Source organism: Erinaceus europaeus, chromosome 3, assembly GCF_950295315.1.
Source record: "Erinaceus europaeus chromosome 3, mEriEur2.1, whole genome shotgun sequence".
NCBI classification, from domain to species: domain Eukaryota; kingdom Metazoa; phylum Chordata; class Mammalia; order Eulipotyphla; family Erinaceidae; genus Erinaceus; species Erinaceus europaeus.
The window spans coordinates 16,759,205-16,886,926 of NC_080164.1; the positions used below are offsets into that span (position 1 = coordinate 16,759,205).

General features: G+C 49.8%; 3 protein-coding genes across 7 annotated transcripts in view; 1 reads left to right on the forward strand and 2 right to left on the reverse strand.

Annotated features, from left to right (window-relative positions):
• OTOF (otoferlin) overlaps positions 1 to 19,044 on the reverse strand; it is an 89,903-nt gene extending 70,859 nt beyond the window's left edge. For 3 of the 5 annotated variants that reach the window (XM_060186704.1, XM_060186702.1, XM_060186703.1), the window contains exon 1: positions 18,796 to 19,043. In XM_060186704.1, the coding sequence (XP_060042687.1) occupies positions 18,796 to 18,874 (79 nt within the window). In that variant the 5' untranslated portion in view covers positions 18,875 to 19,043. Of the gene's footprint in view, positions 1 to 18,795 lie in introns of all 5 variants that reach the window. The other 2 variants (XM_060186706.1, XM_060186705.1) reach the window with 1 other exon arrangement.
• Positions 19,045 to 22,669: 3,625 nt separating this feature from the next.
• Positions 22,670 to 32,018, forward strand: CIMIP2C (ciliary microtubule inner protein 2C). Its single transcript, XM_007532590.2, has 4 exons — positions 22,670 to 22,860; positions 29,110 to 29,383; positions 30,025 to 30,137; positions 31,810 to 32,018. Exons 1-4 carry the CDS (start codon positions 22,787 to 22,789, stop codon positions 31,952 to 31,954), a joined length of 606 nt encoding a protein of 201 aa, XP_007532652.1. The 5' UTR covers positions 22,670 to 22,786; the 3' UTR covers positions 31,955 to 32,018.
• A 787-nt stretch (positions 32,019 to 32,805) lies between these two features.
• CIB4 (calcium and integrin binding family member 4) lies at positions 32,806 to 80,503 on the reverse strand. Its single transcript, XM_060186707.1, has 7 exons — positions 80,441 to 80,503; positions 80,009 to 80,043; positions 74,073 to 74,169; positions 44,025 to 44,166; positions 35,820 to 35,929; positions 34,805 to 34,893; positions 32,806 to 33,336 (listed from the first exon to the last, which is right to left on the reverse strand). Exons 1-7 carry the CDS (start codon positions 80,492 to 80,494, stop codon positions 33,306 to 33,308), a joined length of 558 nt encoding a protein of 185 aa, XP_060042690.1. The 5' UTR covers positions 80,495 to 80,503; the 3' UTR covers positions 32,806 to 33,305.
• Between the last annotated feature and the right edge of the window lie 47,219 nt (positions 80,504 to 127,722).

The window sequence follows — 127,722 nt, forward strand, 5'->3', positions numbered from 1 at the left end:
GTCAGAAAAGTGGTTCACAGTAAAGTGCTTATGCAGAACCCTGGGTTTGACCCCAGACACTGAATAAAAAGAAATAACTAGGCCAGGGGGCTGGCGCAGTGTTGGAGCACAGTGCTGGCATGCCCAAGAGCCCAGGGCCCATTCCTGGCACTACATGTGCCAGCCTGAGCAGTGCTCTGCTCACACATCTTTAAAAAGAAATAAACTGGGGAGTCAGGCGGTAGCACAGCAGGGTTAAGCACAGGTGGTGCAAAGCGCAAGGAATGGCCACAGGATCCCGGTTCGAGCCCCTGTTTCCCCACCTGCAGGGAGTCGCTTCACAAATGGTGAAGCAGGTCTGCAGGTGTCTATCTTTCTCTCCCTCTCTCTGTATTCCCCTCCTCTCTCCATTTCTCTCTGTCCTATCCAACAACGACGATATCAATAACAACAATAAAACAACAAGGCAACAAAAGGGAATACATAAATATATATATAAAAAGAAAGAAACTGGGACCAGACAGTGGTGCACCCTATAAAGCACACATGTTACCATGTGCAGGGACCTGGGTTCAAGCTCCCAGTCCCCACCTGTGGGAAGAAAGCTTCACAAATGGTGAAGCAGCTCTGCAGGTGTCTCTTTTTCTCTGTCTCTGCCTCCCACTCCCCTCTCAACTTCTCTCTGTCTCTAGAAAAATAAGTAAAAATTGAAAGAGAGAAGGGTGAGGAGAAGGAGGATGAATCACTGGCCCTCCTGCTCAGGCAGGCAGGTCACAGGCCACAACTCCACTCCCTGGGAGGGGGAGGGGTCCTCTAAAGGCCCCGCAGAGGGATAGCGAGGTGGCCTCCTCCATGAATGCCTTTCTTGCCCCCTGTGTGTTTCCTCAGCTCCTCTGCTCTGCTCTGGCCTGAGGGGGACCCTGAGCAGAAACTGGAGGTGGCCATCCCCTTCTGTGGCCATGTCTGCAGCCAGACCCAGGGGCTCCTGCCCCAGCCAAGACCCCAGAACAGCCCGTCATGCCCAGGCCTTTCTCCTATATACAGCAGGCCCTTCCTTGCCTTCCATGTGTTGGTTTGTTTTCCATCAGCCTGGCTGGAGGGGAGGCCTGAGTGCCGTCTCTCCTTCTATGCTTGCCCACTCCTTCTCCACACTCAAGTGACAGAAATAATTACGCTCTCGAAGTCCCCCAGCCTCACACTCACACCACCCACAGCTGGCCTAGCTCAGCTGGTCAGAACTTGCTCAGGTTGTGGGCATGGGCGGGTATGGCTCAGGCTGCTCACTGCCTGAAGCCACTTCCTGAGAGACTTGAGGTGAAGGACTGGGTCAGGTGTGCTCCCATCCCACCAGTTCAACCCCTGACTCTGAGGCAGGATTCAGAAAACAGCTACAGAGAAGGAAGGAGAAAGACCAGTGTTTTTAGAGGGAGGAAGGTTGTAATTCTATGAGGAGAAATGCAGGGATAGGATGAGTTAAAGCTTCTTCTTATTTAGGATTAATTTATAAGCATTTGTCAATGTGACACCAAAAAAGAAAAGGAAAAAAAAAAGATATAAAGAGAAAGAAAAGCCATCATGTATAATAGGCTCTTTACAATAACTGCCTCCCCTGATTATCCTGTGAATAGACAAAGCTCTTCTAGCATTAAAGAAGGTTCTCTCTGGACGCAGGGGAATGAGCTTTCTAAAGCAACAGACTTCATCTTTTTTCTTTTTAATTTTTATTGAATATATTCAAGTTGAAAGTTTTTTTTCAGTGACCACACTTTTGTGATTGGAAGGAAAATGCTTTTAACCCCCCCACTAATCTAAACCAGCAGACTCTAACAGGCTTGTTCAGGACACAGCTTGGTGCTATTCTGAGGATTAGTTTGGCTTGTCACTGCTGAGCGGAACTGAGACCCAGGAGACAATTGGTGGGGACAGGGAGTGGACTATGCCATCCTATCCACCCCCCAAAAAATCCCAGGAGAACTGGTATGATTAGGGCATGCCTGGGGTTGATGTCAGGGGAAGGATGGTGTGAAGTGTGTGTGTGTGTGTGTGTGTGTGTGTGTGTGTGTGTGTAGGGATTTCCAAGATGATAAGAAAGAGGCAATAAAGCAGACTTGATACAGAGCTTAGACGCAAAGTAGACAGATGGGAAAGAAAGACATTTTAGCGCTAACGAGAGACAAAGCAAAGCAAAACCAAAACTCCTCAGCAATGAGCCCCAAGGCAGCCCAAGGAGAATGGTGAGGAGAATGAGGCGGGGCCTGGGCTTCTAGTAATTTTCCCCGCAGGTAACACAGTCAGCTGAGCAGCACACAGCAGGGCCTGCTGTGCTCAGTAATCAGAAGACTCTTCCCCCTGTGGCATCTGACTGCCCTCCCAGAGCCACCTGGCTGTGAGAAGGGGGTGGAGGCAGAGGTGGGCAGGCCTACTGAGAGGAAAAGGTAGAGATGCTGTCCACCATGGTGTCAGTCCGCCCTCCACAGGCACGAGGCCTCCATCTCAGGCAGCCATATCAGACAGGACACAAAATCAGCCACTGCAGAAGCATGTACATGGGGGCCCAGTTTGCAAAGGCAGTAAAACAGCATTGCTTTAGTCCCCAGGGGATTTAAATGTGCTGAATCTAGTCAAGCAGAGCAGGCTCAAATCTAACTCTGGATACTTTAAGAAAGGGCTTACAGAAACCAATCCAGTAAACTGCAGAGAAACAGTGGAGGGCAACTTACTAAGAAACCGGACCTGTGGAAAGCCGCCATATGGGAGGGTTTGGACAAACAGTGGCAGGGCTCATATGAGTGACCCTTCCTGGTCATCAGGACAGGGCCCGGGGGCTGTTGCTATCATTTCCCAGGGGCTGGTGGGGGCTCCCAACCCCAGTTCTCTCTCAACTTTACTGCCACTTCACACCTGTCTTTGCTGGCATTTCAGCTCTGTGGTAAGTGGCTCCCAGACAAAACCCTTTAGAATCTGAAGTAGCCAGTCTTCGTTCTTGTGACAGAGGAGACAGAGGAGAGAGAGAGGAGACAGGAGGAGGTTTGTGAGAAAGCAACAGCCTGTTCACTGTGGGGGCGGGGCGGGGGGGGAGGGGATTTGGAAGAGAAAGCAAGAAGGAGGGAGGGAGAGAGGTCAGGCAGGAAAGTGAACATTTTCCTGATGATGGAGGGAAAGATGGAAAGCTGCCCCTTCCGTGGATGGTGGAGCAGTGCTGTGGTGTCTCTGCTGTTCCTTCTCTCTTTCCTTACCCCTCTTTTACACAAAACATTTTTAAAAAGAATTAATTGGGTCTAGGAGATTGCTCAGGGTGTCCTGTATCCAAGAAGTGTGGGTTCACCCCCTGACACTATTTTCTTCCCTTCTTTTGCCCTTCCTTCCTTCCTTCCTTCCTTCCTTCCTTCCTTCCTTCCTTCCTTCCTCTTTTTCTTTCTCTTTCTTAACTCCCTTCCTCTCCTTCTCTTTCCTTCTTTCTTTCTTTCTTCCTTTCTTTCTTTCCTTCTTTCTTATTTCTTTTCTTCTTTTCACTGGAGGACTTGTCAGCTCTGACTTCTGGTGGTACCTGGGACTGAATATGAAACCCTGGAGCTTCAGGTGTGAGAATTTTTTGCATAAAGATGTTGCTACCTCCCACTCCAACTCTGCACTAAAAAAACAAAATATGAGAGAGGGGAAAGAGGTAAAGTTAAGAAGTGTTATCCTCCAGGTGTGTGTGTGTGTGTGTGTGTGTTTAAGATCTTTTATTGAGCTAGTTTGAAATCTGTTACCAAATGACCTGCATTTCTTTGAAGGATAGCTATGGGATGTTTTTGTTCATATGTGTAAACATGGTCCTGGAACATGATGGTGGAGGAAGATCTAGGTGGGGGGTTAGAGTGTTGCCAACTACTGCATTTTACTATTAATTGTAAGCCATTAATCCCTCCCCCATAAATAAATAAATAAATAACTGAGACACAGATTTGTGAAGAGAAAAAAGAGTAGTCAAACTGACTTTTTGAGAGCTATGATGGTTATCCTTGGTGGAGAGCAGAGGGTGGGACTGAGGTTGGGCACAGAACTGTGGTTGTGAGTGCAGTGTGGAATTATACCCATCTCATCTTATGATCCAGTTCACCATAATTAAATCACTAATAAAAAATAAATTTGAGGGACAGGATAACGGCATGCTCAGTTGAGTGCACATGGCACCATTCTCAAGGAGCAAGGGTTCAAGTCCCTAGCGCCCACTATCGGAGGTGGGCAGAAGGAACCTCACAAGTGCTGAAACAGTGCTGTGGGCATCTCTCTTCCCTGCTCCCTTTCTATTTCCACCTTCCATCTCAGTTTCTCTTGGTCTCTATCCAATAAGTGAATACATAAAATATTTTTTAAAATAAAAATAATTTTAGGGGTCTCCTCTTAGGAAGCATCTGCCCCCCCCCTTCCTGGAAGACCTAACAGGAAGGAAGAGGTGCTGGGACAACCCTCAGGGTGGCCGTGGCTTTGTCCAGGGCCCCAGCACACAGCCATCTGGCTCCTTTCTTCATAAGCAGAGAAGCAGAACACAGCTTCATGCGAGATTTTGTTCTGTCACTTGATTCCCAGAGTGCTTTCTAGAATCAGTGGGCCCTCCCCATCTGTGGGATGTGGGGTCCCTGGTTAGGGGGTGCCTTGGCAAGCAGCCTACCCCTCTGCAAAGCTGTGCTGCCCCCAGCCCACTCCCCTCTGCTCCCCACAGCCGCCCCACTGCTTAACTCTCCCCAGTTCAGATCAGCCTGTTCCTCTGGGGAGGCCAGCTCCTCCCACGGAGCAGGAAGGGGTCCAGCATCCCTGCCTGTGGGAAACAGGTCAAGCCCCAAGCAGGTTTGCTGCCTGCTGTTGCAGTTGGGGGTACTGGGAGTGACGGCAGGACTGGCTGCCCAACCCCTCAGGGAGGCAAGGTCTTCATCTGTAAACTGGGGATAGTCACCCTGGACCAGATATATTCCGGAGCCTCTGTGAGGACCAGCAAGAGGTATTCTGGGAAAGTCTTCATGAAGTCAGCTCCAAACACAAGGAGCCACGGGGTCCAGCACCCACTGACTGGATGGATGCCATTAAAGAAATGGACTTCCTCTCTCTTTCTCTCTCTCCCTCTCTCTGCCTTGTGCATGTGCTATACCAGTGAGTGGCCTTCCTTAGTCCAATTCAGAAAATTCTATGCAGAGAAAGAGGTTGTGGGAGAGGGAGAAAGAGACTGAGATCTTAGCACTGCTCCACCTTTCATGGAGCCCCCTTGGTGCTGTCCATGGTGCTCCCCTGTAGTGCTGGGGCTGGAACCCAGGACGTCACACATGTGCAGTGTGGCTCTATCCACTGGGCTACCTCATTGGGAGCTTCTCCTGGCCTCGGTTTCCTCACCCACACAATGGAGGAAGCGATAGTGCTTCTCTGCCTCCTGCTAAGGGGCCCGTCTTCCCGCTTGACATTTATGATTTTTGTGTGAAAGCCGTCTCCTCTGTCATGAATCAAACTGGGTAGCTTATTCTTAGTAGTTTATAATCAGGAGCAATTTTCCTCCTCCTCTTATATAATACCTGTCATGGTTAAGGTATTTTAGACACGATTAGCTCTTTTTTTAACCTGGCAAGATTACATTCATGGATCTGAAGTGAGCAGCAAACTCAATGAGTTTTGAGGAATGCATGGACTTGCGTACTCACCCCACAGTCTGGAACATTCTACATCCTTATGCTGGTCCCTCCACCCCACTTACCATAGGTAATTATAGGTAACCATAGGTAATTATAGGTAGCCACAGGTAAATCATAGGTAACATAGGTAGACACACAGCCACAGGTAACATAGATAGACACAGAGTTATAGGTAACATAGGTAGACACACAGCCACAGGTAACATAGGTAGACACATAGCTACAGGTAACATAGGTAGACACACAGCCATAGGTAACATAGGTAGACACACAGCCATAGGTAACATAGGTAGACACAGAGCCATAGGTAACATAGGTAGACACACAGCCACAGGTAACTTAGGTAGACACAGCCACAGGTAACATAGGTAGACACACAGCCATAGGTAACATAGGTAGACACACAGCCATCGGTAGCATAGGTAGACACAGAGCCATCGGTAACATAGGTAGACACACAGCCATAGGTAACATAGGTAGACACAGCCACAGGTAACATAGGTAGACACAGAGCCATAGGTAACATAGGTAGACACACAGCCATCGGTAACATAGGTAGACACACAGCCACAGGTAACATAGGTAGATACAGAGTCATAGGTAACATAGGTAGATACACAGCCATAGGTAGCATAGGTAGACACAGAGTCATAGGTAACATAGGTAGACACACAGCCACAGGTAACATAGGTAGACACACAGCCATAGGTAACATAGATAGACACAGAGTCATAGGTAACATAGGTAGACACACAGCCACAGGTAACATAGGTAGACACACAGCCACAGGTAACATAGGTAGATACAGAGTCATAGGTAACATAGGTAGATACACAGCCACAGGTAACATAGGTAGACACAGAGTCATAGGTAACATAGGTAGACACACAGCCACAGGTAACATAGGTAGACACACAGCCATAGGTAACATGGGTAGACACATAGCCACAGGTAACATAGGTAGACACAGAGCCATCGGTAACATAGGTAGATACACAGCCATAGGTAACATAGGTAGACACAGAGCCATCAGTAACATGGGTAGACACACAGCCACAGGTAACATAGGTAGACACACAGCCATAAGTAACATAGGTAGACACAGAGTCATAGGTAACATAGACACACAGCCATAGGTAACATAGGTAGACACACAGCCATAGGTAACATAGATAGACACACAGCCACAGGTAACATAGGTAGACACACAGCCATAGATAACATAGGTAGACACACAGCCATAGGTAACATAGGTAGCCCGAGCTTGCCCCTATAGTTAGTTACCACTCTGGTATCTATCCCCAAAGATTAGCTCTGCCTCTGTTAAACTCTGTATAAGTGACAGAACACAGGATACATTTGGTGTGTGTCTGGCTTCTGTCAGTCCATGTGATGCATCTGTGATTCTCCACCATGTTGTGGCATCTTTCTGTGACTGACTCATTTGAAATCTTGACTAATAATCTGTGTGATGAATGAATCTACTACGACCTCTTGATCCAGCCTCCTGTTGACATTTTGGGGGATGCTTTGAACATTTTACCACTGTGAGAAAAGTTGCTATAGGCATTCTTGAAAAGTAGTTTTGGCTGACAGACTTCATTTCTCTTGGGGGAATAGTCAAGCTTGTGATATCTGGGGCCAAATGGAGGAGTATGTGGAACTTTACAAGAGGCTGATAGACATTTTGGGGATGATCCTGGTTCACACTCCCTTCAGCAGTGTCAGGCAAAAGCGCCAGGTGTCCCACAGCCTCTCCGATACTTAGTTACTTATTGCCAAAATTCCACATTTGAGCTCATTTGGAACAGTATCTCATTCTTGGTTTGATTTCTCATTCTTTTTTTAAAAAAAATAATCATTTATTCCTTTCTGTTGCCCTTGTTGTTTTATTGTTGTAGTTATTATTGTTGTTATTGATGTCATCATTGTTGGATAGGACAGAGAGAAATGGAGAGAGGAGGGGAAGACAGAGAGGGGAAGAGAAAGATAGACACCTGCAGACCTGCTTCACCGCCTGTGAAGCGACTCCGCTGCAGAGCAGGGTCGCCAACTGGGATTCTTCCTCTGGTCCTTGTGCTTTGCGCCAACTATGCTTAACCCCACTGCGCTACCATCAGACTCCCTGATTTTTCATTCATATAAGAACCAGTGACTGAGAGGAAGATGTTTTACTGGTCATTGGCACACTTTTTTTTCTTTTCTTTTTTTTTTTTTTTAGCAATTGTTTGTCTCTTCCCTATTTTAAAGATTTGATTATTAATAGCTGTGATCTGTAAATGTCTTTCTTTTAACAACAATAAAAGATGTAAATTAAAAAAAAAGATATGAGGGATTGGGCGGTAGCGCAATGGGTTAAGTGCACATGTCGCGAAACGCAAAGACCTTTGTAGGCATCCTGGTTTGAGCCCCCCAGCTCCCCACCTGCAGGGGGGTTTCTTCACAAGTGGTGAGGCAAATCTGCGTATGTCTTTCTCTCCCCTCCTCTGTTTTCCCCTGCTTTCTCCATTTCTCTCCATCCTATCCAACAACAGTGACATCAATAACAACAATAATAATAACCACAACAACAATAAAACAACAAGGGCAACCAAAGGGAAAAAAGTAGCCTCCAGGAGCAGTGGATTCATGGTGCAGGCACCGAGCCTCAGCGATAACCCTGGAAGCAAAAAAAAAAAAAAAATTGTTTGAGATTTGTAGAGGTCTTTTATGTAGTCTGGCTACAAGTTCTTAAATGTATTGTGAATATTTTTTTTATCTGACACTTTCTCAGATCTTTCAAGATATTTTTTATGAATAGGAGTTTTTATTTTTATTTTTAATTTATTTTCCCTTTAGTTGCCATAAAAAGTTGGTTTTTTAATTGTTGTTGTAGTTATTATTGTTGTTATTGATGTTGTTGTTAGATAGGACAGAGAGAAATGGAGAGAGGAGGAGAAGACAGAGAGGGGGAGAGAAAGATAGACATCTGCAGACCTGCTTCACCCCCTGTGAAGCGACTCCCCTGCAGGTGGGAAGCCGGGGGCTTGAACTGGGATTCTTTCTCTGATCCTTGCGCTTCATACCACTTGCGCTTAACCTGCTGCACTACAGCCCGACTTCCAGGAGTTTTTATTTTTAAAGAAATTTGTTTCATCATTTTTATGAAACCCATTTAATTTTAAAAGTATGCCTAATCCAAGAATAAGACAAATATATTCTGTATTTTCCCTTATAAACATAGATTTTTTGGCTTTATTTATGATCTATCTTGAAATAAATTTTGAGGGTGGTATGAGGTAGAAATGTTAGATTTATTTTTTTTCATAGAGGTATCTAGTTCTAGATATCTAGCATCCTGCCTGAAAAATCAATCTTCTGTGTGTAAATTCTCTTTCTGGCACTTGGTTCTGTTCCACTGATCTAATGTGGCAACTTTTTGGCCAGTGACATGCTGTCTTGTTTCCTTATTAGTTAATAAGACTTGAATTCATGTCATGTGACTCTTCCTACTTTTCCTTCCATTTTATTTTTTAAAGTAATTTTTATTTTATTCCTCCCATTTAGACTAGCTTTGGCTAGTCTAAACCTTTGCATGCCCATATACATTTAAAAATAATTCTCAGTTTCTGCAAAACAACTGATTGTGACTTTATTGGGACTGTGTTGCCTTAAAGTCAATTTGTGGCAATTGACATTTTAATAATTTGAAACTCCCAATCTATGAACAATATTTTAAATTATAATACAGTTTATTTTATTTCTCCCAACATTTTTTTTCTTTAAGATAAAGACCTTTCATATCTTTGATAAAATGCTTTAAAATATTTTAGGATTTTACATTTTTGTAAGTTTAAAATTTTTTTAATTTAAACTTTAAACATTTAAAGTTTAATTACTTTAAATTTAATTTTCTGAGTATTTTTAGAGAATTATATATATTGTATCAGATGTGTACATTGAAGCTTGCTAAGTTTATTCATGAATTGTGGTGTCTTTTTTAATTTTCTTGTAGATCCTTTGGGACTTTCTTCAAAACCTCTCAGGGTTTTTGCAGAGAAAAGACAATTTTATTTAGTTCCTTTGATCTGTATAAGTAATTTTTCATGTCTTATTGCACTGGCTAGAACTCCAGTGCAAAGTTAAATAGAAGTGGTGAGAGTGTTTATCTTTGTCTTGCTCATAATTATTTACAAGTTATTGTGGAAAAAGATAGACATAAATTGAAAGGTAAAGGAGGGGTGTGGGAGAGAGAGAGAAAGAGAGAGAGAGAGGCGGAGAGAGAGAGAGAGGGAGAGAGAACTGCAGCACTACTTCACCTTTTAAAAAATATTTTTTAATTTATTTTCCCTTTTGTTGCTCTTGTTGTTTTTTATTGTTGTTGTAGTTACTATTGTTGTTGTTATTTATGTCGTCATTGTTGGATAGGACAGAGAGAAATGGAGAGAGGAGGGGAAGACAAGAGGGGGTGAGAAAGACAGACACCTGCAGACCTGCTTCACCACCTGTGAAGGGACTCCCCTGCAGGTGGGGAGCCAGGGGCTCGAACTGGGATCCTTACACAGGCCCTTGGGCTTCGCGCCACATGGGCACTACTTCACCTTTTATGAAGCTTCCCCCTGAAGGTGGGAACAGGGGCTTGAGTTTGTGAGATCCTCACACTCAGTCTATAAGATGCCACCACCCAGCCCCTTTGCTCGTCATCTTAATGTTCAATATTTCAGGGTTAAGCATGCTATTAGCTGGAAATTTTTCATACTTGTCTTTTTGTAGATTAAAAATGTTCTTCTCATTCCAAGTTTTCTGTGAACTCTTATCATCAGTGACTACTAGATCTGGCCAAATGCTTTTTCTGTACCTGTTAGATAGTCATCTTTTTTTTTTCCCTCCCTCCTTAATTTTGTTAACATGTTAACATGGGAACACTTTGATTTCCCAGTTTGAAACTAACTTTGCATTCCTCGCTTGCTATCATGTGTGATTCCTTTCACATATTGCTACTCGACTGACTAACATTTTGTTGAGAATCCTTACTTTTATTTTCATGGGGAAACATGGGCTCTAATTTTCCTTTTGAGTAAGGTGTTTATCAGGTTTTGGTAACACAATGAGCTACCAACTGTTCTCCTTTCTGCATTTTCTAAAAGCAAGTGCAAATTCAGTATTATTTCTTCCTTAAAGGTTTTCTAAAATTCACCAATGATATTATCTAGACCTGAAGCAATCTCTCTCTCTCTTTCCTTCCTCCCTCCCTCCATTCCTTCTTTCTTTCCTTCCCTCATTCCTTTCTTTCTCTTTCTTTCATTCTCTTTTTCTTCTTCTTTTTAAAAAATATGGTGCTGGAGATCAAACCCGGGGTCTCAGATATATTTGTACATGTGCATCGTCACTGAGATATCTCCCCAGCTCCTTTCCTTTTAATTTTATTTATTTATTTATTTTCAATTTGTTTATTATCTTCATTGGATAGAGACAGCCAGAAACTGAGAAGGTAGGGGGACATAGGAAGGGGAAGAAAGAGAGAGAAAGAGAAAGAGAGAGAGAAAGAGAGAGAGAGAGCTGAAGCCCTGCTTCACCATTTGCAAAGCTTTCCCCCTGTAGGTGGGGGGTTGGGGGCTTGAACCTGGGGCCTTGCACACTGTAACACATGCACTCACCAGATGTGCCACCACTGGGCCTCATTTTCTTCTACTTTTAGGAGGAAAAGTAGAGGTAAGTAGGTAGACACACAGAAACATACGTACATATATAGATGGAGCATAAAGTATTGCTCCACTCTCTGGAGCTCTCCTTTGCTGCTGCTCCCATGTGGTGCCAGGGCCAAACCTCACATACAAGAGGCAGGTTTTCTGCTGCTGAGCTACCTCCCCGACCCTAGAATTTTCTTTATGCCAGTTTATCATCATCATCAATGTCATGGTTACAAATTCGACTTCTTTTTTATTTTTTTATAATCTTTATTTATTTATTGGATAAAAACATCCTGAAATCAAGAGGGATGGAAGTGATAGAGAAGGAGAGACAGAGACACCTGCAGCCCTGCTTCACCACTTGCAAAGCTTTCCCCCTGCAGGTGGGGACTGGGGGCTTGAACCTGAGTCCTTGAGCACTGTAACATGTGTGCTCAACCAGGCGCACTATTACTTGGCCCCTAAATTTGACTTCTTCACTAGTTCCTGGACTCTTCGTATTTTCCATTTCCTTTTGGGTCAGTTTTGGTAAGTTGATTTTCAAGGGGTTTGACAGTCTCATCTGAGTTGGAGAACCTTGTTGAGGTAAACCTGTTCATAATATTCCCTATTTTCCTTTCAATGGGACATGTCCTCTTTCATTCCGAGTGTTGGTGATTTGTAGTACCTTACATTTTACCTTTATTATTATTATTTTTAGTGAAATTTTGGCTTTGCTGGTTTCCTCTTTTGCTTGTGTGGCTTCATTGTCTTTTATTTATTGTACTAGGAATTAACTTTTCCCAGGTTATATTTTTATTTATTGAAATATTATTCACAGATCGCAAAGATTCACCCATGTTAGTTCTGCACTTAATGCTATTTTTTAGTATATTCACAAGGTCATGGAATCATCATTGTTGGTTCCAAAACATTTTCCACCACCCAAAAAGAAATTCCACACTCATCAGTCCATTCTGATTCTCTCTTTCTAGCTCCTGGAAACCACCACTCTACTTCCTGTCACTGTGGATTTGTCTAATCTGAATACTTAGCCCAAATGGAATCACTAGATATGTGGTATTTTGTGTTTGACCAGTGACATCTAGCATTATGATTTCAAGATGAGTTTAATTTGTTCTGATTTCGTTAGATTCTTAAGGAATAAACTCTAGATGATTGATTTAAATGCTTTGATATTTATGTGTGTATGTACATTTTTGGTCATTACTGAGGTTTCACTGTTCCAGGTAGACATTTTCAGGTATAAAGACAGATACATAGGAAGAGAGAAGATACCACAGAACCAGAGTCCCCTCAGTGCTGTGGGGGCCAGGCTCAAACCTGGGTCATGCCCATGACAAAGCAGTCACACTATCTAAGTAAGCTATAAATGTTGGTATGTTACATTTTCACTATCCTTCAGTTGGAAAGACTTCATAAGTTCTCTTTTGTTTTCTTCATTGACCACGAGTTATTTGTAGTGATGCTGGTGAATTTTCAAAAGTTGTTTTTCTAAATATGTCTTATTCTGACTAGTTTCTAAATGAGTGTCACTGTAGTCAGAGAACATACTTCGCAAGATGATGCTGTTCTGAAATGTACTGAGACTTGCTGATTACCCAGTATGTCTCATGTGCATTTAAGAAGCATGTATATATTTTTCAGTTTTGAGGTACAATATTCTAGAAGAAACAGGTCAGGGTGGTTGATGGTGACCCAATCTCTGACCCCTCTCACTTTCTTGTTTAATTGTTTGTGATTCTTTTTTACAATAACACCCCCCAGAACACACAGACACACACACACACTGAGAGAGAGAGAGAAAGACATATTCACTATTACAATGACAAGTAGAGTGGAGAAATTCAGTTGAGAAAGAGTTATTCAAGAAAGCAGCAGTTTTGGAAGTCTCTTAACTAGTTTTGGAAGTCTCTTAACTCTCCAAAACCCACCAGCAGCTCCCCCACAGGAGACTGGTCCTTTCCTCTCTCTAGTTCTCAGACACACAAGGACCCAGTCACCGCTAGCCCTGTACTTTCCACACATTTTACTGAAACATCATTTCTACTCTATCCGTTTACTTCCTCTTCTCCTCTCTTATTAACAAGAGACATTCAGGTGTGGGTTAAGTGTTCACCTGGAGGCCAGTATGGGACAGGGATTATAAACCCCAACTCCCACCCATAATTGCTTCCAGATACTTACTTGAACCCGAAGTTTGCTGTGTAACTGACTCATAGCTATGGCTCCCCCTTTCAGACTGAGGCACTGTAGCACAGAAAACATGGGACTTTGTCTCGAACTTAGCACACAGTACCAACCTCACACTTAGTAATCGTGGACCCTAGGTTCCCCCATTTACGATGACAGATGGCAGAGTGTGTGGTCCCAGTGACCCACAGGTTATATGCACAGCCTCAACTCTGTGGAAGACACTGGGACCAGAAGAAGACATGATGGAAAGCGGACCCCTGACATTTCCAGAAGGGGATAAAATAGTATTCAAACTGTAGTCCTGAGCTGACTCTAGATTTTGGCATACAAAGAAAAAGCTACGGGGCTGGCTGGTGGTGCACCTGGTTGAGTGCACATATTGCAATGCACAAAGACCTGGGTTCAAGCCCCCAGTCCCCATCAGCAGGAGGAAAGCTTTGCAAGTGGTGAAGCAGGTCTGCAGGTGTCTCTCTGTCTCTCTCCCTCTCTCTGTCCCCCTTCTTCTCAATTTCTGCCTGTCTCTACCCAATAAATAAGGACAATAAAATATTTTTAAAAAGAAAAAACTGTCAAATGAAAACTGACCTCTAACTAGGACGATAAACACTTCTGCTTTGGAGGGCGATGGAGCCAGGGTCTAGGGTGAGCCATTCCAGACAGGAAGCAGACAGGGCTGCAGGTGCAAACGATCACAAGGGTCTTGGGAGGACTTTCTGCAACTTGGGCTGGAGCAGGGGCAACAGACTGGCTCCTGTGTCTAACTGAGCAGCCACTTGGGCAGTGTCCCTCTCTGTCACTTATGTTTCTGATCCTGAGATGGCCTGGAATGACCAGTCAGATGTCTGCACTGGAAGGACCCAGGAGAGACCACTCTGGTTTCTTCACCCATCTTCTCCAGGTCTAGCAGAATGTTAGGCCTCAGCAAGTGAAGAGTTCAGAGAACTGTCCCCTAAATCCTTGTGTCTACGTGGGGGTTTCCAGGGTACAGTCTACTTTATTCCTATCTATCTCTCTAGAAGGTTGCAGCTTACAGAGTCTTGGGCTAATGAGCAGAATTCCTACATCGGCACAGCACTTTACAATTTGTAAAAGCCGTAAAAACAGGCCCAGGAAGTAGAGCTGTGGAAGAATCTGAACTGCTGAGCATGAGACCTGATTCCATCCCCTGCACCACGAGTGGCGGAGGGATGCTCTGGCTCTCTCTTCCCCTGCCCTTTCACCAGTGAATAAATGGATCTTTAAGAACTGTTAAAGATGATACACTGAAAAATGTCTTTTGGCTTCATCACTTTCATCACTCATCTGGCCCCAAAGCAGCCTAGGAAGCATTCAGTCCTGATGGTAATGGACTCCCCAATATCTGGGCCCAACCACTCTGGGGGGGTGCACTTTCACTAGGGGACCCACAGCCCCATTCTCAGCTCAGCACGGTAATGTCTGGGCTCCAGCACCCCAACCTGGCCCAGCCCCAGCACAGCTCCCCCAAACCCAGCATATCCCCACTGCCAGACACATGGCCTTGCAGAGGTTGGGTTCCCTCAAGAGGGCCACCCTCAGTCCCTGCCATGCCCACCCTCCCAGCTGCTCCTGCACCTCACTTCCCACAAAGCCTGGCTCTTCCTGGAGGGGGTTTCTTGGCCTCTTGCTGCCTTTGGGGGGCATCCATTGAAAACAGAGAGACTTATGGTATGTCTGTCCTTCCCTCAGGGGTAGGGACTGTGTTAGGGTCACTTAATGCTGTCACCTCAGTGCCTAGAACAGCACCTGACACATGACTGACAAATGTCACCCCTGGGTGAATGACAGAGTCCAGTGGCTACACACTTGGTTTACAAAACACAGTGAAGCATCACTTTTAATGAAGTGGAAAAATAAAATCTATGATCTCAAGGGTACAATTAGACATTTGATCACTAACTCAATATTTAATGGCATTGATGCTGAGACCGGCAGATACCCTGTCAAGTAGAGCACACACCATGTGCCAGGCCCTTAGTCTTAGCCCCCTGGCGTGACCTGAGAGAACCACAGACAGCACTGGGCAGCTCCAGAGACAGGCATCCTAAGCTTCCCTCCCTCCTCTCTCTCAAAAACAAACAAAAAAAGAGTGTCCAGCCATGAAGCCTGGAAGACCGTTCTGTGGTATCCTGTGTACGAGAGCAGCTCTGGTCTCTCTTTAACAAGAAGCTGCATGGGAGGCGCTGAGGGCCCCTTAGCGAGTCTCCCTGCTGCTGATTGTGCTTGAGACTGTCCACTAGCAATAGGAGGGGTCTAGGCCGGCGTGGTGGTGCACCTCACAGAATGCACATGCTACATGCACAAGGGCCTGGGTTCAAGCCCCTGATCTCCACTTGTAGGGGGGAAGCTTCTAGAGTGGTGGAGCAGTGCTGCAGATGTCTCTCTTTCTCTCACACTCTCTATCTCCCCCTTCTCTATTGATTTCTGTCTATATCCAATACTTAATTTTAAAAAGGAGGAGGAGGAATGTCCCCCCCCAGCGACCAGATGAGGTGCTGCAGCTGTCAGTGCATGGGTAAGGTCATCTCAATCCCATGGTCCTGGGGGCCACACCCACAGTTCCTCCGGGCACTCCACAGAGTTTTCTCATCAGACAAGGGGAGCCTGGGCTTTCTGGTGGGAGGAGGAATGCTCTCCACTGAGACTTCAGGCAGAGAAGGCCCCCCCCTGGGCTGAGGGTACTGTGCGTGCTGTAAAGAGGGGGTGGGTGCAACCTAGGGGGGTAACAGCAGCAGAGGCACAGAGCTGTCTGTTAAGGGGACCCCTCTATCTGCCCACTTCCCAGAGGATGATGCACACATGCTCAGCAGGGGTCACCCCATTCCTATCCCCATGAACCTTTGCTGAGTGGGAGTCTGATGTGGTCTCTGCAAACCAAGAGTGGGGGACCTAGGACAGCCCCTTCCCTTCCCTTCCAGGTGCACACCCCCAGCTGGCCCAGCTCTGTCCTAGTCTCTTTGCCCACGGCTTCCTGGGCCCCACTCACCACTGCCCTGTGCAGACAGGCCCTCCTCATGTGATGCTTCCCAGTCCTCCTGGGACGCCCCCACCTCCTCCCAAGTTTTTTCACACCCCTCCTTCATCTCCATGTGGGCAGAGGGACAGCCAGGCAGCTTATTCAAGGGCCACTTCAAATCTCTCTCCTCCCTGTTTCTTCTCTTCCTTTCCTTCTTTTCTTCCTCTATTTTCTCCTCTCCTTCCTCCGTTTCTTCCACTTTATCTTCTTCTCCCTTCTGCTCTTCTTCCTTCCCTTTTCCTCTTCTTCATCCTCTCCTACTCTTCATCCTCCACCTCATTCTCTTCTTTCTCTTCCTCCTCCCCTTCTTCTCCTCTTCCTCACCCCGGGCCCCTAGCCTCTCTGTCAAAGCAGCAAATTGAGTGAATACGGACTGAGACCAGGGCCAGCTTCAGAGTGGCCTAGTCAAGGGCCAGTAATGACACACCCAGTTGATGCACATTACCACACGCAAGCTCAAGTCGCCTTCTGCAGGCACAGAGGAGATCGAGTCAACCTCCTTCCCACAGCGCACTGAGTCTCACCTCCCCTGTGGCATATCTGCCTGCCTAGCAGGAGCTGTGCTTGCTAAGAGATGCCTCAGAACATTCTAGAATGGGTCAGCTCCCTGTGTGACCATTAATGCTGGTCTTTGGGGGTGTCTCTAGCCACCAGCTGCTGGCTGGGCCATGGCTGGATGTGATGAAAAGCTCTCTCCCTGCAGACCTGCTCAGCCTGCCCAGTCCTGCTGCACCCAGATTTGCCCACTCAGCCCAGAGAGCCTGGGCTACAAGCTGAGGCTGAGGCTGGAGGCTGGGTGAGGCTGGAGGGGTCTCCTGGCTCACTCCAGAAGGCCAGGAGACAGAGGTTTTCCCAGTGGGTGGGGGTCACAGCTTCCTCCCTTCTCTGCATGTAGGCGGGGCCTCTCCTTCTGGGGGGACCCTTGGCTACAGCTGCACAGCTCAGCACCCAGGCAGGGCTGTGGGGAGGCCAGTGGCAGGTGGGTGCCATGGGCAGCAACAGACAGCTACTCTCTCACTCCTGCTAGCTCCTGGCACACAGGCCAAGGTGTCCACCACCCAGAACCTCCTGCCCACAGTGAGTCCAGCCTAGGGGTTGATGTGGGCACCCCGGCTGCCGGGGGTTCTGGGACAGGCCCCCTCCCTTGTGACACAGAGAGAGCAGGCTGTGCTCCCCACTCAGGTGGGCTCAGCAGCTCCACACCTGCTTCCTGCCCCCTACTTTGGGAAGAGGGTCTCATGTGATGATGCTGAGGAGGAGGAGGACCCTGTGAAGGCAGCCAGGTAGAGGGGTACTGGCCCTACCTGTTCCCTCCTCAAACCTTGGAGGGCTGCCCACTATGGTGGGGTGAAAGCTCTATGTCCCCACCCCACCCCACCCCCAGCTCCTGCACTTTCTCTGGGCTCCAGCTGCTGGGAGTCCTCATTGCTCCCCTTTCCAGCCCTCACTCCCAGCCTTGGGCATCCTATCCTCACCTGCCCCTTGCTGTTGCCCCTGGTGTTCTGAGGGGGCCACCTCCTCCTGGAAGTCAGTCTTTCCTGACCACCGCATCCCTGTCCTGGCTGAGGGTTCTGCCTCTGTAGCTTGTACACTGTGCTTGTCCTCCTTCTTCTTCTCCTCCTCCTCCTCCTCCTCCTCCTCCTCACGCCACACACCTGTCTGCCCACCAGATGTGGGCTCCTTGGGGACAAGGCCTCAATCTTGCCCCCCCCCCCAGCCTGGGCACAGAGATAAGAGAAAATGGTGACTGGAGGCAAGAATGGCAAGTGGGGGGCAGGACCTAGTGGGGCTCCCACATCCTTGTGGGCAGACAGATCTAGGGGGAGACAACAGGATCTCCAATGTGCCAGGGCCCAGCTCATCCCAGGCGACCTGGTTCCAGGGGAAGGGGGGTGGCTCTAGGTTGCAAACCCCACCCCCACCTGGTGCCCACCTGCAGGAGGGAGGGGGAAGGAGAAGGGGTGCAAGAAATCTGGGCTGAACCCCTGGGCCTGAGCTTCCCCTGAGCCGACACACAAGCAGGAGAGCTTGCACCCCAGGGTGCCTGCACAAATAACAGGGGACACAGACAGGCATATAGCACTCTAATTGTCCTAAGAAATCACAAATGCCAGTGAGACCAGCTCTGGGGACCTCCCATGCAGCGCCCCGCAGCCCCCCAGCCCCCCAGCCCTGACAGAACTTTTCCCACCCCTCACCCTGCCCGGCCCAGGCCAGCCCTGAGCTGGGGTCCCCCCTCCCACAGGGGCGCCCCTACCTCGGAAAGTCACTTTGGCGATGCGGTCGCCCCTGCCCCGCAACTGGGAGACCGTCTTGAGGTGCACGAGCAGGGCCATGCTGGCGGGGACCCCGGCAGGAGCAGGTCTGGGAGCCCAGCGCACACGCCTCTCGCTGCCCGGGTGCCAGGCAACCCCGCGCCACCCGCACTCACTCCGCGCCCCGGCCCCCCTGCGCGTGTGTGTGGCGGGGTGAGAGGTGCTGGGGTGGGCGGACCGCTCGGGTTTCTCTCCTCAGCTCGCCCAGAAAGCCCGGCCCAGCTCTGGGGCCTTCTCCCAGCCCCAGCAAGCCCCGCCTCTCCCAGCAGCCGCTGCCGCCCACAGGAGGGCTCTTCACCCCTCAGGAGTGGGCAGATGATCGTGGGCATGACTGTGGGAGAGGTGGGAGAGGGGCTGGGGCAGCCCTAAAAACAGGGAAGAAAGAGCGTAATCCTCTGCATGCACCAGATGCTGGACTGTTGTGTCATCTTTGGGGGTATCCCGGAACCCCCCTCCCTCCTCCCACGCGCAAAGCCAAGTTGGCCACGGGGCTCGGAGGTGGGGGGCTGGCTGTTCTGGGGGGTATTACACTAGAAATCCCAGCCCAGGGTCCACCAGCTAAGAGCACACTGCTAGGAGGCTCAGCGGGGCTGTGACCCTTCCCTGGGAGTAGGAAGCCGAAGAGAGGGAAGAGTGCCTCCCCATGGCAGTCATGGAGAAGGTGTCCCCAAGAGACAGGTCCTGTCCCCCAACGAAGGGTAGAGTGAAGCTTGGTTGAGGGGAGCACTGGCGCTAGGCTGGAGGTTTCTGGCTGGTGCTGTCTGGCTGTTAAGACCCCCAAGCAAGCCCTGGTGGAGGGGGCTCAGAGACTGGTCACCCGCTAGGACGGGGGTTGGGGGGAGGTCAGCTGGGAAGTTTGAGTGGTATTTTTAAACACCAGTGAAGAACTGACTTCCTTCATTCCTGCAAAATACTCTAGGAGGATCTGAGAAGGGACCCTGGAAACCAGAATCCCAAGCCTGGGGCCTTTGCTGGTCAGAGGCACCGCATCCCCTCAGTTGTTCACTAGGTGGAGCTACCCTCTTTGCCTCCTTCCAGAAGCTTCTTTGGCCCATTGATCTATTCTCTATGTTCCATCTCCTGCTTCTTCTTTCCTTCTACCATTCCTGTTCTCCTTTCTCACTTTTCTAAAAAAAATTTTTATACTTATTTATTTATTCCCTTTTGTTGCTCTTGTTTTATTGTTGTAGTTATTCTTGTTGTTGTTATTGATGTCGTGTTGTTGGATAGGACAGAGAGAAATGGAGAGAGGAGGGGAAGACAGAGAGGGGGAGAGAAAGACAGACACCTGCAGACCTGCTTCACCGCCTGTGAAGCGAGTCCCCTGCAGGTGGGGAGCCGGGGGCTCGAACTGCGATCCTTATGCCAGTCCTTGCACTTTGTGCCATGTGGGCTTAACCCACTGTGCTACCGCCCAACTCCCTCCTCACTTTTATCCAGTCTTGTTGAAGACTATTTTCAAAGCGACTATTTAACATTTAGAAATATTTTATTTTATTTTTTAAAGATATATTCCTTATTTTAAATAGAGACAGAAAGAAGTTGAGAGGAGAGGAGAGAGAGACACCTGCAGCCCTGCTTCACCAGATGTAAAGCTTCCCTTCCGAAGCTGGAGACTGGGGGCTTGAACCCTGGTCCTTGAGTACCATAATGTGCACTCTCAACCTGGTGTGCCACCACCAACACCCTATTTATTTTATTTTAATGAGAGAGAGACAGAGAGGGATAACAGAGCTCGGCTCAGCTCGGGCTTATAGTGGTGTTGGGGATTGAACCCTGGACTTCAGCATCTTAGGCATGAGAGTCTTTTGCAGAACCTTTATGCGGTCTCATGAGCCCTATTTAACATTTTTAAAATACTGAAAATTTAAATACAAGTTATTTTAAATTTAAAAAATATCTTTAATACATCCTTTTAAAATGTTATCTTATTTTGTTCTGAAGCTTCACACCTATGTGATCCCACAGCTCTCAGTAGATTCTTTTTTCTTTTAATTTCAGATAGCATGGGGGAGAGAGGAGATACACCTCGCCACTCATGAAGCTTCTCCTAGTGCTGTACATGGTGCTCCCATGTGCCACCAGGGGCTCAAATCCAGGTCCTTGCACTCGGCAAAGAGTGTGCTCTCCCACGTAAGCCATCTCCGGCCTTGGTGTGTCCTTCAAAAGTATGAAATGCTCCATCCAGAGGTCTTCCGTCAGGTGGTCTGCACTTGCAAAGCTGGGTGGTGTCCCAAAGGGAAAAAGTCTCCCTACGTTTGGTGAGGCTGCCGGTAAGCCTGCAAGCCTGCACCTCACCTACTCAGGCTCATGGACAGGCCTTGCCAACCCCAGCTTCCATATCTTAGGGATGGTAGCAGCCGCACCCTGCCAGCAGCCCTGAACTGAACCAGGAGAAACCTAAGCCAGATTCACTGTTGATCTTCCACTCTCTGTTAGTCACTTCTGAGAACTCTAAAGTGATTCAGTGAACCTGCCTGGAACTCCTAGAGCCAGAGGCTGAAGACTTGGAGAGCGGGAGGACCCCCGCACTGGACTGCAGGCAGAAGAGACAGGTGACTAGAACACACACAGGGTGGTGTTGGGGGGTGGGTAGGCAGCCAGAAGTCCTGGTGGGGAGGCAGTGGGCCTTTGGAGCCCTTCTGGGAGAAAGTCACACCTGAACAGACAGCTGTCCCTTTACAACTTTTCCTTATCTTTTTCTTACATTGTAGCCCATGTTCTGGATTCTGGAGAATCTAGAAATGAACATTCTGTGGCCTGGGAGGTGGCTGAGCAGGCAGAGTGCTTGAGGCCCTGGGCTTGATTCCCCAGCACTGCAGATGCTGGTGCGGTGCTCAATTCTACAAATGCAGACACAGATCAATTTTTAGAAATAAACATTTATGGACTGACACCATCTTGAACACCCACACACCTTTTATCCCCATCTACACCCCTTCTTTTATCGACAGTTCGTTTCCCTCCATGCCTCAGTGTCCCTGCTTTTTGTACCTCTAGGAGACCCATTGCTTCCCCTTCCCCCGCCCCTCATTGCTGTCAGCCATAGAAAGGCGAGGGAGGGTTCTGGCTGCCCCGGGACCCCACCAGCTGGGCGTTGTCGTCACAGCTGCCACCCACAGAACCATTCACCGGATGCAGTGAGACTGGGAGGGCCAGAGCAAACTGTGGCGTGGGGTCCAAGTCACAAAGATAGCCTGTCAAGCTATCACCACACCCTCACCCCCCAGGACTGTCCCAGCCCCGCCCTGCGCACCGCCCAGCTGGGGAGAACCCGGATGTGGGAGAGACAGGCGTCCCCCTGCAGGAGGGGCCTCCAGGTGCAAACTCGCCCTGGGTGGGTCGTCTCCCACTCCGTGCCCCCTCCCCCAAGTGTGAAATCAGGACAAATACAATTCACACGCTCGGAACTAAAGACACAGATGCCCCTTGGGGACCTGGGGCGCGTGGGCGGCGGAGAGGAGGGGCGCAGGGACCTTGGGGAGCTGGGGCACTTGTAGGGCTTTGGAGAGCTTTGGCTCCTGGGGTCTCTGCGGTCACCGAGGCTTCTGCTCCTGTGTCCCCTCCGGAGCCGGGCCACATGAGGGGTGCTGCGTGGACAGAGGGTCACTCAGGGCACCCTGGCACCGGCCAGCCAGTGTGAGGCCGGGGCAGCCCTTTCACGAGGCAGAAAGTGGGGGGCGGAGGCGACTTTCAGAGGCACACGGGAGAGCGCACCGAGCCGTGACCCCTCCACCCCGCGTGTCCCGCGGGGCCACTCCAGCCAGGGCTGGCGGGGGGGGGGGGTGGTGAGCCCCCCAGGGCGGAGCCTGGACGTCCCGGTGGCGTAGAGGACGCTGTTGCCGGGTGACCCCGCTGTTGGGGTGGGGTGGGGCTGGTGGCTGGTGGCTGGGGGCCAGAGCGCTGGGCTCGCGGCTCGCACCCACATCCACCATGGCCTCCCGCAGCGCGGGCACCCTGCTGACCGAATTCAATGCGGCCTACGTGCCCCCCGGCCTCATGCCCGGGTAAGCCCGCCCCGCACCCCAATCTCCCGCGCGGAACCCCTCCTCTTCTCTCACCTCCGCCTTTGGGGCTTGCTGGAAATGGGGGCGCCAAGTTTTCACTTGGCCTGAAGGCCTTGAGGGGTTCGCGGATTTGGCGGGCGGGTGCGGACTCCAGACCCCTATTCATGGGAAACTGCTGGGGGGGGGGCTGGCTGGAAGACCTTGGTCAGAATTAGGGGTCTGCAGGTGGGTGGGGAGGAGAGGGAGACACCCAGTGTGTGTGTGTGGGGGGGAGGGCTGGAGACCCCCAAGCTGGAGGAAGAAGCAGGCTCTAGGGGTGGGGAGGTGCTCTTGGCACAATGCGGGCACCCAGGCTTTGTGTTTGGAGGGTCAGGAGCTGGGTGAGCGAGCGCCTGTGGCAGCTGGAGGGGTAATTGCTGTGCTCCCCTCACTCTCTGAACGCCATCCCGAGCTTCCAGCTAGCTTGGCCTTCAACCCTGGAGGATGATGGGCCAAGCCTCTCTCCTTTCCCCGGATGTCTTCAGACTCCAAACATCGAAGTTGCAGATCTGACTGTAACCTCCTCTTCTCTGGCCTGTGATATCTCTTCTGTGGTCAGTGTGGGCACGGAGGGCAGGACCTGAAGTCGGAGATGTAATCCTGCACAGTATTAACACACCCTCAGGGAAGGAGTGAATGAGGGGATGAAAGAGTGTGTGAATGGTCATTGTTTTGAGAGGTCCCTGGCCAGGGTCTCCACGCAGCACGCTGTGTTCTGCACACTGAAGAATCCATGCTTTTATCTTTTAAATATTTTATTATTTATTTTAATGAACTAGATACAGGGTGATACAGAGAGAGAGAGAGAGAGACCAGAGCACTGCTCAGCTCTGCCTTATGGTAGTGGTGGGATCTGAACCTGGGACCTTAGAGCTTCAGTCATGATAATGAGACTCCCACATCTGTTTTATACAGCCTGTGGTGTCTTGAGGCAGAGTCAGCAAGGCAGGGAGGGCTGCACTGTTACAGCCATTTCTGTACTCACAAGTGGGATGGTGGTGACGTAACCCAGCCAGTCAGGACAGGCCCCCTCTCTGTGTGCTTGGGGGTGTGGGGGCAGGGTGTTCCCATCAGGCTTGACCGAGGGCCCACAGTTGTTTCCGGAGCTCAAGGCAAGGGATCTGGAAGTGAGACCTCAGCTTTGGCCTTCTATCCTGCCTTCAGACAGTGTGTGAGCAGGCCATGGAGTGCGTGGCTGCCCAGGTCAGGTGCAAATGGATCAGGCTTAGTTCACAATTGCCTCTGCAGCTTTGGGTAGTGGCATCTACACTGCCTTCTGGGTGCTTAGCATGGTGTTCTGTTTTCATACTTTTTTTCTTAAGCCCCACAGTCTCTGGTTGAAAGATGAGCATCTCTGCCTGGGGGAGGCTATTTCAGAAGCAACTCCGGGATGCTTCTCAGCCCAGCACACTTCATGTCTCCTGATTGATCTAGGAATCGTGATGACAGGAGGATCACAGGCGCCGGCCTGGGCTGAGCCTGCAGAAACGCTGCTTTTTCAGTTGACCTTCCAGAGCAATACGCTGCTCTTTTCCTTCTTCCTAATGTATCTTTCCAAAAATATTTCATTTGTTGAATAGAAACAGGAAAAAAAAGAAAGAAAGAAACAGGGAAGGGGGAGATGAAGGGGGCGGAGACCTGCAGCACTGCTTCATGGCTCATGATACTCGCCGCCCTCCTGCAGGTGGGGAGCAGGGACTTGAACTCAGGCCCTTGAGCATTGTAACATGTGCACTCAGCCAGGTTTGTCAGTGCCCTGGTCCCTCTGGAATGCACTATTCTTAAAGATTCCCATGGATAGGGCTTGAATCAAGTTGCCTTGTGTTTCTAATTGCTAACCTCTAGGCAATTTACCTAGTGTCATGAGAAAACCTCAGATTCCCCAGCCCCCATGGGTGATTATTATTGTGTCTTTTCAAGCGTTAGCCACAAGATTTCTAAGCAGCCAGTTTCCCTGAACGCTGATCTGCATTTGCTAAGGCAGAGAGAGCTCCTTGGGAATCAGCAAGTTCGATTTCTCCCACTCTGGGTGTGGCCACAGGGCTGGGGGGAGGGTGTTACTGACGGTAGAACTAAACAGAACCAGGTCCACGAGCCCTGTTGTGTGCCAGGCTATGTCTGGGGTCTTATACTCTTGGGGGGGAAATACCCCTCCACCTGGAACAACCCTTGAAGGGGCCAGTTAGTGGTGTACCCTGTTAAGCGCACATGTTACAATGTACAAGGACCTGGGTTCTAGCAAGCCCCCACTCTCCATCTGCAGGGGCAAGCTTCACCAGTGACGAATCAGGTCTACAGGTGTCTATCTTTCTCTTTCCCTTTCTATCTCCCTCTCTCCTCTCATATTTTTAAAAAATATATTTGATTTGATTTTAATGAGAGAGACAGACTGACCAACCAGAGCACTGCTCAGCTCTGGCTTATGGTAGTGCTGGGGATTGAACCTAGGACTTCAGAGACTCAGTTATCAAAGTCTTTTGCATAACCATTATGCTATCTCCTCAGCCTCCCTCTCAATTTTTCTCTCCTATCTAATGAAAAAAGAAAGATACAAAGAAAAAAAGAAAAATTGAAAGGAAAGAAAAAAAGAAAACAATAGCCCCTGGGGGTAGTGGATTCGTAGTGCTGTTGCAAAGTCCCAGCAATAATTTTGGCCACAATTATAAAAGATATTTTGTAGGTGATATGCAAGTGTATCACATACGTTTGAGGAAATTTTGATGTAAATTATTGGATGGCTATTGTTTTCCATTTTTTATTTGTGATTAATTGTGGGTAAGATTCCATTGTATAGGGTAGGGGTATAGCATAATGGTTATCCAAAGAAACTCTCGTGCCTGAGGCTCTCAAGACCCAGGTTCAATCCCCCACACCGCCATAAGCCAGAGCTGAGCAGTGCTCTGGTGAAAAAAAAAAGATTCCAGTGTCTAGGTCCACACCACACCCACCACCAAAGTTGTGTGTCTTCACCCTCCCACCTCCCCAAAATCACCACCATAGTTTTCACAAGTCTTAGAAACAGTTTGCTTGCTTCTGTTTCGTTTGTTTGATGTCTGGTTTTTGTTTGTTTGTTTTGGCAAGTTCCTGTGCATCAGTTCTTTGAGTTCCACATATGAATGAAACCATCCAGTAGCTGTCTTGCATCTCTTTACTTATTTCACTAAGCACCATCACCTCCAGCTGGCTGTTTTTACTATATGACTTTTCAGGGCCTTACATTCTTTTATTAATAAGATAGTGAATTTCCAAGAAGAGAAAGGTATCTGATCTGCAGGGGATTCACGGGGGAAGAAAGTTGTTTCTTGTTCTCTTCATCCTATAATTCTGTTCTTCTGTACCAGGTCAGGGGTTCTTAGTTGAAATTCTACTACACACCCAAATACACACAGCTTCTCTGGGGAAGCTTCATTCTTTCAACCTGCATGAAGTGCAGAGAATATTTGTTGAATCAGTGAAAAAAGAAAAAGAAAAGCTTTGGTGACGTGGTCTCTCTCACTCTTTATCTCTGCATCCCTGTCTTCTCTGCCTCTGACTTTGGGGAAGGGAAGTACAACTTCAAAAAGGAAAACGGCACCCACTCCCTCTCTCCCAGAGCCAAATACCTCAAGCTAAGCTGAGTCGGCACTCAGCGGATTCCCATATTCTCTTTGTGCGCCTGTTCTTTGTGCGGGTGGAGGAATGAATAGATGACAGATAGACAAGCCAGTTTGTACAAAAAATAGGATCATGTAGAATTTGCTCCTTTGGAATGAAAACTGACTTTAATAGGATGTGAATGTAGAGGAGGGGGAGGAGGAAGAGAGGAAGCCAAAAGCTTCCATCACAGAGTTGTGTGATGCTTTTTAAAATAGTGTGAATGTGAACGTGTGTCAGTTTGAGAGGCTAGAAGTTGTCTCTGCCTCAGAGATTCTCAGCTAAGTGCACACCCACTGCCCCTCCACCTGGGCGCCCACCCACCCCAGCCCCCATTTTTGTTGGTTAAAACAGCTTTTGCCTTGACAGGTCTTGTAGCATTTTGCCACTTCTGCAGCCAGCCCTCACCCAGCCCCATTCCTGGCTCTGCACTGAAACAGGCTTCCCAGCAGAGCCTCCACACCACTCAGTGAGCTTCCTTTGGAGTTAGCCCGTAGATGGCAGGCTCTTTTCATGCATAAAATCATTCCAGAAGACCCCATGTGGGCCAGACGGTGGTGCACCCAGTTAATCAAACATAGTACTGACTGCAAGAACTCACACAAGGATACGGGTTCGAGCCCCCAGCTCCCCACCTGCAAGGGAGTCACTTCACAAGCAGTGAAGCAGGTCTGCAGATGTCTGTCTTTCTCCCTCTCTATCTTCCCCTCCTCTCAATTTCTTTCTGTCCTGTCAAATAAAATGGAAAAAATGGCCACCAGGAGCAGTGGAGTCTTAGTACTGGCACTGAGCCCCAGTGATAACCCTGGAGGCAAAATAAAATACAATAAACAGAAGAGCCCATGGCAGTGTTCCTGCCAGAAAAGGGTTTGTGGCAGCTGGCTGTCTACTTGAATGAGCACCCTACCTGCTGGGCGATTGTGCTTCCTGCCCTGTGGGCCATGAGGACAGAGAGGCGGTAGCCTTTTCCTCTGGGTGACTTCCTGATCTTTCTGCTGGGTCTTGGCAGCTCCTGATGCCCAGCACCTCTCTCCAGATGGGAGGAGGGAGAGGGAGCTGAGGGTGGAGAATGGGCCAATGCTGAGCCCCAGAATAAGGCACAGCGGGGAGGCAAGGGAGACAGGCTTCCTTGACTATGGGTGAGGGTGTCACTCAGAGCATGGCCCAACGGTTCTCCTCGCTTCCACAAAATGGGAGGTTGGTCTGCATCTCACCCCAAATCTTTGTCCTTCTACCCATGCTGTGGGAAAGCAGGGCTTGAGGGTGGTGGAGGTGATGGGCTGAAGGAAGGGGCATGTCCCCAGGGCCTTGATTAGTGGCACAGTGAGAGGGATTCACAGTGAAGAGCAGGCCTGCGGGTGTAGACAGAGCATCACCCCCATGCAGAAGGCCATGGGGTAGACAGGCCAGGCTTCAAGTGGTGAGGAGTTTGGGGGCTTTGGAGGCATCTTGTTGGCCTGAGGTGGGGTGCAGCAGCAGAGCACAGGACTCACCAGCACAAGGCCCCGAGTTTGATCTCCAGCACTGCATGTGCCAGAGTGATGCTCTGGTTCTCTCTCCTTAATAAATACACTTTAAAAAAAAAAAAAAAAGAAGGTTGGGCAGATGGCAAGATAGCTCACCTCGGTGGTGTGCTTGCTTTCTCATGCTCAGGACCAAGGACCCAGCGGGATTTTCTGGTGCACTCTCTCTCTCTCTCTCATATTAATGCATAAAACTAAATCTAACCTACCTTCTTTGTATCGATTTAGCTAAATTTAATTTTACCAAAAAAAAAAAAAAACAACTAAAAAGACTCAGGTTTGAACCCCCAGTCCCCGCTACACTGAAGGAAGTTTTAGCGCTGTGGTGTCTTTCCCTCTCTCTCTCGTTCTGTCTCTTTCTAGCTGACAGAGTCAGCCTAAAGTGGTGACGCTGTGAGAAAAAACAGAGAAGGGAGGAAAGAACGGGAAAGTTAGGGCAGGGAGACGGCTCAGCTGTTAGAGCACAGAAGGACTTGAGTGCTTGAGGCCCCAGGTTTGGTTCCCCAGCACCACCATGTGCCAGAGCTGAGGACACAGCTGAATTATAAAAAGAAAGGCAACAAAGAAAAGCTATGATGTCTTGGGTTCTCTGAACCCTGGATCAGTTCAGAGGATTGTCTCTCCTGGTGGCCCTGGGAGCCCCTGGATGCACAGACACCAAGATACACGTCCTCAGCCTCTGCTGTGCCCCCAGTGGTCTGTCCTTTGGTGAGAGTGACAGAGCCAGGTGGGCCCCCACATCCTCGGGCTGTCCCCAGTGAACCAAGGGCCAAGTGAACCAAAGCCCTGCTGAGGGGATGCTCCATGGGTGTCCGGGCTGAGAGATATGGAGCCTCTGCCTTGGAGAGATGGGCGGCCTGAGTCTTGGCTGAGATCTCTGTGGAGAGTAGAGACCCTGAGTCATGTCTCCTTGTCCTGCCCTCAAAGGCCAGCACTTGGGCTGTGTGTCCTGGGCAGCCTCTTCAGGCCACAGTGACCGGAGCCCTAGCCAGCTCTGGGGCCCCTCTGGGGACTGTCCTGAGGCCCTTTCCCCACCCCGCCCTGGCTGTCACAGGTACCAAGGCCACGTCCCTGGGGTGGCCTTTTCCTTCAGCTGCCCCTACGGCACAGCCACACTCAAGAGCTTCCAGGACCATCGCAATGCTGCCCTGGAGAGGGCCCACGCGCCCCGGAGCTCGGGCGGCCACTTCCCCACCCTCTACTCCCCGAATCCTGACCTGGTGTTGTGCTACTGCGCCCAAGCCTGGGACCGCTTCCTGCACACCCCCAGCTATACACGTTTCAACTTGGACCTGCACCGCTCCACCGGGCTGCACAACTTCTATCAGGTGGGTCACCCGGGTCTCTGTGTGTCTGCAGCCTTTGAACCCGTATGCAGGGTGAGAGGCACAGACACAGGGCTGGGGACCCCGGCTCCCTACCCCCATCTCGGGCATCCAGAACTCCATCCCCAACCAGCAGAGCCCTGGGAGGTATCTGCCCTTCCCTCTGCCCTGTGAGCCCTCGGCTTTGTGGGCTCTGGTCACCTTCCTCCCAGAACAAAAGGCCTGAGATTCGCCACTGGGTGGATACCCCAGGCCCCCGGAGTCCCTCCCGGCTCAGTTCCCCACCCCAGTCTGTCCAGCTGCACCTCACACACACACACTTCACACACCTCCCTTGGGAGCCAGTCCTGATTCCTCAGACTCTGCGATGTTCAGAGGCATCTCAACACTCTGACCTGCTGAGCTGGTGTCTTGCTCTTTCCCCTATAGTTCCCTGGTCTCATTAACCCTGGGAAGCAGCGGTGTGTGTGTGTGTGTGTGTGTGTGTGTGTGTGTGTGTTTACCCCCATCAGAAGAAGAGCTGAGGGTCAGAGTGGACACCCAGCTAGGGCTCCTCCCTGGGCACTAGGGGAGATGGGGCCTTCAGGGGCAAGGTGGCTCCTATGCACTGATGCCCCACCATCTCTTCCCTGGCCGGGCCACAGGAGGCACAGAAGCACCGGGAACAGTACCGAGACAGGACGGGCCTGCTGCCCCGGGTCCCCTACTTCGTGCTGCCTATACCAGAACCCGAGCACTACCCTCTCCCCACCGACCTGTGAGTGCCCCCGAAGCCTCTGCCTTCAGCACATGTAGCCGTGGGGCCCAGCCCCGCCTGTCTGCGGAGAGTGACAGTGTCTCCTGGAGGGTGGGGCCAGGCAGCCCCATGAATGAGTCAGGAAGAGCATCTCCCAGCCAGGCTTTTTGGGGTCCGGGAGCAAATCTCATAAATTTCCCCCCTTAAAAATTTTTTTTAAAAAAATTCAAATTGCCAGCAGGGTTGTTACTGGAGCTCAGTGCCAGCACTACAAATCCGCTGCTACTGGCAGCTAGTTCCCCCTTATTTTCTTTGTATTTCATTCAATAAGACAGAGAGAAATTGAGAGGGGTGGGGGTGACAGACAGGGAGAGACAGACCTGTAGATCTTCACAGCTTTTGAAGCTTCCACCCTTCAGGTGGGGAATAGGGGCTCGAACCCAGGTCCTCGTGCATGGCAATGTGTGTGCTTAACCAGGTGCACCACCCTCCCCCTCAACTTATTTGTGGATGATCATGGTTGACAGGATTGTCAGATTGCAAGGTATAGTCTTATATCACACCCACCACCCAAGTTCTGTCTCCCACCCTTCCAAAGATCACCGCCATAGTTCTCACAAAGTCTAAATCTCATACTTTTGCTGGTCTGAACCTGCAGGCATCCACTCCTGCCCCCCAACCACCACTTGCCCTGACCCCCAATCCCTTCAGCCCTGAAAGTACCTTGAGCAGCAGGGTGCTGCTGCCCTCTGGTGGCTTCAGAGAGTACCACACAGAATAGGGATGGGTGCCTTGCTTGGTTCACATAGAAGAGTCTCTCTCTCTCTCTCTCTCTATGACAATGAGTTCTTTTATATCACCACCAGACTTATCACTACAGCTCAGTGCTGACACTATGAATCCATTTCTCCCAGGGCCATTTTTTTCTTTTTTTCTTTGTAGTTTTATTAGATAGGACAGATAGAAATTGAAATGAGAAAAGGAGAGGAAGAAAGACACCTGCAGACCTGCTTCGCTGCTCATAAAGCATCTCCCCTGCAGGTGGGAACTGGGGACTTGAACCTGAGTCCTTGCACACAGTAATGTGTACCCTCAACCATCACTTGGCCCTCAGAGAACAATCTTGGGTGAGTGTGAAAATATCTTTCAAAACTCACCAGTCTGTCTGACAAGAATGAAGCCTATAACTTCCAGAGCTCTGCTGTTGGCCCCAGGGCGCTCTTTCCCCGGGGCAAGCCAGCTCTGCCCTTCTAGGTAGCCCAGGCACCTTGTTACCTCCCATCCCTGCCCATATGGGGTGACTGTCATGTGGGTGGGCATAGGAGGCCAGCAGTCAGCCCTGGATGTCTAAATCCTTTCCAAGGAGGTTAGTGGTTTTTAAAGAATAGAATCAGGGGGCTGGGTGGTGGCACACCTGGTTAAGTGCACAAGTGTCATATGCAAGGACCTGCACAAGGACCCGAGTTCAAAGCCCAGCTCCCCACCTGCAGTGGAGACACTTCACCAGCAGTGAAACATGTCTGCACCATTGGTTTTGTCACAATCATGGTTTTCATCGCCACCAGGTGGCCAGCGGGGGGCAGCAGCAGCAGGGACTGGACACTGGGCAGCGGGTTTGCTGGGCTTCAGGCCTCCCTCCCTCCCTCCCTCTGAGCTTTCTCACTGCTGATGGCTGGCTGTCTTCACCCTCCAGGCCCCCTCTTAATGAGAAAGACAAGTGGCACCTTCTACGCATGTCACCCCAGAATATGAGGACCTACCAGACCTTCCCGAGCGGGAAGAGGGTATCCCCGCAGGAACGCAACAGGAGAGACCTCTACTTTGAGTTCCGGGCATGAGGCCCAAGGGCCGTTGCCCTCACCGGGTTGACTTGCTGGAATAAAATTGCCATCATCCCGTGAATGGCTGGGCCCCTGCACCACTTGACGGCACAGGACAGAGCTCTGAGGGCTCCCGAGTCTTGGTGGCAGGTGACTACAGAGCAGAGACAGCCCCTGCCTGCTGCTATCATGGGAGAGGCTCACCAACCCTGTCTGACAAGGAGGTGGCCCGAGAACTGGGTGTCAGGAGCAACGCAGTGAGTCCCAGCTCAGCACCGTTAGTCTGAACACTGTGGGGTGTGTGTGTGTGTGTGTGTGACTTCCCCTTTCCTGACTATGACACTAGGCTGAGAGAGTCACCTGGCTCACACAGCTCAGAAATGCTACAGCTGGGATTTGAACCTGGGTCCTGAAAATCTGCATCCTAGTTTTTCCACTGCTTGCTCTGGCTTCCACAGAGCCTGGTGATGCTGGGGTGGGGGTGTGGGATGACATGGTGCAGGGGTCCCAGCAGAGACATCAGGGCCTGGGAAGCAGCAGTGCAAAAAAACTGCTGTCTGCACCCCCATCCCATCTGCAGGTTCAAGTTCAAGTGAAGGGAACGAACCCCTGCCCTGAGCCAGTGTTGAGACACCTCCCCTGAGGGCTGTGGAAACAAGAAACCACACAACCATCAGAGGCATTTGACAGCTCCCAGAGATACCCCACAGGAAGCTTCTCCTGGGTCCCCTAGTCCTTGACCAGCCTGGCCCTCAAAGGGGGATCCCCATGGTGACCGAATCCATCCCAGAGCTTGGCTTGGCACAATAGCAAAGCAAATACAGCCTGGTCGCTGGTCACTCATGGCCACCTCCCGAGGGCCTGGGGGCCCTAAGTGTAGCCTCAGGAAGGGCTGGGAAGCTGGGTGCCAGTGGGAAAGATGGTCACATGTGCATCTCTGCCTGCCACACTGGGGGACACCAGGAGGGAGTCTGGGATAAGGGGGGGCTCCAGTGGGGGAGGGAGGACATATATATTCCCTGGGAACTTCACCCCATTTGGCCTGGTCCCTACTATGACGTGAGCTAGGACTTGAACCCTAGACGGGACCAGGCATCCCAGCCCACATGGTGTCATGGGTAAACTGAGCCCTGGAAAGAACAAAGCCTCATACAGAGGGCGTCACACGACCCTGAGTTCCACAGTGATGAGCTGGTGTGGGCAAGGAAGGGGATGTTCTCTGGTTTTATTAAGCAGACAATAGGAGAGTTGTGGGGGTTGGGGGGTAGGGACACAGCCTCAGCCTACTCAGAGCCCCCCGATGTCCAGAGAATCTGAGTTCTGAGTCTCAGTTGCTCTCCCCATTCCAGGCTGCCAGAACAGGTCAACATCAGTATCCCCAGAAGTGGATCCGAAAGGCACTGAAAGAAAGAATATCCCTGCTGGGGAGGTGGCTCAGCGGTAGAGCACAGGACTTGCATGCCCGAGGCAGCCAGATTCAGTCTCCAGCACTGCACAAAACAGAGCTGAGTGGTGCTTTTGTTGAGTGGTGCTCCCTTTCTCATAAAAACATTTATTCTATTGTTATGAAAGAAGAGAGAGTGGGGCTGGGTGGTGGTGCTCCTGGTTGAGCGCATGAATTACAATGCTCAAGGACCCAGGTTTGAGTCCCCAGTCCCCACCTGCAGGGGGAAAGCTTTACAAGTGGTGAAAGCAGGGATGCAGGTGTATCTCTCTCTCCTGCGCTGTCACCTCCTCCTCTCTCGATTCCTGGCTGTCTCTATTCATTAAAAATAAAAGATCAAAAAAAAGAGAGAGAGAGAGAGAGAGGCAGGGGTGGAAAAAGAGGGAGAGAGAGGAAGAGAGGAGACCAGAGCACTGCTCAGCTTTTGGCATAAGGTGGGATTGAACCTGGGGCCTCAGGCATGCGAGTTGGCACAGTAACAGGCTGAGCTATCTTCTAAGCCTCCCGGGTGTGGACACAACCACAGCCTCCTACTGCCATCTTAGAAGGGAACCCTCTCCTCCAGCCAAGGGGTAAGAGAAGGGCTGGGCACCTGCCCTCGGTAGGGCTTGTCAGGTACTTTCTCTGGGTGTTTGGGATGAACCCTGAGATGGCTTAGGAGTCACTGAGGGTCCTTGGGAGGCCGACACTGTAACCCAGGTTGGTCTCATGTCTTACAGTGCAGAGCCTGCTGGCTGGAGGAGACCCCCCTGAGGGGAAGCAGTGCACTGTCCTGACCCTGGGGGGGCACGGGGGGGGGAGTATGCTGTCCTGGGTCCTGATCTGAGCTCTCTGTGGCTAGCTGTCTCTGCTCTTTTTCAGATGGGTTTGTTAGTGAGCAAAGGAAGCATTCTTCTTTGCTGTCAAAATTAAGGAAGAAGAGGGCCAGGGGCCACAGGCCTGCTGGACACAGGCCGCATCTCATGGGGCTGGCACGCTGGGAGATGGGAGCCCCTGGTTCTGGGAGGGACCCAGAAAGCACTTTTCAGCAAGGCTGGGGCATCTGGAGCTGGCCAAGCATCTCCCAGGGCTCAGAGCAGAAATGCTTTTCTGCCTCAGGACAAAGGCTTGAAATGCCTGAATTGTGTCTGAGCTCTGTCCCACAACCAGGGAGAGAGTAGGTAGCTGCCAGTCCTGGGTCAGCCCTGTAGTCCCATGCATGATGTGGTAGTAGGGTAGCCCCCAAGTCTGAACCCCATCTTATCCTAGTACTACTAGCTACCCCACCCCTCCCTCCCTCTGGGTCACCCTGCTAGTCTAAAGTGCCAATTTAGCTGATTCTGCAAGAAACTACAAAGCACCTGGGAAACCCGTGTCCCCATTGGGAAACTGAGGGGACAGAGGGCCCTTCCTGCCACCCCCACCCCCACTCCAGGGCCCCTCACTTCATGAAGTCTGGAGACTTGGCCATGGCATGCTCGAACTCAGAAAAAGACAGCATGTTGTCATTGTCCAGATCTGACTCACTCAGGACCTGGGGGTGAAAAGGGGAGCGGGGCTGGGGGCAGGGAGAAGCACCTCTCACGCCCCACAAACAGCCTCCCTGTTGGGGGTTAACATGTATCCCCTGGGGCTGAGCAGTGGCCCACATGGCTAAGTGCACACATTACCAAGTGCAAGGACCCAGGTTCAAGCCCCCAGTCCCCACCTGCAGGGGGAAAGCTTCATGAGTGGTGGAGCAGTACCACAGGTCCCCCCTCTCTCTCTCTTTCTCTCTCTCTCTGCTTCTCTATCTCCCCTTCCCTCTCAATTTCTCTGTCTCTATCGAATAAATAAATAAATTTTAAAGAAAAAAAAATTTTAAATGTGTATCCTCCTTCAGCCCCCGGCAGCCCCTCCCCCAAACAAGGACAGGACATGCAGAGGGTTCTCATGGGCCCCGAGGTCTTGGGTCTTGTGGGCTAGTGGCATGGGATCCTCGTGGAGCTAGGGGATGACTCGCCTGGTAGAGCGCACGGCCTGCCAGGTGTGCATCCTCAGGACCCATGGATGGTACGGGGGTGGGGGAGAGCTCCATGGATGGTGGTGGTGGTGGTGTGTGTGTGTGTGTGTGTGTGTGTGTGTGTACACACACTCGTCCCTGCCTGGTCTTGGTTTGGCTTTGGCCCGAGTCTCTGGGACAGGTGGGGTTGTGTTGGGAATCACACAGGAGGGACTGAAGCATGTCCCTCTGCTGCTAAGGGGCCACTGGGCCACCTTCTCGCAGTGACCACTGTGAGAGGGGTGTGTCCTGGAGTGGGTGGCTAGGGTGCCCTGCTCTGGGGACGTGGGAGGAGGCACCATGCTGGAGGGAGTACACACTCGGGGGCTTGTGGCCTCCAGCAGGGTGTTCACCCACATGCCTTCCAGGGTTTTGGTGGTGGTGATGCCTCCTCACCCCCCACAGCCCCGGGCACACACGTGTCTTGTGACATCAGCCAGCAGGTCCTCCGACACGTCGTCGCTGTTGAGCAGCCGGAGGACGATCCTGTGTAGGTCGTCCTCGTCAATGAAGCCGTTCTCGTTGAAGTCTGCAGAGGGAGGCCAGGGAGACAGTGCAGTGGCTGTGTACTGGACCTCCATGCCTGAGGCCCTACACACCCCAGGTTCAAATCTCAGTACCACTGTAAGCCAGGACTTCAGTCCACCCTGGGCTTCTTTGCTTTCATGAAAAGATAGTTTTAAAATCTGCAGAAAGAAGGGCCTGGAGCAGGGCTTCTTCAGCCTCCCAGAGAACCCAGGAAACAAGACTCTTGTAGGCCTGTGGAGGCAGGGCACAGGACCCAGCTGTACCGGCTGGGTCTAGGCCTCAGGGCTCAGTGAGACCAGCACAGCCCCAGGGTGGGTGCTGCAGCCCTAGGCAGGTCCAGACAGATGGCACTAGGCAGCAGGAGGGAAACAGTGTAAGAATGGTAATTGGCGGGGGCGTGTGCGAGGTCCTGGCTTTGATGCCAGGCACCACATGGGAGCACGGTGGAAGCACCAAAGGGACTCAGGATAGCGGAGCAGTGCTTTGATCTTACAGCAAATATAAACTAAGGGGCTGGATGGTGGCACATCTGGTAGAGCACACAGGTTACCACGTGAGGGGGGGGCTGGGCTGCGGCACACTGGGTTAAGCACACATTGTGCGAGGCACAAGGTTACCATGTGAAAGGACCAGGGTTCAAGCCCCAGCCCCACCTGCAGGGAGTGGTGTAGAATCCATAAGTAGTGGAGCAGAGCTGCAGGTCTCTCTCTCTCTCTCTCTCTATCCCTCTTCTCTCTTGCTTTGTCTCTGTCCCTATCTAGTAAATAAATATTAATATACATGAAAGAAAATATAAAATAAAAATTGGAGTGGTGGCCAAGCAGTAAAGTACATGTGTGAGTGCCTGAACTTGATCTCTAGCACAGCTTAATAATAATAATTATTATTATTGTTGTTGTTATTGTGCATCAGTTTGTGCTCCCTGCTCAGGCTTACCCTGAGAATTGCCCCTAGAAGAAGCCATTCAGGCTTCACAGTGACTCTTTCTTATCAGCCTCACTGACCAAAAGGAAACTGAGGCATAGAGGTTTGTCCACACTGCCAGTAAGTGGAAGGACAGGTTAGATGGAGCCCTGAGCCCTGTGCCAACCACCCTCCTAATGGAATCTCAGTCACAGAACTCACTTGTCATATGTCCGTGTGTGTGTGTGTGTGTGTGTGTGTGTGTGTGTGTGTGTATGTATGTATGTATGGTGTGTAGAATGAAGCTAGGACCTAACAAATACTGGACTCTCCAATTTTCCTTTTAATTCTATATACTTAGAGGAAGAAATAGACACAGAGAGAGCAGGAGAGACATCACAGCTCTGCTCTATCATCCATGGGACCCCCCCCCCCCCAGCCCCCAGTGTTGTCCATGGTGCCCCACTTCACTTGTGAGGAGGGACAAAACCCCTTCTGGGTCCTCCCACTCCACCTTCTGTGACATGAACTCTCCAACGACCCCCTCACTGCTTCTCCATTCAGCCACCATTAGCTCGGCAGCCTGTGGGCCCAGGGTCACCTGTGTCAGCTGAGCCCTGGGATCTGCCCTCTCTCTGCCTCCTTACCTCCCTCCATCAGGGCTTTGCATGGTGGCCCCCTGTCTGGCCAGCCCCAGCACAGAGACCCTCTGAGTCTTGATTCCAGAGCCAGCTTCTCAGCTCCTTGTCTGAACTTGAACTGTCTGTCTCTCTCCCTTTCTGTTTTGCCCTCAGCACTGAATACCACCTGAAACTCGGAATGTTCCACTTATTGGCTTGTTAATTCCTCCACTAGAAAGTAAAGTTCCATGAGGGCTGAAATTTCTGCCTATTTTTGGTCACGACGGCATTCTTGGAAGAGGATAGCACTCTGTGAATAGCCATTCATAACATTTTTGTATTTATCAATGAATGATCTACCCAAAGGTTACACAGTGGCCAGTAAAGGAGACAAGACTAGACCCAGATAGTGTGACTCCCAGGGTAGTCTGTCCTTTAGATTCCTCTCAAATATTTTTGTTGCAACAAAAATGTCCAGTTTTTAGCTGAGCATATGATAATTTATATGGACTACATTTCCCAGCATCCTTTGCTGGCCAAATGTGGCCCCATGACTGAATATTGACCAATGAGATGTAGGTAGCCCAGGCTCTGGCAGCTTATAGGAATGTTTTTATTTATTTTAATTTTACTTTTTTAAGAATGTGGCACCAGAGAATGCACTCAAGGCCTTGAACAAGCATGGCACCACCAGTGAGCAGGTCAACCATTTCATTACTTTACTGAGCGAGGGGAGAAAATGAGAAAGACACCACGGCACCAGTGTCCACCATCCATGAAGCTCCCCAGAGCTTCACATGACAAGGTGCTCACGCTATTGGCAGAGCTTTCTGTGGGCCCCATGGGAATGTCTTTAGAGAGAATTGTAGCTCTTTGTGACAAGACAAACATGGAAATGGATGATGAGCTGGCAGGTCAGGAGGAAGCCAGCTCCCTGGTGCTGCAGAACCATCCTGGCCTCTGGGATTCTCTGTGTTAGAGCATGAGCACACAGCTCCCAACAACTGTGGAAGCCACCTTGAGGAAGGCAGCGGGGCACCCTGTCATCTGTCACCCAAATTAATGTTAATGAGTTCATTATCTGAGCCTCAGTTTCCTTTTCTATAGAAGGAGAGCAATAGTATTACCTCCACAGAGTTATAGTGGAGACTAAATAAGGAGAGGCACAGGTGAGTGGGCTGTGGGACATAGACGGTGCTCTGTGGAGAGGGTCCTTTTAGATCCAGAAGAGGCTTGACTCTGTGCCATGGGATACAGCAAACGTGAAACTTAGAAGCCACCTAATACTCCTGGATGCGTGAGAGCTGGGGCTTCCACACTGTATCTGTTCCTGGTGGAGTTAGTGTCTCTCCTCTCCCTCTCTCCCCCCACCTCAGCTAAAGAGTGAAAGATAGGAAGAGAAAATAGGGAGAGAGAGGGAGAGAGCAGCAGAGAATTCCCACTATAGCACCACTGCGTGCTACAGCTCCAAGCCTCCCCTGGCAGATGTTCCCTGTGGTGACTATGGGCTCAAACCCAGGTCCCTGTGCATAGTCAGTTATGTGCTCTACCAGGTGTGCCATCCAACCCCAAGCTCAGCCTTTTGTCTCTTCCCCAAGTCAGGCAAGAGGGAGAAGGTACAACTATCCATTTCACTCTGGAGGTTTCTGAATCTTTCTCAGCCCCAGAGAACAGAGGCAAAGGACAGAGTCCCTCAACTGGCCTCCCATGCCTGGCTGTGCACCCATGGAGCATAACTAATAGCTCAGGGCCTGTGAAGAGGCACAGGGGCCAGGGGTGCAGAGGCAGGGGCAGCCACAGTGACACATCCTCATCCACAGACCCCGCCATGTCCCCAAGCGTCTTCAGTGGCCCGACTTCCAACTGCAGACTGCAGCAAAGTGACATGGTGTTGGTCTCAAGCCATCTGGAAGCAGAAGGATTTGCCGAAGTGAAATGGACAGTTCCCCTCCTTTGGGGGGTGCACAGGCAGGGCAGCCTGGGAAAGGGCTGGGGGCTGGGAACTCTGGCCATGGGCCTGTCCATGCGACCTTGGCCAACTGAAGACTAATGACCTCAGATACTCTGGGGAGGGTGGGGGAGGAGGGCTTCCCTGTGCTGTCTCTCAGAACAAGGGGGATTGAAGAGCTGGTAGAATCAGGGCTCAGCCTTCAGCCCCCACATCAGTCATCACCCCAACACCTCTGTCTTATCGCTCCTTGCCACTTGTAAAGCACTCTCACCAAGCAGCTTGTGGTGGGTGGGGTGCAGTGCTCTCTCTGGGATTCATCCCCACTGGAAGCGGCCTGTCACCTGCCCCAGCACTCAGCCCTGATCACTGCATCAGATCCAGGAAGGAGTGGGAAGGTCAGCACTGGTGTTCTGGTACCTTCCATCTGATGAAAGCCCTGCTGAGGGGACAAGAGGGCAGAGAGGGCTGAGAGTCTCCCCAGAGGTGCAGGAGTGACGCCGTGCACTTCAAAGCAAACACTTCCTGTTGGGTGAATTCTCAGGAACCACTGCCCCCATCTCTGCTTATGACCAGAACTTCAGATCTTGCTCAGAATGACTCCACATGCAGCTTGGGACACTGCGGCTCCCCTGAAATATGCTCCCAGGCGTGGCTGTGGGACATCACTCTGGCTGAGGTCCTGGCAGGTCACGGGGTGCTGGGCTGCAGAGAAAGTTGGCTAAAGAAGGGTAAACTTAACTTCTGCCTTTCAAGGCACCAGTTGTCCTTCTCCTACTCCCTTCTGCCTGCCTGGAATGAAGATGAGGTGTCAGGAGGTGCAGAGACTTTTTTGTGATAGTGAGGAGGACAGTCCTCAGATTGGCAGACCGGAAGTCTTAGAGGAGCTGGGGCCCTCTGTTCCTTCCTGGAGTCATTCCTGGCTCTGAACTGCTTTTTCCAGGTCTTTGTCTTCTCCTTCTTCCTCCTCCTCCTCCTCCTCCTCCTCCTCCTCCTCCTCCTCCTCCTCCTCTTCTTCTTCTCCTTCTCCTTCTCCTTCTTCTTCTCAAACACGGACATTTTGTACCTAGTGGAGTGTAATCCTCGCCGATGTAATAGGTTAGAAGAGCGACTTGCAAACTCTGCTGCATTTCAGAGTCACCCAGGGAGCTTTGACAAAGCCCACCAATCAGGGCAGAACCAACACACGACATTAAATATCTGAGCTGAGACACAAGCATCTGCTCTTCATAAAACTCAGCAGTGCCAGCGAGCAGTCACTGGAGACCCAAGATTCAGCATCTCGCTCCTTAAATCTTGAGGTGCTGGGAAGCTACCTGGGGCTTTGTTCAAATGCTGATTCCCCACTCTGGAGGCAGCTGTGGCATGGGGTCTGAGGCTCTGCATCCCTGCTGAGCTTCCTGGCAATGCTGAGTGCTGGAATAGAATGTTGGAACCTGGGCCACACTTGGAGCTTCAAAGGGAAGAGCAAAGCCTTTGGACTTTGGCTCAAGATGATCATCACAACCATTTCCACCACCCCCTTTCTTTCACCACTCCCTGTCCTCCTGTCACGTGACTGCAGCAGGCTCAGAGATCTGTGTGTCCTGTCGCTGGTTCTGCTGACAGCTCTGTAAGGTGAGAAGATGTCTGAGCCCAGGGAGAATTCAGATGTGCCTGGGTAGATCTGACGAAGCCTTGGAGGAGTTGACGAGTCCCTGGGCGGCTGTTTGCACAGCTGATTTGCATGAAGGCTTCCTGATTTTTGTTTTGGTGCTTTTGTTTTGAGCTCAAGGTGGAAGGAACTTACTGGAGCAGGAAGAAATGCATGAGGGCTGGGGGGCGGCGAGGAAAGCGAGGGAGATAGTCTGGGTTTTGATCTGACGTGAGATCCACAGTCTGGCCTCTTGGGAGAGAGTGTCTCCCATGGCTAAGTTGAACACAATTGAGCGCCTGTGCCTTGAAGCCATTTCAGCTCCCTGGAGGGGTTCAGTGTATTTACTTAGCTCAGGAAACCATGAAAGACAGCTGAGACAGAACTCCTTTGGGACACCTGCCTAGTCCACACTTCATCAACTCTGACGAACTAGCCCTCCACACCCCCACCCACAAAGCAACCATGGTAGGCTTCTATGCCACTCTGCTTCTTCCTGGCTGCAACAGTTGATTAGATGAGGCTGGTCACCTGACTCTGGGGGCGCTGGTTCATTGGTTGAGTTGAACCCATCAGCCTTTGAGAAAAAGGGACAAGAGATGCTTGCGGCTGGTCCCTCAGAAGGAAGCCTGCGGACCATGTTGGAGACCCAGGTGGTCATCTTCGGCTGCTAGGAAGCAAACAAGTCAGATCTGCTGACAGCGAGGGGACACAGAGAAAAGCAGAGATGAGAGATGGGACAGCTATACAAGCTGCTGCCTCTTCCTGGTCAGTTGGTGGAGGATGTGTTTTAGTGCTCTCCTGCCACCACCCCATGCCCTGCAACTCTTGGTAGCCACATCCTATAATCCACACCCAACTTAACCGTATTATTATTTTAATTTATTGTTTTTAAATTTGTGATTAATAGTGGTTTCCAAGACTGTAAGATTACAGTGTGTAGTTCCATACCACATCCACCACCAGTTCTGTATCCCACCCTCCCACCTCCCAAAGATCACCACCAGACTTCTCACAAGTCTTGGGAATGGTTTCTTTGCTTTCATTTTTTTTTTTTGCAAGTTCATGCATATCAGTTATCCAGATACCACATATGAGTGAAACCATATGGTAGTTATCTTTTATCTCTTATTTCATTAAGCTTAATCTCATCCAGTTTTGTCCATTTTGTTCCAAAGGACACAACATCATATTTTTTATTGCAGAGTAGTAGTCCATGGAGTATCTATGCCATGACTTCTTTAGCCAGTCATTCAGGCTGATTTCACTCTTTGGCTATTGTGAGTAATGCAGCTATGAACATAGTGGTGCGTATGTCCCTTAAAAGTAGTGTTTCAGTGTCCTTTGGATGAATGCCTAAGTGGTCTTGCCGAACAATAAGGTAATACCATTTTTATTTGTTGAAGGACTCTCCGTATAATCTTCCAAAGGGGCTGTAGCAGTTTGCATTCCCACGAGCAGTGAAGCAGAGTTCCTTTTTCTCCACCTTGCCAAAGCCTGTCATTTCCTGTTTTGTTGATGTCAGCCATTCTCTCAGGTGTGAGATGGTATCTCAGTGTAGTTTTAATTTGCACTTCTCTGATGACAAGTTTACTGGAGCATTTCTTCATGTGTCTGTGGGCCATGTTGTCTCTTCTTTGGAAAATTGCCTAGTTCTTTGGCTCATTTTTCTATTGGGTTATTTCTGCTTCTTTTGTAGATCAGTATCAGTTCTGTGTAGATACTTGATATCAGCCGCTTGTCGGATGTGTGATGTGTAAATATCTTCTGTTTACTGGGTTGCCTGGTCATCTTTGTGTAGTTTGTTTTGTGTATGGAAGCTTCTTAGTTTCACCTAGTCCTATTTATTTACCCTTGCTTTTGCTCCCCATGCTCACGGGCACATGCCACTTCAGTGTATGTGTGGGGAGAGAAGGGGATGTGACACATTTCAAACCAATAGAATTTGGCAGTGTGTGTGTGTGTGTGTGTGTGTGTGTGTGTGTGTGTGTGTCGGGGGGGGGGGATGTCACATCTGTGATCACATGATATAATAAATGGCTCCATCTTGTCAGTGGTCAAGTTGAGCCAAGGAGTCCCTTTCCTGGCTGCCTCTCTGAAGAAGCAGGTGGCCATGCTGGGGGCGGCCAGGACACAGGGTCCATCTAGGGACTGAGGCAGCCACCAGCCAGTGGCCAGCTAGACGCCAGTGCTCTCCCAAGGGTATAGAGATTCTTGTGGCCATTTTGATTGTTTGTTCTTGTCATCACCGAAGTTTTACGACTCCTTGGGGAAAGAAGGAAGAAGACTAGTGGACAGAAGGGGGCAAGGAAGCTAGCCAAAACTGGGCCCTGATTGTCAGGTATTCTGAGTCCAGGCAAATGGAAACAGTTTGCCCAAGATTTTCCCTTTCATTTGCTGGCTGAGTGAGTGCCAGTGTTCAAATCTCCTCTGTGAAATGCCATCATGTCATCCACTCTCTCTCCTACTCACACTATGAAATAGCAACTCTGGGCCTGGGTAGTAGTATACAAGGTAAAGTGCAAGCATTACCATGCATAAGGACCCAGGTTCAAATCCCCAGCCCCCATTTGCAGGGGAGAAGCTTCACAAGTGATATAACAGTGTTACAGGTCTCTCTCTCTCTCTCTATATATATATATATATACACACACACACACACACACACACACACACACATATATATATATATATATATATATATATATATATCTTTCTCAATTTCTCAGTCTCTATCCAAGATAAAATAGTTAATTAAAAAAAAAGCAACTTTAAGACTCCATTCACCTCTCCTGACATGGGGTGGTATGTATGTATCAATCTGCTGGACCAGTGGTTCGCAATCCTTTAAAAAATACGTTGATAGTGTTTTGGGAACATGGCACATTCCCATAAATACCAGTGTCCATCATCCCAGTGATGACTCAGCGGTGAGTTCTGGTGTAGGGCTTACTGTGTGCTTATTCCCACCCCGAGGGCCCCCAGCACTCACCATAGATGCGAAAGGCATACTCAATCTTCAGGCTGGGGCAAGCCTGCTCGCTGAACACAGATGCCATGCCCAACACATCCTCAAAGGACAGCACGTTGTTGTGTGAGAACACTCTGCAGATCCGGTCTCTGAAGGGGTTGACCTGTGTGGAAGAGGAGCTCGCTCGCCCAGTGTCTGCTGTGGGGCTCCCTGGGCCTCCATCTACTTGCTAAATCCCAGCCTCCTGGACTTAAGCAGAAAAGAGAGCAAGGGCCAGGCAGTGGTGCACCTAGTTGAGCACAAGTTACCACGCAAACGGACCTGGGTTCAAGTCCCTGGTCCCCCACCTGCAGGGGGGAAGCTTCATGAGTGGTGAAGCAGTGCTGTGGGTGTTGCTCTTTCTCCTTCTTCCCTCTCAACTTTTGTCTGTCTTTACATAGTGAATAAATAATAATTTTTTTTCCCCAGGGCCATTGCTGGGCTCGGTGCCTGCACCATGAATCCACCGCTCCTGGAGGCCATCTTTCCCCCCCCTTGTTGCCCCAGTTGTTGCAGCCTCGCAGCGGCCATCATCGCCATTGACGTTGCCCCGCCGGCGACAGTCTAAATAATGGAGGAGATGGTGGGTTGGGGAGTCAGGCCCCTGGGTGTGGTGGAGGACCTTGGTCTTGGGGACCCTTAGGTGTGGTGAAAGGAGCCCGAAAGAGGGACCATGCTTACATCTCTCTCTTTGCCCACACATGGCTCCCAAAGACTCGGGATTTGGTTGTGTTAGTCTTCTCGTGGTTACTCATATTTCTCCAGTTTATATAGGGACTGGGAAGAAACATACCCAGTAGAGCTCACATGTTGCTCTGCTCTGCATAAGGACTGGGGTTCAAGCTCCCAGCCCCCACCTGTAGCCCCCATCTTTCCCTCTCTTCCCCATTCTCTTTCCCTTCCTATTTCTATCTTTCCATCAGAAAAGAAAAGGAGGGTGGGGAGGCTTCCAGGAGTGGTGGAGCTACTGTGTAGGCACTCCCAGCAATAACGCTGGTGGTGAAAAGACAGACAGACAGACAGACAGACAGATCCATCATTCCAGTTTATGTAGAAAACTTAGAAGGACCCACAAGTGGTATAATGAACGGGGTGAATGTTGTACAGAGTTCACCCCCAGACTTTGTTGCTTGTCAGCACCCTGATGTAGGAGCCAGGCAGAGCTGAGACTAATTTAAGTGCTGAATTCACCACTTGTTGTGGGGGAGCCTTCTTTAGACAAACAGCATGGTCGCCAGAGCCTACAACTTCTTGTCTATTGATGAGAGAAGGTGGAGGAATACTCTCTGCCTACCAAGTTTGTTGTGAGGGTTATGCAGGATCCTGTTAAAGTCCAGTGGTGGCCAGGGGAGCAAGGCAAGGCTAGAGCACCAGACTCTCATGCCTGAGGCCCCAAAGGCCCAGGTTCAATCCCCAACACTACCATATGCCAGGGTTGAGCAGTGTTCTGGTCCTTTCTCTCCTCCCTCAACTTCTCTGAGTGAAAGTAAATAGATGAAAATCTCCCCCCCCCCACAGGTATCCTGTTAATCAACATATTCCTCAGTTAAATGATTAAAAAATATAAAAAATTCAGAGCCGAGTTGTGGTGCACCCAGATTAACGACACGTCACCATATTCGAGGACCTGGGTTTAAGCCCTACTCCTCACCTGCACAGGGGATGCTTTATGAGATGTGAAGCAGGTGACTCTGCAGGTGACTCTCTGTCTCTCTCCCTCTATCTCCCTTTCCTCTGTCTATTTCTAACTGTCCTATAAAAGAAAGAAAGAGAGAAGAGAAAGGAAAAGGCAAAGGGGAGGGGAGGGGAGGAGAGGAGAGGAGGGGAGGGGAGGGGAGGGAAGGAGAGGGGAGGGAAGGAGAGGGGAGGGGAGAGGAGAGGAGAAGAGGGGAGGGGAAGGGAAGGGAGGGGAGGGGAGGGGGAGAAGAGGGGAGGGGAGGGGAGGGGAGGAGAGGGAAAGGAGAGAAGAAGAAGGGAGGGGAAGGGAAGGGAGGGGAGGGGAGGGGGAGAGGAGAGGAGAAGAGGGGAGGGGAAGGGAAGGGAGGGGAGGGGGAGAAGAGGGGAGGGGAGGGGAGGGAAAGGAGAGGAGAGGAGAGGAGAGGAGAGAGGAGAAGAAAGGAAAGGGGGAAAAATGGTCTCCAGGATTGTTGGATTCATGGTGTAGGCACTGAGTTCCAGAGATAACCCTAGTGGCAATAAAAAAAGTTCACACAGAGAAGGAACAAAATAAAGGTGCACAGTGATGGAGTCAGATCACTCACTAAATAGTAGCATGTGAAGCCCCTCCCCACCCCCTTCCAGTTGCCCCAGCCCCTGCTTTCTGGTTTGGGCTCTGGTTTCTCTATTTCTGGCACATGGATTCTTCTCTTCTGTTTCTTTGGAGTTCAGCTCCCTAGTCAGAATGGGTGGTTTTCTTTCACTTGGTGTCACTAGGTGTAGGCTATGGGAGAGAGGACATTCTGGGTCACCCTGGGAGGTCTCGTGTTTCTCAGATTGCACTGAGCACCCGAGGCCTCTGAAGCCCTTAGTAAAAATAGGAATTGTAAGCTTCTATGCCCTGAGGTCCAGCTCTAGCAGGCTGGAGGTGTCTTTATTATGACATGATGCTGTGGGTTGAATTCTGCCTTCCCTCAGGTACATATGCTGGATGCTTAGCCACCACCAGGGCCTCAGAACATGACCTCAGGTGAAAAGCAGGTCTTTTGCAGATGTCAGATGGGAATAGGGTGGTGCCTCCCTCCATGTGAATGGTGACCTTGTGAGGAGGGAAATTCAGACCCAGATCAGAAGAGCAGCATGTGAAGTGGAAGGCAGAGATGGGCTGATTTTGCTAAAAGTCAAGGAATGCCAAGGAGAGCCAGAAAACCAACAGAAGCTGGGAGAGAAGTCCAGAACAGTCCCCCCACAGGCCTTGGGAGGAAGCAGGCCTGCAGATGGCTCTGTCTTCCAGCCTCCAAGACACAAGAGGATGTGTGTCTGCTATTCAAGCCTCGTGGTTGAGGGTCTGTGTGTCTGCAGTCTGAGAAATGATTGCATCTGTGAGGGTACAGGGATGTCCCTGTATGTCTACAGGTGTCCCAAGATGGACCCTCCAAGCAAGACCCACTCTGCTCCTCCATCCTTTCATCTTGACATCTCTCCAACACAAATAAACAGACGATGGTTGCTTTGACAACCTCCTTCGACTGTTGATAAGGGGCCTGGCCCAAGTACTGCCCCCCATGGCTTTGTAGATAATGATGCCAAATTCTAGTCCAGTGACTTCTCCCAAGAGGACTGCTGTCCAGAGATCCCTGCAAAGAAGCCACAAGGGCTGATGATGCTTGTGATATGAGCAAGGAGCCAACAGTAAGAAAATGTCATTCCCAGTGCGTCTCTCTGGGCTGGCAATGTGCAGAATCCAGCCAGACATGAAGTCCTGGCTTTGAGTCTCTCTGTCCTTTACCAGACCTGCCAGACTAGGCTGAAAGCCCCACATCTCAGCACAGGCCAGCTCAGGAAGGACACTGTTCCTGCCCCAGGAGAGCCATCACTCTGGGACTTAGCTGGCAGTAAGGCTGTGGGGGTGTGAGGGGATGGTTACCAGGAGATCCCATCCAGGTCTCTGTCATCACTATAGACATTGGGTCTTACAGAGAAGAAGGGGCCATGGCAGGCGCTGGTGGCAAGAGCAGTCCCTGGGACATAGCCCAGGGAGCACAGAGCCTGTGGGGAGATGTACCAGAGATGCAGAAAACTCGGCCCTGAAGCACATCTCTCACTGTGTGAGACTGACTCCAGAGCTGACAAGAGGATGTGCTCCTCTCAGGGTTTCCTTAGATGGTGCCCACAATGAGAGATCAGAACAGCACAAGGGGATCTTCCCTGAAGGAAGACCTGGATACGTCACTTCCTGCACAGAAACCCGGGTTGTGGGAGATGGCCTGAGATACGCCACTGTGGTGGACTCAGATCACAGGACCTGTATCTTTCAAATTTTATTTTATTTATTTATTTATTTTAGGACCTGTATCTTCAAAAAAAAAATTAGAGTAAATGCAGCCAGATACACCTGTGGTGTGTAATCAGGAGGCAAGTGAAGATGAAAACTGTCCACATTCCAAATAGCTGGCCACCTCTTGCCAGAGGCCCTAAAATAGCTATCAGACCTCAAGAGGGGTCATCCTGCTCTGTACACAGACAGGTGCTCCCAGTGGACAGAGCTTGTCCTGATGACGTGGCTGCTGGTACCCCTGGCCGGCAGGTACTCTGCACAAGCCGGACTCATCACTGCCTCTTCTAGCTGAAGTGAAAGCATCCTTTGACAATGAGAAAGTTTCTTCTAAAAGCAAAGAAAGCCATGCTTTGCAGATTTGGACATTTTGGATATATATATATATATATATATATATATATATATATATACTTTTTTTTTTTTTGCTATTGAAAACAAACATGTGGTATCACCTGCAAAATGCTTGTGTCTGAAAATATCGCCAACATATTTTTCTTATCGGTTGGAAAAAATGGTCCAGAGAAAGGGTGTTGGTGGATTTTGCATCCATTTGTTAAAAATGGAAAAAGGCAATCTTTTCCGATGAGCTCCTAAGAGTCACTGATTGACAGCAGGGAAGAGCTACTGGCTCATTGCAATAAAAAGCCTTTAATTGGTAGCTGGGCTTGAAAATGAACACCATGATTTAATACACACAGCGATGAGAGCTTTCTCCTCTTGGATCAGCTAGGACAACGTTAAAAATAAACTCACTGGAAGCCGACCTATGGATGACTTCATCTCCAAACACTAAAGTGAGATTTCAAAGGAGAGTGAAGGGTATCTGACACGGTGTTGTCCCTTACATGATTATAAGCAGCAGTGAAACTGTGAGGAGACATAAAGGGACATAAAGGGACATTTAAGGACAGTATGCATGCCAACCAGAACGTTTATGCTTTTATTATTTATCTGCCTTGCCTCTGGGGCCTCAAGCCTGTACAATTCCACTGCTCCCCTCCCCTCAATTTTAGTTAGGAAGAGTCAGAGAGGGAGAGACAGAGAGACAACATAGCACCACTCTGCTATTCATGGATGTGTCCCTTGGAGCTGTGTATGATGCTCCCATGTGATTCCAGGGGCTTGAACCCAGGTCCTCGGGCATGGTGAAATGGGAGCTATCTCTGCCACGTGAGCTATCTCTCAGTCTCTTCAGTTGTTACCTTGTGTGTTTATAGCATAATGTAGTGATGTTGCAGTAAAGCTACATGGGTTATACATGAGAACCTGCACATTCCGGAGGCATGATCCGTGAATGGTTAAGACTAGGTTTTTATAATTTTTTAATTTATTATTATCTTTATTTATTGGATAGAGATAGCCAGAAATCAAGAGGGAGGGGGGTGATAGAGAGGGAGACAGAGAGACACCAGCAGCCCTGCTTCACCACTTGTAAAGCTTTCCCCCTGCAGGTGGGGACCAGGGGCTTGAACCCAGGTCCTTGTGCATTGTAATACATGCGCTCAACCAGGTGCGCCACCACCCGGTCCCCGGACTAGGGTTTTGAGACCCAAAGACATCTAGAGATCTCTGTTCTGGACCAACCCCTCACATCTGGAATTTAGGAATAGAGCCCTGGGGGCAAGGAAGTGACAGGACCCAAGGTGCCAAAAAAGCCAGTTTAGGACAGTATTTCCTGAGTCTGCTCCTAACTGTCTTTATAGCAAGACAACAAACAGCTGGAGAAATAGCTCAATGGTAGAGCATAGGACTTGAATGCTTGAGGCTCCTGGCTTGATCCCCAGCACAGCATGTACCAGAATGACTCTTTATAAAATAAAAAGTAGAGAAGCCTCAGAGAGAAAGATGATGAGGGGACGGAGGAGGTGGCACAGTTGTTATGCAAACAAGCTTTCATACCTGAGGCTCCAAAATCCTAGGTTCATTTCTCCACATCATCATAAGCCAGAGCTGAGCAGGGCTCTGTGAAGGAGCAGGAGGATGAGGAGATGAAGAAAGAGAAGGAGGAGGAGGGGGAGGAGGAAGAGAAGTGAGTTTCCATCAAAGTGTTCCAGTAGGCCTATCTCCTCCAAGGATGGCCGAGTATTCCCGTCTTGTCATTTCCAGAGCCACTATCCAGGACACAGACTTCCCCGACAGATGTTCTAGCACTACACAGCGCCATGCAAAGGGAGAGCTCCTGTTCTCCACCCTGAGCTGAGCCTCTGTGTCCTGTGTCTGGCTCTGCCCTGAGGCCAGTAGGCATACAACTGGGAAGAAGCAGGCCAGGGCTCAAGGCTCAGCAGTGACCACAGGGTGCCATCTTCCCGGTCTTTGCTGCTCTTCCTTCAGCGGCCTGAATTCTGTGCCATAGACACAGGGCTCTGTCCAGAGAGTGCTGGCCTGCATTGCATTTCACACTCATTTAGCAGCCTTTGCGCTCCGGAGGAGAAAGAAGATGACAATTGAAAAAGCAATGGTTCCCCTCAGAGTATAACACGTACCCTGGTGTGAAAGCATTCTGAACACTGGAATATAAACATGTCAGTGCAGAAATTCACACAGGTAACTCAGTGCTGAGGTCATCAGCATGCCCGGCAAAGTGAAGAAAGACGGAAATAAACACAAATGCTCAGGACTCTCTCCTTTTCTCTTTCTTTCTTTGTTTCTTTATTGCTTTTCTTTCTTTCAGAGGCTACAGTTTGTTGACAATAAAAAGACTGCCGTCCCTGCCAGAAAAACTGAAGTGTTTTTTTTTTAAAAGATTAACCTGAGGTTATTGAATAAGAAATTTGATTTGAAGATGAAAGTCAGAGGGAAAATATTTGGACTTAGCTTAAAAATAACTCCTCGCCATCTCTCCAGCGAGTGCATAGTCAAATAGAGCTTTTTACAGTTGCTGGGGGGAAAAAAATCACATAAAAATACTCTAGTGACTCAGTAACATCACTGATGCACTGGCGTTTCAGATTTAGCTTTTTTTTAAAGTTCAAATTGTGTCATTCTGTTTAAAATTTCTTATTGCTGATTAGACTCTCTAAATTTTAGTGCTTTAAAATTTTTATTATTTAAAAACATTTTATTTTATGAGAGAATGAGAGAGGGAGAGGAGAGGAGAGGAGAGGAGAGAGAGAGAGAGAGAGAGAGAGAGAGAGCAGAGCACCACCCAGCTCTGGCATATAGCAGTGCTGAGGATTGAACCTGGGGCTTCAGGCATGCAAATCTAGTTCTCTAATAATGAGCAGTCTCCCTGGTTCCATCTTTAGTGTTTATTTTCCAAACTGTTTTATTTTTGCTCATTTTTGCCTGCTACCAACCCTTATTAAAATGGTGTGATTGATTTCTACATGTTTAAGCATTTTGAGCAGATGCGAAATACCTGTTAAGACAAGGTGTGACTAGAGGTACTTGTTGGAGGGTCCCTAGGTGTTGCATGGAAGCTCCAGGTCTGGGGGTGGGGTTCTCATTGCTGACTTTCACTCCTCAAGGTTAGTCAAAATTGTGTGAGCAAACCCCAAGACCTGAAGAGGAACAGCAAACACTTTTACATTTTAGTGACTTTAAAATCTTTCAAGTACACTATGTGTACAGATTGGGAGACTCAATATTTCCAAGATGTTGATTCTTCCCAAATCACTCATGGAGTTAATGCAATTCTGGTTAAAGTCTCCCGCAGTCAGTGTGGAAGTTGGCAAGTCGGGTCTGCATTTTGAGTGAGGATGAAAGTCTTGTTAAGCAGTCCCAAAGAAGAGCAACAAGGCTGGAGTTCTCATCCCTAGAGAGCAAGATCTATGTTAAGTTTTTAGGAAGCAAATGTTATACAGTAGCAGTGCCAGGAAAGACAGACCTATGACCATAAGAGAAATTCCAGAAACAGACATACATGTGTCTGACTATCTGGCTTAGGACAAAGATAACATCATGATACAGAAAGGGGAAGGAAGGCTCTTTCCATAAGGAGTGGATGACCAGAACATCAATTTCAGGGGCTGGGTGGTAGCATACCTGGTTGGGCACACAGGTTACAGCGTGCAAGACCTGGGTTCAAGCCTCCGGTCCCCACCTACAGGGAGAGGGCTTTGTGAGTGAGGAAGTAGGTCTGCAGGTGTCTCTCTCACTTTCTAGCTCCTCCTTTCCTCTCGATTTCTGGCTGTCTCTATCCAATAAATAAAGATAATAAAAAAAAAAAATCCAGACTGGGTATAAGTTTAATGTAGAGAACTAAGAAGCTTTCCAGAAAAACAGCATTGCAGAATACCTTCATGACCTTGGAGCAGAGATGCTCCCCCTTCTTCTCTTCCTCCTCCTCCACTTTCTTCTTCTCCTTCTTCTCCTCCTCTACCTTCTCTTCTTCTCTTCCTCCTCCCTCCTCCTTTTTCTCCACCCCTCTCCTCCTCCTCCTCTTTTTCTTCTACTTCTTCTGTCATTGCCAGGGCTTCATCGCTCCAGGCCAACTTTTCCAGACAGAGGCCGACACAAAGACCAGAGCACCAAAGCTTCCCCCAGTGCCAAGCACTCCCTTGTGGTGTACTGAGGGCTCAAACCTGGGTCATGTGCTGGTGAGGTAGGCGCGCTCCCAAGTGAGCTATCTCACCAGCCAAGCTTCCATAATGTACAGAAAACATTATTAAGAAAATCATGAAAGGATAATGTTTGTAAATAAATTCATACTAAAATGAAGATTTTCATATTGTTTCAAAACCAGTCATATAGGGAAATACTTTATTTGGGTGTGGGTCCCATACATATAGATGCACAAAAGATAAAATGATGACAGAAACCAAGCAAACCAAAAGACAATCGAGTAGTATCTTTAACTCTCTGAGTGAAGGCAGTAGGGTGGGAGTGGGAGGCTCTCATCCTCTTATTCTATATCCAACAAAATATATCTGAAACCTAATGGCAAACAGTTTTACTTTCCAGACTAATAAAAGCTGGAAGAATTCATCTGTGTATATATCCTTCAGGAAGAGGAAAAGGCCAGAAGCAAACTTAAATTTACACAAAGGAATGAAGAATGCCAGAAATGGGAAGTATGTGAGTAAGTATAAAAGACCTTCCCCCCCCTCATTTTAAATTCTCTCAAAGAGATAAAGCTACATTGATAGGAAAAGTAAAACTCCAAATCATGAAGAAAATAAAAGACATGAGAAGGCAATTAACTACCATGAAGTGTCACAGAACTCTCCTTGTAGTACACACAGGGTTTCCATGTGCCCTTGGAATTTCTGCCATGGTAAGACCGTGTTCTGGGTAGTGATAGCAGGTCTCAATAAACTTAAGAGGATTATAATCATATGAAATGTGTTCTCTGACCACAACAAAATTAAACTCAAAATTACTACCAGAAGAAATGAAAGGAAAAAACAAACAAAAGAAAAAACAATGAAAGGAAAAAACATGAATGAAAATGAAAGGAAAAAACAACCAAACAACAACAACTAGGAAATAACTTGAAATAAATGGAAATACAGCCTATCAAAACATGAGGTGTCAAGTAAAAGTCATATAGCGTGCACAGGGGACCTACTGGCATCAAGTGATCCCACTGGAAAAGAAAGTAGTCAATGTCTTTCTTTCTTTCTTTTTTATTTTATTTTTTTAATTATTTATTTATTCCCTTTTGTTGCTCTTGTTGTTTTATTGTTGTTGTTACTGATGTCATTGTTGTTGGATAAGACAGAGAGAAATGGAGAGAGGAGGGGAAGACAGAGAGGGGGAGAGAAAGACAGACACTTGCAGGCCTGTTTCACCACTTGTGAAGTGACGCCCCTGCAGGTGGTGAGCCAGGGGCTCGAACTGGGATCCTTAAGCCGGTCTTTGTGCTTTGCCCCACGTACACTTAACCCACTGCGCTACCGCCCAACTCCCTATTTTTTGTTTTTTTTTAAGGACCATAACTCAGTGCCAGTTGGTCACTGGCAGCAAAGAGAGATCAGAATTCCAGGTTTATGGGATGGAGCCCGTTTGATCTATGTGCCCTGGGGAAGTAGTTGTCCTAAGAACATGGACAAGCTTGTCTCCAGAGGCCATGAGGATTCTGGACTGAACTGAGGACAATGAGTGAGGAAGGCTTCTGTTCCTTCAAGCCCCAAGGACCAGGAAGAAGTCGAAATTCTGGGTGGGAACCAGGAGTACTCCTTTTGCAACAGAGTAGCTCTACCAGAAGGTGGAAGTGTTGAGTCAGAGTCTTGTCAGTCAGTTCATAAACCAATGTAAGCACCTACTGTGTGCAAGGTGTTGGGTGAGGTGTGGTTTTCTGTGCAGAAACCAGCAGGGTAGGAATGACCACTCCTTTTCACAAGGAGAGGGAGCCAAATCCCAGAGAGGGAGGACTCCTGATTCAGTGCTCTGTCTGTGGTTACCTTTTAACCACAGGGATGCCTTTTTTTTTTTTTCCTGAAGAAAGTGTCTCAGATTCATATCTCTGTATGCACACAACATACAGATTGAAGCGCTACTCTAATCCGTGTGCTTGTCCACTGGCAGCCTGTCAGAACAGCCAGGCGTGAGATATGCAAAGTACTGACCTGAACTTGGAGCCTTTGAAGCAAATGCTACCAGGTAATGACTGTGGGCAGGTACTGAACCTGGGGCTTCCTCAAATGATGGAGACACCACCCCCGCTCTCCTTGGGGCTCAATACCAGTGGTTACCAGAAAGGCTTTTCTGAGTCACTGCTCAAGAAGCTCTTGCCCTGCAAGTGGGGGCTGGGGGCTTGAACCCCATGCTCTACCGGGTGTGCCACCAACTGGTCCCATGGAAGGCTCTTCTGGAATAGGGTAGGAGAGGTGTCTAGTCAAGATCAAGTGACGTAGTAAGTGACAAGAGCTGGGGCAGGAAAGATAGCCACAGAGGGTAGCCGTGAAGAGAAGCCAGCCACAGGACAAACCAAGCAGGAGCCATGGGACTTGGGGATGGGATGGGGGGATGCTACAGCCCAAAGGACACATGTTGTTAAAATTCGGGGGCTCCAGCTGGCTGGGCTAGCTTCGCGACGGCAGACAGAGATGAACAGAGACACACGGCTGGGCAGAGAAGCTTTATTCACGAGCAGGCAAACATGTGCTCTCCTGTCTTTCTCCTCTGGCGGCAGAGAGAGACCCTTAAACTAACCACCACACAGAACTCTCCTGCATCCTTCTCCTCACGTGGCAGCGCCAAGAACTACAAATGGTGCCCACATGGACCTGACCTGCGCATCTCTCAGATAAGTGAAGACAATTTGGCTACCTATGCACTATGGCCTTGTCTTCTGCTTGTGAAGAGATCTCCAAAGGCCTCTGCCCTTTCTTCACGAGACTGTTTTGCTGTTTCTGGAACATTTATCTCTGGACCACTCTGTGGTTTCTGCCCAACGCCAGCTCGCAGGAGCCCAACGCCAGCCTGCATGAGCCGGCTTTCTGCTGCGTGGCGCGGGGCATTGGGCGTGGGCTCCCTCCACGCTGCTCGGCCGCTGGGAGCAGGGCAGCAGACATGGCAGGGCCATGGGGCAGGGCCGTGGCGGCCTATCATGGCCGCCACCCCGGGGCACCTCGGCCCGCGCCTTCTGCACGGCTGGCCCACCCGCCCTCGTGCTATGAAGTCTGGACAGATCCTGGACCACCCGGAGACCACGGGCTCCCTGCCGAAATTGGGCCCCCTGGCTGAGATCTCCAGCTTGGGTCTGAAGGCAAACAAGCTAGAACACGCAGAGATTCATCCAGAGATCGCAACCTACAATTCCTAGAAGTGGAGCTGCGCAGGAAGCCACCTCCGGATGGTGACCCCCCCCAACAACTAAGACAGTACAGATTTGTGTTTGAAATGACATGTCTTCGCAACAAAGGTTTCTCTCCTTGTGTATTAAAGACCATGTTTACGTGTGTGTTTAAAGTTTGGTAACATGAACTTTAAGGTTAAAAATGTAACTTTAAGGCTAAATTCTTACCAGGCAAAGTTAAATGAAAAAGGTTTTCAACGTAATTCTCATGAAGATAAAATTAACTTGCATTTAAAGTCTGAGGTAAAAATTAGTTAACAATCAATATATTTTAAGTTGGTCTAAACAAAACCTGCGCACACCTAGGGTGTGTCTCCATCTTAAATGGGTGTAACAAAAGGTTAAATAGACTTGTTGATATGTAAAATTCTCAATTACCTTCCCTATTAGAAATGGTAGATTACACAATGGCTATGCTAATGATACTCATGCCTGAGGTTTTCTTTCCTTGATTCTCATGTTTACCTTTTCACATTCTATTGTTTAAACTTTAACCAACCTTAAAATCATTCTAAAAAAGACTTCTAATTGTAATAGTTATCAATTGTGATAAACTTCTAACCTGCTACAAGTTTCTTTCATAGTAAGTAAATTGCAGCTGTCAAGTTCTCTACAGAAAAGCAGAATTCCAGCAGCAGACCTTCCTCGTACAACGCTCCACCCCCTGGCATTCTTCCGTGGACATCTGTTTTCGACTGGCACTCCTATTGGACTCACTGGTACACCCTTAGACACTTTGCACAGAAGTGCAAAAGTGCTGCTATATTTCTCAAACACTGACTGCAGCCAGCTGCCTTTGGGACTCTAGGCTGTTCCCCGCCCCCATGCTAGAAAATGCCCGTCGAGGCAAGTACGCCCCCCAGAGGCAGGAAATGTTTTTTTTTTAAGCTGATAAAGTTTTGCCCACAGAGGCAAAAAATGGCCCCCTCAGGCCCTCCCTTGGCAGCACACTGGTTCTTGTTACTTGCTTACATGTTTCTCCATGTTTATGCCAGTTTCTTTTTTGAAAATGCCTGTATGATACAGATTTCTGTTCACCCCACACCCCTGATACTGTCGTCATTTAGTTAAAAACAGAAAGGGGAATTGTTGGTATGTTCCCTTCCCCCCAACCTCTGAGAAGAATTAGTTTGCCCCTTGCTAGTTTCGTGTCCTGCTTTCTCCCCGCCCCCTATGCTAAGGATGGGCAGAGTCCCAGCAGCAGCGGTGGAGAGAGGATGATGGAGAAAAGCACATGGTGTGGTGATTTTCCCGTTCGTGAATAAAGATTAAACTGTGTTCTCAGCCCAGCCGTGTGTCTCTGGTCGTCTCTGTTACCCGTCCATGAAGCCAGCCCGGATAAAACAACAGACACAGAGTAGTCAGTCCCTTTTCTTCTTCACACACCTCCAGCTGCCCCCTGGGCCCCCCACATACCTCCCAAGCTACCCAGGTCCCACCCGGCATAGGAGGGTGAAGAGGATATCAGGGGGGCTGAATGCTGCACTTAGGCCACCCAAGTCTCAGGCGGGCCTGTGAGACCTTCATGGACAGAAGCCTGGTGTTTCCATGTCAGGGCAGTCAGGGTTGGGACTGGTGTGGGAGGTGAGAGATGACCCAGGTGACAGCACCCATGGAAGCCAGGCCTGGAGGCTGCCTACCCCGCAGCCTATGCACTGCTTATAGGGAGAGAGCATCTTTGTGTTTCCTGTGACCGTCTTTCCTGCTATCTCTGATCACAGGCGGGCAGGGATGCCAGGGGGTATGTTGGGTCACAGCTGAAGGCTGAGCGCCAATGAAACAAGTGGGGAGCAGTATGAATGTTAGACGCTGTGGAACATTTATCTGCAGGACCACGAGGCCTGCACCTGGCACCAGACGGTCTCTCGCCGGATCCTGGTGTCCCAGAGAAGCCTTACAGAAGGGTCACTTGCAGGCACTGTAGAGCTCAGGGGACAGCAGAGTGAGTTTTTGGGGGAGGGGACTGTTGAGGAAGAAGTTACCGCCCAGAAATGGGAGTATCTGCAGGCATGGACAAGACTGTCACTCGGAGTTCAAGGTTTGCACCATCTCCATTTTTCAATAGCTCGACTTGCTAAAAAAGGAGCCCAAAGGGCCAACTGTCCACCCTCATTCATCAGTTTGCATCCGCATCCACATCTGCATGTTGCCATTTCTAACAACTTGAAGTCAACTCTTTGAAAGTCCCCTCACCCCAGGGGGGCAAACTGAGAAACATGAGCGAAACCAGTATAATCCCAGAGAGCTGGAGAGAAAATGTTTCAAGCCAGGCATGGTTTGTCAGTGGGGAGGGGCACAAAGCCCCCCAAGAGCACTGGGGGGGGGGGGCAAGGAAATTGTTTGCTCCCAGGCCGTCGTGATATCATGAAGAGCACCAGCTGGGGGTGCAGGCTGGAAACTCACAGTGGTTTACAGCCCCCTGCCGGAAGTGCAAGCACAGTTCCCTGCCAGAGTGAGAGCTGTTGGGGCCTGTGGACCATAAAGGCCTCAGCAGCCTGTGAGTGAGCTTCCCAGGGAGCCGCGTGGCCTCTGCCCCTGGCCTGCCTGCAAGGGACTTCTCAGAGGGGGCTGATTTGCAGCTGTGTGAGGACCCAGTGCCCGATCCCTTGTGAACTCTGCAACTGTGTATCTTTGTGTCAGACAACAGCTTCTCTTTCGTGAGACATCTAAGCCGCCGCGGTTGACCTGCTCCATCCCTGACTCTGCTTCAATTTATAGAAACAGCAATGGGTTTGAGTTTGGAGTATGGCACCAAAGTAAGAAAGCAGAATTATACTGGAGTTTGCAGTGAATACCTCCCTAATACTTCCTCTCCACCTTTCCAAGCTTTGGGTCCATGATTGCTCAACAATTTGTTTGGCTTTGTATGTTAACTCTCTTTTCAGTCACCAGGTTCCAGGTGTCATCAGGATGCCAGCCAGACTTCCCTGGATTGAAGACACCACCAATGTGTCCTGGAGCTCAGCTTCCCCAGAGACCCACCCTACTAGGGAAAGAGAGAGGCAGACTGGGAGTATGGACCGACCAGTCAACGCCCATGTTCAGCGAGGAAGCAATTACAGAAGCCAGACCTTCTACCTTCTGCAACCCTCAATGACCCTGGGTCCATGCTCCCAGAGGGACAGAGAATGGGAAAGCTATCGGGGGAGGGGGTGGGATATGGAGATTGGGCGGTGGGAATTGTGTGGAGTTGTACCCCTCCTACCCTATGGTTTTGTTAATTAATCCTTTCTTAAATAAAAAAAAAAAAGTCAACAAAAGGGAATAAATAAATTAATTAATTAAAAAAAAAAAGAAAATACACACACACACACGCGCACACACACACACACACACAAAAAGAAACAGCAATGGGGGTGGAGGGGGCGATGCACAAGGACAAGGGTTCAAGCCCCTGCTTCCCACCTACAGGGGAGAAGCCTCAGAGCAGTGAAGCAGGTCTGCATGTGTCTCTCCCTCTCCATCCCTCCACCTCCATCCTTCTTAATTTCTGCCTGTGTCTATCAAATAGGTAAATATACAAAAACTTAAAAAGTGTTACCATGTTCAAGAGCCCAGGTTCAAGCCCTCAGTAACCCTAACCCTAACCTGGGGAGGGGGGGCTTACAATAGGGGGTGAAGCAGGTCTGCAGGTGTCAATCTCTCTCTCTCCCTCCTTCCCCTCTCAATTTTTCTGTTTTGTGTTAAATGAAATATAAAAAAGAAAAGGAGGGGAAAATGGAAAAAAATCAGTTGGGAGCAGTGGATTTATAGTGCTGTCACCAAGATAACCCTGGTGGTGAAAGAAGGAAGGAAGGAAGGAAGGAAGGAAGGAAGGAAGGAAGGAAGGGAGGGAGGAAGGAAGGGAGGGAGGGAGGAAGGAAGGAAGGAAGGAAGGAAGGAAGGAAGGGAGGGAGGAAGGAAGAAAGGAAGGAAGGAAGGAAGGAAGGAAGGAAGGAAGGAAGGAGAACAGGGTCACACCACAGCCTCAGCTCTAAGACCTGCCCCCCTTGCTTTGATGCACAATGATTCTAAATGTCACCAAATCCAACAGAAGCACCTCACAGACCTATGGTTCTTTCAGTCCTTGGAGATGGGGAGGACCGGGTTGGTGTGGGGGATGGTATTGGGCCTGGAGCCTAGGACTTCACACGGGCAAGACACAGGCTTTACCTCGGAGCTACTTACCCCACCCAGCCCTGATGGTCTGATCTTAAAAACTATTTTTATTAATGATGGAGAGAGAAGCAGAGCAGACTTTGGCACATGTAGTGCGGGGTTCAAACTCAGGGCCCCATGTTCACAAGTCCTAAGTATTTCTGCTGAGTCTCTCCAGTGATTTGATTTGATTTTTTTTTAATTTGCTATTAATAGTATGCTACAAGACTGTAAGATGACAGTGTATAGTTTCACACCACATCCACTACCAGAGTTCTCACAGGCTTTAGAAACAGTTCACTTGCTTCTGTAAGGCTCCACACCCTGCTGCTGCTGAATGAAATAGCTCGCACAGATAGTGCACCGCGCTGGCAGATGCATGGCCCAAGTTCCAGCCTGGTCCCCACTGTATTGAAAGTTGCTTCAGTGCTGTGGTCTCTCTCTCTCTCTCTCTCTCTCTCTTTCTTTCTCCCTCCCTCCCTGTCTCTATCTAAAATATAAAAGTAGTGGCACACCTGGTAGAGTGCACATGTTATAATGTGAAAGGACGGCGTTCCAGCCCCCAGTTCCCCCCTATAGCTATGGGAGAAGCTTCCCTCGTGCTGAAGCAATGCCATAGGTGCCCCTCTCATTCTCTCTCCTTCTCTGTCTCCATTTTCCCTCTTGATTTCTCTCTGTCTCTATCCAATAAATATATTTAAAATTTTTAATTAAAAAAATAGCACACGGGGTCGGGCGGTGGCGCAGTGGGTTAAGTGCATGTGGCACAAAGTGCAAGGACCGGTGTAAGGATCCCAGTTCGAGCCCCCGGCTCCCCACCTGCAGGGGAGTCACTTCACAGGCGGTGAAGCAGGTCTGCAGGTGTCTATCTTTCTCTCCCCTTCTCTGTCTTCCCCTCCTCTCTCCATTTCTCTCTGTCCTATCCAACAACGAACAACATCAACAATGGCAATAATAATAACCACAACGAGGCTACAACAACAAGGGCAACAAAAGGGGGGAAAAATGGCCTCCAGGAGCGGTGGACTCATGGTGCAGGCACCGAGCCCAGCAATCACCCTGGAGGGAAAAACAGCACACACTCTCTTTCTCTGTGCCTGTCTCTGTCTTGGAGGACGAGACGGTGACGACTTGGGTCTCTGTCTGCTGGCCCTGCCTGTCCGTTGGAGGCTGTGATCCTGGGAACAAGGCCCCTGCCGGCTGGGCCAGGCCAACACCTCATTAGGAGGCTGGGCGGGGAGGGGCACTGCAGGAACCACGTTGTTTATGCTTCTATTTTTAAACAAGCACGAGGTCTCTGGGGGCACAAATGAAGTTATCAGAAAAGAAACGTAGAATAAAGCCTACAGCCAGCTCTGAGGAGCCCCTGGGACCAAGACTTTCAGTGTCAGAGCTGGGGTTTGTTTATCTGTGCCCACAGGCAGGGCTGGGGTCAGGGGGCTGGACAAGTCTGTCCCTGAGTCCCTGTAGCCAGTTCTCAAGGAACCATGGGGGAATCAGGATACAAAGTAGGACTTTGCAAATGATCCCAGCAGTGTGCCCACGGGAAGGAAGCCTGACTGCATGTCTCACCGAGACATGTGGCTGGAGTTCCTGGCAGAGCTAGTACCCACATGGTGCCCAGTACCAGCCTGTCACAAGCTGCCGCTGCTCCTGGCAAACCCCCAGTTCCTGCTCCATCAAGGGGGCTTATCCCATTCACCTCACCTCCCAAGAACCCCTCAAAAGTGAAGCCCAGACCCCATAGGGTGGAACAGCTTGACAGGTTCTTGGGGGGCAGAGGCTGGGATGGGGAGATGACTTGAAATTGGTCAGTCACATTGAACTTAACTCCAGCAGTTAGCATGCAGGACAGCCTCAGAGGACTCCCATCCCCACCCCTTCCGGCCCACTTTGAGATAATTAGAACAGTTATGGGCTTTGTTCTAGTAGGAAGATTGAGGACTTGTGTGGTCATGGAGGTAGGAGGATCTGGAAGCCCTGATCCTCCCCCCAAAAAACCCCAGCTATGCAGACCTCCCTTACACATGTGCTTAACAAAATAACACTATAAAATTTTTGTTTTTAAGGGCCAGGAAAATAACTCACTTGGATAGTGCACTGCTTTTTTGTCATGTTTGTGACCTGGGTTCAAGTCTGGCCCCCACCACACAGAAGGAAACACAGGTGCTGTGTCTCTTTCATGCTCTCTGCCTCTCTGTCTCCCAGTCTCTATCTAAAAATGAAATAAAATAAAATAGTTAATACTCCGGGCCCTAGAAGAAAACCCATCCTGGGGTCTCGGGCACTCAGGTTGACAATGTGCAAGGACCCAGGTTAGAGGCCCTGCTCCCCATCTGCAGGGGGCATACTTCACGAGCAGTGAAGCAGGCCTGCAGGTGTCTCTCTTTCTCCTTCCCTCTCTATCTCCTTCTACCCTCTCAATTTCTCTCTATCATAATCAATAAAGTCGAAAGGAGAGAAATAGCTGCTGAAGCGGTGGATTAATCATGCCCAGAGATAACCCTGGTGGCAAAAACGAAAAGGAAAGGGAGACTCAGCCTGCATGGGGACACTTTGCCATGTGCACAGCCGGGTTTAGGCCCCAGCCCCACATGGCAGGACCACAGCCCCAGGAGCCATTCTGCGAAGGTCTCTCTCCCTCTCTGAAATAAGAAAGAGTGAAAAAGTTGTCCTGGGAGCAGTGAGATGGCACAAGCTTGAGGCCCTGGCACCACAAAAATTAAGGAAGTTAAAAAGAGAGAGAGAGAGAGAGAGGACCTAGTGGAGTTTCAAATGTTTTATGGAAAACTGAGAAATGCTATACATGTGCAAACTATTGTATTACTGTTGACTATAAACCATTAATTCCTCGATAAAGAAATTTAAAAGAGAGCTGGGCGGTAACGCAGTGGGTTAAGCACACATGGAACAAAGTGCGTGGATTGGCGTAAAGATCCCGGCTTCCCACCAGCAGGGGAGTTGCTTCACAAGCTGTGAAGCAGGTCTTCAGGTGTCTATCTTTCTCTCCCCCTCTCTGTCTTCCCCTCTTCTCTCCATTTCTCTCTGTCCTATCCAACAATGATGACAACATCAACAATAATAACTACAACAATAAAACAACAAGGGCAAAAAAAGGGAATAAATAAATAAATTTTTAAAAAAGATTTTCTTAAAGTTCCTAAAAAAATAAATAAAAGGAAGGAATAAATAGAGAAAGAAAGAAAGAAAGAAAGGAAGGAAGAATACTTTGGGAGAGGAAAAGGTGGAGCTGAGAAGCTTCCCCAACCTCTGATGGTTGTTTCACCTGGTGACAACACATTTTTTCTTCCTGCAGGAATTGGTGTGACAGAACTGGGCTTCCTGAGCACCTGGGCACTGGCCCTCACTGAGCATCACACAGAAGTGCTATGTGCTGCCAGAGGACAGACACACGAAGTCCTCACTCCATGGTCTGTGCTCCCCTCTTGAAGCAGATGGGGCCCAGTGCTGAGAGATTGCCCAGAAGCCTTGAGACTCAGGCCACGGGTCCCAGAATGCCTCCTCTCTCCCACCCACCAAGTACTCCAGCAAAGAGGATCATGTGCCGGCAGAGCCAGGTGGACACTTGAATGAGAGAGCCCTCCAGGAGGGGGAAAGTAGAGCAAGAAGGGTGCAAGCTGGGTGTGTGGTCAGCAGTGCGGCTCTGTCTGCCCTTGCCACCTCCTAGCAAATGGGGCCGGTCACTTGGTTTCCCCACTGGACATGCAGGGTGACTTCCCAGGGTCACTAGGAGGGGCCTGTATGACATGTGAGGGCAGTGAGAACCATACCTTCCCTTTGCCAGCCCTGTTCCAAATGAGCTATTTACCCTGCCACTGTGGCTCCTTCTAGAAACTTCCAAACACAGGCAGGACCGCAGGTCCACTCTCCTACCAGGATGCAGGGGAGGAGGGGCCACCCCGAAGGCTCTTCCACAAAGTACCTAGCTTTGAGGCCTAGATCTGTCGCCAGGCTACTGGACTTGGCTCTGGGACTCAAGCAGAAAGCAGAGGCTGAGGAGAGGGACGGAGCTGGCCCAGGCCAGGAAGCTGGCAGAAGGGGAGGCCAGCATGGGAACCCCAGCTCCCCTCACCTGCCAGGCCCCCCAAGTGCAAGCACTGTGTATCCTCTGGGGAGAGGGGACATCAGGGCCAGGAACGAACAGGGCCCAGGCCGGAGCTGGGCCACCTCTAGGTGACAGCCTTATGATCTGTTCCCAGCACCAAGCCCCTTTCCAGAGCAGCCGCTTCTTAATGCCTTGGCTGGATGTCTAAATAAGGATTGGTGGCAATTCTGAGCCCTGCTAAAGGATGAAGTTGTCAGAAAAAGATCTAATGATGCTTGAAGAGTCAGGGAGGCAGCCAGCTGTCAGGACGCAGTCCCAACTCTGCCCCAAGGAATCATGGGGACCCTCCCTCCCTGGGGGAGTTGGGGGAGGGGCTGAGACTCCACTTTCTCACCAGCTGTATGGCCAAGTCATTAAGCCCCTTTCATCTTCCTCCCCTAGGCTAGAAATGAAAGCATTCAATCCCTAGCCCTGCAGGGACAGCCAGGAAGGCACAGCGCAAGGGATGGGGGCAGGGGTCCTCCAGGGCATGCTGGCCCCCATGTCCTGAGTGACCAAGAGCAGAAGCCACCAGCTTCATCTGAGCAGGCGCTGCTGCACTGAGATGCTTCTCCCCGTGGATGGTGGGTGGGAGAGCTCAGAGTGACCCCTGGCCTGGTAAGCGAGGGGCCAGGATTAGGGGCTTGGGAACAGAATCACTTCCAGGCCTGTGCAGGATCCTGAGAGGCTGGGATGCTCGGGGCCCTGCTGGGTATCCCAGCCAGAAACGGGAAGCCACTCCTGAGCATTCACCCAATGTCCACATCCTCCTTTCTCCCCGCCACACATGTGGACACAGTTCACACACACATGCACATACATACCCTGCCTGCTGAGCTTGGCTTGGCAGCTGAACAAGAGCTACACACTGCAGAAGTTGCAGGGAGCCAGGCTCTGTCACGCCAGCGTTCACACACAGAAGAGTCTGCAAGGGCAGCAGAGCGTGGAGCCTTGCTCAGTCCACCCTATTGTCCGGCCTCCCAGCCTTTTATACAAGTGGGGGCTGGGGGGCAGCAGGGGAGGCCATCAGAGAAGGGTCCAAGACCCCCATATCTTCCTGCCCCCCCACATACATTCCAGCTCTTAGTACAAAGCCCATCAAAGGTCAGGGCCAGTATGAAGGGGACACACCTGCCTCTGTCCTGGCAACTCAAATCACCACCCACCTGTCCGAGCCCAGCACATTTGGGGCCCAGCTTCAAAGTCATCTTCCTAGGAAAAGTGTGGAGGACATTCAGGAGTATGCATGTAACTGTGTGGCTCCAGGCAAAGCGTTCTGAGCTCAGTCTCAGTTGACCCATTTTGTAGCTGCTGTGCCCACAGATGCTTAGTGGCAATCAGAGCACAGCACCCACAGAGCTTGAGACTGGCCGGTGCTGTGTGCCCAGGGAGGGTCCCCGGCTCTAAAGGGCCCATGGGTGCTATCTGGAATGGGCAGGTCAGCTCCCCATCAAGGAACTAAACTCAGAGCTTCCTCCAGTGAAGTGGGAGTTGCAAATGTGGAACGTGGGCTATGCTGAGTGAGCGGTCTTGGATTTCACCCCTGAGGAACCTATGACTACACACAGGTCAAGGGCTACCTGTGAGGCTCAGTTTGCTCATTAGGAAAGGCCTGTCCACCTCTGGGAAGCACAGGAAGGCCTCTGGGGCCCCTTACTAACTGGAGGACTGACCGCACGTGACTCTGTTTCTAGAACCCAGCCACCACCGAGGGAGGCTCTGGCAGGGCTGATGCCATGTGCTGGCCACCCCAGACAGCACTGGGAGATTCTTGTGGCTCCTGGGGGAGGGGGCAGCTGCTGCCCCAGAAACCACTCAGCACCCTGTGGAGTAGAGAGGTGGACCAGAGCATGACCAAGGTGGAGGCTGGACCTGCTTCGAGGAGCTGTGCCCACAGGGCCACTTGCATCAGCCCCTCTAGGCCCAGTGTTTGGCACTGGGGTCACGAACCTTTGGCCCAGAAGGTGGCGCAGTGGGAAAGCACAGGATGTGCAGGCATGAGGTCTCGAGTTCCAGCCCTCACACCACACATGCCCGAGTGAGGCTCTAGCTCTGTGGCTTATAAACAAACACATTTTTTTTCTTTAAAGAAACCCAAGCTCTGCAAAGGTTCGTGACTTCTTGTTCTTTGCCAAGAATTTCCCAGGAAAATTCCCCCAAGACCTCAGTGTCAATGCCTAGAAAATGGGAGTGAATGGAATGGACAAGAACTGCTCATGAGACTGGCTCCCCAGTGTCTGATATCTGAGAGACTTGCTTTCTGATGGGGACACCAACAGGACAAAGCATGATGGTGGCCAAGGGCCTGTCTTGCCTGGTGGATGGTGTGGGGACAGGAAGGGACAGGGGGGCGGCCCAGGAGCTATAAGAACATGAGTCGAGAGAGCATGTGAGCTGGGAGTGGAGCGTCAGGAACAACCCAGGGGCAGTGGGTGCTGAGTGGCTAATCCTGCGGCAGCTGCCATGTGGGCAGGGAGCGTGTGAAGCATGTCACTGAGCATGGAGAACCAGGGACACTCCTTAGCAGAGAGGACGGAGAACCACACATGGCTATGTCTACTCCTTCGCCCCCTCCAAAACTGGAGTTGGGGAGACCTTGAGACAGAGAGAGCCTGAGAGGAACAGCTGTAGTGACACAGTGACATCAAAGGGACGCAGATGGACAGTAGACAGTGACCCAGAGACAGGAGACAGCAGGACTAGAAGGGGTGGGGGGGTGATCACCAACCAGCGGTGCTCCCCAGATTCCTCCAGGCGTTCCAGACTGGGAGCACTTGCTCTGGAAGTGGAGATTGGCTGAAAGGAAGACAGACTGAAAAGTGCCGTGAAGTAGGTGGAGTTCTAGAACCATTGCCTGAACTCCCTGTCCCTCCACCATTGCACAGGCCTGACACTGTGGGGTGGGTGCCCCCTCTCAAGTTCCCCTACAGAAAGTTGGGGGCTGGTGTGTGTGTGTGTGTGTGTGAGAGAGAGAGAGAGAGAGAGAGGGAGAGAGAAAGAGAGAGAGAGAGAGAGAAAGAGAGAGAGAGATGGGGCTACAGAGCAGAGGGCCTATACTGGGAAGCCAGCAGCTCTGAGAACCAGGGATTGAAGGACACACCACTGAACGCAGAGGACTCCCCCTACCAGCAGCAGCAGCCCTCCTCTGTCCCAGCTCCAGAACCCCGCATCCTGACTCTGATCTCCCACAGGAAGGGCTGAGAAACAGTCTGGGTTCAGCCTCCAGCAAGGCTCCCAGCTGATCACCTCCAGCCAGGGCTCCAACTTTGATGCAGCTTTTTACCACCTCCTTGCCCCCACCTGTCCCCCATTAATTATGAGCAGACACTCACCAGATCCTCAAAGAAGACCTTGGCATAAAAGACAAAGATGTGAGCAAGCAGGTGGGAGAAAGCACCGTGAGATAAGATGAGAGAAGAGGCCATACTTAAGAAGAAGGGGAGCACACTGCTAAAGTCTAACACAGAGCAGACACCCCAAGTAAGTGAGCTTGGGGAGACTAGGCAGCAGGAGAGAAGGGCAAGAGCCAAGGGTGGGTTTGATGGAAACTCCCAGAGACAAAAGCAAAGAGACAGAGCCAGAACCAGGAGAGGAAAGAGAAGGAGCGTCCCATGCTGCTCACCACCTACAGCAATTGTTCTAGAATAAAAGGAACTAGAATAAAAGGTTCTAGAATAAAAGGAACCCAGACGGGAGGAAACCGTGAAAGAAAATAATTCATGAAACCATTCCAGAACCAGAAGACCATTTCCTGAATGAAGGCCATATGCCCAGTTTAGGGGGGAAAGGACTGCACCCACTGGCACCATTGGGGTCAAAGAGGAGAGTTTATGTGTTTCTAGAAAGGAAAACAGGTCTCATACGCACATACACACCAACAAATCAGGAAGCAGAAAAACTCTGGACTTCTTGTTAACCACGGGGGAAACTAAATGCACTAGCATGATGTTCCCCCCCCCGCCCCAGTTCTGGAGAAAAAAAATGTTCCCCTGACTACATTCTGCTCCACCAAAAGCCTCCAGTAAGTGTGACAGGGTATGAAGGCATTTGCAAGCCTGTGAGGTGCCAGGGCATCAACCTTTATGCACCTTTTCTTTAGAAGCTTCTGGAAGACGTGATCCATCAAAACAAGGGAACAGAAGACAGAGAAGGGGCATGCTAAAGTGATAGTCCCAAAGAGGGGTGGCCCCTGGTTGGCTGAAGCTTCCACAGTGACAAGGGATGTCAGCTTTGCAGGGTCCTCAGCCCTGATCACGGAGGCCTGGCTAGCACCAAGACTGTGCCAAGAGAATAGATGGGAAAGAAATCACCACCCTTCTTCCCTTCTGAGCCTTTGCAGGAGATTCCAATAATGGGCAGGGGGTGGGTGTCAGCTTAAGAATCTACCTAGAAAAGTAAAAGAAAAACGATGCTTATATTCAGTAAAGACACCACCACCACCACCAAAACATGCAGAGGGGAAAGCAGAGTAGCTTATTCATGGCTCTGCTCTGAATAGCACATGCAGCCGTGCTCATGCAGCCGTGCTCACACAGAAACACTGGCTGTGGCTGTCCTGAGCTCAGTGTCTATCTGGGGGACAGGGGGCAGGGGTGGGGGGTTGGGGAGGGCTCTTCAGATACACAAAGATGATGGTGGGAGGCCACAGAGAAGGTAGGGGAGGGCTTTAGCAGGGCAAGGTGACTTTTGGCACACAGGAATTACTTTGAATTAAAAGTGAAATAATAATAATGATAATGATAATAATAATACAGATAGAAAGGGAGGTAGGGAGGGAGAAAGAAAGATGCTCACAGCCCTGGCCCTCCTACTCTGGTGATTTCTGAAGAGGTTGATCAACTCTCAGGGCTTTGCATTGCTAGAAGCCTTGGGACTGAGCTCACAGTGAGTTCATTCTGAGTGTCAGGGCCCAGCCTGAGAGGAGGCTGGAAGAACCGGGTTAGAAGGACACCAAGATCCTGCTGGAAGCCCAGGGTGGGGTGAAGGCAGAAGCACAACATGCAGGCTTCCCCAAGCCCAGCCCAAGACCTCAGAGCTTTCCCTTGGGTTCTGCAGTCCACCCTCAGGGGACTGGAAACTAGACACACACACACACACACACACACACACACACACACACACACACACCGCTGCATTACAGAAAGCAGGCTCCCTATTTACAAGAACAGAAACATTGAGCTAAGTCACTCTGAAATCCACCAAACAGAGCAACAGAGAAGAAGAAAATAGACTTCTGAGGGAACAGGGGCAGCATCTCCCACCAGACCACAAACCCTGGCTGCCCAGGGCTTCCATGATGGACAGACCCTTCCACCTCCAGCCATGTTCCTGGGGAGTGAGTCCCAGTTAAGAAAGAGCTTTCTTCCCACCCAGCCAGAGCAGTCAGTCCCAGGAGCTCCCTGGGGCCTGGTCCTCAAAGCTTTATCCAAAGAAGTGTTCTGGACAAAGTGACTCATGCAGCGATGGCTTTGGGGCTGCAGGACACAGGGACACAGCCCCCCACACTCCCACCCAACCCCACCAGTCAGCCAGCTGGCCCCTCTGGGCTCATTTTGGACAGCAAGCTTTCTGTTTTGCCTAGGATGGGAAAGACGGAGAGACACTTTCATCCTAGATACTAATCCTCCAAAGCCAGTCTGAAGGCCAGTGACACTCAAGTGACAAAGCTCTTGACAACTGGGAACAAAGGGAAAAACATAAGAAAGAAAAAAAAGAGATGTGTGGAAAGAACTATTCTTGCTTCTGGGATTAGATCCTTCTTATGATTGCATTATAAGAGAAATAGTTTTAAAATGAAATGATGTTGATTGTGGATGGCAAATTGTTTCATGTCTTTACTTGACAAAATTGGAATGTCAACTTCTCTGGCCTCAAATCCAGAAAAAAAAAATCGTGAGTGGAGGTTTTTAATTTTATTTATTTATAGAAAGAAAAAAAAAGCAGAGACATAAAGAGAATGAAAGAGACCTCAGCACCAAAGTTTCCTTTAATGCAGTGGGGGTTGGACTTGAGCTTGGGCCACACACAAGTGAACTATTCACCAGCTATGGAGCAGGGAATATACAGAGCCATGCAAGTCTAGATCTGAGATATACTGCAATAGATGCCATGAAGGTGTAAGACCAAGCCCTGTGGCCTGAACCACAGACACAGAGGGTGAGGAGCATACAGGACACCAGCTCCTTCTCCATTTGATGGCAAAGTGTGTAGGCTAGCACCCACTGGGTGCCCTTCTGAGACAGGCAACTGACTCCCTCTGTAGCTTTGAGCAGAATCCCTTTTCCATGGCAGGGAATCCTGCAGGCTTGGAAGCCAGCTGCATCTGGGAGAATCTACAGTCTGGTTTTGTTTGTTTCCTCTCTTCTTTCTGTTTTAATGCAGCATCAGGGAATGAACTGGATGCATTTGGGATGCATTGGATCGACCTTCTCGTGGTGCATCCCGTGAGTCCCCATTCATTGGGGAAACTGACGATCCTTCCTAGCCGACTGAATCCACATGGATCCCAGTCACTTTCAAAGCCAGCAACAAGCAGCTCCTGCCAGCTTTCAACCTGACGCTGTTGACTGGCTACGGAAGAAGGGCAAACGCTAGAAGAAGAAGGGAATGAACTCAGGGCCTCACACATGGTGGTACCACTGAGTTGCCATCCAAGTCCAAAAGTTAATTCTATATCTTTAGGAAGAGTAAACGATGGAGAGAAAAAAGAGAGAGGGAAGGAGAGAGAGAGAAAGAAAGAGGAGGAGGAGGAGGAGGAGGAGGAGAGAGAGAGACACCAAAGCACCTTATCACCATGCATGGAGCTGTCTTGATGATGTCTATGGTATCAGGAAGAAAACCAGGGCCTGCGCTCCACCTGCTCAGCTGACTCTCCACCTGGATTTATTGTTGCAAGGACAGCCTTTCACCTATAGGAAACAAGTCTGCAGCACTCTCCCTCTACCCCTTACCTTAAAAAAAAAAAGATTTTATTTATTTATTATTGGATAGAGACAGACATCTAGAAGGAAGGGTGAGACAGAGACACACCTGCAGCACTGCTTCACCACTCGTGAAGCTTGCCCCATGCAGGTGGAGACTTGGGTCTTGAACTTGGGTCAATGCTGCAGTAATGGTAACATGCACACTCAGCCTGCTGTGCCACCACCCGGCCCTCCCCCAAGTCATTCTTCATGTGACGTGACTCCCCTAAGACTGCATGGCTGGCAAGCAAGGTCAGATCTGCTCTACAAGTCAGAGCAAGCCCAGCTCAGAGGAAGGAGTCCAAGGACAGTTCTCCTGGCCCCCTTGTTCTCTCAAACAGCTTCTCATCCTCAATTTGTGAGAGAACTGTCACAGAGTCAGTTGGAAAGCAAAATAAAACAAACGTGAGTAACATACAAAATATGTCATCGTGATTCCCAACAAACATTTAGCTACCTGCATAGAGAAAAACCCAGAAGGAGCTAAGGCGAAACGGTGTTGGCAGCCAAACTTTGGGGTGAGCTCTGGGGATATTTGTGCCACAGTGTTGTTTTTCTCTGTCTTCGTTTTTTACAATGAGCAAAATTTTTAACTACAAATTTTAAATCACGATCATTTAGATCGATGACTTAAGTGATCAGGATCCAAGAAATTTCCGTTCTCAAACACTGTCCAATGCCAAATGGCAGAGACTGATCACGCTCGTGGGTGGGGCGTGTCCTTTATCTTGTGGGCGTGGCCTTCCCGTGGGCGTGATCTGAAGAGGGGCTCTCCCATCATCATGCCTTGCAGGCTGGCAAGAACCTCAAGCAGTGCAGATTCCAGACCAGTCTGGGCGGTTGTAACAGGGCTCCTAACCTCCATTCCTCTGAATCCTGCTGACCCCCAACCCCAGCACTCCCACCTGGCTTCCCTCCATTGTGATAAAATAAGGGGAAGCCCCGTGAGACTGCAGAGGACCAAACCTCAATCATCTGTCACTCATCACCGTGCCCACGTGGCTCTGGACAGAAAACTGAGGCTTAGTGCCACGTGTGCCCTGTGTAGTGTGTGATGGAGTGGGGTTCCCAGCCCCCTTCCAGTGCAAGCTTTCAGGGCCCAGCACAGAGGGCTCCATGCACATTCAAGATAGGCTTTTGCCAGGAACTGCCTGCTGCCCCCTGTATGGGTGCCCTGCAGGCTCAAATGTTTGGCTAGCGTTTAGCAGAGTCCTGATTAGAAGTAGGAGGCTCTGCAGTCGGGAGTGGGGGCCTCCTGGTTAAATGGTAGAGCACAGGACTTTCATGCAAGAGCCTTCAGGCTTGAGCCCTGCTTTGCAAAGGGGCTCATAGGTATAAAAGAAGTTGTTTGTATGTGGAGGGGGAGCATCCTGGGGGGCAGCTATCCTGCCTGATGTCCAGACTCAGCTGTCACATGGCCCTGATTACCTCTCTGCAATTCAGTTCCCCCAACTCAAAACCATGGTGAGGGCATTCGACAGCCATCAGACTGAATGATCTGAAAGTTCCATCTGAGCTGAACTTTCGGGTGCTCTGGGGTTGCGACAAATCAGGGACACTGCCTCTGGGCCACCCTAATGGGGGAGTCCCTGTGTGTGCTGGTGGGGGATGCCCATTTTATACCAGGCAAGGCACTTTCTCTGGGTGCCACCAGCCCTGCACACCCCTTCTCAGTCCTCTGCCTTCCAAGGCTCTGCCCTGGGAAGCCAGCTCTGGGCTCATCTGTCGCTTGAGAGGGACTGTGGGCCTTCAGAGTGTGCACAGCTCTGTTCAAGTGCCTTTGCTGCAAGGCCCTTGCCCTGGGCCTCTCCTGGGTGTGTCCCCACTCCCCTGAGCAGACAGGAGTGAAGGAGAGGCTCACTGGCAAGGACGCAGGCCATTGTCCCCCGCCACCCAAGCAAGCCCGGGGCAGCCCAGTGGTGCTGATTTGCTAAGCTGACGCCATCACTCCCTGCACTGCGCAGATTTAATTAAAAATCTCAGGAGTGATGGGAGCCGCTGATTATGCGCCTCTGGGTTGGGGGGGGTGTTGGCTTCTCACAACAGGGAGAAAGGTTGAAAGAAGGTCCTGGAAGGCTGAGGTGGGGCAGCAGGAGCTCACACAGGCAGTTAGTCGTGTGTACAGGAGTTTGAGGGGGCACATGGGAGCCCCCAGGCCCCCCACCCACCCATCCCACAACTGCAGAAACTGAGGTGTGGGGAGTGGTTTGTACAAGAACTCCCCCTGGGCTAAGAAAGGGTGTGTGTGTTTTCTCTGTGTGTTTATGTGTATCTTGGGCTGTGTGTGCATGTATCCTGTGTGTATATGTGTGTGGGATCTGAGTGTCTTTACATGTTTGCGTCCTAATATACACGTGTCCAGCATATTTGTGTGTGTGTGTGTGTGTGTGTGTGTGTGTATACACCCTGGGAACATGGGATCTGGGGTTCATCCCAGGGAGAGTGGGGACAGTGCAGAGGGTCTGTGCTCCTGCTAAGAGTGGGTGGGGTAGTGGAGGGAGGAAGGGCAGGGAGGGAGCAGCAGCAGAATTACACGTGTCCCTTCTTGTTACCAAGCCTGGGGCCAGGAAGGCAGGCCACAGGCTCCCCTAGTGCTCACGGAAGAACATTTTCAGTCCTTCTAGAAAAGCCCTGAGCCACAAGCAGAAGGGAAGGGCTCGGACCATGGGGTGGCTAGAGTGTTCCAGACTAGTATTCCCACACAGAGCAGGGCCTGGCCCAGTGTCCGTTGGTGGCTACAGGGAGCTGGGTTATAGGGGATGAGCTGAGGTTCAGAGGGGGTGGCAGGCAGGCACCTGTAACCTGGTGACAACCTCTAACCAACCCTTATCTGTAAGACCCGAGCAAGCCACGTGGTCTCTGTGCATGCCAGCCCTGCACCCCAGAAGTGGAGACACCATTACACCTGTCCCACCTCAGGGCTGAGTGTTGGAGCAAGGCTGGAGGCGGGACCAGCAAGAAGTGTTTGGGTCTGGAGGTTCACAGGGGCCCTTCAGGCCAGCCTGTCACTACCTGGTCCCTCAGTGCCAAGTGCCACCTCCCCCATCCCCTTAGCACTCCAGGTGCCCCTCCTCCAACTTCCTGGACTCACCCTCAGGGCTGGCAGTGAGCTGACCTGGTCCATAGTCAGTGTTACCTCTTTGTAGCACTTCCCCGGGGGACAGAGCTTCAGGAAGGTGTCGTGGATGCTGAGGAGAGAGGCATGTGGCTAGGGGAGGGGCAGTCAGGCTCTAGGGAGGGAAGGGCCTTGGGCAGAGTGGCACAGAAAGATGAATTAGACATCATTTCACCCTTCCAGAAACACCCCCGGGAAGCAGAGAGTCTACCTCACACACAGGGGAGACAGAAGCTGGGGGCATTGCTAAGAGAAGCCAGGCATGAGGAATGACCCAGGAACATGCCCTGGAGAAGCCAGCAGGGCCTCAGGGGAGGCCTGGAGAAAAGAGCCACCTTTCCAGTCCTTTCTACAATCCAAGTCTCCATCTCTGGGTCCCCACCTGGATCCAGGAGGTCTGGCTGGTGACAGTGACAGGTAGGGGCTGAGATGGCTGGGTGGCCACCAAAAGGGAGAGGGCAAGTGGGGACCCCAGGCCCAGAGAGGCTTCACCTTCTGTGATGCCAGTGCTAGTACTAGTGCGGGAGGTGCCAGGACATGGCAGCAAACAGGTAGGCTTTAAGCAGGTGTCACCAGCATGTGAGGATTCATGGCACATGACAGGCCACATAGCATAGCAGGGCAGGAAGCAGGGGTGGGGTGGGAATGCTGTTTCCTGCCCTGGGTCCCTGCTGCCAGTTCTGGGCCGGACCTAGCATGCATCCACCTGCGGGGTGCTTCCATTTCACTCTTACAGGTGAGTAAACGGAGTTCATGCAGCCGTGAGCATGAAGCATGGGGCTTCAGGTGCCAGTCTCAGCCCAGGGCCCACCCACGCTCTCACCTCTCTCATTCACCAAGTGCTGAGTACTGTGTGCCAGGCTTAGCCCAGGGCCCAGGGCCCACGCTGTCACCTCTCTCATTCACCAAGTGCTGAGTACTGTGTGCCAGGCTCAGCCCAGGGCCCAGGGCCCACGCTGTCACCTCTCTCACTCACCAAGTGCTGAGTACTGTGTGCCCAGGCTCAGCCCAGAGCCCAGGGTCCACCCACACTCTCACCTCTCTCATTCACCAGATGCTGAGTACTGTGTGCCCAGGCTCAGCCCAGGCTTAGCCCAGGCTCAGCCCAGGGTCCACCCACATTCTTAACCTCTCATTCACCAAGTGCTGAGTACTGTGTGCCCAGGATCAGCCCAGGGTCCACCCACACTCTCACCTTTCTCATTCACCAAGTCCTGAGTACTGTGTGCCCTCTGTCAGAAGGTGCTGCGGTCTAGTCGAAGACCCCTAATTTCATCTGTTCTATTCTTACCTTTGGGTTCCTGTTTATTAAAGTTTGTCCTGCTTTATATCTTACCACCTTTCAGCCACCAAGTTGCTGCTGCTACTATGATGCCATCCTGAGTTCCCTGGACAGATGACCCCACCAATGTGTCCTGAAATGTCACCTCTCCAAAGCCCCACCCCACTAGGGAAAGATAAAAACAGACTGGGGGTATGGATCGGCCTGCCAATGTCCATGCCCAGTGGAGAAGCAATTACAGAAGCCAGACCTTCCACCTTCTGCACCCCATAAAGAATTTTGGTCCATACTCCCAGAGGGATAAAGAATAGAGCTTCCAATGGAGGGGGTAGGACGCAGAACTCTGGTTGTGGGAACTGTATGCAGTTGAACCCTTGTTATCTTGAAGTCTTGATAATCATTATTAAATCACTAATGAAAGAGAAGAAGGTGGAGGAGGAGGAGGAACTGTGGAAAGGTGAAAACTGAGGCTCAGGGAGTTCAGGGGGTGAGGCCAATTGGAGGCCACACCCTCTACCAGGTGCTCTGGGCTGGGCTGCCCCTTGCCCAAGTGCCTCTCAGCCCCTTCCTGGCCCCTTTGCAGCCAGTCCATGGGCAGGTGGGTTGCATCTCAGCCTCCACGCGTGCATCCCCCTCCTCTGCTAAAGCCAGACCACTGCTCTAAAAGCTCCTCAGAACTCATCACTAAGGGACTAGAGTCTAGGCCACCAGGAAAACACACAGCCAACAGCCCAGCTGCTCACAGAGGCTGCCTTCAACAGGGGTGGAGGCCATCTGCCGTCCCACTCACTCACCCACCTCCCCATCCCCTGCCGTGGGGAGGAGCCAGCACCTCTGCTCGTACCTTCTGTCCCTGCCCCTCAAGAGCCTCAGTTTCCCCTGCTAATTCTGTGATTACTGGCTAGGTCCCAGGTCTGAATCACGTGCCAGTCGAGTCTGGGGAAGGCTCAGCCCTCAGACATTTTCTCATGGCTCTGCAGCTGCCGCTTCTAGAAGCTTCCATCTCTCTGTTGTATGGGCAGGACTGAAAATCCAGCCCAGTGAGGATGGGATGACCTGGACCGGGGGACTGACCCTCCCCCATGTGGTCAGTAGTCCTGTGCCCCAGGGCCTACCAGGCAGGCATCTTATAAACAGCCCTATCGTCTGGGGAGACAGCATATGGCCATGCAGGCCCAGCAGCCAGTGGCAGTAGACTTCCCAGCACTAAAAAGCTTGGGTTCCACGAGGTTCAGCTCTGCCTCCTGCCACCGCCACCTCCCCCCCAACACACACACCTAGAAAACACATGATGGCCAGAGCTAGGGTGAGAGGCCCCAGGATCATTCCCCTGCATTTTAGAAATGCTAATAGTCTTATATTTAATGTTATTAAGATCTGGTGTTCTCACCACCTCCCCCTCCTCTCCAAAAGCAGTGTTTTGAGAACATTTTTTAAATTTACTTCTTTTTTTTTTTTACCAGAGCTCAGCTCTGGCCTATGAAGGTGTGGGGGGATTGAACCTGGGACTGTGGAGACTCAGGCATGAGACTTTCTTGGTATAACTATTATGCTATCTACCTTAGCCCCATTAAAAATTTTTCTCTTGTTTTTTGAATCAGGTGTCTCTAAATCCTGTGCTGGTGCCGTCATCAGTTAGCTTTATTATTTATTTATTTAGGATAGAGACAGAGAGAGAGATTGAAAAGGAAGGGGGGAAATAGAGAGAAAAGGAGAGAAACAGAGCGAGACAGAGAGGTACATACATCACTCATGAAGTTTCCCTCCTGCAGGCAGGGACCGGGGCTTGAACCAGGTCCTTACACTCTACCCTGTGTGTGCTCTACCCTGGCCCCTCATTAGTTGACATCTACTCATCATAAACATTATCTTGTGGGATTGGGGAGACAGTATAATGGTTCTGCCAAAGGCTTTCATACCTGAGGTTTCAAGGCTCCAGGTTCAAGCCCCAACATCACCATAAGCCAGTGTAGAACAGTGCACTGGTCTCTGTCTCTCTGTCTGTCTCTCTTATTTAAAAAATAAATAAAATAAGATAAACTAAAATTACTAAAAAAAAAAAAATTCTCTTGTGCCCTCTTACAATGAAAAAGAGAATTAATCTCTATATGCAGTTGCTTCCTGATAAACAATAAGCAGTCATCTAGGTTTCCGTGACCGAGCACCTACACTGTAAGTGCATCACTCAAGCATCTCCCAGCTGGGTCCCCCTGGTGAGATCTGCTCCACTGCCTCAGAAATCAGAACAGGATGAGTGAAGTCAGAGGAGGGACCAGGTGCAAGAGAGAAAAACAACACCCCCCCCATCCTCCTCTGGTTCCCACTGCCACCACGAATCACTTTTGGGAAGTTCCTGGGCGTATGTGAGGAGTCCCAGGCATCCCAGAATGCCACAGAACTTTCTGGAGTGGAAAGAGGACCCAGTGTGACCATGATCAATTAGTGAGAGGATGGGAAGTTGACACAACTCCTCCAAGTGACGATACGGTCACAGCCAAGGAGATTTTAAGTATACCTTCCCTGGGCCAATGTTTCCCTGACTCTAAATCACTCCTGTGAGTGTGCCTCACCTGCTGGGGAGGCCCGTACTATGCGAATGTTTAAACTACAGCTCCCTTCCAAGAGAGGGAGGGGGAGAAAGAGAGAGAGAGAGAGAGAAAGAGTCCACAGCACCAAGTATTCCCTCAACGCAGTGGGGGCCGGGTTCAAAGCTGAAACACAGATAGCAAAGCGGTGCACTATAGTGAGATATTCTACCAGCCCTACAGCAGTTTCTCTCTCTCTTTTTTTTATTTAAAAACTTTTATTTGATAGAGGCAGAGATACACCAAGAGGGATGGGGAAGATAGAGAAAGAGAAACAGTAACGCTGCAGCACTGCTTCGCCACTCATGAAGCCTGCCTCCTGCAGGTGGGCACTGGGGCCTTGAACCTGGGGTCCTTGCTCACTGTACCATGCACGCTCAACTGGGTGTGCCACCACCCGCCCCCCTTACATTGTTATTTCTAAAACAAGCAGCCACAGACGACCGAAGTGTCCATTTCAGGGGATGAAGGAGCAGCATCATGGCTCATCCTTAGGAGGCAGCACCTGGGGGCCGCTAAGAGAGAAAGAGGCTGCTCTCCACACTTAGTGTCAGACTAGTCAAGATTAGGCTTTGAAATGACAAAAGAAAGAAAGAAAGAAAAAATCCAGGGCCATGTGAATTCTGCAGTCTCCTGAGGCAAGTGCTACAGTACAAACCTTTTGACGGGTAGATATCAGTTCTACCCATCAGAGATTATTCCAGAATACCAAGGAGAGACCAGCTGTCAATAGAAGCTGGCCCCCAGAAGGCCTGGGCAGAGAGGAGCAAGGACTCCTCTTCATCCAGAACTTCCTGTACTGTTTGGGTTTCCCAGCCATCTCACATACATTACTTTTCTGAATTTTATTTATTTATTTGTTCTTTGTTCCAGTTCCATTTCAAAGAAAATAACAACAGGGGTTTCTGGATAGTAAGATAGTGATGATTTCTAGTCTTGTCCTATAAATATAAATATAAATATACCTTGTCTAGTTCTTACCTAGAGAGAGGGAGACAGCCAGGGCATCTCTGGCATGTGTATTCCAAGAATCAAACTCAGGACCTCATGCCTCCAAGTCTTGTGTTCGACCATCGAGCCACTTCCCCAGTCACCTATTTTCCCTCTTCTTTCCTTCCTTCCTTCCTTCCTTCCTTCCTTCCTTCCTTCCTTCCTTCCTTCCTTCTTTCCCTTTCTTCCTTCCTTTTATTCTTTCTTTACTTCTTTCTTTCTTTACATCTTCCTTCTTTTCTTTCTTCCTTTCTTCCTTCCTTTCTCTCTCTCTTTCTTTCTTTCTTTCTTTCTTTCTTTCTTTCTTTCCTTCTGAGTCAATGGTACTTTTCCAAAGGGCAATGTCCCTCATGGTTGTAGCTCCCTAGTTAGGCCCTCCCTCTGTCTGAATTTGTGCCTGAGGAGAGCCAGGGTCCTGAGCGGGAAGTCATGATGGGAGAGTGAGGACAGTGGGGGGTGGGGAAGGCCTGCGGGTCTAGAAGTGCTTTCCCACTCCCCTCTCAGCCTGTGACCACCAGGAACATCTTAGTGAGCTCCTTAATTGGCCTCATGCTGGTGGCTGAGCCCAGGCTCACACCAGACACCACCCACCCCTTAGCAGTGTTCTCTGAAACCTCTTAGACCTGGAACTTCCCTCCCAAGACAGTTTCCTGGACAAAGAAATAGCCTGTGCCACTCTCACCAGTGGCCTGTGACAAGTGCCTCATGGCTCCTGCTTCACAATTGAAGGGAGCAGTCAGGGGCCCAAAGGGCTTCAGAGCTGATTCGAGAGTCCTCTGTTCTGTCCCTAGGGTCTCTTTGAGGCCGTAGTCACTTCTGTGAGACCACCAACAGCCACTGCCTGGGACGCCACAGTGGCCTCACATCCAGCATTTCTCTCCACTCTCAGGGGCCTGGGCATCATGCCCTCTAACCTCAGTCTGGGGGCGGTCCTCCTCTGCCCCATGTCAGCCCCGACCCCGCAGCTCTCTGACTAGTGCTGAAGCGTGAGGCCATGCTGGCACAAGACCCCAGCTTCCAGGGGTGGGTGTGTGCTGAGGGGCTCCTGTACTCACCTGAGGATTTCATTTCTGGTCAGGAAGGTGAGGGCCTACAAGAAAGCACAGAGAGGTGACCTGCCCACATGGCCTAGGGAGGAACTCACATCAGGGGGTAGGGTGAGGACAACTCAGGTGTGGATGCCTAGTGTGGGCCCAGTGTCCAATCCTCCCTCCTGACTCCTGACAGCCTTGGGGAATAACAGGCTGGCACAGGCCTGGCAGGAGCATAGGAGACAAGACAAAAGCCTAAGACTTATGTGTGTGTAAGTATGTGTGTTGTGGGGGGAGTCTAGTGGTCCTCAGAGGACTACTCTGGGCCTCCCAGACACAGGTCAGGTGAGAACAAGGCCTCCTCTCTCTGTCTGGGAAACCAATTTCAGGAAAGAGTTCTGCATCCCACCCTCCCACAGGGCAGCTGCCCCCCAGCCCAGAGCCCCAGGTCCCCACCTGGTATTCCTCCAGGTCCTCCCAGTGCATCTGATGCCGTAAGCACTGTCCCATGCCAGCCGCCTTCTCCCCAGCCGAGCTGAAGCCACGGGGAGCACTGGGGACACAGTTGCCATGGTCACCTACATTCTGCCTCTGCCCATTCCACCAGAACCCCCCTGAGGCCAGAGAGGCACTCTGGGTCACCCTCACCCAAATAACAGACAGAAAGGAGGCCCCACATTGATCGAGAACCAAATTGTAGGCACCAGAGGTACAGAGCCTGGGTTCGTTGAATCCATACCTATCACATGCTGACCAGACAAGTGACTGTAGACAGGTAACTCAGTCTTTCTTTAGGTTGGTCTCCTCCTCTGCCTCCTCCCCTGCCCCTGGTCAGTCAGCCCAACACAGATGTGCCCATCTGACCAGTCTCTGTGTTGTTGTGGTGGTCTGGTGTCGGGCTGCACTGCGGAGAAGAGAGCGGACGTCCAGAGCAAAGGGGTACACAAAACTTTATTATAGGATGGGGGGGTTTGGTTCAGACCATGTGGAGCCAGCCAGCAACGGCCGTCCCCACTACCTGACCACGGGGGGAGAGCAGGGAGCGAGACCTCAGAGAGGGAGAGCTGAGAGCCCAGAGAGAGGGGGGGGTGAGGGGGCTCTTTATTGGGCGACAACCAGGGGTGACATGTAGGGCCAGGATTGGTTGAAGGGGGCACTCCTAGGATTTCGCAGGGCGTAGTAAAACCTGGGGGTGGAGACTGCATCAGAATAACTCCTCAGCAACACTCTGAAAATCCCAGGAAAGTACAATGTGATTTCCTTCCGTTTACACCCCAACAGTGGGAGGGGGACAAGCTGGGATGGGCGCTACAGGTCACACCCCAGAGGACTGTCACCCAGAGGTGTGAGTGGCACTGGTTGCTGTGTCCTCATGACACTCGATGGACATAAGGCAGAGTGACCTTGAATTCGTTCAGTTTCTGTATGTTTGGGAAAGTTTTAATTTCTCTTTCAGAGGGCCAGGAAGCGACACACCACGTCAAGTTCACACAGTACGAAGTGCAAGGACCCATGCGAGGATCCCAGTTGGAGCCCCCAGCTCCCCGCCTTCAGGGGGGTTGTTTCACAAGCAGTGAAGCAGGTCTGCAGGTGTCTATCTCTCCCCTCTCTATCCCCCCTCCCCTTTCAATTTCTCTCTGTCCTATCCAATAAAATGGGGGAAAAATGGCTGCTAGAAGCAGTGGATTCATAATGCAGGCACCGAGCCCCAGCGATAATCCAAGGCAATAATAATAATTAATAATAATAATTTATCTTCCAGACATCCTGCCTTGCAAGAATTACTGGAAGGAGTCCTACATGCTAAGGAGCAAACCAACTCCAAGTCTAAATGAGTTCATAAGTGATGGGAGAAACAAGCAATAACAATAGCAGAACAGATACCAGGAAAATGAAGATAAAATGGACAGAACGGTATGAACAAAGTGGGTGAACCAAGGCCAAATATCAAAAAGCCAAGTATTAGACCAGACCCTCTAAAACCCCAGCCTTTGCTTCATCTTGCTTGGAACCTGAGGGAAAGGTGTTGGGCAGAAAGAATCAGGAAGAGAGGGAGAAGTGCCAGCTGATAGCAAACATAGGTGAAACCTAGGAAATGGAGTCAGGAGTCAGGAAGGGAGAACACAGGCGAAACTGGGGGTGGGGGATGGGGCACTGCACCAAAGCAAGGAACTCTGGGAAGGAACAGAAGAGGAGGCTTGGAGTAGGGGAGGTCCTAGGTTGGGGGCTGAGAGTGTGTTGCAGACACCCATGATGTGGAGCTAGGAAATGGAGCCCATGTGTAAACAGTTGTGCTATAAACCAAAAGAGACTTCAAGGGCACTGCTGCCACTCAGAGCTGTTAGTTGCTTTGGCTACTACTGTTTCTCGAGTTAGCAGGGCACAGAGAGTGACTGAGACAGAGGGGGTCTTGCTCTCCTGGAACCTGATGGAGCACAAAAAAAAAAAAAAAAAAAAAAAAAAAAACCCAGCCCTTAGAGAGCCAGGAGAAGGATGGAGGGGGCTGAAAAGCCATTTTGAGCAGAGGTCACATGACAGGTGTCACCAAGTGACATGGACTCATGATCCAGGTTTAGACATGAGGAAGAGGCCGCCAGGTCCACAAGGCAACAGCTTCAGCTAGAAAACTACTCACATGGTTTGGTTTGGGTTTTGTTTATGTGGCATCTTCCACTTTGCAGATGGTGTGGGCTGGTCATTCATGACTGTGATAGGAAGTTTCCCTTATAAATATGTCTGTTTAATTAAAAGAAATAAAAGTCCAAATAAAGAGAACTATTAAGTAAATAATTATACAGGTGGGGAAGGAAGATGCCAAAAAGCACGGAGCGCCTTCCTCTCTCATTAGTGAGGTTTGCAAAACCCATGCTTTTAGATTTTCACCCTCCAGGGTTCCCTCTCCCCTGCTCTCCCAGCTGCACACACACACACACACACACACACACACACACACACACACACACACACACACACACACAGAGAGAGAGAGTTTACCCTAGAGAGGATGTGCATTCCTTCCCACAAGTAGCAGCAATAAGAATCTCACCTTGGATTTGCCTATCCCTTTGTAATTCTTGAATGTTTTCCTTTGCAGCAGCTCATTTACCCAAGAAATAAAAGCTCATTCTCCTTCAAAAGAAAGACCCTCCTAATGAAGCTGCTTTGAGCCAGCAACCCCCTCACTCCAGCCTGCTAGAGCTCAAACTCCTCTGTAGAGGTGCTTTGACAGGGGTGGGGCTAAGCAGAGAGTAGGTCTGTGCTTCCCCACCTTTCTGCACCTCCACTCCAGCTGGGAAGGAATGCTTTCTCTGCAAGGATCCTGTCACTTAGCAGTGAATACTGCCGTCTGTGACACCTGCAGCCCTAATCCTACCTTGGTTTAATTGTCTCTGAAAACTGTAAAAGGGAATAAAAAGAGACGTGATTCAGAAAACAGGAAGAACGCTTCCAGTTCAACCACAGAAAGACACATAAGCCAACAGAAAGGAAGGCACAGGACGTGGGCAGACTTTGCCCTGAAGAAGACGTTGGTGGTGGCCAGTGAGCTCATGGGGGAGAGTCACCATCCTTGGCCACCTGGGAGAGATGAGTCACAGACACAGTGGAAGTCACTTCAGACACAGTGGAAGTCATTTCACAGTCACCATCCACCAGGCAGAAGAAAGTACTATCCAGGGTGGAGAGAAATCGAAACACTTAGCCGGTGCCACCGCTTTGAAAAACCAGTGAGTGGCTCTTCAAAATGCTCAGCTGGGTTGCCGTATGACCCAGAAGGTCCTGTGACCTGAGAGCCACAAAGACATTTGTCCACATAAAACTGGCACCTGGGTGTCACATCATAGTAGTTTCTTCTTCTCCTTCTCATTCTTTTTTTGTCTCCAAGGTTATCTCTGGGGCTCAGTACCAGCACTGCAAATCCACTGCTCCTGGTGGCCATTTTTTTCCCCATTTTATTGGATAGGACAGAGAGAAATTAAAAGGGGATGGGTAGATAGAGAAGGAGAGAGAGAAAGATAGACACCTGTAGACCTGCTTCACTGCTTGTGAAGCAACCCCCTGCAGGTGGGAAGCTGGGGACTCAAACATGGATCCTTCTGAGGGTACTTGCACTTAGGACTATGTTAGAACTATGTGCGCTTAACGCAGTGCACCACCGCCTGGCCCCTAGCAGCTTCGTAATAGCTCAGGAGTGGAAGCAGCCTGGATGCTCAACTGACGGCATGAATAAAGAGCCTGTGTGACAGTATGTCTTTACAAAAACGTCTTCCGTTGGGGGCAGAGGGATTGCTCACCAGGGAGGGCACCTCCCTTGCCGTGCGTATGACCCAGGTTCCTGGTGATGACTGCCTCTCCCTCTCTCTCTTTCTCTCTGTTTCAGAATTCATTAATTAGCTAGATGTATATTCATGCAATGGACTATCACTTGACAATAAAAATTAATTAAATATTGATCCATGGTGCAACACAGACCAACCTTAAAAGCGTGATACTAAATGAGAGATGTCACTCATGAAAATGTAACAGCGCATTTAGAAACTCTCTCCAGAACACACCAATCTGCACAGACAGGTAGCACACTGGTGGTCTCCAGGTGCTGGGGGAGGTGAGCCTGGAGTGGGGTGGTGGTTACTGCAAATGATGTGAGGTTTTCTGTTTGTGGCAACAAGCAGGCCTAGGGTGCAGAATATCTGGGTAGGAGTCTTCCATAATCAGATGGTAGTTACGAGTGAGCACACAAAAAATAGCCTTGTGTGCTTTAAGAGTGAATTGTTTGCCATACTAATTCTATCTTAATAAAACTGTTATTAAGGGGGCCAGGTGGTGGCATACCTGGTTGAGCACACACACATTACAGTACATAAAGACCCAAGTTCAAGTCCCTAGTCCCCATGTGCAGGGGGGAACTTCATAAGCAGTGAAGCAGTGCTGCAGGCATCTCTCGCTCTCATTTCCCTGTCAATTTCTGTCTGTCTCTATCCAAAATAAATTAAATAAATATGTTTAATAAAACTGTCATTTCCATGAGTGTTTGCAGCCTAACTTAGTGCCTGGTACACAGCTGGCCCACCACAACCGGCATTAATGGGAGTGTAAGTAAGAGATCTTGAAGTATGTTCATATCTAGCTTCCGAAGTCTTATAGTTGGGGGGCGGGAAGCTAAACCCACTTCAAGCCCTTGGTGCCAGGGGGCAGGTGCACTGGGAGCAAGTATGATGGGGGAAGGCACTCTGGGGACAGGTAAGCTGGGAACCAGACACACTGGGGCAACAGTTATTCTGGGGGCAGGTACTCTGGGGCCAGGTATGCTGAGGGCCAGGTGTGCATATGCTGCTATCCTGGGCACAGCCAGGTGTGTTGGGCATAGGTAGACCCTGCCAGAGTCAGTCTTTGTCCAGCTCCTAACGGCAAGGATACCATTGCTTGAGTTCCCAGAAGCTTAGCATCCTGGAAGGCCACTTTTCTCTGGGGAAAGAATGTTCTAGGTTCCTTTGGTGCAACAAGAGGGGGCCTAGGGTGCATGGGGAGTCTGGGGGTGTCCTAGAAGGCAGGGAGAGAAAGGGCTGGATATCTGCCCTCCTGGTGCTGGGGCAGGAGACGAGCATGGAAACACTGAGGAAGCCAGACTTCTGGGAGCTCACTGCCCGAGGATGGGATGTGGTATGTACAGACATTCCTGGTGCCCCACTTCCCCAGCTCCTGGTGGAGTGGGAGGTGGACGAACCTGGCTACTGCTCTGGGCTGTGTCCGCAGCCCAGAGCAGAGTGAAGGGTCCCCAGTGGCAAGGCACTTTTGACCCAGGTGGCAGTGGGGGTAGGAGGGGCTCCTGTGGAGGGGACCTCAGAAACTCCCTTGTGTCCCAGGGAGAGAGTCCGAGGGCTGGAGAGTTCAGGCAAATACCTGGCCACTCAGCACTTTCCCAGGGACCAAGGGCCTGCACATCAGTGAGGGGCTGGTGTGACAATGTGATTCACCAGACCTCAGTAAAGATGACTGAGTGAACACGGCATCAGAGATGGCTCCCACCACCAGAGGACCCCTGCCCCTGCTTGTGTACCCAGATGCTGACCGGCTCCCACAAAGAGGCTAGATCATTCTCTCCCATTCTGCCCATGGCAGGCTACAGGCACTGTCTTCCACATGGCTCCCCTATTTCTGACCCTCCCTGCCTCAAGTTCTGGGTCCCAAGCCTCCTGCACCTTGACCAAATGCCCGCTCCCCCCTCCAGTTTGAAAGCCTGCAGAATTTGGGGAAGCTCTGAGCTCAGGGCTGGGTGGACAGAAGGCCAGTCAGGTGGAGAGACTCAGCACCTGACCTGTGAGGCTCTCCTGTGTGAGGCCTTGATGTCCCCAGGAGGAGACACACTTCTGGCCCAGTGGTGCATCACTGGGGTGGATGGAGCCGCCTGAACCCAGCACCCACAACTTCCACTGGGACTTCATTACACAGGTGGGATGGCTGACTCACCAGCTCACAGCTGAACTTGGCCTCCCCTTGGTCAGGTGACATCATCTCCTGGCCTGGCCACTTGGTTGGTCTTTCTGGCAAGGGTGGCCCCATCCTGAGTCACCTCAGTGGTGGGGACTTAGACTCAGAGCAGCCACTACGAGTGACAGACACTCCGCATGTGGGGCTTCCAACACTCAGGGGTGACCTCCCCATACCAGGGACACAAGCCCCCACAAAGTCTCCATGGAAATCTGGGTGGAGGTGGTTTGTGGGTAGGGGAGTAAAAATCCATGTGCAGCCCTTTGAGAGAAAGACACCCTGACTCCCCAGGAGAGAGGGAAGCTCATTTGGGAAATTAGATTCAGAGGAAGAATGTGGAGAGATAATACCTTGAAATTTAATTATTCTTTTTTTTTTTTTTGAAATTTAATTATTCTTTTTACCTTTTCATATACCTTCTTTTCCTCAGTTTCTTATTCACGAGAAAGTTTCTTATTCGAGAAAGAAAAAAAGCGGAATTGTCACAGTAGAGGGAAAACTCCAGGAGTAGACAATGTGCCTCTTTTTAATTATAGAATCAGACTTCTGAGAACCCAAAGGGAAGGCTGAAGGAAGCAGAGCCCAGAGTTTATTAAAAATAGCCACCATCCCCTGCCCACCACACCCCTGGGAGGCTGGATGGGGGTCTCATCCCAGAAGCCCACCATGACTGTCCCAGGAGTGACCATCCCCCAGCAGGCTTGGGGGCAGATGGAGAAAGATGCTAGCTCCTGGGAGAGGTTCTGTGGCTTCTCAGCAGGCCCAGGGGTTCAATGCCCTCAGGATGGAGGGGACCTGGACTCACTCAGCTCCCTGGCCCTGCCCTCTCTCCCCAGGCCTTCACACCTGCACCTTGTCAGCTTTGACACAAACTCCTTCACAAAAGTCCAGGTCTCAGGGCTTCAGTCCTGCTGTCTCATGACATCACTCTGGGAGCAGCCAGGCATGCTTGGGGGACTTTGGGGGTGTTTCCCTGCTCTTAGCACTCAAATGGGGTATAGCTAATGAAGAAGAAAGGGGGGTCTGAAGACTTGGCTTCCTGACTGGAGTCCTGAATTGTTAGTTCCTAACACACACACACACACACACACACACACACACACACGGAGACAGATTACCAAGTAGAGAGGTACAGCACATGTCTTACTATGCCCACAGTTCGAGCAAGCCCCAGCACCATATGAATAGTGCCATAGCATCAGAAGAAGCTCTGGTGCTGTGTGTTTCTAGCTTCATATCTGAATGAAAGGGGAAAAAAAAAAAACCTAGGAGCAGTGACATGGGTTATGCATCAGATCCCAGCTCTGCCAAGAAAAACAAATTATTTATTTTTTAAGTAATACAAAACTCCTGTTTTTATTTTTTATTTTAATTTATTTATTGGACAGAGACAGAAATAGAGAGGAGAGGAGGAGAGAGAGAGAGGGAGAGGACTACAGCCCTGCTTCACCAGCTTGTGAAGCTTCCCCCTTGCAAGTGGGGGCTGGGGGCTTGAACCTGTGTCCTTATGCACAGTAATGTGCGCTCTCAACCAGATGCATCACTTCCTGCCCCTTGTTTCCTTATTAGAAAGACTGAGCCACAGCAACACTCCGGCATATTCAGAGACTGAAAGCAGGGCCTTGAGCCTGAGCGTCCTGTGCTCTGAGCAGTGCCACCTCCTCAGTCACTTGAATTTCCAGTTCCCAGTGTGCAAATACAAACTCAAAAGTTCATCTTATTGGAACCCTTCACTTTTCATTTCGCTGGAATAAACGGGTGGCAGTGCACTAAGTTGAGCACAAACATTACCATGGACAAGGATGTAGGTTCAAGCCCTCAACCCTCAACTGCTTAAGGAAAGCAGGCAAGCACTGCCTCAGGAGTGTGTGTGTGTGTGTGTGTGTGTGTGTGTGTGTGTGTGTGTGTGACTCTATCTCCCCCTTCCCATCTCAATTTCTCTCTGTCTTATCAAATAAAAGGGGGGGGGGGGAAAGACCACCAGGAGTGTGGGTTCCTTGTGCAGTGATAACTGTGATGGCGATAAAACTTAGGGAAAAGGGAAGAAAAAGGAATAAGCTTTGGTTGAGGCAACATGGGCCTGCACCATGATGCAAATTTCAGCTGTGCCACATCATTGCTGGACATTCAGGACCATCACCCCCAAACCAAAGCCTGGATGCCACCCCCTCCCTAGACCCCCACCTCTACCCCAGCCCCCTCCCCTTCTAGTAACTACAAGTCTGTCTCTACAGCTAGCTTTGTCCTGTGTCTGCTCGGGGAGACTTGTGGGTACCGCACTTCTCAGCCACCACACCAGCAGGGACAATCACCACCCTCAAGCTGTGGGCAGGAGTGGGCACAGGTGGGCAGTGCCCTGCAGAGTGGCAGAGAGGAGGTCTGGCAGCCTGCCCCAGCTCTCGCCTCCCTCCTGTGGCTTCAGGGAGCTGCCGACTGTGGGTCGAGAGGAGCACGTTTAATGAGATGCTATCTGGGCAAAGGCTCATAAACGGTGAGGCGCTATAAATACTCTCTGCTGTGATGGGAAGCAGCCAGGCACAGCTCTGCTGATTGCCGGGCCAGGGTCCAACAAAGCCCACTTGGACGCTCTGCTGACCAGGAGCCCATCCCAATGGCTCCTCTGCCCAGCTCTGCCTTGCTCTCTGCTGCATGGCTGGGGGTGGCTGGTCTGTCTGCTAGTTTATTATTGTTGTTGTTGTTGTTGTTTATATAGAGGGGATTAATAGTTTACAGTAAATACAATTGTTTCCTGGCACTGGGCAGTGACACACACAGTAGAATACACATTACCATGTGCAAGGTCCCAGGTCTAAGCCCCCTAGCCCCCACCTCCAGAGGGGAAGTTTGGTGAGTGGTGAAGCAGTGCTGCAGGCATGTCTCTGCCTCTCTGTCTCCACTTCCTTCTCAACTACTCTTTATCTTTATCCAATAAATAAATAATATTTTTAAGGAGAAAGAAGTGAGTTGAAGTGAGAAGTGAGTTGGTGGTAGAGCGCAGGACCCCAAATTTGATCCTTGGCACCACGGATGCCAGAATGATGCTCTGCTTACAGTCTCTCTCTCTCTCCATATATATCTTTCTCTCTCTTAAATAGATAAATCTTAAAAAGAAAAATTCATGGTTCCTCAAGATGCCACAGACCCAGTTTTGGGGACCGAGTGCTCACCCAGACAAACATTGACTCTGGTCCCGGGAGCCCAGAGCTCAGAGGGGACAGATGTGCCCTCGCTGGCTGTGACACTCCACCTTTCAGTGGCAGAGAGTGTAGGGGCATCTGAGGAATTCTGGGGGCCCGAGCAGCACTCTGAGGAACAGACTTGTAGCTGGGACCCAAAGAAAATGCTGGGTAGAGAGGAGGAGAAGGAGGGGAGTTTCTTCAATGGAGAGCTGTAGTCCCCCAGAGCTTGGGTGCAAACAGAAGGGAGCAGGCCCCCAGGACAGCTGGGGTCAAGGTCAGAGAGGGTGGGAAACCCCAGGGATCTGCTAGAGGTGGTCCTGCAGCAGAAAGGCTTCACAACTTCCTCTCCAAGCACCTACAGGCACCGAGGCTGCTAAGCCAGAAAGTGACATCATCAAATGTTAGTTTTCAAGGGACATTGCAGGCTGGGGGGGGTGGGATATAAGCACACCACTGAGTCACCAGGGGACTGGACAGGCAGGATGAGGTCATGTGACATTTTAAGGTGGAATCAGCTTCCCTGGGAAACTAGGAGTAGGGGTAGGGGGCAGGGACTGTCATTGAATTTCCTGGGATTCTGACAAATGGTTGGGGGCGAAGGACACAGGGACTGGATCAGAGCCCCTTCTCTTCTTAGGAGTCCACAGGGAGGGGCAGATGAGGGTGACAGGGAGGGGGGTAGGATTTGGAGTGTGTGTGAGTTTCTGTGGCCACAGCAACAGGACATAAGCTCATGTTCATGCAGAGATGACTTCCTCTTGTGAGAAAGAGAGAGAGGGAAAGAGGGAGAGGGAGAGGGAGAGGGAGAGGGAGAGAGAGATGGAAGCTCCAGTCTGCCAGTGGCACTGCTTCATGGGTTCTGTCTTTTGTCTTTGTGCCATGCTCAGGGTGGGGCCAGAGCCTCAAACATGCCAGGCCTGCTCTCTGCCTCTGAGTCCCCACCAGTTGACATTGAAAGCTGTAGCTGAAGGCTGGAGAGATAGCTCACCAGGGAGGACCCATGCCTGGTCATGCGCATGACCCTGGCTTGAACCCTGGCACCACATGAAAGATGCTATGGCAACAGAGGAATCTCTGGTGCTGTGGTCTCTCTGACGTGTGTTTGTGTGTGTGTGTGCCCACGCATATGAATGGACAGATGGATGAAAAAGTAACCTAGCTGAGGCTTTATTAATATATGAAAAACATATATTAATAAAGCAAGCCATGGACTTGATCAGCCCAGGGTCCGGGAAGCAATGGAGACATGCATGGCCCCTGCTGCCAGGGACCTGGGCTGCAGAACAGCGGCTACTGAGAGTCCCAGCAGGTCCTTGGGCCTGGCCGTGCCACAGGCTCTCAGGCTGCCAGGACTCAGGAATGAGGCAGGAGGAAAGGGCAGTAGTGTGCCATCGTGCTGCCATCTCCAGGCCCAGGGAGAGGGGAAGATGCTCAGGAAAGAAGGGATAGGCAGAAGCTACCAGGCCAAGCCCCACAGCTGGCCTCGGGCCTTCTCACCTCTCCCATGCTGGCTGAGGATGGCTTCCAAGCTCCAGCCACCTTCCGGAAAGTCATAATAAATCCTGTCTGATGAAAAACAGTCTGGGTGGGAGCCCAGAAAGCATCTCCATAAAGAGACTGACACACCCAGATGCAACACAGAGGTTGGATCCTGGGAGACCAGGACCCCTGCAGGAGGACTGAGGTCTCTGCATGCAGAGGGCCTGCAGGGGGTAGCCACAGAGCAAGAGGTAGGTGGGGCAAGGCTGGGCAAGGGGGGCCCCTGGGAGAAGGTCAGAAGAGCCCCATGGGGGACAGCAAGCCATCCTTCAGTCCAGGCTTGTCTCCCTCTGGGTCTTGCTTGTCTCAGGGTCATTTAGGAAAATAAAATGGCCTGACAGTTTGTTTTGTTTACCAGAGCCCTACTCAGCTCTAGCCTGTGGTGGTACTGGAGATTGAACCAGGGACCTCAGAGCCTCAAGCCTGAAGTCGTTTTGTAGTGCAAGTATGCTGTGTCCCCAATCCCAGTTTGCCTTTTTGAATATCTTTTTTTCTCCTCCACCAGGGTTATTGCTGGGGCTCAGTGCCAGCACTACAAATCTACTGCTCCCAGTGGTCATTTTTCCATTTCTTTTCTATTTTTGTTTTGTTTTGTTTTGTTTTACAAGACAGAAAAATTGAGAGGAGAGGGAGTGAAAAGATAGCCACCTACAGACCTGTCTCACTGCTCATGAAGTACTCCCCTGCAGGTGGGGAGCAGGGGCTTGAACCTGGGTCCTTGCTCTGCCTGGGGGAGCCCTCTTTTTATTTTCTTCCCAAACAGCAGAGGCTGTCTCTGCTACCGGGCATGCAGGGCTTTTCATTGCTTCTCTTTGTCCAAAGGGCTTGCTCTTCTCTGCCTGGCTTTACACTGACCCCACAGGAAGTCTGGTGGCCTTGTAAGACCGTGACATTGAACTTTGCAGCCGCCCTTCCTCTGCTGACCTTGTAAACAGCTTCCTTATGAAATACACACATTGTCTCTGAGGCTCTCTTTACAGCGTCACCTCCAAAACGGAGAATTTTCCATTGCGTGGGGCCCACAGCTGCACACTCAGGCTGGCCCCACTCCTTTCAGGTGGGGACATCTGGATCCCATCAGCCCCTGTCCTCTCTGTGGTGGCTGCGCCAGGGCTCCCCTGCTCCGCAGAGCCCAGCCTCCCTCCACTGAATCCTGTGATTCTCCGAAAGGACACCACCCCTCCCCAATCTTCTGTCAGACAAGTCCCAAGGAAGGGGACCCCCAGAAGCAGGAAATCAGCCCAAAGGCCTCTGGGAGCTAGGATGGGAGAGGGGGTCCCAGGAATTAGATGGGACCTACTGGCAATGGATGCTCAGGGCTGTGCCAAAGTTCTGCCAGGCCTCTCTCTCTAATCAGTTGATAAATAAATCTGTGGGGGAATAGAGAAAATGGGCAGCGAGTGAAGCTGTGTCAGGAAGTGGAGACATTTGATATTTGGGGGTGTCCTGCCTCTGTGCTAAGCAAGTGGGAGATTGCATATCACCCCCAGACCTCCTCACTCCACCATGGCTCCTCACCACCTGTGCCCACCAGGTATGACCTGGAGTGTCTGTGAGGAAACTCCACCCCCAGTGAACTTTGGTGAGCAGCCAGGCCTCGACACCCCTTCCCTCATCAACACCCGCCCCAGCTGGCCCTCCAGGTGCTTGGACACTTGCAATGCAAGGTGTGTGCTCCAGGGACCACCAGTCCCTCCCCCGTTAGTCTCCCTTCCTCACTGCACCCCTGGCCATGTCAGCCTCCCTCAGGGGCTCAGAACACCAGCACTTGAGTCCAAGGAAGTATCCCTGTGGCCTCTGCCCCTCAGGGGGGATGTGACTGGGGACCCCAAAGTGAGCTCCTTTCTGGGGTGGGAGGGGATGGGTAAGATCATCCTGTTATCAGAGGGGAGCTCTGGGCTCTGGACTTGGGATTCTAGGCTCTGGTCTCTAGTTTCTGGGCTCTGGGCTCTGGGTTCAGTTCTGTATTTTGTGCTCTGTGTTGTGTGATCTGAGCTCTAGGCTCAGGGATCTGGGCTCTAGACTCTGGACTGTATGCTCCAGGCTTTGGACCTTCTCTAGTCCAAACTCTAGCTTTTCATGTGAGGAGTCAGGTGAGGAGATGCGTCACAAACAACCTCAACCCAAGTTGATCCTTTCCAAGGCAGGTCCTCAGCTTGCCTTAATTAAGGGAGTTCTACCACCCGAGCAAGAAGGCTGTGGGCTTACTGCACACACACAGACACACACACTGATAAGGGCAGAACTGACCCAAGCATCTCCCCACCCACCCTTCCTGCTTTTTTTTTTTTTTTTTTTAACCAGAGCACTGCTCAACTCTGGTTTATGGTGGTCTGGGGGACTGAACCAGGGACTTAAGAGCCTCAGGCATGAGAGTCTGTTTGCATAACCATTATGCTAGCTATCCCCTCACCCTCTCCCCACTTCATAAAGCCACCTTTACATCATGGATCTACTCACTGATGTTCAGTTGAGAGCACTGAGTGTTTTCATCTGAGTTCAGGGCAACCCCCAGGTCCTCTGGGCCATAAACACAGACCTTTCTTTCCTCCCACTCAGAAACTGAAGTGACAGCCCAGGCCTTGTTCTCTGTAGAGGTGTCAGTCCCTCCATTCCTGGTTGTCTGGGACCTGAGCCCACAGCCCCAAGGCCTCACCTCTCCTGCCTTCCAGGTGTCAGCCCTCATCAGTGAGAATGCGCAACTGCTATTCAGATTTCCCTTTAAAATGAGAGAGATACCACCACTCAGATTAAGCAAGAAAAAGCACTGACTCATATACAGGGAGAGAGGTCATGCTTCAGGAGAAGCTGGATCAACTCAACTCAGATCTCTGTCCCTCTTCCTGCCTCCTGTTTCTGCTTGGCCAGTAGTCATGGCTGAATTTCCTGCCGTCTCCAGTGTCTTTTCTCTAAACATTAGGAAGACTTCCCAGCCACCAAGGAGCTCTGGGTTCAGATCCTATTGATGTATAGCCCATTCCAGAAAGAATTGGCCTCTCTTAGAACTTCTACTGGGAAAAGTCCTAGCCCCCCAATTCACTGGCCCAAACTTGAATCAAAAGCCTGGAAGCAGGACCTGTGTGTGGACGGGAGGTCAGGCACTCCCATCAGCCCCCTCTGCACCACAGGTCCACGCCCTGCCCATGAGAGGAAGGGGAGTGGGAGTCACATAAGGTGGCTTCGCCCCAGGAATGAGGGTTTGAGACCACACTGATGGCAGCACCAAAATACTCACTGGTAGGGGTTAGGGTTATTCTTCCCTCGGTAAGTCTAGGCCTACTGTCATCTTGCTTCATTTGCTCCTCACAGCTCCAAGACAGAGTCCAGTCCCTCCCAGTGGCTTGCAGCCCCCCATCACTCGGCCCTGCTCCCTCTCCCCAGCCCCACTGTTCCTGGAGCCAGGCAGGTCTCAGTGGGTGCCTCCACCAAAAGCCTGGCCAAGTTCTCTCCTAACTCTGTGCCACAGCCAAAGACAAGGTACCAGCATATCCTGGAGACTGGAGGTTTTTCAGAGTATAGCAGGAGTATGAGGCACTGCCCCAGAAGTGGCTGTAAGCACTGAGGCCCAGCTCCTCATGTGGGGGCCCCATCTCAGGTCCAACTGGCCTGTGCCGAGTCCTCTGCCCAGGACTCAGCTCTGGATGGGGGTGCTCATCTCCCACATTCTTTTTCTCCACACTAGTTCCTTATCTTGTGCAAACTACTGACCCTAGAGTAACACACACCAATTTCCAGCCCCAGGCAATCTGATTCCAAATTAGGAGATGGTGGTGTTCTGGGCAGAGCCTTGCTCCCAGGCCGAGTCCCACATGCCCATTCATTGTACACACCAAAAGGGCGTCAGCATTGCAGACCAAGAACTCTTGGTTCGAGCTTTCCCAGACTCCCTGAGAATGAGAAGGGAGTCCCCGCTGTGTCTTCTCATGGCCAAAGGGTCACCCCCAGCATTCCAAACCAGAGATCAGCTCTCATAAAGCACATTTTCATCTCCACCCAAAAATGCCATCCCAAAATGGTATTTCCCCCACAGTGATTTTTAAAGCCTCTTTGGTTTAAAACAAACTGATTGTATAGTCATGAGACAAAGAACAGCAAAGAAAGAGACTGGGCCAAGACTTGATAGCAGAGTTTTTTGTTTTGGGGGTGGGGTGGGACTGTTGACTAAGCCCATCAAAGCCGGAGCTCCACAGCCCTGGGAACTTCCCAGGACGGCTCTAGAAGGGCCTGGCGGTGTGTGATTCTCCACATTTTGATTTTAAAGGGAAGGTGAGACAGGGAAAACCTATCTGGCATGAGACCCTGTGCTGGGCTAGTGTCGCCAGAGAGAGAAGAGACCAGGAACTGAGCGGGAACGCAATGCAATGCCTTTATTGATCAGAGACAAGGCCTTTATATCTTTTGAAATGGAAGTGGCAGGTCAGAAAAGGAAATGGCTAGGAGAGGGGGTGGAGAAAAGAAAAGAGCTTGAAGGTAAAAAGCTTCCATAGCAGCTGTTGCGAAGGTTCTAACCAATGGGATTAAACAATACCCTGCAGGTAGGGCGGGTCTCAGGCAAAACAATGATTATGTAAATAGACCACAGCATCAGGCAATGCAGCATGGAGCAGGGGGGAGCTGGCGTAATGCCCAACAACCCTGGGTTCCAGCCCATGTACAACATGGCAGCACCTTGGATGGAGATGAGGGAGAAGTACTACAGTGTCTCTCTGTATCTCTCTGCATCTCTCCCTCTCTTACTTCAACTCCAAGTAAATGATGAAAAAGCTGAGTCACAGAGGCTCAAGCATGATGCCTTGTTTCATTCCCAGAAGCCACACTAAGGGGGCGGAGAGGGGGAGGTAGCTCATCTGGGCAGGGCACCTGCTTTGCCATGTGAATGACTCAGGTCTGAGCCTGCTCCCCACAGCACTGGGGGAAGCTTCAGTGCTGGGGTGTCTTTCTCTCTCTCCCTCAGTCCCTTTATATCTAAAAAAGTGAATCCAAAGTGGTAAAGCACTGACAACAACAAGAAGAAAAAATTCAGTTAAAAATAAAATACTTAGAACACAAAGAGGACTCTAGTATGAAAACTAGCCTCAATGGAAGATGAGCTCCCAGACAAAAGTAATGAAGCATGTGGGAAAGTTCAATATCAATTGCTCTGAAATCTGTTTTGTATATTAATGTGGTCACTCATTTTCTTCTACAGTACTAGTATGGGACATTTTGTGTATCCTGTCACTTTTTACTGATTTGACTATAACCTACTCAGTTATAGCCTATTTGGCTATACAACCCAAGTTCACTATGTTCAAAAGCCAAGCAGTATACAGCTATGCAGGGGAGAGAAACGTTTTCCTCTCAGAAGTGCAAAACTCTGAAAAGTGGTCAAAGCAGGTGACCTTTTATACCTTTTGGACATGGGCATTCATTTTTTAAAATTTTTATTTATATAATGGAAACACTGAAAAGACCATAAGCTAATAGGGGTACAATTCCACACAATTCCCACCACCAGAACTCCATATCCCATCCCATCCCCGATAGCTTTCCTATTCTTTATCCCTCTGGGAGTATGGAGCCAGGGTCATTATGGGGTGCAGAAGGTGGAAGATCTGACTTCTGTAATTGCTTCTCCACTGAATATGGACACTAACAGGTTGATTCATACTCCCAGCCTATCTCTCTCCTTCCCTAGTGAGGCAGAGCTCTGGGGAAGCGGGGCTCCAGACTTATGGTGGGGTCATCTGCTTAGGGAAGATGGGCATTCATTTATGGAGAATTGACAAGAGAAAGAAAATGGAGTTTGGATAAAAGATCTTCTAAATCTGTTTACTACAAGGGAACAGACCCCCACACACACACTAAAAAAAAAAAAAAGAAGAAAAGAAAATGGAGTTTGGATACTGACTGAGAGGAGAAAAACTGGCAGCTGGGCAGTGGTGCACCGGGTAAAGCGTACGTAGTAAAAGCACAAGGACCTGAACAAGGATTCAGGTTCAAATTCCCTGCTTCCCACCTGCAGGTGGGAGGCTTCACAAGTGGTGAAGTGGTGAAACAGGTCTACAGGTATCTCTCTTTCTCTCTCTCTCTCTATCTTCCCCTCCCCTGTCAATTTCTCTCTGTCCTATCCAATAAAACGGAAAAAAATATCTGCCAGGAGCAGTGGATTTGTAGTGCCAGCACTGAACCCCAGTGATGACTCTGGAGGCAGAGACAGAGAGAAGAACAAAACAGAGTTTATTTGCAGAGTTTCCTCTCCTGAATCCCACATCTGTGGTTATGAAGATGTCCCTTTTTAAAAATTTTTTATATTTATTTATTTTCCCTTTTGTTGCTCTTGTTATTTTTTTATTATTGTTGTAGTTATTATTGTTGTTGATGTCTTTGTTAGATAGGACAGAGGGAAATGGAGAGAGAAGAAGAAGACAGAGAGGGGGAGAGAAAGATAGACACCTGCAGACCTGCTTCACCACCTGTGAAGCGACTTCCCTGCAGGTGGGGAGCCGGGGGGTCGAACAGGGATCCTCAAGCTGGTCCTTGAACTTCTTGCCACATGTGTTTAACCTGCTGCACTACCACCGGACACCCGATGATGTCCTTTTATCTCATGTCTTTCACAGGACTCTGTCTCCTAATTTCAGGGGGACAGAGGAAGGTCACAGTGTCCTGCATGTGCCAGATGCTTCTCAAGTATTTTAATTCAAAATAATCAATATGAAAAGGTGGCACATTTGGGGGGCAGCCTCCCCTGAGCCCCATCAGCTGGAGCATGCACTAAAAATCCAGTCTCACAATCTGTGCTTTTCTACTGGGACCTTCAGGACATTTTTAGTTAGTGTGGCCGCAGCTATGCCTGAGTTTAACCCCTTGTCTTCTTATTAATATTTGTGTTCCATGTCTCCCATCTTTTCTTTCTTCTGGTTCCTCTTCTTGGAGTTATTTATCTTGGTTTATGGTTTCATTCTATCAGGAGCCCACTTCATTCATGAGATAGTACTTGATTCTCATTTCATTACAGAGCAAGCTTAAACCCAGTGTCACAGTTCAGATATAGTCTATTCTATTGAATAATGGTTCCTACATTTTCTGTTTTTCATATATCATAAAAGTACTGCAATTAACATCTCTGTCTGTGCCTCTGTGGGTGCTTGTGTAAGATCAAGCCTCAGAAGTGGAGACTTTAGGTCAAAGGAGATACACTTTTCCTCTTTTATGGGGTTTTCCAAGTTACAGGAAGCTATATTAATTTGTCCCATCTAAACCAAACATCCATTCCCTGCATCCTTGTCAACCCTAGCTAAAGTCAATATTTTACTATTATTAATATTGTTGTTGTCATTGGTCTTCTTTTTACCATTTGATTGGGGTTAATGGATTGCAGTAGAGTGGGTACAATTATTCACCTTCCCATGTCTACAAAACACTCTCACCCCAACCTTAGGTCCTTTTCCAACATCCTGTACCCTCATGTCCTCTCCATCTCCTCCTTCTCCTTTACTTTGGTGCAGTGTATCACACCCAGTCCAAGTTTCACCTTGTGTTTTCCCTTCTGTCCTTGTTTCTTAAGTTCCGCCTATGAGTGACATCATCCAGATTGTGCCTCTCTTTTTGGGCTTATCTCACTTAGCATGATGCCTTCTAGCTCTCTCCAAAATGAGATAAAGGAGATGACTTCATTATTTTTAACAGCTGAGTAATATTCTGATGTGTGTTACTTGTGGTCATTCTATCTGGGGAGGTTGACAGTCACTATTATTTTAATGTGCATGTCTCTGGGTCTATGTGGTAACCTACATAGGGATACATATTTGCACTTCTGGGATTGTCTAGTGGCATGAGCTGAACTGAATCTCCTCCAGATTCACACAGTGAAAGTCTTAAGCACTGTGGTATGGGAGGTAGCGCAGTGGATAAAGCATTGGACTCTCAAGCATGAGGTCCTGAGTTCAATCTCCAGCAGCACATGTACTAGAGTGATGTCTGGTTCTTTCTCTCTCTTCTTATATCTTTCTCATTAATAAATAAATAAAATCTTTAAAAAAAAAAAAAGAAAGAAAGAAAGAAGAAAGTCCTAAGCACTAACAACTCAGATGTGGTAGTATTTGGAGACAGGTCTTTGAAAAAGTAATTAAAGGAAAATGAGATCATATGGTGGCCTTCATCCAATGTGACTTGTGTCCTTACAAGAAGATGAGCTTGGGACACAGCTTGGTGTTCTCATAGAAGAAAGGCGGTTGGTGTGAGAACATGGCTGAAAGCAGCCGCCGGCCAGAAAGAGAGACATCTCAGAAGAAACCAGCCTGCAGCACCTTGATTTGGGCACATCCCTTCTAGAATTGTGAGAAAATTGAATTCCTGCTATTTGAGCTCCAGCAAGCAAACATGGAAACTCATTCCTATTGCATTTGTTGTCTGGACTCTTCTTTTTCTTAATGCTTTGTAGGTGTGCATTACCTAATCTCAGAAGGATTCTTTGTCTCTGGCGCCATGTGATTTATGAGTTACACTGAGACATTTCTGATAATGACAACACTAAATCACACAGGACATCAATAAAGCAGATATAAACTGGAAAAAACCCTGAAAGAACAAAACTACATGGTCACCTTACCACTATCTGTTATATCTGCTGCCAATTTTTCTCCAAGCATATTAATTTTTTGTAAGAGTTTTAATTTTTTTACTTTTGAACCAGTTTTAGGCTTATAGGACATTGAAAAGGGAGTATAGAGTTCCCATGAACCTTTGCCCCAACCTCCACAATATCCACTCTCCCTCCCCACCTGCTTAGTCAGGTATCTATGACTTTTATATTATTGCGACTTGCATTATTGTGGTGCATTAAAAGCCTCTACCCTGTGAAGGACATTGTTAAGAGAGCAGAAATACATGCTGCAGGCAGAGAGGAAATCTCTGTCATGTCTCAGTCTGCTAGAGAACTTCTTTCCCAGATGGAGTAGAGCTCAAGGAAATACAGCAAGCTTTGTAAGTATGTGGACCTGGGCTTGATCCCCAGCATCTTATAGATTTGTCTTTATTTTATGAGATAGAGTGGTAGAGAGGCCAGAGCAGTAGCCTGTCATATATAGTACCTAGGGTCAAATTCAGGACTTCATGCTTGCTAGTCCAAAACACTGCCCCTAGGCCACTTCCCAGGCTGCCATAAATACAGAATTTAATTTAAAAAAAAAACTTTTATCCAAAAGTAAACATTAACAAAACAACCAAGACATTTTTAAAAAAAAGTAAAAAAGATCTGAACAGCTCAACAGAGGACAAACAGATGGCAAGCAAGTTCATGGAAAGAGACTTTCAACATCCTATATGATTAGGTGGCTGTAAAACAAACCAGAGACGGCACACCACTGCGCAACTCTTAGAAAGACTACGGTCCAGAGCACCAGCAGCACCTACTCCCAGCTAGAACCTGGAAACAGGGCAGCTCTCACTTAGTGCTGATAGAAGTGTAAATAGCACACCCAGTTTGGCAGATAGCCCCTTGCAAAGCTAAAATCAGGTTGCCACACAATCCAGCCTTGGATCCCCTAGGTATTTACCCTGATGAATTGCAATCTTGTTTGCACCAAATCTTCCTCACAAATATTTACAGCAGCTTGGCTCATGCTTGCCAGTAATAGGAAGCAACTTAGTGGAGTCCAACTTGGCAATTCTTTCTTTTCTGCATTGGCAGTGTGTCTCAGAAAATCACTGCCAAACCCAAGGTCGCCTAGACTTTTTCCTGTTATCTTCTACAAAGTTTATAGCTTTGAATTTTACATCTAGGTCAATGATCCATTTTGAGTTGATTTGATGGAAGAGGTTAAAGTCTGTTTGTTGAAAATGTTGTCTCCATTCTTCATTTGCTGCTTTTGCTGTTTTTTAAAAAAACTATTTGACTCTATATGGCTCTATTTGTAGTTCTGTTTTTCAGTTCCATTGATCTGTTTCTCCTTTCACCAGTATCTCAATGTCTTGATCACTTCAGTTTTACAGTAAACCTTGAGATTAGGGGTATGACTGTGACATTAGTGTCCCCCAAGTTTGCTTTTCATGACTCTGTCGGCTATTTCAGGCTTTTCAACTTTCCAAAATAAACTTTACAATCAGTTTGTCAATAATCACAAATTAACTGAATTGGCACCTTACTACTGAGTCTCCCAACCCATTTTTATTGGGGAATTAATGTTTTACATTCAACAGTAAATACAATAGTTGTACAAGCACCAAATTTCTCAGTTTTCCATATAACAATACAACCCCCACTAGGTCCTCTGTCATCCTTCTTGGACCTGTATTCTCCCCCACCCCACCCACCCCACAGTCTTTTACTTTGGTGCAATACGCCAATTCCAGTTCAGGTTCTACTTGTGTTTTCTCTTCTGATCTTGTTTTTCAACTTATGCCTGAAAGTGAGATCATCCCATATTCATCCTTCTGTTTCTGACTTATTTCACTTAACATGAATTTTTCAAAGTCCATCCAGGATCGGCTAAAAACGGTGAAGTCACCATTTGTAATAGCTGAGTAGTATTCCATTGTGTAAATATACCATAACTTGCTCAGCAACTCATCTGTTGTTGGACACCTGGGTTCCTTCCAGGTTTTGGCTATTACAAATTGTGCTGCTAAGAATGTATGTGTACACAGATCTTTTTGGATGGGTGTGTTGGGTTCCTTAGGATATAACCCCAGGAGAGGAATTTCAGGATCATGGGTAGGTCCATTTCTAGCCTTCTAATCAGAAAAAGTTCTCCAGACTGTTCTCCACAGAGGTTGGACCAACTGACATTCCCACCACCAGTGTAGGGGGGTTCCTTTGACCCCACACCCTCTCCAGCATTTGCTGCTGTTACCTTTTCCGATGTATGACATTCTCACAGGAGTGAAGTGATATCTCATTGTTGTCTTGATTTGTGTTCCTCTGGCAATCAAAGACTTGGAGCATTTTTTTTTCATGTGTGTCTCAGCCTTTTGGATTTCTTCTGTGGTGAATATTTTGTCCATGTCCTCTCCCCATTTTTGGATGGGGTCCTTTGTTTTCTTGTGGTTGAGTTTGGCAAGCTCTTTATATATTTTGGTTATTAAACTCTTGTCTGATGTACGGCATGTAAAGATCTTCTCCCATTCTGTGAGGGGTCTCTTGGTTTGGGTAGTGGTTTCTTTTGCTGTGAAGAAACTTTTTAATTTTATGTAGTCCCATAGGTTTATGTTTGCCTTAGTCTTCTTTGTAATTGGATTCATTTCATTGAAGATGTCTTTAAAATTTATGCGGAAAAGAGTTCTACCAATATTTTCCTCTAAGTATCTGATAGTTTCTGGTCTAACATCCAAGTCCTTGATCCACTTGGAATTTACTTTTGTATTTGGTGAAATATAGTGGTTCAGTTTCATTCTTCTGCATGTTTCAACCCATTTTTCCCAACACCATTGGTTGAAGAGACTCTCTTTTCCCCATTTAATAGTCTGGGCACCTTTGTCAAAGATTAGATGTCCATAGATGTAGGGACTCACTTCTGGGCTCTCAATTCTATTCCACTGGTCAGTGTGTTTATTCATGTTCCAGTACCAAGCAATTTTGATGACAATGGCCCTATAATACAATTTGAGATCTGGGAGTGTGATGCCTCCAGTTCTGTTCTTTCTTCTCGAGATTGTTTTGGCAGTTCTAGGTCTTTTCTGGTTCCAGATAAACATTTGTAGCATTTTTTCTATTCTCCTAAAAATGTGGTTGGGATCATGATGGAGATAGTATTAAATTTATATATGGCTCTGCGTAGCATATTCATTTTGATGGTGTTTATTCTTCCACCCAATGAACATGGAATATCTTTCCACTTCTTTGTGTCTATTTCAATTTCCTTGAGTAGTGACTCAGAATTTTCAGTGTACAAGTCTTTCACTTCTTTGGTTAAGTTTATTCCTAGATATTTTATTGTTTTTATTGCTATAGTAAAAGGAATTGATTTCTGGATTTCAACTTCTTCTAACTTAGTGTTTGCATAGAGGAATGCCACTGACTTTTGAATGTTAATTTTGTAGCCTGGCACCTTAATGTATTGCCTGATGATTTCCAAAAGCTTCTTGCTGAATTCCTTAGGTTTTTCTATGTATACTATCATGTCATCTGCAAATAGGGAGAGTTTAACTTCTTCTCTTCCAATCTGTATGCCTTTAATTCCTTGCTCCTGCCTGACTGCTATGGCAAAAACTTCCAACACTATGTTGCATAATAATGGTGATAGTGGGCAGTCCTGTCTAGTACCTGATCTGAGGGGAAATGCTTCCAGTTTTTCACCATTGAGTATGATTTTGGCTGTAGGTTTACTATATATAAACTTCACTATCTTCAGGAATTTTCCATCTATTCCCATTTTTGTAGCATTTTGATCATAAAAGGATGTTGGATTTTGTCAAAGGCTTTCTCTGCATCTATTGATAAGACATCTGGTTTTTGGTCTTGCTTTTGTTGATGTGGTGGATCATGTTGATTTATTTACATATATTAAACCAACCTTGCATGTCTGGGATAAACCCCACTTGGTCATGATGAACAATCTTTTTAATAGACTGCTGTATCCATTTGACTAGAATTTTGTTTAATATTTTCGCATCTATGTTCATCAGAGATATTGGTCTGTACTTTTCTTTTTTGGTTGTGTCCCTGTCTGCTTTTGGTATCAGGGTGATGTTGGCTTCATAGAAGCTGGCAGGGAGTATTCCAGTGTCTCAATCTTCTGGAAGACTTTTCTTTTTAATTTTTTTTTTTTTTGCTTTTTAAAAATATTTATTTATTTATTTATTTCCTTTTTGTTGCCCTTGTTATTTTTATTGTTGTTGTAGTTATTATTTTTGTTGTTGATGTCATTGTTGTTGGATGGGACAGAGAGAAATGGAGAGAGGAGGGGAAGACAGAGAGGGGGAGAGAAAGACAGACAGACACCTGCAGACTTGCTTCACCGCCTGTGAAGCGACTCCCCTGCAGGTGGGGAGCTGGGGGCTCAAACTGGGATCCTTGGGCCAGTCCTTATTGGAAGACTTTTAAATATGATGTGTTTTGGTGTCTTTAAGTCTGGGTTAATTATTTTTGGGGCATTCTGGGCTTCTTGAACATTTATGTCTTTGGTGTTGTCTAGATTAGAGAAGTTCTCAGCTATCATGTCCTGAAGAATGCTTTCTTCCCCTCCCTCTCTTTCTTCTTCTGGTAAGCCAATAATGTATATATTATTTCTTTTGAAGTCATCCCATATGTCTCTGGTGTTTTTTTTTCAGTATCTCTTAATCTCTTTTTGAGATCTCTTACTTCTTTTTTAGTTGCCTATAATTCGTCCTCGATCTTGCTAATTCTGTCTTCAGCCTCATTGATTCTATTCTCTCTCCCCTCTACTGTTTTCTGGAATTCATTTATTTTCTTACCCTGTTCTGATGCTGTTTTAGCTTGTTCAGCTAATTGTGTTCTTAGTTCAGCTGTTTCAGCTCACTAATAACCTTGAGATAATTAGTGTTTTCTTCCAGGGTCTCATTTGTTGTTTATGATAACAATTCTTGTTCTGATAACAATTCTTTCAAACTCTTTACTCACTCCTGTGATTATTTCCTTAACTAGTGTTTGGATGTTGACCTCATTATTTTGTGCTTCAACCTTTAGGGGGCTTTTAGCTGGACTCTGAAGGTTTTCTCTCCCACCACATTACCTCTCTCCTCTCTCTTTCATTAGCATTATCTCTCAAGGTCTCCTGTCTTCTGAGTGCTCCTTGGTCGGAAGAGAGAAGACCCTAGAGGGTGTGTGGGCTAAGAAATGGCCCAGTTCATGTTCCCTCTCTATGCTCAGCCATTGGCTTGGATCTTCAGCATGTTCTGGGGTGGGGTGGGGGGGTTCTTAATGTGTATCCCTTATGGATAAAGAGGGGCTGCTATAAACATTTATATTTGGAAGAGCTTGTTCCTCATTGTTATTACAAAATTTGCCTGGCTATCCTTGTGCATTCTTCTCCTAGATGACTTTTAGAATTAGCTTGTAAAGTTCCATTTTTAAAACTCCATTAAGTTTTTATAGGGATTTCACTGAATTTATAGATTAATTTTCAGAGAATTTACATTTCTACGATATTGGATCTTTACCAGGACCCATTTATATGAGGGGAACCAGCTAAATGACTTGGGAGTGGGCACAAAGCTGAAGGATCAGTGCTGTGCCAGGCTCATGAGCCAGGCAAAGGGCAGCTACTGGGGCCTTAGAGGAAAAGTTGTTTTACAAAATGCAAAATCAAGCCACCTATGTTTTTTTCTGACAATGTGTTGAGAGCAAGTGACCCTCTTACATGTAAAAGGATGAATCTTTGGCCACACAGCATGGGGAGGGAGAGGGTCTCTCTGTTATAAGTTCTTCTGATCAGAGGCCTGGCGTTGGCCCACCCAGTTAAGCGCACATAGTACAAAGAGCAAGGACCTGTATAAGGATCCGGGTTCAAGGCCCCGGCTCCCCACCTGCAGGGGGGAATGCTTCACAAGCTGCGAAACAGATCTCCAGGTGTCTCTCTTTCTCTCTCCCTCTCTGTCTCCCCCTCTTCTCTCAATCTCTCTGTCCTACTCAATAAAATGGGGGGAAAAATGGCCACCAGAAGCAGTGGATTTGTAGTTCTGGCACTGAGCCCTAGTGATAACCCTGAAAGTGGTAAATAAATAAATAAATAAATAACACTTCCACGCTCTCTCCATGTGGTCATGTAAGTAAGAAATAATGTCCCTAGGGGGTCGGGTGGTAGCGCAGTGGGTTAAGCACGCATGGCACAAAGTGCACGGACCAGCTTAAGGATCCCATTTCAAGCTCCTGACTCCCCACCTGCAGGGGGGTTGCTTCATAAATGGTGAATCAGGTCTGCAAATGTCTGTCTTTCTCTACCCCTCTCTATCTCCCCTCCTCTCTTTATTTCTCTCTGTCCTATCCAACAGCAACATCAATAACAACAACAATAATAACCACAACAATGATAAAAACAATAAGGGCAACAAAAGGGAAAAAATAGCCTCCAGGAGCAGTGGATTCATGGTGCAGGCTCCCAGCCCCAGCAATAGCCCTGGAGGCAGGAAGAAAAAAAAAGAAGAAATGGAAATTTATAAAAAAGAAAGAAAGAGGGGTCTGGTGATGGCACTCTTGGTTGAGCACATGTATTACAATGAGCAAGGACCTGGGTTCGAACCCCCCGTCCCCACCTGCAGGGGGAAAACTTTGCAAATGGTGAAGTAGTGCTGCAGGTGTCTCTCTGTCTCGCTCCCTATCACCCTTTTGATTTCTGGCTGTATCTATCCAGTAAATAAAGAAAATTTTTAAAAAAGAAAGAGAGAAAGAAAGAAAGAGAGAAAGAAGGAAAGAAAGAGAGAGGGAAGGAAGGAAGGAAGGAAGGAAGGAAGGATGTCCCCCAAACGGAGGCTGGGGACCTACATGCCAGTGGTAGAGTAAGATGATGGTTCAGTTGCGGGTGAAATGTACTGATACCTATTCCAGGAAACTGTGGAAATACACCTTTGTGACAACAAAAATCCTGTTAAGTCAACACTTTCTCAGGAAAGTGATATTGGAATTGAAAATAAATAAACATATAAATAATTAGATTTTCAAATTGTAAGCGTCATCCAAACAAGACTGGAAAAAATAAACAGTTGGCATCAGAGCACTGAAGCACTCTGAGAACCGGGAAACCAAGTCATTCTGTTTCCTTGGGGGCCAGAGTAAGCGAGGGAGGCATGATGGGAGAATGAGCTGGGCCTGGAATAGGGTAATAGCCTTCTCAGAGAGTCAGGAAAAGAGGGATGAGGCTGGACAGGGCTGGAGCAAGTCTCGTAGAATCAAACCTCCCCTATGCAAAAGCCTCTTGCAAACATGGCCTAGGACAGTTCTGTGCCCACTGTCCAAGCAAAGCTGCCCACAAGTGAGTCTCCGCATGTGAGGGCGATCTGGCTGTGACATCCATCACCCTATTGATCGCCAGGGTTGATTCGGCTGCTCTGGCTGGCTAGGCGGGTGTCCCCTTCCTCCCTCACCGCTCCATGTGCGTCCCTCCCAAAGCCGCGCGCTCGGTCGAAGAGGACGGCCTTCCCCGAATAGAGACGGACCGGTTCTCGGTCGAGGGTATACGAGTAGCTGCGCTCCCCTGCTAGAACCTCCAAACAAGCTCACAACTTAGTCTCCCTCCATGGTTCTCCCTCAGATGGACAGGGGTAAGCACCACTTAACAGTGCCAGTGTTGTCACTGCTGAGTGTCTGCTCATGGGGGTCAAGCCCCTCCATGGGTGGCAACGCAAGTCCTGGCTGGGGGCAGAGGAAGCACCGGAGAGGACAGGGAGCCGTCCTGGTGGCTGCTCAAAGTTGTCTTTCTGAATCCTTCTCCAAAGGTCATTTGAACTGACCTGAGTTCTCCTAGAACCATTTGGGGCCCCACAGCCACTGCTGTGCCCTAGACTGGACCTTTTCTCTTCTACCTTTACATTAAAAAAATAATAATAATCTGGTATCAGTTGTGGGCCAGTCCAGTCCAGAGTAGAGGGACCCAGGGTGCCTGGGAGGGTTTGCACAGACTTGGAGGCAGCAGCACTGCTGAGACTCACACAGAATGACTAAAAATTTTCCCCAGAGAGCACTGGTATTCCAGGAAGGGAATTCCAGCAGAGACACCCAGCACGAAAGGACATAGAGTTCAAGGAAGCTGTGATTGTTCTGAGTCACTGAATCACACAGGCAGGGATGGGGGGGGGGCGGGTGAGAGGCTTGACTGACCAGGATGGAGGGGCCCCCATGTGACAGCCAGCACCCACGCCAGGCACTGCCAAGCACCCACTAGCTCTCAGCTTTTCTCTTCTCCCTCTGGAACACTCTGAGGACAGCAGACCCTGGAGATGAAGACCTGGCCCTGGTGCCTGTGGGTCTTCTCCCAAGTCCTGGCCTGTCCTCTTCTCCTGCCCATATCCCTGAGCACCCCCCATTCTCCCTGGAGCCCACCACCACAACTGTTAGTAGCTTCAGTCTCTCATGGGTACCTACCACCCCACTGTGACCTCTAGTGTTCACCTGCCTGGCCCTCCTGCTAGTTCCTAGCTCCCCAAGGACAAGCCCTGCCCTGCTCTACACATTGTGTGTTCTCATGCCCGGCATGGTGCTGAGCACATAGTAGGTCCCCCAGGGCTGTTGTGCTAAATAAAGGATCTCAGTTGTTTTCCACAACACAGGTCCTCTGTCTCTCCAGTTGCATGCTGGGAGCATGTTGTTCTTGCCCAAGCTGCTCTCTTGGGTGAATAAGAAGAAAATAACATGGTAAGATTGGCCCGGATGGGTAAAAGAAACAGCATCATGGTTGTGCAGATGCTCTCATGCTTGAGGCTCCAAGGTCCAAAGTTCAATGTCAAATCCCCAGCACCACCAAAGTCAGAGCTGAGCAGTGCTCTGATAAAAAAAACTAATGCCTGGGAGATGGCTGGGCATGCAGAGCGCACACCGCACACCTTGGCATGTACAATGCCCCGGACATGACCCCTGACATTGCATAGGCGCACTACAGAGAACACCAGGGGGAGATCCATGGTGGTGGAGTAGTCTTGATCTCTCTCTTTCTCCTTTCTCTCGTGCTCTCTTCCCCACCACCTTCTCCCCATAGAGATAGAGACTGTGTGAATATTGGAACAGAGAAAAAGTTCAACACTATTGCACAACGGCAAGATCTGGGTTCGTTTCCTGAGACTGCATTAAAAAATATCACATGGAGGCAGGGCAGTGGCCCACTTGGCAGAGCACATGTTACCAAGTTTGAGGCCCTGGGTTCAAGCCTCCTGAGTGACAGAACAATGCTACAGGTATCTCTCTCTCTCTCTCTTTTCCCTCTCTCCTTCTCTATATCTTTCTGTCTGTATTAGAAAATAAAAGAGGGAGGGGCTGGGGAAATAGCATAATAGTTCTCCAAAAAGACTCACCTGGCCTGAGATACCAAAGGTCCCAGGTTCAGTCCCCAGCACCTGTGGTGACGCATTATACCAGTGACCATCGATGGAAGTCCCGACACAGTGCTGACATCAGCCTTGGCGACAGTGTGCAGTAGTCTGCGCAGGCGCATGGGCGACTGTGGGCAAATCCAGGCTGTGCTGGTGTACAAAGAAAAGTACAGCCAGCCGGAACTCGCCCTCTTTGGCTGTTGCTGCTTCTCCTGGCCAGAAGCATCTTGGCAGAGATGTGCCAGGTTCCGCCATGGCTATTTCTCCTGGGAACTGAACACGTGTGACTCTACTAACCGGTAAACTTTTAGACCCCTCTACAGCCATGAGCAACTTTTACCTCAGCTGATAATTGTTTATTTTATGGGACTAAACTTTTGATAACTATATTCAGACTTTATAGACCTGGAGTATTCTTAACCCTTGATAAGTGCTTATTTTGCCTTTTACCTGTTTCACCCTAATTAATAAACCTTGTATTGTTTAAACCAGTTCCCAGATCCCGCTGTGAAGCCTTTCACATGCTGCAAGCAGCCTTTAACCAAACCCTTTTTTAAGTTAAATAACAACAAACACCAACATAAACCAGAGATTTGCAGTGCTCTGGTAAACTAACTGCAACAACAACATAAAGGAAGCTGTAAGCTGTTTCTGATCAATTGAAAAGTAATAATAAAGTCCAGAAAGAAATGGGGGAATGGCTACTGGAGCAGTGGAATTGTGAAGGCACTGAGTCTTAGTGAAAACCCTAATAGCAAAACAAAACACCATGATGCAGCCTGGAGAGTGGTGCTGAGCCCTGGATTTGCAAGCTTGAGGTCCCAAGTTCGATCCCCTGTATCTTATGTGCCAGAGTGATGCTCTGGATATATATCTAGCTGGTGGAGTTCTGGTAACCACTGACCCAGCAGGAGGAAAGCTCCTGGGCAGCGTTCACTCCTTCCTGTGGTATAGATGCATCTGCCTATCAGTCCGCCTGTCTGTGTCGATGCCCAGCCTTCACGCACTGAATGCAGCGCTAAGGGAAGGACACAGGGCAGCTCTGAGAGGGTGGAGGGTGGAACTGGTGCCCCTGACCATATACAGTTGATTCAGGAGGAAGCTGCCAAATATTTGTAAATAGTCCCGAAGTACATAGTCAGTGCTGGAGAGGACAGTGTGGGGAACAGGCCTGAATGCTTGCTCTCCAGGCCACGGCAGTGCTGTGCCCCCACTGCAGCCCAGCCGGCCTCCCCGTTTCCACTTTTTGTTCTTTGTGTTTTTGTGTGGCACTAGGGAATGGACAGGGCTTATGCATCTGTGACACCACTGAGCAGCCTCCCCAGCCCAATGTTTGTATTGTACATCCTTAGATGGATAGAGAGACAAACAGACAGACAGACAGACAGAGGGAAGACAAGGAGAGGCATCAAGGCACCATCATCCAGAGGTCTGAGGGTGCTGCCCACGGTGCTCCTATGTGTGCTGGGGCTCTGAGCTGGGGCCTGGCACAAGGTCAGACAGGGTCTCTTCTGGCTGACCCCCACTTTCCAACTGTGCAATGCTGGCTGCACCCATTAGCTTCTTAGGCTCCCCATTTGTGAAACAGGAGCCCTTGCTCAGCCTAGCAGTTTCTGGTTTTGCTGAGGCTCCACTGAGCACAGCCAGGCTTTGTGGCAGGAATCATCCCAGCCAGAGCCAGAGACGTGGCCTCAGAGGACAGTAAGGAGCAGCTACCTGCTGGGGAGCCCTCTGCTCCATCCAGCCTTAGGGTTCCCCGCCTGCCGCTGGCCTGACCACAGGCACACAGATGTGGTAGCACCTACCTCTGTCTGACCCCCAGCCCTGCTCCCCAGCCCCTCTAGCTCCTCCTTCCAGAGACCTTAGCCTTGTGGAAGCCAGAACTTCCAGGAGCAGCTGGAGGCCACGGCTGTAAATCAGGATACATCCAAGCCTGAGCCCAGAGGATCACACTGATCACCCCCAAATCCCATCCCACCCACGCTGAGCTGGGGCCCAACCCAGGATCAACCCCAGACCTTCCACCAACTCCCCCTGGTAAAAATGTCAGAGGTCTTGTAAGTCAATATTAAATCACTAATAAAAATAAAAATGAGTATCAGAGTCAGACCTCCTCTCTGGCCACACAAGCACCTTGGATAGACATGTTCTAGGAAGAGCTCAGGGCTTCTCTGCTCCCCTCAACTGCCCTGGGCCCCTCTCACCTGCTCGAATTCCCCCTCACCTGCCCATGGTCCATCTCACCTGCCCTGGGCCCCTGTCTCCTACCCTGGGTCCCTGTCACCTGCCCTAGGTCCCTGTCACCTGCACTCACCTGGCCAGGCTGGCTAGGAGGGAGGGAATGGTCACTGAGAGTCTCTGTAAGAGGGAGGCCTGGTGCTCTCTCTGGGCACACCAAACCTGTCCCCAAACCCTGGGAGTATTTTTTCCATATTTATTTTCCTTTTTGTTGCCCTTGTTTTTTATTGTTGTTGTAGTTATTATTGTTTTTGTGGGAGTATTTTCCTGTAGGGTTGTGGATGGGCAGTCTGGAAGTTGAGGTGACCTTGGAGGGACCCTGTATCATGTGTCTTGACTTTAAGGGGGAGATATCCCACAGAGATCTGAAGCAGAGAGTCTCCTGTGGGAAGCTGAGTTAGGATGAGGCCATGGACAAGGGAGGTCAGGTAGCACTGCGACGGGGGTCTAGCCAGTACCACTCAGAAGGAAGGCCGTTGTCTCAGACCAGGCCTTAGGGTCACCTCACCAGCCAGACTCAGAAGGGGGACCTGCAGGCTGGCCTTGGCCACCTGTGCAGACCTCATGGGGCCTGATGCCCCCAAGGCCCTGGCCCACCCTGCACTGGACCCCCCTGGACATTCCAGCATGGCTGTGAGTGTGGGACCATGCCATCTATGAGAGGGAAGTCTGTTCCATTCATCCCTGAGCCTGTCACCTAGGAGTTACCCCCACAAATCTCAGGGGACACTAGGCATGCCAACTGTTCTCAGTCCTGTGGTCACAGATGCCTGGCCAGTTCCCGAGAGTTGAAGGTCTTGAGGGCCTCTCCCTCAGCCCGTGTGGAATTCCCTGGGGAATACAGGCTCCCCTGTGGAACATCAGGGCTAAGGAGACCCAAAGTCCTCCCTGTACCCTGTGCCCACACAGACCAGGGACTCCGGGGCCCAGAGGGGACTCACATCTCCAGGTCACAGAGATGGGGGTCACAGTAGGCCTGGCACCAAACCCAGACCCCCTTCCGGCTCTCATGGCTCATCCTTCTGCTCCCAGGCTCCCCTCAGATTCAGACAAAGCTCTCCTGAGCCCGAGCATGGACCCCCGGGCCCCCGCTCCCCCCAGGCTGCGCTCTGGCCAGGGCAGGAAAGTACTGTCTAAACAGAGCTGTCACCCAGGCCAGGTGGGCCTCTGACACACAGCAGGAATTTTCCATTTGCGCATCCCTGCTGGTGACGATCCAAGACCTCTTTAAGTTTTTTATTTTTATTTTTTTTAATTCCAATACTCTCCTTTGTCTCATAAAAGCACATACTGGAGTCCCTAAAACCTCAGCATGGGTTCAGGGCCCCCTCACCACCACCTTTTGCCACCCAGGAAGCCTTGTCCATTACCTGAAGTAGAGAATTCTAGAATGTGGGAACAGGACCATGCTTTTAAACAGTCAAAATTGACAGTGAGGTTGAAGTTGAGAGAGAAGGGGAGCAGGCCTGTATTGTTCCCCTAGGAGGAGTGCAACCAAGATCAAAAGCACAGGCTCAAAACCATAGGGAAAAAAGGCAAATATATGTAATTATAGATAGATAGTTACAGAAATAATAGTCAATGCGCATTATATCTGTGATCTTGGGTAATCCATTGCAATTTCCAATAGAGGGAATGGGGACACAGAACTCTTGTGGTGGGAAAGGTGTGGAATTATACCCTTGTTATCTTATAATTTTATAAATAATTACTGAATCAGTAAATAATAATAATAATGGTGAACACAGGGGGGGAAATAGTCATCTAACTAACCGTGACACTGTTCTGTATCTGTCAGACCAGCTCTTTAAGATCCAAGGTCCTGAGAGAGACCCGAAGCCACGTGGGGGAGTCCCAAACATGGAGCCACAAGGAGGAGTGGAGCTCTGAGCCCTGAGCCCTGAGCCATCATAGGCAGCAACAGCTAGCTCACAGGGGTCCCCAGAAAAGGTTGGGTGCCAGTGATAAATTACCGGTGACCTTTTTTTCCAGCAGAATCTCAAAGACCCTACTGCTTCCTTCTCTGGAAAAACCAGTGGGTGGTATCTCCTGCACTACACCACAGCCTGGGAGTGCTTCTCAGGTTGGGAAAGACTTGGCCTTATGTCCAGAGCATCCTCGGGGAGCTATGATAAGGGTCTTGACCTTGAACTTGAGGAGTACTGGCAAGGAGGCTGGGTCTGCTCTGGGAGACCAGCTGGGCTGGAAACTGAGTCTCGGAAGATATTTGTGGAACTGGCCACAGGGAGAGGGAGTCATAGGTGAGACACATGTATGTCCCCAGGCAATATCGCTGCTGGGGAGAACATTAGCTGTGCCCACGGGGCAAGTTCACAGCCAAGGACAGTGGAGCAGACAGTGGCATACCTGGTAGAGCACACATATTACTATACAGAAGAACCCAGGTTCAAGCCCCATCCCCACCTGTGGGAGGCAGCTTCGTGAGTGGTGGAGTAGTGGTATAGGTATCTCTCCTTCTCTGTGTCTTTCACCCTCTACCAAAAGAAAAAAAAAAAACAGAAAGAATAAATAAATCAACAAATGAAAAAAAAATTCACAGCCACAGGGGAGATCCTGCCTCCACTGGCCCAATAGCATTCTCTAAGCTTCTCCCAAGCCCCAGCAAATGTTTCATGGAATTCTCACCAACTGCCCCCAAACAAAAGTTCCCAAAATGCTGGACCTTGTTCAGGGAGGTTCCACAGAGAGCACCGGTCTGCCATTGTCTCTTCTATCTGCTTGAAGTGACAGTACTAAAATGAGGCCCAGAGAGAGTTCAGGAAGGCAACAAAGGGTGTTACAGAGTCATAATCAGGGCTCAGCAGTGGTGCACTGGGTAGAGTGCTCATGTTACAATGTACAAAGGCCTGGGTTCAAGCCTCCAACGCCCATCTGCAGGGAGCAACTTCACAAGTGGTGAAACAATGCTGCAGGTGTCTCTCTGTCTCTCCATTTCTATCTGCTCCCCCTCAATTTCTCTCTGTCTCTATCCTAGATAAATAAGTTAAAATTAACATTTAAAAAAGAGAAAGAGTTGTGGGTCTGGCAGTGAAGCACCCAGTTAAGCACACGTAGTACTACCAGTGAAGCAGATCTTCAGGTGTCTTTATTTCTCTCTCTCTAACTCCCCCTCCTCTCTAATTTCTCTCTATCTCTATCTAGTAAAATGGGAAAAAATGGCTGCCAGGAGCAGTGGATTCAAGCCCCAGTGATAACCCTGGAGGCAGAGAGAGAGAGAGAGAGAGAGAGAGATGGAGGGAGAGAGAAAGTGGTTATGTCCACAGTCAAATAAGTTTGGAGACCAAGTGTGAAGCACCCCAGCTCTGCAGATGGCTTCCAGGGTTTCTTCAGGTCCACAGTAGAGATGCTCAGGAGAGCAAACTTGTTCCTTGAGGGACATCTGGTACTGAGCCCCAGAAATAACCCTAGTGGGAAAAATGATGCTTATCTGTTGGGGAGACCATGTCTGCATCTGGAGCTTCCAGTCCAGGGAGGTGACGATGACCTGTATGTCTGTCACTGCTGGGGAGGGGAGTGGCAGATCACAGCACGGGGAGGTAGGCAGTGACTTCCCTAGGGTCAAGCAGGACTGTCCTGGGGGGAGGGAGGGGGAAGAGCAGGAGCAAGCCTGGTAGAGGGAGCACTTGCAGGTGAGACTTCCAGCCTGGAGAGGTTGGGGGAAGAGGACTAACAAGGACCCTAAGGGAAGACATGTTAAGAGTTTGGGTCCAAGTTCAGACAGCAAAGGGAACTAACTCTTTAAGGGTTCAAGCCAGAGTCCCAAGCCACTGTTTGGGGGTATTTGATACTCAGAAAAGGTGAGTGACTTTTCCTGCAGCCAAGGCAGAGGAAGTGATCCCTGCCCTGGAGTTGGATGTGGGGGGAGCTGAGAGGAGGGTGTGAGTGAGAAGGAGAAGAGTGGACCGTTAAAAGGATGCTCCCCACCCTCCCAGAGTTCATCGCAGACTTGGCAAGAAAACCCTGGTCTCAAGCTGTTTCCACTGCCAAGTAGTGTGTGTGTGTGTGTGTGTGTGTGTGTGTGTGTGTGTGTGTGTGTGTGTGTGTGTGTGTGTTTGTGTGTGTGTGTGTGTGTGTGTGTGTGTCTGCATGTGTGTGTGTGTGCATATGCACACATACTCCTATGCCCTCAAGAGTATGTGGCTGAGACAAAACCATCTCCATCCGTCCATAATCCATCCTGCTGTGATGTCAGCATCTGGTAAGATGTTTATAGAAATGGGGGGGAAATAATGCTTAGGAGAGACGTTAATCTCTGTGGGGGGAGGTGGCCAGTGACGGGAGGTTAATATCTTGATTGCCTTAATCCCTTTTCTGTTATTTCAAAGAGGATTTGGTGTTCTCCATCCCAGCCAGGCTGAAGGCTTAAGAATGGGTCTTCTGGGTCTGGTGACTGGAATATCTGGACCCTGGCCTCAGTGCAGCCCAGCTCCATGCCTCAGTTTCCCTCTCCTTAGAGAGATAGATGTAGGGCCTCTCTTCCTCTATCCCTGTCTAAGCCCCCAGGGAGCAGATTGGTCCAGTCCTGGAGTAAAAGAGTTCAGACACAGGAGATGAGAAGCAGACTCAAGAGTTGAGAGGTTCTGGGGAGCTGGTCTGGCAGCTGAAGAGGCTCTAGGGGGCTGCACCAGTGGCAGTGTATTGGGGGCTCAGCCAGGAGTCCCCTGGCAGTTGTCTGGAACCACCCTCCTTCCTCAGCAAAATGGAGAGGAGAGTAGGGCGCTGGGCTGTTCCCTACATTGAGCTTGGGGCAGACAGGGAGGCATATTCCGAGAGCACCACTGGCCTTCATGTGGCCAAGAGACTCAGTCAAACCCCCGGAGCTCAGCTACCTCTGGAGCGCCAGCTAATTGGGGCCCTCCAGCCCCCCTGACCCCAAACTCCCGGGCAAGACAGTTGTACCTCACACACAGCATGAGGTGAGCTGGAGCAAAACACCCCAGCTCATAGGGGTTGGATGACAATGAAAGGCAGGCCCCAGGGAGTCGGGCGGTAGCACAGCAGGTTAAGCGCAGGTGGCATGAAGCACAAGGACTGGTGTAAGGATCCTGGTTCGAGTCTCTGGCTCCCCACCTGCAGGGAAGTCGCTTCACAAGTGGTGAAGCAGGTCTGCAGGTGTCTGTCTTTCTCTCCCCCCTCTGTCTTCCCCTCCTTTCTCCATCTCTCTCTGTCCTATCCAACAACGATGACATCAATAACAACAGTAATAACTACAACAATAAAACAAGGGCAACAAAAGGGAATAAGTAAATAAATAAATATAATATATATATTTTTAAAAAATTTAAAAGGCAGGCTCCGTGGATCCCATGTGCTAGCTCCCCGGGAGAATGCCTGCTTTGCTACCTGCCTGGCCCAGGCTCAAGCCCCCGTCACACCACACAGATGCACAGCCGCACTGGAGCAAGATCGGTGCCTTGGTGTCCCTCCCCCCCTCTCACTCTTTCAGTCTTGCTCACTTTCTATCTAAAAAAAATGTCATCCCAGGAAGGTGAAGGTGAAGCCCCAATGGCAAGAGTAAAAAAAAGAAAAGGAAGGAAGGAAGGAAAGGAGAGAGAGAGAGAGAGAAAGGGAGGTTCCAGGTTGCAAGGGTCAGCACCACGTCTATTCAAGTCTATCCCTGGCCGCCACTGAGCCAGAGAGGGCTTTCTCATCAGGAGACCAGAAGTGTCCTCGGGGGCCCTGTCACCACTCGGCACACCCTGGACCTGCCTCCTCCCTGGGCCTGCTATGCTTGCCTGCTGGTTGACATGCTTTTTGAACAACCTTCACAAAAGCAGCTCAGTCCTGCCAGGCTCCCAGCCAGACCCAGCAAGCCCCTTCCTTTCGGGGTATCTCTCTCCCTCTCCTGCGGGGTGGTCTCCGGGGGAAAGGTAACGGGCTGGTTCTTTCTCGCTCACGACAGGGGTGACACGAAGTAAAAGACACCAGGGGACTCTTAGCGTGCCTAGAATCTGAGTCCTAGAGTCCCAGAATCCTAGAGTCCGTTTATTAGCAAAGTGGACATGAGTTAAATAGAAAAGCAATGAAGTTAATTATTGTTGAAATATGACAGAAATTACAGGTTTCTTAATAGTCAGCATGCCCCTAAGGTAGGGGGCTGGTATGACAGGAATTGATGAGATACAAAACAGTTATTCTCCATGACACAAGCAATTTAATTATCCAAAGGTATTTGAGAGAAGCATAGGGTTAAACCTGTAGGGTGAGGCAGAGAGAAGATGGATATCAAAAGGCCATATAGTTTGGAATTTCTCTTGTCTGGGGTCTGAGGTATGTGATGAAGTGTGTGATAAGGTGTGTTTTTCTGTGATCAGAAGGTGACTTTGAATAAGTGAATCTGTCGCCATGTGGCCTGCAGTTAATGGAGGGAAGTACTGGGGCTTCTGTGGGCCTGAGAGTCAAGAAGGAAAGAACCAAGTCTGAGCTTCCCCCCTTATGCTCACCTCGGTTGAGAGAGACTTACCAAGAGGTTATCTTCTCAGACCTCCGTCCAAGGATGGGGGTGGTTCTCCCTAAGCTCTATAAGGCTTACACATGGTCCCAACACCTTCCCTGGCCAGATGGATGCAGCCCCCCCACCCCCACCGCAGCCTTTTGCCAGGATGAAGGGAAGGGAGGTGGCACTTGCATGGCAGATGGGAGCCAAGGACTGCGCAGGTGCCTTCCAACTAGTCCTCCCACCCCTGCCACCAGCAGGTGGACTTCACAGAGGGATGGGGCTGGGGATGAAACGCCACAAAGCTGGACTCAGTCTGTCCAGATTTTATTAACAAACCAAGATTTGCCCAACAAGGTAAAGTCTCAAGCTCTGTCAGCAAAGCCTCTGGGGTGACTCCCTCTGGCCTCCATGTTGGGGCTCCATCCGACACCCCTCTGCCCACCCCCCACCCCTGGAGTGTCAGGCCATCTGCACACACCCTGAGGCCCCTGGCAACAGTATTCCTGCTTGTCTGATGCAGCATTTACAGCTCAATCCTGGGCTCACATTGTTCTGGAACGACATCACTTTTTCCATCTCCCCACGGCAACACCCCTCCAGCCAGCCAGGCTCCCCGTTCTTACATGCTGCGGGTGCCTGCATCCACAGGCTGGGCCTGGTCTGGGCATCTGGGGCCTGGGTAGGTGGGAGGGGGCATTGAGCTTGGGTGACCCAGCTCTGAACCTCCTTCCATGGGCTTGATGCCCCCTTGTCCGTGGCCTGGCGAGCTGAAGTCACTGCTCCTAGCAGACTCTCAGCCTCAAGCCTCAGAGGCCTGCTTGTATATGGTGGTGGAGACCCTTCTGGGGTGCTGCCTGGGCTGGGCACCTGGGCAGAGGTGCTATCCTCTCCTGCCCTGTCTGCCCAGCTCTGATTTCCAAGAGGAGGTGTGGCCAGCATTGGGGTCACACTGAGCCAGGTTTGAATCTCAAGCCGGTTGTCTGTTTGGCATAGAGGGTTTAGACTGGCTAATCACTTGTGAGCTCCATTCTGCATCCATAAGCAGGCACCCTAGGCTTCAAAAGCACCAACACGCGTCCACTGCTGGTGTGATGAGCATTCCTGGGACCAAGGCGAGAGACTGGAGCACTTCAGGGAACTACAAAGGCATAGCCCCCATCAAATGGGAGTTGAGGGCAGAGATGTAGGCCGCGAGGCGGTGCGGGAGGCTCTCTGAGGGTTGTGATCTCCTGGAGGCTAAGCACAGGAGCCCCCCTTCTCCACCTCCTCCCCAACACTGGCCACCTGCTGTCGCTGACAACAGTCCTTCTAAAGGCGCCGTCTCCCTGCACATCAGCTCTCCCCTACCTGCTGGTCACCTGCAGGTCTTCTCTGGGAAAGAATGTCTCTTTGGATCCTCTGCCCATTTCCTCTTTGTTTCTTATTTTATTTATTTACTTTATTCTACAATTTCATGCCTCCCCATGATAGGTGTCAGCTCTGTCTGAGTTCTGGTGGGGTCGTTTGGTTTGGTCTGTTGTTCCGTGTGAGTTCCTTGTATAGTTTGGATCCCTCTCTCTCAATCTCTCACTCTATCTATCTATCTATATATCTATCTATCTCTACTCTTTCTATTTTGGCAGGACAAAGAGAAATTGAGAGTGGAGTAGGAGATAGAGATAGATAGAGATAGAGATATAGAGACCTGCAGACCTACTTCACCTTTCGTGAAGCTTCCCTATGCAGGAGGGGAGCAGAGCTCGGACCTGGGTTCTTCCTCATGGTAATGTGTGTGCAAGCGGGTGTGCGCCTAACTGGCCCTGTGGTTTGGATATTAACCTCTAATCCGACCCCGTGATGACATACTCCTGTCCCTCAGGAGCTCCTGGGGGGGCTTTCTAACCCTCACTGTCCAGTCTTCTATCTTCACCTCCCAGGTAACATGGGGAATAATCTTCTATTCTTCCCCTGGCAAAGGATCTGTGTGGGGTGCAGAGTGCCCTGGATCTAGGCGGTGAACCCACCCCATTATCTTGCCTCTTTTCTCTTCCTTGGAAGTGGGGAACCAGCTCCCCTCAGCCTTAGTGTCTGATCCAGGGTCGTCCCCTCATCCCCTCCGCATGTGCCCAAACACTGTGAATAGCCTGGCAAAGCCACCTGCAGCCAGTCAGTGCCAGGAATCCTCTTTGAGGACAGACCAAAGCTCGGGCTTAATTTTCTGAGCACCTATCACCTGAGATCACCAAGGCCAGGGAGAGCTAGTGGTCAGGCAGCCCCACAGCCCATCCCAGCAAGGCCAGCCTGCTTGCTAAGCTACAGTCACGAAAACACAGGCCGGCCTGGGTCCTGGCTGTTAACAACATCCTTACCTCTAACAACAACAACAAGATGTATAAGTGACAAGTAGCGAAGTCAACTGATTATGATTTGACAGTCTGCAGACATTATTAAATGCCACCCCCCACCCCAGTCTGTAGAGCTTCTTCTAGCGTTTGCCCTTCTTCCGTAGCCAGTCAACAGCGTCAGGTTGAGCCTGTTTCAAAGTTTCAAGACCTCCTTTGAATCTGGAGAGGTGGCAGTCGTTGACTATGTGGGTCATAGTCTGTCTGGAGCCACATGGGCAGTTCAGGTCGTCTCTGGCTCCCCAGCGATGGAACATAGCGGCGCACCGGCCATGGCCTGTTCGATAGCGATTGAGGAGGGCCCAATCATAACGTGCTAGGTCAAAGCCGGGTTGACGCTTGCAGGGGTCTGTGATGAGGTGTTTGTTCTTGACCTCAGCTGACTGCCAACTCTGTTTCCAAGAGTCTGGAACAGAGAAGTTCAGTGTAGGCATAGGGGACCAGATTGGGTGACGAGACGTCAAGCGTTGGACAGGGTGGGCGAAGATATCCACGTATATTGGCAGGTCCGGTCGAGCGTAGACGTGGGAAATGAACTTAGATGATGCCGCATCCCGACGAATATCTGGCGGGGCGATGTTGCTAAGAACTGGCAGCCATGGAACCGGGGTGGAACGGATGGTTCCAGAAATTATCCTCATGGAGGAATATAATTTGGAATCGACCAAGTAGACATGGGGGCTACGGAACCATACTGGGGCACAGTATTCTGCAGTGGAATAGCATAATGCCAGAGATGATGATCATAGTGTGGAAGTGCTCGCGCCCCATGAGGAGCTGGCCAGTCTTGCAATGATGTTATTCCTCGCACCCACCTTTGCTGCAGTTTTTATGAGATGTTTGTGAAATGACAGGGTGCGATCGAGAGTAACGCCAAGATAGACTGGCTGGGCTTCATGCCGGATTCTCGTATCGTCAAGCTGCACATTAAGCTCACGCAAGGCCGAGGCATGGTGTAGATGGAAAACAGATGATACCGTTTTTGCAGTGCTAGGGATTAGTCGCCATTTTTTACAGTAATCAGATATCAGAGACATGTCTTTCCTGAGTGTTTCCTCAAGGATGTCAAACTTGATGCCTGAGTTGCACAGCAGATGTCATCGGCGTAGATGAACTTCCTTGAAGAAGTTTCTGGAAGGTCATTGATGTAAATATTAAATAGCGTAGGAGCCAGAACAGAGCCCTGGGGGAGGCCACTTGAAACAAGTCTCCATCTGCTAGACTTGTCACCCAGATGCACCCGGAATCTTCTGTTTTGGAGAAGAGCTTCTGTAGAGCTGACAACATGTATCACCACCAGGCAGTTTCACCTGGAGAACCTGAAGGTCTCTCAGCCATGCCGTGTCCCCAAGCCCTCTAGGGACTGGTCTCTCTTGTAGCTTGGTAGCTTGTACCCTCTCTTGGTAGCTTTTCATATGCCTTTGGGTACCTGTACCCATTTCACCTGCCGCCCCCCCCTTACTTCTGGCAACTACCAGACTGTTCTCTGGACCTGTGGGTTCTAGGCTTTTTGATTTTAGGTTCCACAGAGAAGTGAGATCATACAGTTATTTGTCTTTCTCAGTCTGACTTGCCTCACTCAGTGCAGTGCCCTCAAGGCTCACCTAGGTTGCTGCAGAAAGCAGGGTTTCCTTCTGTGGATAAATAATATTCTGTTATACACATGTCTGCTCTATGTATCTGCCGTGTATATTGTGTTATCTATCTGCTCTATACACCCGTTCTGAAATACATAACGAAAGATGCTAGCTTTGTTTCCAAGTCTTGGGGTTTTGTTTGGTTGGTTGGCTTCGGGGTTTTTTGTTTGTTTGTTTGTTTGTTTGTTTGTTTGTTTTTATTTATTTTTTGCCTTCAGGGTTATCGATGGGGTTCTGTGCCTGCACTATGAATACACTGCTCCTGGCAGCCATTTTTTTTCTGAATTGTTGTTGTTGTTGCTGCTCCTGTTGGATAGGACAGAGAGAAACTGAGAGAAGAATGGGAGACAGAGAGGGGGAGAGGAAGACAGACACCTGCAGACCTGCTTCACAGCTTGTGAATGACCTCCCTGCAGGTGGGGAGCCGGAGCCCCTAACCAGGATTTTTGTGCTGGCCCCTTGCAGGCTTAGCACCATGTGCACTTAACCCAGTGCACTACTGCCGGGCCTCCAAGCCTTGGGTTTTGTTAATAAAGATTCAGTGGACATGAGAGTACAGATATCTTTTTGAGATGATAATTTTATTTCCTTTGGGTAAATATCCAGACAAGGAATTGCAGTGTTTGGAATGTTCTGAAGTGCTTCCACACTGCTTTCACTGGATCTTAAGTCCAACGTCTTAACCACTCAGGCGTCCTGGTGCCGGCTCCACACTGCTTTCCACAGGAGCTGTTCCAGTTTACTTCCCCACCGGCAGTGCACAAAGGCCCCTACTCCCATCTACCCCAACACCTGGTCTCCTGGTTTTGTGAGACTGGCCTCTCCAACAGGTGGCATCATGGTTTTGGTTTGCCTTTCCCGGGTGATCAGTGAGGCTGAGCACCTTTTCCTGTCCCTGCTGGTCAGCTGTATGTCTTCCCTGGTGGGGGAATGTCCATTCAGATCCTCTACCCATTTCTACTTGCGTTGCTTGGCTTTTTTCCTTTGTGTTATGTGAGCTCTTTGAACATTTTGAATCTCAATCCCTAATCAGATGGGTGATTTCCAAATAGAGGGAGAGAGAAAGAGACCTGAAGCACTATTCTACCATTCAAGATGCTTCCCCTCTACAGGTGAGAACCAGGAGCCTGGACCCTGGTCCCCATGCATGGCAATGTGTGCGCTCCACCAAGTCTGCCACTGCCCAGCCTCTACCTGTTCATTCTATTGATAGTTTCCTTTGCTGTTTACAAGGAAACACTTTTCAGTTTTTAGTTTACTGCCTCACCTTTTCATAGAACTAATTAGCTAGCCTTAGTTTCACATTCTTTGTGTCACATAGAGTCCCCTAACCACAGGGTGACAGAAGCTTCATGGAAATGACTCTTTTCATTTCCACATGCTGCAGAGAAGGAAGCCAAGACATGCAGGGAGGAGGGAGGGGATCCCCAGTTCTCACTTGGGTTACGTGGGATCTGCTACACTATGCTACCCAGCTTGGCCACCCTGATGGCTTAGGACCAACCAAGCACCACAGAATCCCATCTCTGGTATTAAACCCTCTCCTTGACATCCTCACTGTGTTCAAAAATCTCCCAGGAGCTCTTCCTCCTGCAGGGAAAGAAAGGTTGCAGGGCAGAGAGCAGAGGCCCCTTGGCCCAGGGCCTCCTCCTCCATCTCTCACTGTCACCTTATCCTCATTGCCAGGGTTCTTCGCACTCTTAACACAACTGGCCAGCTCCTCCCACCTTCCCCCAAACAACCTGGAACTCAGGAGCCACTGAACCCTCATCCAGAACACATGGATGGTGTCAGGGTAGCGTGGATTCCACACAATTTCTGGAGGAAAAAAATATTAGTGGGGCACTCATAATTTTACAAATAATCCTAATAGAGTCACTAAAAAAAAAAGAAAGAAAGAAAAGAAAAAAGCCTGCCCTGAACAGCGGGAACTTTAGCAGCTAGTTCCATGTCTGGAGGTTTCTAGCAGGTTCTTCTCTAGCTCTCACCTCATTTCAGTCTGAACAAGAACCCAAACCAGATGGGCTTGGTCCAGGTTTTTCTTTTTCTATTTATCTTTTTCCTTTAAAAAAATCAAATTATTGAGGTGTGGTTAATATTCAAAAAGTCCATGTGCAACATATACGCTTGATGAGCTGGCAGAGAATCTACACCTGTGAAGCCGCCCCCACAAGCGGTGCCATGGACATACCTGCCACCTGCCTCCAAGAGCTCCCTTCTGCCTTCATGAAGTGCATCATCGTCAGTATTATTATTACTAAGAACACTTACCTGAAGCTCTGTCCTCTTAAGAACTGTTCAACCTACCATCCAGTATTGAGCTGGACTAGAGTTTCAAGCTCAGGATGGATCCTCTCTGATCTACCCTACTCATTTACTCAGGTAAACTGAGGCAAGGGCAGAGAAGTGCTCTCCTGAGTGACCTTCAGTTCCTGATTGGCAAAGCCAGGTGTCCAGGCTGGCTGCTGAGCCCCATACGGTAAGACCTGCACTGCCCTGCAGCCCCAGGGTGGCTTAAGAGCTGGCAGCCTGGGGATGGAGCCAGGGGACCATCTCCTAGCCTCCCCATCTTTCCACCTGCCTCCCCAGACCAGCCTCAGCCTGCTTTGATGCTCCTACTCACGCCTGTGTCTGGCTCAAGTGGCTGTCCCTGAGGGCTGCTGCGAGGGACTGATTAGATGTAATTGCTTTGCCTGGAGCGAGCGATCTGCTTAATAGAATCAGCTCCCAGTAATTAGCCTGCCAGAGGCCCATCTCCCTGGGTGGAGTCCAGCACCTCCAGGCCCTTTTTCCAACCTGTGCCCAAGGGACCCTGCAGGCTGGGGTTTGAGGTACAAGGGGAGAGGCTTTGTGCTTTGGAAGGGGAGCTGGGAGAGAGTGGTGCTGTGGGGACTCAGAAGGTCTCCCTGGTGCCAGGACATTGCAGCATTTTGAGGCTGGAGAGACAAAGCCTGGCATGGGAGGGCGGAGAGGGAGTGCTCTATCTATATTGAACTGAGTCTGACTGACTCCAATAGGCCCTGCCCCAGACTTAGTCTCTTCAGTGGTGCCAGCAGACCTGCTCTTCACACTTCTGCAGTGCTCTAAGCCCCAGGGTTGTACTGGTCCGTGGGCTGAGCTTGCGTACTCACTGTCTACCAGAAGCTCACTCCCCTACCTCATTGGTCCCTCCTAAGCTGCCCAGACAGAGCTCATCTCTCCTCTGTCTTTCCTCCAGACTCAGTTGTGTTCTCACTAGTCCCCTGGTGAGCCTAGCACCTGCTTCTGTTCTCAGCTGTTCATCAGTTGTAGGACAGGAGTCTGGCAGCAGAAAAAGCCACTGCCCAAGCCAGAACAAACACCTGTGGTGGGGAGAAGGTGTGGTGATCCAGTCCCACACTCTGAAATCTATCTGCTGGAGACAGTGACCATTCTTGCCGCCTCTCCCTCCCAGGACTTCACACACACACACACACGCACACGCACACACACACGCACACGCACACGCACAAGCACAAGCACAAGCCAGGCCCCACTGGACCCGGCAGCTGATTAATCGCTGCAAGTGCCTCTGTCATCACCACGCTTGGGGACGCAGACAGGCTGCCTCTGCTCACTTCTCAGAAGCCATAAACCCCCAAGGAAGGAATCAGATTCACAAAGCTTTCACCTAGACCTCCCAGGCGGTCGTACCCAGTTGTACCCTCAGTAATAGCAGTCCCGCTGCAGAAAACATCAATCCCTGGCCTTGGGGGTGGGCAGGCTCTGAGCTCTGAGGCTCTGGTTCTGGGGAGGGAGTGGGGCTTCAAACCTATGGCTCGCAGGGTGCTCACCTGTAGCTATGGAGGGCCGGCTCCCTGGCCTGAGGATAACTTCCAGCAGGCCTGCTTCCTCATCCACACTGGAAGCTTCCAGATGTAATTATTCCATGAGCCTCGGCACAGGGCAGGCCAGGAGGCAGAAAGAGGAAAAAGAGAAGACAGGACTGCATGGAAGCTCCCAGGCTTCTGCACACAGGTGCACACGGGGAGCATATGTGTAAAGGCACATGCACACACAAATCCACACACACAGACACAGGTCCAAGCATGCACACCACAGACTGGCTTTTCCCCAGAACCAGACTTTCTAGTGGTCTGTGTCTACCTGACACCCCATTACGGCTGGGTGGTCCCCTGCACACACCCTGCCCCCTATGGCATTTTACAGGTAAAAGCAACCAAAAGAGAAAGGAGGGATTAAAAGAAGGCAAGAAGATGGCCAAATGGCAAGATCAGAGAGCATCCATGAGGGCAATCTCATACCCAGATGGGGACTGGATGCCAGGTGGCTGTGCTCAGGGACAGTAGTGAGCAGATGCTCCCAGTCCCCTGGGGTATGTGTCCCCATTAAAATCCCCAAATGCTAGTGGCCTGTGACTTAGGGATTTGGCTCCTGTGACTTCAGGAGCAGATAGGGCTGTCTCCGCATCTCCCTGGGAAGGGGCCACATGGAGGGAACAGGCCCTGGAGGAGGCAGGTAGATGACCCCCAGCAACACGCTGTGGTCCCATGGCTCCCTGCTCTCATATCAGTGCCCCTGACTTGTCATGGGGCAGGTGTGCATCCACCAGCTCCCAGGCTCCCTCCCTGGGTTAGCACAGCCCATTATGTTTGCTTTGGACTTGAGGTGTTAGACAAATAGTGTCTCTGGGTAAACACAAATGCTGCATTGAGACCCCAGGTGCTCTGCAAAACAGGTAGTTCCTCCAGCTTCCCCCACCCCCACCCCAGGAATTCACCAAGAAATACCTCTCACACCCCAGGACAGGGATTCCCATCACCTGCCATCTGAATCCACCACCTCGGATCCCAGATCCCTGACCCTGGCTCAGTTCTTTACACCAGACCCTGTCCCCCCCCCCCAGCCTCCCAACCCCCCCCCCAACTGCTGACCTCCTCCTGGCTTGTTGTCTTAATGACTCTGGACACCCCTAAGACAAACCGCTGGCCCCAGGGACAGAACGTCCTTGCCCAGAGGCACCTTCTCCAAATGGGGGACTGCAGCCAGGGAGGGGAGCTCATGGCTTGTCAGCACACTGAAGGCCAGACTGTCATGGGCTGCTCTGAGCCAGTGAGTCACTGAGGGCGTCAGGATTTGAACCCCAGCTTGTCCTACTAGGCTCATCACTTTCACTCTCAACCTCCATGTTCCCCACTCCAACCTCCATCACTTGGGCTGAGAAAGGGGGGGCTGGATGGTGGTCTCAGCCCAGCATCCTCTCGGTGGCTTGTTCTGGCCTTCCATACTCATCTCTACCCTGCTCCTCTCCTTTGCCCTGCCCAGACAGGGTTTACTCAGACCTCATAAGTGTCTGTCTGCAGAGTCACATGGACAGACTGCTAGGGGGTGTCCACTGGGGCCTCTGCCACCAGGGCCTGCTCCCAGGGACACTATAGGCTGCCACCCTGAAGAGCACATGTGCCTACAGGTGGGGAAGCTGAGCCTGGTGGCAAAACAAAGAAGAAAAAGAAGAGGTGGGAAATGAGAAGAGGAGGAGGAAGAGGAGTGAAGGGGAGAAGAAGAGGAAGAGGAGGAGGAGAAAAGTAGAAGAGAGGTAAGTGCACAGACTTGTCCCCTAGCTTGTCCCCTCCAGCTCTGGATGCCAGAGAGCCAGAAGATGCTCACAGATGTCACAGACTGAGCTTGTGACCAAAGGGACAGTCCAGAAAGTCTGTCTTGCAAAGAACCAAAGATCGAGCTCGGTGGGCTCAGAGGTCCTGTGAAGGCCTGCTACCAGACTGTGCTGAGTCTCACATCCTGGGAGACAGAAGCCGAGTAAGCCTGACACGGATGCAGTCGCCTTTGATCACTTCCAGCATAATTAGCTTTCTCTTTTACA

Bases quoted from the DNA above. Each gene is read 5' to 3' on its own strand.
- CIMIP2C (XM_007532590.2), top strand. From the start codon at position 22,787: ATGGCCTCCCGCAGCGCGGGCACCCTGCTGACCGAATTCAATGCGGCC. The intron at 29,384-30,024 runs GTGGGTCACCCG...GCCGGGCCACAG, and splicing joins GGCTGCACAACTTCTATCAG to GAGGCACAGAAGCACCGGGA. The intron at 30,138-31,809 runs GTGAGTGCCCCC...TTCACCCTCCAG, and splicing joins TACCCTCTCCCCACCGACCT to GCCCCCTCTTAATGAGAAAG.
- CIB4 (XM_060186707.1), bottom strand. From the start codon at position 80,494: ATGGGACAGTGCTTACGGCATCAGATGCACTGGGAGGACCTGGAGGAA. The intron at 80,044-80,440 runs GTGGGGACCTGG...GCTTTCTTGTAG, and splicing joins AGGACCTGGAGGAATACCAG to GCCCTCACCTTCCTGACCAG. The intron at 33,337-34,804 runs GTGAGGGGCCCT...TCTTTCTTTCAG, and splicing joins AAGTCTCCAGACTTCATGAA to TGCCTTTCGGATCCACTTCT.